At 45.4% G+C, this 106,832-nt stretch overlaps 4 protein-coding genes across 15 annotated transcripts; 1 reads left to right on the forward strand and 3 right to left on the reverse strand.

The window, feature by feature from the left end:
• Nucleotides 1–1,097: 1,097 nt before the first annotated feature.
• CDC5L (cell division cycle 5 like) lies at nucleotides 1,098–40,267 on the reverse strand. The gene is made up of 16 exons (XM_077317719.1): nucleotides 40,027–40,267; nucleotides 37,711–37,814; nucleotides 35,470–35,631; nucleotides 35,190–35,317; nucleotides 33,358–33,457; nucleotides 31,160–31,378; nucleotides 29,411–29,555; nucleotides 28,427–28,615; nucleotides 27,190–27,338; nucleotides 24,881–25,043; nucleotides 20,578–20,742; nucleotides 19,674–19,754; nucleotides 18,772–19,017; nucleotides 17,079–17,276; nucleotides 2,556–2,768; nucleotides 1,098–1,935 (listed from the first exon to the last, which is right to left on the reverse strand). Exons 1-16 carry the CDS (start codon nucleotides 40,069–40,071, stop codon nucleotides 1,831–1,833), a joined length of 2,412 nt encoding a protein of 803 aa, XP_077173834.1. The 5' UTR covers nucleotides 40,072–40,267; the 3' UTR covers nucleotides 1,098–1,830.
• A 3,095-nt stretch (nucleotides 40,268–43,362) lies between these two features.
• LOC143827794 (uncharacterized) lies at nucleotides 43,363–51,651 on the reverse strand. 2 transcript variants are annotated; one of them, XM_077317696.1, is made up of 3 exons: nucleotides 51,511–51,651; nucleotides 49,995–50,606; nucleotides 43,363–47,509 (listed from the first exon to the last, which is right to left on the reverse strand). In XM_077317696.1, the coding sequence occupies exons 1-3, from the start codon at nucleotides 51,542–51,544 to the stop codon at nucleotides 45,420–45,422; spliced, it is 2,736 nt and encodes a 911-aa protein (XP_077173811.1). In that variant the 5' UTR covers nucleotides 51,545–51,651; the 3' UTR covers nucleotides 43,363–45,419. The 2 variants fall into 2 exon arrangements, with proteins under 2 accessions (XP_077173811.1, XP_077173820.1); XM_077317705.1 differs by lacking the exon at nucleotides 51,511–51,651 and having other exon boundaries at nucleotides 49,995–50,298; nucleotides 50,418–50,606.
• Nucleotides 51,652–56,413: 4,762 nt separating this feature from the next.
• MMUT (methylmalonyl-CoA mutase) lies at nucleotides 56,414–82,383 on the reverse strand. Of its 3 annotated transcripts, none has more exons than XM_077317732.1 (13): nucleotides 82,305–82,383; nucleotides 79,783–80,180; nucleotides 78,271–78,638; nucleotides 77,452–77,609; nucleotides 72,072–72,243; nucleotides 69,268–69,516; nucleotides 68,015–68,126; nucleotides 66,826–66,941; nucleotides 64,252–64,367; nucleotides 61,800–61,931; nucleotides 61,140–61,287; nucleotides 58,672–58,839; nucleotides 56,414–56,770 (listed from the first exon to the last, which is right to left on the reverse strand). In XM_077317732.1, the coding sequence occupies exons 2-13, from the start codon at nucleotides 80,159–80,161 to the stop codon at nucleotides 56,642–56,644; spliced, it is 2,247 nt and encodes a 748-aa protein (XP_077173847.1). In that variant the 5' UTR covers nucleotides 80,162–80,180; nucleotides 82,305–82,383; the 3' UTR covers nucleotides 56,414–56,641. The 3 variants fall into 3 exon arrangements, with proteins under 3 accessions (XP_077173847.1, XP_077173856.1, XP_077173865.1); XM_077317741.1 differs by lacking the exon at nucleotides 82,305–82,383 and adding an exon at nucleotides 82,083–82,216; XM_077317750.1 differs by lacking the exon at nucleotides 82,305–82,383 and adding an exon at nucleotides 82,093–82,113.
• On the forward strand, nucleotides 79,624–106,483 carry CENPQ (centromere protein Q). 9 transcript variants are annotated; one of them, XM_077317825.1, is made up of 10 exons: nucleotides 79,624–79,642; nucleotides 84,208–84,328; nucleotides 86,932–86,974; nucleotides 90,702–90,816; nucleotides 91,521–91,589; nucleotides 92,793–92,922; nucleotides 94,948–95,067; nucleotides 96,214–96,291; nucleotides 96,941–97,069; nucleotides 106,337–106,483. In XM_077317825.1, exons 2-10 carry the CDS (start codon nucleotides 84,215–84,217, stop codon nucleotides 106,466–106,468), a joined length of 930 nt encoding a protein of 309 aa, XP_077173940.1. In that variant the 5' UTR covers nucleotides 79,624–79,642; nucleotides 84,208–84,214; the 3' UTR covers nucleotides 106,469–106,483. The 9 variants fall into 9 exon arrangements, with proteins under 9 accessions (XP_077173940.1, XP_077173934.1, XP_077173880.1 ...); XM_077317765.1 differs by lacking the exon at nucleotides 79,624–79,642 and adding an exon at nucleotides 82,214–82,484 and having other exon boundaries at nucleotides 84,186–84,328; XM_077317775.1 differs by lacking the exons at nucleotides 79,624–79,642; nucleotides 106,337–106,483 and adding exons at nucleotides 82,217–82,484; nucleotides 98,717–99,868 and having other exon boundaries at nucleotides 84,186–84,328; nucleotides 96,941–97,151.
• Nucleotides 106,484–106,832: the final 349 nt, after the last annotated feature.

The following is a 106,832-nucleotide window of genomic DNA, read 5'->3' on the forward strand; positions in this document are numbered from 1 at the left end:
ACCCTTCTAGGTCCATCAACAAACCCCAAGGTTTCATGAAACCATGGTTCAAAAAGCATGCTCTAGAAAACTCTATAGTCTTACCGGAGCGTTTCTGAAAATCCCTGTGACATCGCTTCTGTTTTTTTACTGTACATGACCTTTGGATGTTGCAATCAGCCTGAAGGGCATATGAGTGTGGAAGTTGGAATAGAACGGTCGACACCACTGTGATGTCTGAAATATTGTTTGGCCACGGCTGCTATGACAGAGTGCTTCCATCTTGAACACTTCTCCTGCCACTCTGTACTGCCCAGCAGATGTTGGACTACCACACCAGGGGTAGTCAAACTGCGGCCCTCCAGACTACAATTCCCATGAGTCCCTGCCAGCGAATGTCCATGGACATCAGGAGGGCCGCAGTTTGACTACCCCTGGCCTACACAATTGTAAGGATCCTGGAACTTATGTAATGTGCGAAACATGGATCAAGGTGACTTGTGAACAGGAAAAAACTGCCTCCAGAAATGAAATATTCAATATTGTCTGCAGCACTGCCTTTATGCAGGAAGCTCTCCCACAAAACCTTCCTCTTGCTTTTAGTACTAGGTGTGATAAACGTTTGTTTTTTGCTCTTATTCGTCCAATGTAAATATATACACTCTGTTCTATTGGCAGAGATTCTTTAATACAGTGGTCCCCAACCTTTTTATCACTGGGGACCGGTCAACGCTTGACAACTTTACTGCGGCCTGGCAGGGGACGTAGTCTTTTGCCGAGGGACATCGCTGCCGCTGCCTGAACCCCTGCTCCACTTGCTTTCCCGCTGGCACCCCTGACTTTCCACTGCCCACTGGGGGGCGCTGCCAGCAGTAGCTGCGCAGTGCCACGCCGAGAGGGAGCCCCAGCCATGGCGGCCACTGGAGAGCACCAAAGGTGAGACGGCGGCAAAGTGGCAGGGCAGCCCCTGAGGCAGCAGCCGGGGAGGAGGACAAGGAGGAGCTGCAGCCCGGTACCGACTGATCCACGGATCGGCACCGTTCCCCGGACCGGGGGTTGGGGACCATTGCTTTAATAGACCATTTTAGACTCCATTCAAGATATGGGACACAAGCGCATGCCAATCAAGTTGGATTTTACATCCCAGATTTATTAGAGCCACAGTAGTCACTGGTACATACACACACGCACAATGTGTATACACGGTTGATCTTAACTATGGTAAAACACTAGAAGCATAGGGAAACGGTCATTTGACCAAATGACCACGTGACTAAAAACAAGATCCAAAGTGGTTTAATATGGAAATGCTGGGACCATGAGCTCCACATCCTTGTGTGCGGCGGCCAGCCGTGGGCATGCTGAAGCAAAGGTCTTGTGCATCTGCCACACAAATCAGGGGGAGGACAGGGGCCGGCTTTGATTTATTTCCCTCTCCTTTGTCCTTTAGTGCTGTCAGAGCTGACTTCATATAGCACACGCTTGAGGCGCTAAAAGTAATGACATGTGCAAGTCAGCTTGCCCCGCTGGTCTCAATGGGACTTTGGCGTAATTCGCTTCGTCTGGTTTGAGAGCTGCGTGATAACAGCACTCAGTGAGGGACTTTTACTGTACGCAAACTGGCTTCACTGGATCAGGGTGCAGGGTCCACTGTTTGTTTTTTTCAACTGATCTCTCCTTCCAAACAAACAAAAAAAGGTCCACAACCTTAACACATGGGTACAACGGAAGTCATTTTAAAAACACAATATGCAGTATAAATTGCTTGAGCTTGCTTGAGATACAGATGGGAAAATGTATCTTGCACATTCCAGGAGTCCCGCAAGCGTTGGCTGAAACACGACGCGCTGCTCAATATTTTGACTGAAACGTTTCCTTGTCCAGCATGAATTCCGAGAACCTCTGCTGAAGTTCCTTCTCCCTTTCCTGTTGCCGCTGAACATCTTCCTTCAGGCACTAGAGGCATAAAACAGGTCATCAATGTGCTGTGGTCATATTGTACAGGAGCTCTCCAATTATGTCACACCAATAACTTCTGGGAGCACACACACACTTGCCACATGCCCTGATGTGAACCATTCTCAAGAGGACACTGAAGGTTTAAAAATTCAGGAAGAAATTGAGAAAAAAAGAACAGGGTTTTTTTTTAATGGCATCATAATAAGCATTGAATAAGGAATCTAAGCAAAATGGACAGCATCAAAATTGTTGCGTTTGCCTTCAAGTCATAGCTGCTTATGGTGAGCCCCCTTCAATGGGTTTTCAAGGCAAGAAATATTCAGAGGTGATTTGTCCTTGCTTGCCTCTGGGTCACGACCCTGGTATTCCTTGGAGGTCTCCCATCTAAATACCAGCCAGGGCCTTCGAGTTTCCTACATTTGACAAGATCACGCTATTGTGTCAGCCTATTCAGGCCAGGAGCATTAAAGTAATGGACTCTAATTTCTGTAAAATGAGGATTTTGTACGTTTGTATAAAAAGGAAAATCATGCAAAGCCAACGTGCTGTAATACTTAATTTATCTTCCCCTTCCCCCTTCTAGGTGCCCAGGAGGCCCCACATAACACAGTTTTTACCTCCAGTCTCCTTGGGATGGCAGCATCTTCATGCTTCTTTAGTTCCTCAAATGTGCGCAGTTCCAAGTGAGCTTGTTCAATTTGGTCCCACAAGTCATTCAACTGCTTGATGAGCCCCATGGCACGAGACTGATAACCCCCAAGCAAAATCTTCAGCTTCTTCTCCATTTTGGCAGCCCTCTTCGCTTCGGTTGTCATGTGACCTCTGTTGATCTGATGGACAGAAACACAGAAGTTGGGCATTACCCCACACCAGGGAGATTGGGCTAACTTACAGCTTGGCAGAAATGTAAGTGAGGCTCATAGAACGGTACAATAGAACCCCTCTTCTCCTCCAACATAGCAGAAGTATAAAGCCTGAGATTATACAGAAAGGCCTGCCCACTTCTTCCAAGCTTATTAATACTAAACTGTTCAGAAAATATCAGCAAGGCTGTTGTTTTTTCTTTCTCCTAAAGTGCACTGTGAAAAAAACCCTAAATTAAATAAAGGGTAAAAGTTCAACATTTCAACTATTGGACTATTCACACTAAAGAGTATCATGCTGCGTTGAAGATGGGGATAGACTTTAAAAGCTGAAAGAAAAAATATAAAATGTGTTAAATTGCTAATAACTTAAAGGTACCCTAGGGCAGGGGTAGTCAACCTGTGGTCCTCCAGATGTCCATGGACTACAATTCCCATGAGCCCCTGCCAGCGTTTGCTGGCAGGGGCTCATGGGAAATGTAGTCCATGGACATCTGGAGGACCACAGGTTGACTATCCCTGCCCTAGGGAGTGAAGCTCTATCCATGAAGCTGGGAATTCGATCTCAGCAGCCAGCTCAAGGTTGACTCAGCCTTCTATCCTTCCGAGGTCGGTAAAGTGACTACCCAGCTTGCTGGGGGGGGGGAGGGTGTAAATTGGTAATGACTGGGGAAGGGAATGGCAAACCACCCTGTATTGAGTCTGCCAAGAAAACGCTAGAGGGCATCACCCCAAGGGTCAGATATGACTCAGTGCTTACACAGTGGATACCATTACCTTTACCCTAGAGGGATCCCCAACAGGGTCACTGTGGGCACTGTGTCTGCTAGCCCTCTTTCTGGCCCCCACCAATTTGTTTTAGAAAGTAGGAGGGGCTTCAGCCAGATGTCAGCTGGTGCAGATTTAAAAGCGTCTTGTTAAACTGTGCTTCTGCCTGGAATGTCAAATTGTTATTATTAGTTATATATAACGTCATCCCTGACATTTGGCCATTAGTTCTGCCGCCTACAGCAGCTATTTTGTAAGTGGCTCCACCGCCCATAGCAGCCATTTTGTGGCTGTGCCCACCACCCTGTATCAGCACCAAAGGTGCCCAAAAGGCTCGAAAAGACCCCTGGGGCAGGGGGGCTAATCACCAATGATTCCTCTCATGATTCAAACTGGACCCTATCTGAACTTATTCCAATTTGTAATGGTACTGCCACACAGTCAATACCCAGACCTGGTGACACTAGGGTTCTTGCAATCTGTTGCTGGCCCCACCCACCAAACAGGCCACACCCTGCAACTGATCATCTTTGGGACCTCTTTAAGGACTGGAAATGTCCCAGAGGACTGGAAGAGAGCAAACGTTATTCCAATCTTCAAAAAAGGGGGGATGGATGACCCAGGAAACTACAGACCAGTGAGTCTGATCTCTGTTGTGGGGAAGATAATGGAGCAGATATTAAAGGGAGTGATCTGCAAACATCTAGAGGACAATTTGATGATCCAAGGAAGTCAGCATGGATTTGTCTCTAACAGGTCCTGTCAGACCAAGCTGGTTTCCTTCTTTGACCAAGTAACAGGTTTGCTGGATCGTGGAAATTTGGTTGATGTAGTTTACTTGGATTTTAGTAAAGCTTTTGATAAGGTTCCCCATGCTGTTCTGATGGATAAATTGAAGGACTGCAATCTGTATTTTCAATCTGTATTTAAGTTAGGTGGATAGGGGATTGGTTAGAGAACCGCACTCAAAGAGTTGTTGTCAATGGTGTTTCATCAGACTGGAGGGAGGTGAGTAGCGGGGTACCTCAGGGCTCGGTGCTCAGTCCGGTACTTTTTAACATATTTATTAATGATCTAGATGAGGGGGTGGAGGGACTACTCATCAAGTTTGCAGACGACACCAAATTGGGAGGACTGGCAAATACTCCAGAAGGTAGAGACGGAGTTCAACTGAACACAATGGAAAAATGGGCAAACGAGAACAAGATGCAATTTAATAAAGATAAAAGTAAAGTTCTGCATCTGGGTCAGAAAAATGAAAAGCATACCTACTGGATGGGGGATACGCTTCTAGGTAACACTGTGTGTGAACGAGACCTTGGGGTACTTGTGAACTGTAAACTAAACATGAGCAGGCAGTGTGATGCAGTGGTAAAAAAGGCAAATGCCATTTGGGGCTGTATCAACAGGGGCATCACATCAAAATCACAAGATGTCATAGTCCCATTGTATACGGCACTGGTCAGACCACACCTGGAGTACTGTGTGCAGTTCTGGAGGCCTTACTTCAAGAAGGACGTAGATAAAATTGAAAGGGTACAGAGGAGAGCGACGAGGATAATCTGGGGCCAAGGGACCAAGCCCTATGAAGATAGGTTGAGGGACTTGGGAAATTTCAGCCTGGAGAAAAGGAGGTTGAGATGGGACATGATAGCCTTCTTTAAGTATTTGAAAGGTTGTCATTTGGAGGAGGGCAGGATGCTGTTTCTGTTGGCTGCAGAGGAAAGGACGCGCAGTAATGGGTTTAAACTACAAGTACAACGATATAGGCTAGGTATCAGGAAAAAAATTTTCACAGTCAGAGTAGTTCAGCAGTGGAATAGGCTGCCTAAGGAGGTGGTGAACTCCCCCTCATTGGCAGTCTTCAAGCAAAGGTTTGATACACACTTTTCTTGGATGCTTTAGGATGCTTAGGGCTGATCCTGCATTGAGCAGGGAGGTGGACTGGATGGCCTCTATGGTCCCTTCCAACTCTATGATTCTATGATCTTTGGTGCAGGGCATGAGGTGGATCTGATAGCAATGAATCCTGTTCCATGGACAGATCACTTTGCTTGGAAGTCCTGGCTCTATAACCCACCTCTTTCCTGTATAGGGTTATTTGCAGCCCTCACAGAAATCAAAGAGAAACATTTAAATTTCACTTAGAATGAAGTGGCCTGCTAGAAAGAAGACAATGACTTCCACTAAAGTGGTCTTTCCTTCTCATTTACAGACTCCCCTTGTTTTCTGTTACACTAACACGGAAGTCTTTAGAACCTCACGAAAAGGTCAGAGAACAGTCTTAACACTTGTAACAATGGCAGCTTATTAAAAATTGACGATTCTACAATAATGCCAGCTACATACAATTTTTAGTTTCAGGCTTCATAAAATTTTAAGAGCTCTGCCACCAGTACGAAATTCCAAGCACTTAAGCAGAGATGTGTTTAAACAGTAACCTGCGTTCACAACTTAAAAAACAAAATGGGTTTCAGCAGAGGCAAACAAGTGCTGCACCCTTGTATAAATAGAGGGGAGAAAATGAGAACGCACACGTTTTCGTTCATTTCCTGATAATCCCAAACCTCTGGGAGTTTTTTACCCAGTATTGTGGCACACATAAAATGTGGAAGGGGGGTGGGAGACATCAATTGTACAAGCATTACTCATGACACACTCTTGTATCTTCATAAAATTTAATGTTAACAAAGAAAATATGAAATCTGAGTGAGTTCTTGCAAGTGGGACTAAAATAGGTGCAAATGAGGCTAATTTATTCCCACTGAGGACATTAATTGAACTCCATCCTTCCATTCCAGACAACAAATGACCCAACAATGGAACATACTTCCAAGGAGTCCCTTGAAGCAAAAAGGTGCTTCTTATATTGACACTGCATTGAACAATGACAGGATAAAACCTCACTGCTGTTCCGAATCTCAAATTATATTGTTGGCATAATTTATGGATATTGTAGGGGGAGTATAAAGTCATTGGGATGAGGACCAAAATCTAAACACACTGGCACAAATAAAGGGATCAAGCTGGGATGGCAAAGTGTGTGTGGAGTGCAAATCTTTTGTAATGTGATGTTAAATGAATAAAATGTTCAACCCCTGCTTATGTTGTGGCTACTGTTGATGATCATAGAATTGGAAGGGATCTCCAGGATCATCTAGTCCAACCTCCTGCACAATGAAGGAAATGGCTACAACAGCCAAGCACCGACACAAATCACTTCTGCCCACATGCTTACAATCTGCCTAAATTCACAGAATCAGCATTTCTGTCAGACGGCTATCTAGCCTCTGCTTAAAAATGTCCAAAGGAGGAGAACTTACCACCTCCTGAGGAAGTCTGTCAGGAACTACTTCCGGATATTTGCCCAAAAATTCTTTTGAATTAATTTCATCCCACTGGCTCTGGCCTTATTGTTGATAATATATTTACCTAGATTATGTTGTATACTGTTATATGGTTCATGTTCTCTGTAAACCTCCCTGAGCCACAAGGGAGGGCAGAGTATAAATGCAATCTATCAATCAAATCTCTACGTTCTAATGGTTGGAAATACCACACAGGCCCCTCTGTCGGTTTCTGCTTCATGAGTTACAAAATTTGATTCCTTCTTCAGGCCTGCAGAGTAATTACATTATTCTGCTTCTCCAAAAAGTCTTACAAGTCCCCTCTTACTTCTGTAGTCTGCTTTACATATTATGAAACACAAACAAGGATGCTTTTGCAAGAGACTTATATGTAATTACTATTGAGGTGGAGCAGTCCTATTAATCCACGTGTCTTATTCTGTTCTGGCCTTCCAAAGGATCTAGGCCCCAGGGGTGATCCTGAGTCTTCACACAGCAAGACACCACTCTCCTGGCTTACCCAATGCTCAGAAGGATTCTCTTAGGTGTCTCCTTCCGTACGCTTCCACCAGCCAGTATTTTCAGAATTACTCACTAAAAGGGCCAGCACTCCCATGGTTGCTGATTAAAGGCCTCACCTAGTATCGCCCTTCCCTGGCACTTGTTTTGAATTGCATGTTCAACCAGTGGAATTCTATGTGGTAATATGAACAATTTCCAGCATTCAAAATAGTAAAGATTTGATTGTAAAGAAAAAGTTCACACGCCCTACACAGCAAGTTCACATGCCCTACACAGGTTGAGCAAGGAATATAAATGATGAGTGCAAACATACAATCTCTTGTCCCTCAACTCTACATGTGCTAGCTTACGGCACTGTAATTGTTTTCCATTACCTTCATACTCCATGGCCAGGCATGGCCTACCCCTTGTTTGCTGCTAGAGATTTTACCTTCTCTCTCTGATATCCCTCAATGGCAGGGGTAGTCAACCTGTGGTCCTCCAGACATCCATGGACTACAATTCCCATGAGGCCCTGCCAGTGTTTGTAGTCCATGGACATCTGGATGACCGCAGATTGACTACCCCTGCTCTATGGGTCAAAACTTTTCTTCCTGTAGATCCTTTCTAACCCCTTGCCTTCCTAGTGTGTCATCTTCTGGGAGCTAGACTCCAGCCAAGGTCTGAGCTGGCAAGGAAGCTGGCATTTGCATTTGAAAAGCTCTGGTGGCTGGGTACTTGGAAGCCACTGACTTCCCCCTTCCTGCCTGTCTTCTGCTAACCAAGAAAAGCTTTTAAAACCAAATGTGCCATTTTGCAAAACCCAAGCCTAGCCATAAAATGCATTTCTCCACAACTCTTATTGTTGTTAAGTGTTTGAACATTAAGTTAACTAGTACTGGTTGCTATCTTCATAACTTAACTGCTACAGAAATCTTCACAACTTAACTGCTACAGAAACTGCTACAGAAATGGTGCGATCCTTAAGGTTAAACCATTACCAAATTTCCATCTTTAGGACACTAGTGTGCCAATCGTAATAACAATTTAAGCCCCAGTGACTAAATGGGACTCACTTCTAATTAAGACTTCTTAGGATTGCGCCCTAGGTTACAGACGGGATAAAAAAATAGTACATTTTAAAAATGTATTGTATAAAAATCAACTGATACTATATATATATATGCATGTATGCCTGCATGGAAATTTTTAATGTGCTGTGAACAGAGAGTTCTGAGAAAGACAACAATTTACTGCATTCAGCAACAATATGAACTTTGCATCATTTTAAAAACTCTTTCAAGGTTAGATTTATGCCTTACAGACTCGCCATCTTATTTATTCACAAGTAGAGGCTCATGTCAGCATCTCCTGAACTCCAAGATATATCAGGGCTCCATGAATCTAAGGTGTCAGGGAGCCATGGCACTAAGGAATATCACTTGAGCACCTAGTATTTTCAGCAATGACATTATGACAACCATCAGGGTTATCCTCAATCCTTTTATCATATTATAATTTCAATGGAAAGAAATGTCAAAGCATTTCGTGATAGCTTTTTATGGTAGAAATCATTAGAAATTATGGGCATTAAAATACAAAGCCTTGAAGGCTGAAAAATTAGTCTGACACCTACATCTCTCGCCTGACATTTGGAGTAAAAGGAAATTGGTCAAGGCCTGAGAAATATCAAGTCATCTCATTCTGATTCACTATTATTATTAGACCTAAAGTGTCTGGCCTGTAGTTTTGTTTTGTTTTTGAAAACACACTATTTTGGGGTGATTTATGTTCTATTTAACCCAAGGATCAGGAAGTCTGGGGTTGGAGTACAACTATGCATTTGCTACACAAATTGCCTTCCACAACTGTTTGTTAACAATCACGCAGACTGCCTGAATGATGGAAGGGAAGGGAGAGAAAGGCACCTCTCCCAGCTTATAGAAGGTGGCTCCCAGCTGACACAAGCCAGACATAGAAGATCACGTCTGGCTGGCTCCTTCTCTCTTTTTTTGGGGGGGGGGGAGGGGGGAGCTCTTTTTCCAGGGCTATTTCCTCCCTCCATTCTCTATCCTATAAGCAGGACAGCCAGGGGCACTTCACGATCCCTTTTATCCATTACACTTAAGATGCTTGTTCTCCCTGAAGAATTGTGTAATTCTACTGGAGCGAACGCAGTTTGGCAGGGCCTGCAAAACGGAGTTCTTCCATCAGGCCTTAGGTAGGGGCCAGGAAGCGGGTAACACCCAGGGAGCCCTCCAAAACACCCTGCTACCTGATATGCCCGCTGGGCACATCACGGGGAAATCCTCGGCCCAACCAACCTGTTGGGTTACAGTTAAGCCTTACATTAAATGGTTAAATCTCAAGTTTGCGTTGGGTTACAGTTAAATGGTTAATAGTTACATCTTTAATGATGTTGAGACAGTTAGCTGAGTATGATTCTGGAGTATATTGTAGTATTTCATACAAGAGCACATATACGATATGCTGTAAATTGCCCTGAGCCGTATGGCAGGCCGGTGTAAAAATACAGTAAATATAAATAATAAATGAATAAATCCAAAAGTGTGCACACAACACATCTGTACATTCCTCATATCTGTGAGGGGAAAAAGTGGTCCATTGAAAGAAAAGTGATTTTGTCCCCTTTTAAAGCCCTATGAAGATAGGCTGAGGGACTTGGGAATGTCCAGCCTGGAGAAAAGAAGGTTGAGAGGGGACATGATAGCCCTCTTTAAGTATTTGAAAGGTTGTCACTTGGAGGAGGGCAGGATGCTGTTTCCGTTGGCTGCAGAGGAGAGGACACGCAGTAATGGGTTTAAACTTCAAGTACAACGATATAGGCTAGATATCAGGAAAAAGTTTTTCACAGTCAGAGTAGTTCAGCAGTAGAATAGGCTGCCTAAGGAGGTGGTGAGCTCCCCCTCACTGGAAGTCTTCAAGCAAAGGTTGGATACACACTTTTCTTGGACGCTTTAGGATGCTTTTGGCTGATCCTGCGTTGAGCAGGGGGTTGGACTAGATGGCCTGTATGGCTCCTTCCAACTCTATGATTCTATGATTCTAATCTAAATAGGGACAGTGTGGATGAAGGAAGGCTATTTCAAACATTTTGTTGCCTTGAACAAGTGTTTAGATCCAATTGGCTGATCCCCAATCTTTCTTGTTTGGCTCTCTGCTATGCTGTTTTCCAAAAATAAATGAAATATTAGAGTAGGAATTGTATGTTTTTCAGTTCTGTTAAAATTCTTCATTGACTGTCCTTGTTTTTTAAATAAAAGGTATCACCTTGCAAGTTTTAAGAGCCACCACTTAAAAGATAATACAAAAATTACTGACCAAAATGTCAACAGCTGCTTGTTAGAGATTATTGAAGGGGAATGTTATTTCCCAGGTTAGTGCTGCTATCCTTCTGCCACTAGGTAAAAGCTATGTTAACTGGCATCCCCCACTCTCAATGGATGCTGATTAATATAGCTTGTTGGGTACTGGTAAGGATTACCCTATGAAACTTGTTTGAAAGAAGTCTCAAGACAGAAAATCCGTAGTATGTAACACAACGGGTAGCTGATTTGTGGGAAATCCTGGCTTTAAAGACATACTGACATCCCTCCAGCCGAAGATTAACCTGTGGGCTTACTTGTTTTGTAGACTTAGCACAGGTGTTCCCGGCTTCCAATTACTCACATAAAGCTGCCCCACCATTTCCCAAGCGTATTTACCAGAGAGAAAGCCCTTCCAAGTGACAGGCTTTGCCTTTGATCTTTCTACCAATAAAAAATAATTTTGTTGTCCCTATCACAGTTTTTGCTTTCGATAGTTAAGAACCAGGAGATTTGGGGTCTTCAATCTACAAAAACGTCTTGTATCCAGTAAGGGAGAGTGCAGCACAAACAAGCAGATACAGAGTTCCTCAAATTTTAGCACCAGCAGACTTTTCACAATTAGTTCATAAACTCAACTAGTTCATAAACATTCAGAGTGATCAAAACAAAGAATCTTGTAGATAGTATAATCTATACATTAAGCAAGCTTAGAATGTTACTGTTTATCTGTTCCTTTTCTGCTTAGGCAATACTACTTACACTTTTAACTACATTATTCATTACCTGCCTCTCTAATGCAAGAGATTCTTTAAAAAAACAAATCAACGGTTTTAAAAAAGCAAACAACAGCATTAAGTTAATAAAACTGCAAACAGGACAAAGATAGCAAAATGTAAAGGGAGACCTCATCTAAAAGTCAAGGCAATCATATTTAACGGGTCCTTAAAGTCAGTAAATCACTGAGGGAAGCATTCCACAGTCAGAGCCCCACTACTGAAAACACCCCATCTTTGGATGCAACCCACTTCAACTCCACAGAGGTGGAGGTGATGACATTAACTAACAGGAATAACACTAAATAAGAAGTACTCTGACCATAAGCCACTTAAAGGTAAAGGTATCCCCTGTGCAAGCACCGAGTCATGTCTGACCCTTGGGGTGACGCCCTCTAGCGTTTTCATGGCAGACTCAATACAGGGTGGTTTGCCATTCCCTTCCCAGTCATTACCATTTACCCCCCAGCAAGCTGGGGACTCATTTTACCGACCTCGGAAGGATGGAAGGCTGAGTCGACCTTGAGCTGGCTGCTAGGATTGAACTCCCAGCCTCATGGTCAGACAGCTTCAGACAGCATGACTGCTGCCTTAACACTCTGCGGCACAAGAGGTTCTTATGGTGCTTTTAAAGGTACAAACCAGTGCTTTGAATTGGTGGGGGGTTTTAACAATTATTTAATTATTTTAAAACTTATTATTTAATTCTGGCTTGTGTATTTATATATCGTATTGCACTGTATTTTCATCTGATATTACCTGCCCTTAGTGAGAAGAGCAGGTTATAAGAATAAATTTATTATTACCACTAGTAAAAAAAGCCCATTTTATCCTTGAATAAAATGGGCGCTAGCGAGCACTGGGCGGGGAAGCCTTTGGAGGGCAAAGGCTTCCCGGGGCGGGGCTCTACCCTGCGGGAGAAGGCCACAGGGTAGGCGGGCAGCCACACGGGATGTCGAGCGTCCTCCCAGGGTGTGGAAGAGGCTCAGCGCAGCCGCGGCTCGGGAAGGCTGGTATGGGGGTGGGAGAAGGGCGGGCAGTCACCCGGGCAGCTTACCAGAGCTGCTGGCGAGGTGCACCATGTAGGAGACGCCGCAGTGGGGACTCAGGCCGGCTGGGGCTGGTGGGCGACGGCGAGTGCAAGCAGGCATGCGCGGGAGTCTGCGCATGGGCGTCTCAGTCCAGCGCCATGGTGGAGGTGGCACAGGGCGCGCTGGGTAGGTGAGGCGCGGCCTAGGCAAGGCGCATCATGGCCTATGCGAGGCGCGGCGCCACGGCAAGGGGAGAAAAGGGCCAGGGAAGCGGAGGACGGCGTCAAGGTGAGTTGGGTCGCGGGCACGGAACTGGGAAAGGGACGGTGGGGGTGGGGCCGGGAGGGTGGCAGCTCAAGAGGCGGCTGGCGCGCATCGTGTGATCGTGGGGGGAGGGGGGTGGTGGGAAGGGGTCGGGGGATCGAGCAGAGGGAGGGACAGGGCAGGTCACCTTATTCCTGAGGCGTCGTTGAGGGCGGTCAGCGGCGGCGGGGCGTCCTCGGGTCGTCGTGAGGTCCTGTTCGGCCATGTTGGATCGCGGGAGGGTCTCTGGGCGCTCCAGCGTCGCTGGGGATGGGAGTCCCCACCAGCCGCGCACAGCGCGGCTGGCAGGGGCTCCCTGACGCGGCGAGAGGCGCTTTGCACCTCTCAACGCGTCAGTCCGCCAGACAGGGAGTCCCCGCCAGGCTCAGCTCCTCTTCATTCAGCCGGGAGGCAGGTAGGGAGGCCCCGGGGTTCCCTCGGGCGGCGGCCTGACGCGGCGAGAGGCGTCAGGCCGGGAGCAACTGCCAGCCATGTTGGATCGCGGGAGGGTCTCCGTCAGTCCGCCGGACAGGGAGTCCCCGCCAGGCTCAGCTCCTCTTCATTCAGCTGGGAGGCAGGTAGGGAGTCCCCGGGGTTCTCTTGGGCGGCGGCCTGACGCGGCGAGAGGCCGGGAGCAACTGCGAGCCGCGCTGTGCGCGGCTCGCAGTTGCTGGGGCTGGGAATCAGAGGGACCAATCGGCAGGCGCTTTGCGCCTGCCAATTGGTCCCTCCGATTGTCTGTCCTGAGAAAGGGTCCAATCTGGACCCTTCCTCATCCCGGACTCATCCCGCCCCAGAAGGGCTTACTGTTTTATTTAGTCTGTGGCGCCCGCGGCGCTACGGGCGGTGTACAGATTATTGCGCTGGGACACAGGCCACTAGAGTAGGTGCTTTAATACATTGGTAATATGTTTGTAACTTAACCATCAGGAGTAACGTGGCTGCAGAGTTTTATACAGGTGGAAGACGCTGAGCAGTCTTCAAAAGGGTAATGGGTCTTTTCAAGAAGTGGAGCATAAACTCAGAAATGCATGGGTAATATAAGTAAGTTATAAAAGGGCCATGGCTCAGTAGTAGAGCATTTGCTTGGCATACAGAAGGTCCCACGTTCAATCCCCAGCATCTCCAGTTACAAGACTCAGGTAGCAGGTGAAACGAAAGGCCTCCGCCTGAGACCCTGGAGCAGGGGTAGTCAAACTGCGGCCCTCCAGATGTCCATGGACTACAATTCCCATGAGCCCCTGCCAGCAACCGCCAACAGGGGCTCATGGAAATTGTAGTCCATGGACATCTGGAGGGCTGCAGTTTGACTACCCCTGCCCTGGAGAGCCACTGCCAGTCTGGCTTTGCTAGACCAAGGGTCTGATTCGGTATAGGGCAGCTTCATGTGTTTATGTGCCAGACATCTTTTTAAAACTGACATAAGTGACAAATGTGCAATTATGTTTTGGGAAGAAAGAAACTAACTAAACTGTTCTGTCTTATGCATTTCTCCTGACTCCACAGGAGACTCCTCACAAAAATGTATTTATACTTCTTCAAACAGGCTTCTGCCTATTTCAGAAACAAACTAAACGCTTGCTCTCAATTCTGTAGAAATAAACATCGCTATCAAAAACACGCTAACGCAACTCAACCTTTTGTTAGAAAGGAAGAAAACGTATCCAGCAATGCACACCCAACAAAGAGCAAATAATAAAATGTAACTATACCAGCTTTTTTATATATAGTCAATTTCGGTTCATGAGGAAGTTAGACTAAAGAGCAATTAGCCATTCCCTAGCATCACAAAAATATTCCACAGAGCAATAGCACACCCTGCTGACTAACAGAGCTCAGTACAGCAGAAACACAAAGGAGTCTAGCTACACTTTATGGAACAACACATACATTTTTATTGTGGAATAATTCTGAATCAACTACAGACCTCTAAGTGGCTGAGACATCTGTATTGTGTATGTGGCAACAAATGTCTCAGAAACTGAATGCTGTAAGAAGCTTGTATTTTAAATGCCGGGGGGTGGGGTGTTGTCTGACATCTATGCAAACCTGGTTGTTTATTTATTTGATGTGCACAAATATTTTTATTTGATTTTCTCCCAAAGGGGAACCAAAGCAGCTTCCAGAAAGCTTTCATGCCATGAGTGGGGATTGAAACCCAGGGCTCCTAGTTCTGGGTGACTTTAACGCCCATGCTGAGCTGCCGCCCTCTAGGAACAGGATGGACCTGGGGTCAGCCATGGCAACACTGGGGCTTTCACAGTTTGTTGTTGGTCCTACCCATCAAGCAGGCCACACCCTGGACCTCATTCTCGGCGCAGGGCTGAATGTGGATCTGGTTTCAACTACGGCCATGCCATGGTCAAACCACTATGCCCTGAAGGCCCAGCTAAGGTTACCACCCCATCCTCAGTTGGGTGTCGAGCAGATTTTAGCTCACCCATGGAGACTTATGGATCCAACTGGATTCCTGAATGCTCTGTGGGACCCAAGGCCTCCCGGTACTTCCCTATACGAACTGGTCAGTGACTGGACTGACGGAATGCTGGCCACCATTGATAAGATAGCTCCCAGATATCCTCTCCACCCTTGGCTCAAATGGGATCCTTGGTACACCGAGGAGTTCCGTGAGAAGAAACAAGAACTTAGATGACTAGAGCAAGGCTAGAGGAAGATTCATTTCAAAGTGGAGAGAACATGCTACAGAATGCAGTTAAGAGCCTATGAGATGGTGGTGAAATCGGTAAAATGCAAATTCTACTTGACTGAAATCGCATCTGCTAACTCACGCCCAGTGCTATTATTTAGGGTAGTTCAATCCCTCACCGCCCTGGAGGAAGGGCACCAAAATAATAACCAATTGGACATCAGCTGTGAGGCCTTTGCGAGTCACTTTGCAAATAAAATCTCAACACTCTGCCATGACCTCCCTCCTATTTTAGACAGAGAAAGTGAACTAGAGCCCCCTTGGCCACCTTTGGAAAGTACTCTGAGTAACTTCAGATGACTCATGCTGACTGAAGTGGACAAGCTGCTAAAGGCAGCGAAGCCAGCCACCTGCTCTCTAGATCCATGTCCATCATGGCTACTAAAAACATCAGTCACAAGAGTAATAGCCCCCCTCCCCCCTCCAGGAGATAATCAACCTCTCCCTTTCAACAGGAGAATTCCCGGAGGGACTAAAAGAGGCAGCTACCTCCCCGTCTCGCACTTAGCGTTTCTGGGGGAAATGCTCAAAAAAGCTGTCGCGGTCCAACCATCAGCATACTTGGAAGAAGCTTCGGTCCCAGATCCATCCCAGTCAGGTTTCCGACCTGGCCATGGGGTAGAGCCAGCGCTAGTCACCTTGATGGATGATCTCCGTTGCCAGTTGAACCGAGGCGGATTGTCATTGCTTATATTACTAGACCTTTCAGCAGCATTCAACATGGTTGACCATGAGCTTTTAGCTCACTGCCTCACCGAGGCTGGGATCAGAGAGACTGCTCTTCAATGGCTGATCTCCCTTCTCCAGAATTGTGGACAGAGGGTAGCATTAAGAGAGAGCTCATCAAGCCGTTACCAACTGGCTTGCAAAGTCCCCCCAGAGGGCAGTTCTCTCCTCAAAACTATTCAACATCTTTATTTGCCCTCTTGCTCACCTGGTGTGGAGGTTTGGATTGGGTTGCCCCCAACATGCTGATGGCACCTAGTTCTTCCTCCTGATGAATGGCCAAGGGGGCCGTTCTCTCTCCAATTCTATTTAACATCTTTAGGTGCTCTCTTGCCCAACTGGTGCAGGGGTTTGGGCTGGGTTACCATCAACATGATGACCCAGGAGGTCCCTTCCAATCTGTTTTCCAGTTTTTAAAAATCAAATGTATGATACTAGCTCAGATGGCAATGCAGTCCTGCTGAGAGCAAGGCATGCGACTGTGAACTGCTCTGAACTTGGAGGAGAGGATGGTTCGTTTTTCACTATTAACCAGTGGCTCTTGCAGCTCTATGGAACTCAATCCAGTGGCTGCACTCTCAGAGATGGAAATAATATATGCCAAAAACCACAGTGTTAAAATCTTTCTTCCCCACATACATTTCTAGATTGACAATCTCTTGTTCCTAGCCTGGTACATCTTTAATTATAATGAAAACACAAAATGGCATTATATCTGTTGTTTTTATCTGTAAAATATGACATCTGCTACAGAAACAAAGTTAAAAGCAGAACCCAGAAATGTGAACTGACCTCTAGTCTCTTCTCCAGCGACTCAATTCTATCTTTTTTACTGGCCAAGTTAGCTCGCGTGTAGCGGTTTTGTCCGGGGAGGTACAACACCTGGCTGTAGCATTCTTCCCAAACCTGGTTATAAGCTTCACTTGACAGCTCTCCATGCCCCATCCCTTGTTTCACCACTTCCATCTCCTGGGCCAAGAGTTCTTCAGCCTGTTCAAAAGGAGAGATCAGTTACAATTTTGACTTTTCCCCAGGCCGTGCTTGCATTGGGAATGTGGTTTTCCCTGTGTCAATGTAAATTCAGTACATGCTACTGCGATAAGCTGAAGCAGAAAGTGGGAAATACAACCACCATCCTCAGGTTGGCACCTGGACCTAAGTTTTTACATATTTATGGTGTATCTAATATACAAGGGAACTCTGACCAGGGTGGCACAGGCTAGTCTGGTCTTGTCAGATCGCAAAAGCTAAGCAGGGTTGGCCCCGGTTAGTACTTGGATGGGAGACCACTCGGAGCCAGGCAATGGCAAACCACCTCTGAAGGTCTCCTGCCTACTGGGTCACCATATGTCATTTGAGACTTTATGGCACTTTCCACCACCGCCAATATATCAAATGAGCCTGCTATCCTTGGGTCTTCCAAGGAGCATTCTAGTCCTGTAGGGTGGGGTGGAAAGGAAGGTAACTTTCAGAGTAATACCCACCTCCATGAATATAAAAGATGCCCAGAATTGGTCTGCCTGCATTAGAGAGAAGTGACCCATAACAGTGGACAGGCTTTTAGGCCACCCATCTGCCATTCACAATCTTCCTGTTGAACTTCATGCTATGCTAAATAAATAAGTGAATTAACTGGAAGGAATTCAGACTGTTCCCACATGCTCTTGTCTTAAATGGCAGACTGATGCCTAAGGACACATTTAAAAGAATTAAGGGGTTGTGCATTCAAGGTAACCAGACTCTTTGGCAATCAAAAAGGGTCCATAAATTCCTATTTCTTTTATTTTCATTTGCCAACCATTCTTAAAAGCTCGTATCCTCGGACACTCGTGGACACTGTTCCATTAAGATGCATCATGCTGCTTGCATCTTTGAAATGCTCAGAATTTCACCAGAAGCAAGTTGCAAAATTTAAATTTAATATGAGTTTGCAAACACCCTGAGAACACACAGAAACAAAATGGGTTCCAAGCGACAGGCAGCACTCTTAACCCAAAGCTGGGAACTAATGGTAAGAAGAGGGCTGCTTATTAAACTAGCCGCATTTTGAGAAGTACCCGGGTCTCATTCGAGGTCTTCTTGGGAGGGAGAGAGCAACTAAGACTTGACAACACTTCCCAATTAGAATACAGTGCTATGCTACACTGTGTCAAAAGTGGAACACAAAAATAACAAAGAAAAATATCTAGGAGATACAAGGCACAAAATAAAGTAGATGAATTCATGGAAGATGTAGCTTTCAGGCACAATGTCTAGAAACTTACCACTGCTGTGACTCTCAGGGCTGATCCTGCGTTGAGCAGGGGGTTGGACTAGATGGCCTGTATGGCCCCTTCCAACTCTATGATTCTATGATTCTCTCTAAACACACGGGGGGGAGATAGCAAGAGACAGCTACCTGCCCCCAGAAGTCATTTGGTAGGCCAGGAGGGGTGCAAGGACAGCTCTCTGGTTTCAACCAAAACATTTATTTTTAAATATGTACCTTCTTGAGCTCTTCCTTCGGGAACTTATCATAGGAATTGTGTTCAAGGTAAACAATGTGCTCTGTATTATTGGTTCCGAATCCCGGGACTTTCCCCTTTTTGCCCCCCGGCAGTTCCCCGTAAGGGTGATGAATAAGGTCATAATGAAGCATTGTGATCATCTCCTTCTTGATCAGCTCTTCACTCTTCTGTAAATCTGTCAGAGGTGGCTCTACGTTTAAAGGTCTCAGAATTGTTTCATTTACCTAAAAGAAAACAAAAAGTGCATGCAAAAAATGCCCATGTTTTAAAAGCAGGCCGTGTTACAAGAAACAGGCAACCGTTATTTACAGCTGACTCTCCATGAGCGTTCTGGGGCATCAATGTGAACCCACATGAGGCATATCCATAAACCTACATATTTTAAGATGAACATAGTGTTTTACTATCTTTTTATATTTCACTTGGCTATACTATCATACTTACTAATTTCCTGTTTATATCCTAGTTTTCCTCCAGTGAATGCAGGATGGCATACATGGTTTTTCTCCCATTTTGGCTCACAACAGCACTGAGGGGTAGGTGACAGTGAGTGAGAGAGAATGACTCTTCTGAAGGCTTACTTGGAGAAGACAGAAAGGGGTGGTGGATCAAACATCTCCCACCCTCCTGCCAATCTGCCATAAATACCACTGCCACCTCCCCATCAAGGGGCCACCTCTGACCCCAGGATTCCATCACCTGATTTCTGTGACAACTGATAATACCTGCCTACTTACCTTTTCATTAACTAACGGCAAGATCAATTTTGTTTTAACCTTTTTATTATTTCAGGTAAATCTTCTCAAATGCGTTTTATAATAATGGTGCTGAGCCAGACAGGCTGCAAAGAAATATTCTAAATAAACAAAAATAAACTTACTTCGGAGGGTCTGGGCAGATCTTTCTGGACTGCCTTGTGTGTCCGCTTCAGGGCCTTTATGCGCTCTGCTTCTCGAATAGCCTGAAAAGGCATTTAAGATACTTGTTCAAAATAAGACAGAAAGCCATTATAAGACAACAAGGCTAAGAGTACATTTTCACAGCAAGAGGCTTACAAACACACACAGCAAAACTGAGAGACTACAGTGCACTCCAATGCTTCAATCTAAGACTACTCAGACTGGAGAAACCATAACTTGGAGTTGAGACCGCTCTGTTTGAGCTGTGTGGCGCCAAGGGTCACACCCCACACACCAGTTAGGATCCTCTGTCCACAAGCCTACCAAGCACACAGTGCAATCGAGAAACTTGCGTCCCAAGAAGACAGCAAGAAGTTGCTTGCTGAGCAAACTCATTCAGGCAATAATACAGTCCCAGATAAACCATTCAAACACTGCAAATCTCAGTTTTAAAATTAGCCTCAAATCCATTCTAAATTACTGTGAAGAAAAGATGACAGTGATATGGGATTACCAGGAAAAAAATATGGATCTGATTTAACAAAACTGTTCTGATTTATTTTTAGTAGACAAAGTACACTGTGGTAATTTTATGGAAAGATTGAATTTATTGTTGTTGTTAGGTGCAAAGTCGTGTCCGACCCATTGTGACCCCATGGACAATGATCCTCCAGGCCTTCCTGTCCTCTACCATTCCTCAAAGTCCATATAAGTTTGCACTGACTGCTTCAGTGACTCCATCCAGCCACCTATATATCTATAGATATGGGAAATTCTCAGTAGGAAAACTTGGAAAAATCTGCCCCCTCCCCCCCCAATCCATGGAAGATGCATAAACAGTATGACAAACTAAGATTTTTTATACATTCAAGAACTTATTCCCACCTGCTTGCGAGCATCCATATCTGCTGCATCTTCTATGTAGGTATCATCAGCATTGTGATCCTCAAGCTCCTTTTCAGCATTTTCTGGCAGGACAATTTCAAAGTCATTCTTGGGAGCAGGAAGTCCCATGAGCCCTAGACGCAGATTTTCACGAGATTCTCTCTCCTATGGAAAGTTGAAATCACTTACTAAATCAAACACAGCTGATGTGTTCATTTTCCTAAATCAAACATGGAATAAAGTAAAAAAAATAAAACCCCAATTTCTGTCATTTTAACTGGCTGTGGATCAACCCCAGGCACAGTCCCTTGTATACATGATGTACAGTAGAGTTGGCTCTGAGTTCACAGAATGGGACACGTAAGAACTACAAAATGGGCCATTACAAATATATTCTTGTGGACCAATCAGGAAAAAAGTGGCTTTGCAGGCTATCTTCTGCAGTCCCTTTAAAGCACAGCTGTTTTTGAAAAGAACTGGAAGCAAGAGTGTTACAAGTCTATCCACAGACCAACACCCACTAAAGTTCAGGGAAGTTTATGAAGGTAGATGCCTCATGAAGTTCTGTTCATAAACAATGAACAGGGCAAATTTCTTAACGAATTTTGCTTCCTGGTGCGGTTCATACCCATCCCTAATTATGAAAGCAGCAGCTATCTGCAGATATTAACAGGAGCATCCACAAACTTTGTTGATCATCTCTGGTCAACCAGACTACAAAGGATGTTTGTCTGCACAAAGTGTGTGTCCACAGAAGGGGTCAGGATGGCTTACATAAGTAATGGGTTTAGACATAAACCAGATCTTATTCTTAATTCCATATGTACTTCCTTGGAGAATGTGTCACCCTCCCTGCCAGAATTCATCAATAACAGAGTTACCTAAGAAGGCTGATTCTACATGTTCTCTGACAATGCATCGAAAAATAAAATTCACCACACAGCCACTTAAGGGCAAGAGCTCTATATGTCTTGGTATTTGAGAAAGCTATTGTGTCTGTAACCTGGATAACAACTGAAAACCATTCCTCTTCCAAGAACAAAGATGGAGTTTTCAGTTTTGTTGTTTGTAATTAAAATAGGAAGGCAGATTTTCTCCTTTTAATTCATAAGGGAGTTCAGATATTGCAAGTCCTCAAAGAACACTTTGATAGACCCTGCCCTCAATTTTTTTTTTATCAGCAGAGTTATCCCCTATCTGCTTCATGAGGTAGAAATATGGGGATGGAGAGATCAAGTAGCTGACAAGATTGAAAAACTGCAAAATCTCTTTATGAGGCGAAAACTGGGCAGTTAGGTCTGCCCTCCATGACAGTAAGGGCAAATTTATTCACACTAAAATATATAAGAAAAGCTAAAGCAATGAACTCCTACAGTCAGAAGAGCCTAATTCTACTGTCACGGGCTCATGGGAACTGTAGTACATGGACACCCCCAATCTAGAAGGATTCAAAGCTGAACAGATTAGTACAATTCAGTCACAATATTCAATACCAGTAGCCCTCTTAAGTGATGGGGGAACTGGACACAATTTTTGTGACCCTATTTATCAAATGGAAGCTACAATCAATCCTTTTTGAGGTTTGAATCCTTTTAAAAAGACCATAGAATAGGGGTGGCCAAACTGCGGCTCCATAGATGTCCATGGACTCCAATTCCCATGCACATGCTGGCTGGGGCTCATGGGAATTGAAGTCCACAGTTTGGCCACCCCTGACATAGAAGAACACCTTATTTAGCTAACATTATTTCCATGCCACTACGCATGGTTCTTACCTATTTAAAGTTTCAAGCTATGCCCAAAGCCCAGCAGTTTGGCCGAGCCTCATGTATCCCAAGATGCCAGTGTTCAAGTATATGTGGAAACCTGGAAGTTAAGGATTTCACCTATTACACCTTAACCTGTCTACTGTATGATGAGTCAAGGAAGAAGTTTATTTTAAGGTTAACTTCAGATGCTTCCAAGACATATTGAGCAGATTAAATTGGTATTTTTATTGTTTGACACTGATTCACATATAGGCAACAGATTGGCTTTTTATGCCCTTGCAGCCAGGAAAATTAAAGCTATAATGGCCACACACAAAAAGGTATCCTAAGACTTTTAAACCCTGAATATTGTACTTAATTTGCTAAAGGAATTTTGTCTATTATCTTTTTAGCTGAATTATATGTATATTTTTATTGTTTCATTGTGAAGGCCTTTGCCAGTACAATAAAATCTATCTATACTACACTAAAATACACTTCCAAGTTCATGCGTCAAAATCTAAAGGAAAATGCCTACAATCAGATAGTAAGCTTTCACGAGAACACTCCTATAAATGCTGCTTGTGCCACAGCTAAACAGAGTTAGAAATTTCCAAGGAAGTGGAAAGAATTTCAAAAGCCAGTGGCACCTTTTTAAAAAAAGCATCAAGTTCTGCTCTGTGAAGACAGGAAGTTCACTATAAGGTCCTGTGTTCACAGCTGGGATCCAAACTCAGGAATGGGAGGTGTGGGTGGGATTACAGAAAAGACTCTCTCTCCTCGGGACTGAACGGTTCCTGTTCCATGAAATCTGTTAGATATACAAATGCTTCTGAAAACAGTTTCACTGGATGCACTCATGATCACTTTTTCTTTTACATATGTCATGCGAAATGGGCTTAACTGTTATCCTTATTACAATACGCACTGTTTTACAGCAATCATGTGTATGTTTCTATGGCCAGAAAAGAGTCACTGTAAGGAAGTTTGGGGAAACAGCCCTAAGCCCTATTCTCCACCAGCTGCAATGGTTACCAGTTGAATTCCGGATCAGACTAAAGGTTCTGGTAATTACCTTCAAGGCCATATGCGGTCAGGGCCCAGTGTACCTGAGGGACCGCCTCCCCGCCTATGCCCCCAAAAGAGCTCTGCGCTCTACTGCCACCAATCAGCTAAAAGAAGCTGATTTGGCCCAAAAGAAGTCCGTCTGGTCTCGACCAGGGCCAGAACATTCTCTGTTCGGGCCCCTACCTGGTGGAATGAGCTCCCAGAGGAGATCAGGGCCCTGACGGAGCTTAAACAGTTCCGCAGGGCCTGTAAAAAGGAGCTCCTCCACCAGGCATTTGGCCGAGACCAGACGTAATCAACAGCGACCAAAGGGCCCCTGCTCCCCCCCACCCCCCTCAGAATTCCATAAATAAGCCACTCCCCTCAGAATCTCATCAATAAGACCTGGACCTGTTTGTATTACTATATTGTTATACTGTTATATTGTGCTGTTATTTGGTTACAATTATTAGTTATCAGTTATACATGTTTTACAGACTGTTTTATGTATTGTTCTCTGTTATGATGTAAACCACCCTGAGCCTCCGGGGAGGGCGGTATATAAGTATGATAGATAAATAAATAAATAAATAAGAAGCACAAACCCTGCCCTGACCTCCACCAAGTGCTCTCTTGCCTAGCAGAAGTGCAACATGCCAAAGTGCCAAAATTCCCTCCTTCTTGTGCAGGCTACTAAGCCAAGATAGGATTGGGAAGCTACATGTCTCTGCTGGTAGCTTGCTTCCTACATGTGATTCTCTGTGGACATTAAAGCATGCCCTCTTCTCTCCTTTTCCTGTGGGACTTCTAGACCCACCCGATCCCTCCTCGACCACACTGCCAGCAAAAATATTCCTGCCACAGTCATGCTAGGGAAAGATCAAACCTATTTGCTTGATTTGGTAAGTATTCCTCTCCAGTTCTGAGTGCTCCTTTCCATGTTGCACAATAGGTAAAGGTAAAGGTATCCCCTGTGCAAGCACCGAGTCATGTCTGACCCTTGGGGTGACGCCCTCTAGCGTTTTCTTGGCAGACTCAATACGGGGTGGTTTGCCAGTGCCTTCCCCAGTCATTACCGTTTACCCCCCAGCAAGCTGGGTACTCATTTTACCGACCTCGGAAGGATGGAAGGCTGAGTCAACCTTGAGCCGGCCGCTGGGATTGAACTCCCACCCTCATGGGCAGAGCTTCAGACAGCATGTCTGCTGCCTTAACACTCTGCACCACAAGAGGCTCTTAGTGAAGCTGATGGGCAGAAGCAAATTCAGGCCGGACAAAAGGAAATACTTCTTTACACAGAACAAAGTTTGAGTCCAGTGGTACCCTGAAAACCAACAAAGTTCAATTCTGGGTAGAAACTTTCATGAGGACGCACACACAAGGGAACTCCCAGCCTCATGGGCAAAGCTGTCAGACGGCTGCCTTACCACTCTGCGCCACAAGAGGCTCATATGTTGCACAATGGATAACAGCAAAAACTAAGCAAGCCAGCATCATGTGCTACTTACCATATGCTTTGTAAATGATGGATCGCTGTAATCTGCCATTCCTTCTTCAGGATTTATGTTTAATTTATCGCGCAGCGGAGTCCTACCAGGTGTCACTCCCACCACAGGCTTTGGAGTCATTCCACCATGGGGAGTTAGTCCTTCAGCTCCATGAGAAGGAGTTCTAGAAAAAAAGATGCCTTGGTCCTAGTACAACTCATCAGAGCAGTGCCATACAGATCGCATACACAGCTTTCAATCTTACATATGCAGTTGTCAGAATTAGGTGTTCACACCAGCTTGGGTTCTGAAATTTGGAGCCTGTTTCTTACCTAACATCTATTTTAACTCTTTACAATTATATAGAAATACTGAAGAATTGGGTGTGGGGTGGAAGAACAGTTACAGGTGAATTGCTACAAAGTGCTTCAGGTGGAAAAAGATTGAGAAAAGCAAATGATACATGCCTCGTACTACCGCTGCTCTACATCAGTGGTCCCCAACCTGCGGCCTGCGGCCCGGTGCCGGGCCGCGAAGGCCATGGCGCCGGGCAGCAGCTCCCTCTCCCCGCCCCCCCCGCAGTAAAAAACTTCCCAGGCCGCAAGCTTGCGGCCCGGGAAGCTACTTACTGCGGGAGGGCGGGAAGAGGGAATCAGGGCCGGGCTGCGCCCGTGCAGGCCGCGCCCGTGCGGCCTGATCCGCGGGCGTGGCTCGCGGGTGCGGACCGATCCGCGGGCGTGGCTCGCGGGTGCGACCCGATCCGCGGGCATGGCTTCCGGGTGCGGCCTGATCCGCGGGCGCGGCTCGATGCGCGGGCGTGGCCCGCGTGGGCGCGGTCCCCGCGGGCGCGGCCCGATGCCCTGCCGGTCCCCGGCCTAATAAAGGTTGGGGACCACTGCTCTACATAACAATCACAGAAGGAGAGAATAAAGCTTACTGCTGACTTTTATCATTCTTTTGACCATGGAGGTACCGATCAAATATATTTCAGGCTTTGAGGTACCAGGAAGTGATGCCTCCCTGTCATGCTCCCCACCCCCCGGAAGTCAGAGGAGCCTCGGCTAGCAAAGGTTTAAATGGCCGGGCCCGCCCATCCCAGGCCCATCAATGGCAACTTTGGGAGGTGGTAGATCAAACTGCTCAAATAACAGTAGAAATAAATTAATAAACAAACTTTTCCTTCCCTCTTCACTTGGAGCTGGAAATGGCAAGCACAGGGTGGGAGGGCTCTCAGTTTTGATTCAGGCATCAATTGGCCAAATCTGCTCCGAATTGCCGTTTCTCAATAAGTTTTAATGGCCAAATCAACCTTGCTTGAATTGGAATTTGGTGCATTTTAGCAAATCAAGCAAGTGACTGTTTAAACTTTAAAGGGAAAGAGAAAGGGGGGAAGTTTTGTCTTTTCTGGGCTCTGGGAGTGGGGGGTTGAAGGAAAGGCACCAAAGTCACAGCATAGCTGCAGGAACCTCACCTCAAAAGAACCCCCAAGTTGCATAAATGGTAGACCAGGGATCCAAAGATGGTGCCCTCATTCAACCTCCATTATTTCCTATGGTGAGAACAGGTTTTTCTGTTCTGTTCCCCTGGTCCAATCTTTTTGCAACTTGGGGGTTCTTTTGAGGAGTCGTTCCCGCAGCTACACTGCAAGTTTGGTGCCTCTACCTCAAATCCGCTCCCAGCCAATAAGACACAAACGGGAAAATCACCATACACTTGAATAATGCCATTAATTTCAATGGTGCCAAATCAATTTGGCCATACCCAAATCAATTCGGCTGAATCAAAACTGCACTATAGGTGATTTGGACGAATCGATTCACACCAAATTAAAAATTGTCCGAATCTTCTTCTCCTTACACATCCTTATGGCGTAACTCTCAGTCTAAAATTTCAGGAAAGCCCAATGATACAAATAATGTTTCACTCAACGACCCTGTTACAAGTTCTGTTATCAGCAGTCTATGGCTTGTATCCTGTGATGTCATGGAATATGGAATATGGACCATAGATCTTTGCCACTTTCCTCTCCAAGACCCAAACCTTCTGCCACAACCGTAGCTCTTCTCTTGTGAGAGATTACCACTTCAGTGGGGTCCCCCCCAGCTCACACGGCTTCTATGACCCTAGGTATCAACTTTCCTGGAGTCAGAATGGATTGCTGGGGGGAGGGGGACATGGCACAGATCCACATCCATCAGCACAGTCTACTGGCTGATCACTGGATTAGTATTCAGTTTTTGTCACAGGAGAACAAACAAGCAAACTATCACTTAAATTGTGGGAAAGCTCAAATACAACTTAGTCCCTTCCAGTCAGGCAGACCGGCTTACCTGAAAGGCGTGGAAAGCACAGTGTTTGGAGTTTGAACAACTTGCCTCTGAGGTGTTACACCAGAGAAGTCACTCTCATGGAGTGGGGTATTAAGGCCACCTTTCAAGGGTGTGTCGACATTCGTCAGGGCCATCAAGTTCTGGGCTTCCTGAATTGTACAGAGAAATCCATGCCTAAGTCAACACTGCACTTGATATCAAAAGATAGAGTTTTAAATGTTATTTTATTAATTAATTTGATTTCTATACCACCCTTCTGGAACTGCCAACTTGGGAGCAGTTCACAGCATTTAATACCATAGCTATTGAAATTATTCAGTGTCTGCATCAGCCATGGGTCTTGGTTTCGGACTCCCTTTTTCCTGTTCAGGGGGTTGGTTATTTTAGGGAGGGCCCATTCGGTGATGTCATTTTCAGTCATTCACTGACTTCAACCCAAAGTCTTGTGAAAGAGCTCTAAACTGAGGAAGTTACTGCAGGATCTGCAGTTCTTCTGGAAGCTCATTCCACCAAGTAGGGGCCAGGACCAAAAAGGCCCTGGCCCTGGTTGAGGCTAGACATACTTCTCTAGGACCAGGGATCACCTGCCAGTTTGTATAGGCAGAGGGAAGAACTCTTTGGGGGATATAGTCAGTTGAGCTTTACTATTCACTGACTGATTAACTGCTGATGAGGGGAGAAATACCCCTACAAAAAAGGCCAAATGAAAATGTTAGAAACCCAAAACTGCTAAAGCATCCACTGCCATGAGTGTTGCTCCTTTAAGCTTTAAAATATTAATCCCAATCTATCATACCTCAGCAAGGTTTTTAACTATGAAGCTTCCACTTTATGGATCCCCACATCTTTGCAGCCCCCTCCCCCCAGCAGCCAAAGCCACCTGCCTGAAGCTTTGGCTGCCCAAACAACAAACAGATGGTACAGATATAATTAAAGTTCACCATTGTTGGGAAGTGGGGGAGGAGGTTTGCAACCCAACATTGGCTGAATTTTGCCTGGTCTGCCATCTTGCCCCTCCCTCACAACAGACCCTCTCTCTGTTTCTTTGTCCAAATAAATCAGAAGGCGATCCCACTTCCACACAGGCTATGATCCCAACACATCAGCATGAGGGGCACATTCTCACCAAGTCAGAGCCACAGGACCTCTGCTGCCTGCCCTAACAAAGCAGGCAGCTGAGAAAATCCTATCTGCTCCCATTGCCAGTTTCACATTAACGGTTTTAAAGTGGCCTTACCTGCAGGATCCTATCCTGTGCTGCAGGCGTTTTGGGAGTTCGGAGGGCGATGTTGTTGTTGGTAACGTTGTATTCGGACAGGAGCGTGCTGGAAGCAGAGTTCATAATCCCAGACTCCTCTGCTGTTTGACGTGCGATCTCACTCGCCTGACCAACTTTCACCACTTCCTCGAGTTCTGTGTCTGAAATCTTAAGAAGAGCTCAATGACTGCATGGTGTAGAAGCAGTTTCCTAAGGAATCGAGAGTCGCTCAACAGTTGAAAGTCCAGCCTCAACATCAAAAATACTGTATTACAGTAACCCCTGGCAACCCAGAATGAAGGCAGGGACCTGGTAATAGCAGCTGTACTTCCTCCGCATGGCTGGGCCAAGTGGTATGTCCATCGCTATTTTTGCAGATAACTATAATCACCTCTAATAGTTAACTACACAACGATACTCAGTGGCACAGTGATATAACACTGAAAAAGTGGAATTTCTCATCTAGGACAGGACTATGCAAAGGGTTGTGCATGGAAAAGAATTTTGATGTGCTCAAAGACCAGCCAATCATCATAATCTGACAATCAAAAGTTTAAATCTAAACATAACAGTTTAAAAAGTCTTTTAGTATAATGAAACCTTAGAATAACTTTAAATGTACAAAAGTTTTTTATTAGCCATGAATTCAATATTGGCTGACGGGTTTTGCAAGCTATGGCACTATAAATCTCAGGTATCCAACTTTCAAGAACAACCTGGTATTTGGTTTAGAAATAATACAGCTGTGAAGGACTCTAGCAATGCTACTCTGGAATGCAGAGAAGGATCTGTAAAGTAGAATCCAATGGGTGATATGCATCAGAAGAAACTTCAGGGAAAGATGCTACTCATTTACACACCTTTAAACTTTTTTCTAAACTGTTTCTTCCTGTGGGTAACATATCATCCTCTGCAGTGGCTTAATCTTCACAGGCTGTCCACAATATGAAAAAGGTCCTTTACCTGTGGAGCTGGAAGCACCAGCTTGCTTCTTTTTTTGGTGAATTCTGACACGCCGCTAGTCTGAAGTATTGCCGAGGGCAAATCTGATTCCTTTTTCCGTTTCAGCTGCTGCTTGTCTTTCTTTCGTTCTCTTCCTTCCTTTTCCCTAATAAAAATGAAAAAGCCCTCAATTAAATAAAAGGACAGAAGATCTTGCTTACTGCAACACAATGTATGAGAGCTCATCAAATGGCTTACTGGACTTACAAAGAAAAGTCACATTATTGTGGTTATTTGAGGCCGAGTTGTTTAAAGATTATTAGAATTTCAGTAGAATCAATGATGAGGTGGCTCAAGCAGAATCATTTGAAGCTCAACGCTTCAAAGACAGAGGTCCTATAGCTGGGCAGGAAGGGTCCAACCAAGGAAGCATGCCTACCCAACGTGAGCTTTCTCTGTCCAGGCCCCCACCTGGTGGAATGAGCTCCCAGAGAAGATAAGGGACCTAACAGATCGAGAACAATTCCAAAGGGCCTGCAAAAGGAAGCTTTTCCACCAGGCATTTGGTTTAGGTTGACCAGCTTCCATTTAGTCCCTGAGCCTCCCTCTTATGAACCTTAATGTCCATGAGCTTCAATATCTTGAAGCAACTAACTACAGGTGCATTGTATGTTACAGTTATGAATTTACTGTTTTCACTGTTTATTATTGTTCTATTGTTATTTATGGCTACCGATTTCTCTGTATTGTTCATGTTCCTATTTTTCATGTGAACCGCCCTGAGCCTCCGGGGGAGGGGGCGGGCGGTATATAAACATAATAAATAAATAAATTTGTAAGATAAAATGTTGTCAGAACATAGAGCAATGACGTTATGGCAAACAGATGAGCTCAAAAACACATTTATGGAGGGTTCAAGCTATCTTGAGGGAACGGAAGTAGCGAATGAAGGCACCACTAGGGCAGCGTTTCTCAACTGTTTACCGATGAGAAATTCCTGAAACATTCTTCAGGCTACGAGACACCCAAGAAGCGGTACGATTGTGCAGAGTATGGTTGGGAAGTATAGCTGTGTATACACCCAGAGAAAAAAATTGTTATTTTCCTCCCCCCACTCCCCCACAAACCCTCCTGGAAATTTGGGAAAACACTGGAATATATGCAAAACTTAGTGTCCTATCAAACTTAAATTAATTTTACTGCATTAACGATGTAAGATGCAGCATTTATCACTTAGCATAAAAAATGCAATACTTGACATATTTTGGGAATTTACATTCTAAATGCCTTAATTTTGTAGTAGCAAACCTGAAACTTGATGCACCCTATTCAATCTTAGCACATGTTCCTTAATATCTGCTATGTGGTTAGAGTTAGGAGACGGAGCTCCTCCACCAGGCGCTTGGTTGAGGCCAGGGTAGACCCCATGTGTTTCCATCAAGGACCCCTTTCCAAAGTCTATCAAAGTCTACTAGACCTGCACCCACTCACTCCTAGTGGAAGAAGACTCGGCCTTCATCTGAACTGTCTGAATGAGGTGGGATGGAATAGATTATTGGTTTTTTGACCACTTGTTTTATTGTAAATTGGGATTTTATGGGGTTTTATTGTATTTTAATGTTTTATTCTGTGAACCGCCGTGGGTTCCTAGGAAATGCGGCAGTATATAAATCGAAAAAATAAATAAAAATAAGTACACATGTGTTCTGTGCCTCCTTCTGCACACAACTAGCCATTTGAGTACAGTTTATTAATCAAGAGCCAACTTACGATCTCAATTCCCCATCTAAGTCTTGTTGCCGTAACTTTCTGAAGTCCGCGTCCAGTGCCTGGTAGTTTTCTTCTGAAGTGTCATAAAAACCTAAAGCGGGCTTCTTTTCAAATGGGATCTCAGCATTATAGTCAACTCCCCTTTTCTTTTTCCTTTTCTTTTGGATTTCAATCCCCGCAGCTCGGAGTTCCCTCCTCTTCTGGAGGGCAGCCAGGCGCCTAAGAAGGTAGAAGCAAATTAATTCATTTCTTCCAACCAACACTTCTGGTTACCAAATATGGGCCACTTTTAGAGGAGATGCCGCTATAATGTTTTTCCATGCTAAAACAGAGTCCAGACTGACATTTCAGTTCCACATAAATATTCAATTATACTAAGCCCAGCACAAGACATCAATTTTGGTTCATGGCTAAAAAGCATTTAATACAAAGTGTCAAGTACATGCTCAGTTTTATTGCTGCTTCAGATGTTGAGCTGGACAGATGTTCAGATTAATAACATTCTTCTCATGAGACATATTTTCTTCATATCTTACTGACTTTGGGTCAGATTTTTTTTCCTGGCTTCTTTATAATCACCCTTGTTAGTAGTCGTTTTCCTCAAAATGGAAGTAAAGATCACCTGGAAACTTCAGAAAAAAATAATACCAATCTATATTTTGGAAATAATGTCTTAAGAAGATTTCTCACTTGTCAGATTTGAACCACAGTGTTCCAGTACACTGTAGCATCGTCCCTGTCCTGCTGGCATGTAAGACAAGCTGGGCTCACAGACATCCATTTTCCCCCAGGTTATCCCATGTGCTTTCCTCCCCAAACCAATCTGAATCTTGACTGCTGTACCATCTGTTTTGGGTTCATCCTAGATCAATGGGTGACTTGGACCCAGACCCATTTTTTAAAGTATAAATGTAAAGTATAAAAGGTGTAAAAAATATGGAGGAAACATACCCTTCTCCAAGTCTCGTTGCTGTCCTTATTTACCTTACCTTGCCATGCTTTGAGAGCAGAGGTTTGGACCAAAGGAGAGTTTGGACCAAACTGTTAATCTGTGTGGCCATGTTGGCCAAGCAGACAGCTCAGAGTAAGGGAGTTATTGCCCAGGTCAGTAGGCTGCAGATTGTACTTTTCTTTGGCCACCATGTATTTAAGTTAGCCAACTATCAAAAAAGCCTTGGGAGAGCCAGCATTTGGGAAAGACACATTGTGGTGAACTGGGACCGAGTGAAGTCCACTGGTTGCCAACCCTTAGTCCTTCTCACTTCCCCCTGTCCTGCTGTTCCCCGGTTGCTGCCACCAGTAAGATTCTCTTTTTTAATGAGGAGGAGTCATACCCACTCCTGGAAAAATATAAGTGGTTGTATTTATTTTTCCTTTGGCTCAATAGCACAGCTGGCTGTGGGGTGGAACCTAACAGTCAACTGACTCCTGGAACTTATACTTTGTATTGATTTAATCACTAAACAAAATTACAGAAGCACTAGGCAAAAATACCAAAAACAGTTGATTTAGAGCATCCAGAATAAAAAGTGACATGAACTGGCAGAATAACAATTGCATACAAGAGTATAAGGAGGACGGTCTAATAATTAAAGCAAACAGAGAGAAACTGACCTATCCAATGGCAATATGATAAAGAAAAATGTCCTATTTTTGTGGTTTTCCTTGTTTCTTCATTCTTTAGGACTTCTGTCAAAACGGAATCCAGGTAATCTCCGTTTTCAGTTCTTTCATCAGTGACAAGTCCTTATATATATTAATAGTATAATACTGGCCACAGGCTCACATAGGTATGGGGATACCAGTCTGTATTGACTGGTTAGAATTGTTAGAATAACAATTGCAACCTTTACCTCAGAGAAAGGAACAAGCCTGTTCTACCTTGAACCCAACTCCTGAACCCTTTCCCCCTCAATCCATGAAGATTTAACTGTTTTTTCCTCTCACGCAAAGGCAGTGCTAACTTCTCCTCAGAGAGCCTGGCTTCCAACTGCCATCCTCCTCCCTCAGAGATCACATGACTGTAGAGCGGAATCTATTTCAAAGGAACAGCAGCCATTTCTAAAGAACCCCATAGGCTGAACAATACTCACAAAGAGATTAAAAATGGAGGGATCCACTACCCACATACCACCTCGAGAGACCAACAGGAAAAGAGCCAAGAAAAGCAGATATAGCATGAGAGAAGCCACACATACCTGGCTTCTTCTAACTGCTTCTCTCTTGCTTTCCTTTTGGCTTTCTTTCCCTGAGTGTTGGCCAAACGAGCTCTTGCTTCAGAAAGCATCTCAAGTTCATCTGCAAAAGTAATACAGAAAATTAATACTTTGTCCATTGACAGCTGCCAGCAGAAAACAAATAAAGAGGAAAAGAGAAGCAAAAATTGTGGATGGGAAGAAAGTTCTGGATGTCTCTCCTTAGTTTTAGACTGTGCTGTTTAGCTCTCTCTCCTAGGAATACAGGAACAATACTGCATCTACTCCTTGAACCTGTTTTAGAATTATAGTGATTCTGGTCTTCAGTAGAACAGCGAGATTCAAATCCAGTAACACCTTGGAGACCAAAAAGATTTTGGAGAGCTTTGATGCTTGGAATCCCAAAGATCTTGTTGGTCTCGATGATGCTAGTGGAACTTGAATCTAGCTTGAATCTGATGATCTATCAGTGGAAGGTGTAAACAGGTGTAGATTTCTGAAACATTCTCCTCTGCTCAAGAGTCCCTTCTGACTGTGAGTGCAAAGCTGATTTCTGTAGTTGCACGGCTGCTAGGAAAAACAGCTGTGTTCCCTGGGGATCTGCTCTAAAGAAGGAGAATGGGGCAAAATCAGTCCTCCTCCATCTTCCATCATGTGGCTGGGTGAACAGGGAGACAATTTTGCTCCCTTTCCCCTCTTTATTGCACCCTCCCCCCATCTATGCAGCAGCTTCCCCACTTGGATGATGTGATCCTAAGAAGCAACTTTCCTGGGATCAGACAGAATGCCTGAGAAGGATGAGAATGCAACTATCTGAATTCCACAGAGCCTACAAGGGAGAGCTCTTCCACTGGGCATTCAACTGAGGCCAGGATGCAGTTAACATTTAATGCCCCTTCCTCTATATAACAGCAATCCCGTTACAAACATTTTTATATGATACTAGGGGCTATGCTATATATTTATTAGTATAAGCACCTGATGCTCTGCAGGTATGAATCTGCTGATGGTCCCAGGCCCCAGGAAGTGCGCCTTGCCTCGACCAGGGCTAGGGCCTTTTTGGTCCTGGCCCTTACCTGGCAGAATGTGCTCCCTGAAGAGCTGTGGGCCTTGTCAGAGCTCTTAAGGTTCTGTAGAGCCTGCAAAACCGAGCTCTTCCACCAGGCATTTGGTTGAGGCTGGGTGCAATGAGTATGGGGAATTTCAAACTCCCACCCCTGGCTCTTGGGTATTACACCATATAGAACCACCGTGTTGTAGTCCATGCCCCTAGCCACTCCAACCCACCAAGTCGACTGTGCTGGAGGCTGGGGAGATTTTTTAGTCGTGCCACCATCTTTTTTTATTGTAACTCAATGTTAAGTTATTTTATTGGGGTAAGATTTGGGGATTTTATTGTTGTAAGATTTTCCGTTACCATGTTTTATATATATATGTTATAAACCGCCACAAGCCTGTTCACTCGGAGTGGGCAGTCTAGAAATAAATATCTTTTAAACAAGCTGACTCCATTGACAAAACAGACCAATTCCCGCTAGGTTGCCCTCCAGATTATGCCAGTAACATGCAGAAGTCACAAAGTTGAACTGAAGTAAAGACTGCACAGTTTAACAGATGCAATTATCAGACAGAAAGCTGTGGGATAATGGGCAATGATGAAGTAAAATGGGGAATGTTCAACACATCTCAGGGGAGAATAGTGATATGCTATTCATTGGGTGAAGAAAAAGAACCTCATGAAGCTGGAAAATGAGTAAGTGGAACTTGCAGGGCACACAAGCAAAGTAGATTTTTATGTGAAGATGGGAAACATCTTCACATTTCCTCTAGCATACCTTCATCCATATCGATGGGGTCTGGCCTAGCTGGCTTGGTTTCTGGGTTTGGGTCAATTTCTCCAGGTTTAAGTTTCCGAGGATCATCAGCAGTTTCTTCTTCATTGTCTCTCTGAGCAGCCTTATCCCTGAAAAGAGACAGCAGTGAAACTAATGCAAAAAGATGAACATAAAGAAATGCTAAAAGAAATGCAGCACTCCTTCTGTAATTGGAAAAGCTCCACAGAACCTCCCAACACCAAACAAGTGGTGCTGTTCATTACAGAACAGAACTACTCACAGAAGAAATTCATAATGCTCCAAGCACTGGGCAGCTGTTCTTCCAATGATGGGCGCAATGGTCCTCCACTGAGTTGGCATAAGTTTCGCCAAATGCAGGAGCTTCTCTTCTTCTTCCCGGGACCATTCTGTCTTCTTTATACTGGGGTCGAGCCACTCGTACCTTATTGTCAAGGGTGAAAAGTGAGATTTTTTCTTAACATAAAAACACAGAACTCCTATCAACTAGCCTTATGTCATAGAATCATAGAGTTGGAAGGGGCCATACAGGCCATCTAGTCCAACCCCCTGCTCAACGCAGGATCAGCCCAAAGCATCCTAAAGCACCCAAGAAAAGTGTGTATCCAACTTTTGCTTGAAGACCGCCAGTGAGGGCGAGCTCACCACCTCCTTAGGCAGCCTATTCCACTACTGAACTATCATATCAACAACCTTCATGGCGCTCTGATGTAACATATAGAGAGAATGAAACTTACAGGGCTGGATCCTGCTTGGCAGCACAACTTACTCAACTTCCCTCTCCAGCTGTAGCCTGAAACAGCTCTCAAAATGCTGCTCTTTGGCAATCCCAGGGAGAATGAAGGGGGAATTTGGAGGGCTGCCATGGAAGGGGATGAAACTGGCAAAAACTGCAACCCATGCCTAGGGGAGGAGGCACACAGATACTTGATGGAATCCAAGTTTTGCAATCTAATATTTGCATTCCCAGGAGTTAGCATAACAGTGCAGCACTCCATTCTGATCTCATTGATTTTAATGAACCTAATCTGGACTAATTCTGCACAGGTTTGCATTGTGAGGTTTTAAGCCAGAGGTATCAAACTCATTTTTTATAAGGCCCAGATCAGAGATAAGCATCATTTTTCCAGGCCGGACCACGTATGCAAGGTACTGGAAATACAAACTTTATAAAGGACACAGGCAAACCCAATTAGCAATTATTTTACTCAAAACACAAACATGTTTTAAAAATTAACACTTTTATAATATTTCCTCAAAGTATCACTCTGATGCCAACCTTCCTAGTTCCACTGCCCATTAACTCATTATCATTGGGACAATATAAAGGGACAAAATGAATAGCTGCCTGGCAATAAAGGTAATGATCAGATGCTCGCAAGTTGGATAAGAGCCCTGGTTGTAGCCTCTGGGCTTCATTGTTGACACTAGTTGACACCCCTGCTCTAAATTAACTTTAAGTTCAGCAGTCAATGAGAGCCAGCTTGGTGTAATGGTTAGGAGTGCGGATTCTAATCTGGTGAGCCAGGTTCAACTCTGCACTCCCCCACATGCAGCCAGCTGGGTGACCTTGGGCTTGCCACGGCGCTGATAGAGCTGTTCTGACCGAGAAGTGATATCAGAGCTCCCTCAGCCTCACCCACCTCACAGGGTGTCTGTTGTGGGGAGAGGAAAGGGAAGGCAACTGTAAGCTGCTTTGAGCCTCCTTCAGGTAGAGAAAAGCGGCATGTAAGAACCAACTCTTCTTCTTCTCCTCCATAATACAGAAAGTGGGCAATCTGAAATCACCTGCAGTATGTACCACCACTGAACCTGCTGTGGGCTACTGTTTATCCAAGCAAGACGAGAACAGATAAACATATGGAGCAGAGGCCTGATCCAACATGACTTCACTTATGTTCTTACTGATGCAGAGTACAGACAGTGCCGCCTGACATGCAAATTCAGAGAATAACTGACAATAACATTATATCACTAAGGATTATTGGTAGATGGAAAGGAAGCCACTCTCAGCAGATCACCCTGTAGCAGGCAGCTGAAGAGTAGCTTGTTTATCTCTGGACCTGAGGTGTTCAATACAGAAGGTGGTTTTCACATACCCTGTGCTGGACAGAAGAGACTGGAGAAGCAGGAACTTAAAATATTTCACCACTAGGATTAGTTTTCCCACTAATTTCACCCACTGTTTCAGAGTACTGTATAGTTCAATATAATTGAAGACTCTTGCGAGTTGGATAAAAAGACTAAGAGAGACAATATAACATGTTTCTCAATACTGAATGTATGCAAGAATCTAATTTCTCATCTGGATTTCCCTCTACATTTTGCGTATTTCCTTATTGTACTCAGAATTTTTATTTCCTTACAACATGAAGGATTTCTGACTTCTATACATATATATATTCTTAATAATTTCACCAACTTTACTGGCTGGCTTATTCTGATGCTCCCACAGCTAATGCATCTAATTTTCCCCAGAGACTACATACGCTCTATTACATACCATCTGGCTTTGCACTGTTTTGCTGATTTTCTGTGCAACAGGGAAGCAATACGAGACCACTGGTTTTTGCCATATTTCATCACAGCCGCTTTAAGAATTTCATCCTTAAAAACCAAAAAGAAGTTTGGTTATGTATTGCAACATTTCTCCAAATTCTGGAGTATAACAGAATACAGGCCAATTCTGTTCGTCCTGAAAATTCAGTACATAAAGAAAAGATGTCGAATTAGCCTTTTCACAGCCATCTGGAAAAGTAATCACAGCCCACCAAGTTGTGTAACAAATTTCATCACATCTAGGCGAGCAGAGTTACACCTGGGAGCCCCTCCCCCCTCTTGCCAAGAGGACCTTTCTCTGGAATCCACTGCTAGCATCTTAAACCAATGGTGATTTTACAGACCTTCACACCTGATAATGTGTTTCCTCACAATCCAGCTCTGGATCTCAAGCAGCTTAATATTTCACAAGTACACAATGTATCATTAATCAAGTCAGTTACCTTGAGTCTGGTGAAGGAAAGGAAAATGACACTCTGGTCTTGGGCAGAGGACTATATTTTCTCCCTCCCAAGATCATTGAGGCAAGCGGAGAGCAGCCACTTCGCAGAAATAGCTCAATTCCTGCTGACACTTGCCCCCAAGGATGGAGAACAAAGGGCATAGGAAATTTTGCCCCTAACCTACTAGAGAAATTAGGGCCAAGTGGTAGTTCCACTGCTTTCATCAAAGCAAACCCAGGCAGGAAAAGACCATCTGAGTCTGAAGATATATACATTTTGTCAAACTGACCCTCTTCCTTTTCCCTTCCACCGGTGTATTCTGAGAGACAGTAAATAGTTAATGCTATAACTCATTCTAAGAACCTTGAGTGACAGGGCATTCAAATGGAATTTGTCAGTTAACAGTTAAGGGCTAAGGTTAGCAGTTAGAGAGCAAAGCAGACTGGATCAAGAAGGGTCCTGAATTATGGAAGTAGGATGCATAGCTCATCTGTATCCAGACAGAAGCAAATGATCCTATCAAGTTTGAGGGAACTGGCTCCTAGAAGACTGTGGTAATCCCTAGCTGGAAGGAATCTGGAATTTGTGTAAATGTTCCTGCCTTCATCAACTTTAGTGTCTGTGAGATCAAAAAGCTTACGCTATGAAGAGAAAAATTCCAAATAAATAAGTACTGGTGGTAGAAAGGGCCCTCAAATCACACCTGACTTATGGCAATCCCTTGAGGGGTTCAAGGCAAGAGATTGGGGGGGGGGGCTTGGCATTGCCTTCCTCTGAACAGCAGCCCTGGACTTCCTTAGCAGTCTCCCATCCAACTGCTAATCAGGGTTGACCCTGCTTAGTTTCCAAGTTCTGACAAGATTCAGATAATCTGAGAAATATGTGAGAAAAGTGCCATCAAGCTGCAACTAACTATTCTGCCAGGCATATGGCTGAGGCCAGGATGCAGGCACACTGCACACCCCCTGCCCCCAGGGCACCTCCATGCCACCCAGATATATCGAGATAATATTATTTATATTATGTATTATTAAAGTTTTCACATTCTTATTTTAACACTAATGTAGGGATATATTTTATTATTTTATTTCTTTGACCCAGGGCAATAGACAGCATGTACACAATAATACAATTTAATGACATTAAAACCATTCTAAAAGTATTCTAAAATTTCACCGAAGTATAAAAGCCAGAACTCCGGGAGGGGAGTTCTGTGATACAGGAGGGAGGCCAATCTGATGCTAATATAGGTGTTAACTATTTTATGTTAACTATATATGTTGTACGCTGCCCCGAACCTGGACGCAGAGATGGGTGGTTATTAATAAATGTAATAAATAATAATATGATGGAGACCATGTTGGGGTTAGAAGGCAAGAGATGTTCACAGGTGGCCTGACATTTGCCTGCCTCGGCATTGTAACCCTGGACTTCCTTGGTGATCTCCCATTCAAGTCTTAACGAGGGTCGACCCTACTCGCTTTCAAGACTGGGCTAGCCTGGGTCATTCAGCTCAGAGCAAATAAATAGTCGCCATTAGAAACTGTCCCCAGGTTGGCCCCCCAACTCATAGGGAGATCCAGGATCAAGCCCTTCCATGAGTAACATATCCAAATAGCATTTCTAGCCCTAAGACCCTCATGCAACAACCGAAGGTACTCCCGCGCAGGCGCAATAGAAAGCAACTGTCTTTTTTTCCCCTCCCCGCGCATGCGTATTCGCATTCCCTCACTGAGGTCGCAGAGAGGCCTCCGGGGGGAAAAGAGAAAGACACGCGGGAAGGACCGGAGAGTGAGAGAGAGCGAAGCGCTACTCACTTCTGTGTTGCGCCACACGCCTCCTTTAATCATAATCCGCGGCATCTTGGCGGCAAAGAAGGTGGGCGAGCGGCACAAGGGGAATAACGGTCAAGGCCCGTCGCCCCGAATTCCTCGCCACAGAAAAGCGGTTAGGCCACTGCGCATGTGCGCTCGGAAGGCGGGCGCTCTCCAGAGCGGACAAGGCGATTGAGGATTGGAGGAGAGAAACGCCCGTTGCTCCCTTTTCGTCGCTCCTCCCCACCAACGTTCCGTGCCGACGCATGCGTATTAGGCGAGAAAGGCTCATTCTGTGCAAAATAGCGTTGAGGAAGATTGGGGGGGGAGGGAGCTGTCACAGCGCCCCCTACCGGGCGCCAGGATGAATTTGCGGAAGGGGCGGCTTGATGCGGGAATATATTTTGCTAAAAGTAGGTTTTCTTTTGCTGTCTCTCTTTAGCACGGCTGTCCATCTCGGGACGTGACTGTTGCGGACATGCTTGCTGGGATGGGAAGAGTCCTCCGCCTGCAGGTTGGAGAAGCAGAAACTAAAGCAAGGGCAGGGTTTTTAATATATATATTTCTTGTTCATCGTTGTGGTGTCCGATTGGCTGTTATTTAATCAGGAGGAGCTCAAGTTTAGGAAGGCGACCTGGTTCTCCCTCCCCTCCCAATGAATCACGTGATGTGCATGCTCCGACTTCAGCATCAAGAAGGATGCCAGGCCCCGGGTGCGACCCGGGGATCCCCAGGAATTGTAGCTCATCTCCAGGTGACAGAGACCAGTTTTCCAGGAGAAAACGACTGGTTTGGAAGGTGGGCGCCATTATGCTTCACTGAGGTCCCTCTCCGCCCCAAATCCCACCCACCCAAAGTCTCCAGGTATTTCCCATCCCAGAACCAACAATCCGAAGAATTATATTCAGGTGTTGATGTGAAACAACAGATCCAAGTTTGAGTTCAGTGACAAAGTTTAATATGGAGTAGAAGTTTTTGTGGGCATGCCCACTTCAGATACAGTGAAGGAATACTCAAATTCAGGGAAGCTGATAAAGGTAAAGGTATCCCCAGTGCAAGCACCGGGTCACATCTGACCCTTGGGGTGACGCCCTCTAGCGTTTTCATGGCAGACTCAATACGGGGTGGTTTGCCAGTGCCTTCCCCAGTCATTACCGTTTATTTCCCCAGTCACTACCGTTTAGATTAGCAGCAAGCTGGGCACTCATTTTACCAACCTCGGAAGGATGGAAGGCTGAGTCAACCTTAAGCCGGCTGCTGGGATTGAACTCCCACCCTCAGACTGCATGTCTGCTGCTTTAACACTCTGCACCACAAGAGGCTCTTAGTGAAGCTGATGGGCAGAAGCAAATTCAGGCCGGACAAAAGGAAATACTTCTTTACACAGAACAAAGTTTGAGTCCAGTGGTACCCTGAAAACCAACAAAGTTCAATTCTGGGTAGAAACTTTCATGAGGACGCACACACAAGGGAATAACCAGAATTAAACTCTGTAGGTCTTCCAGGTGCCACTGAATTCAGACTTTGTTCTGGATGTATAAAACAAGTCTGGATGTAGAGTCTGGTTTGGGTAGGACTGCCTACTTCCAGGTGGGAGCTAGAGATTTTCCAAGATCACAGCTGTTGTCTCAAGCTACAGAGATTAAGGTTGCCAGGCTTGGGTTTATTTTATTTCTTACATTTATATACACCACCCTCCCTTGCGGCTCAGGGCAGTTTACAGAGAATGCGAAACCATTAACAGAGTTGGAAAACTGGGTGGGCAAGTGCCTTTTTTTGCTGTCTAGTCACAGCAGCCAAGTTATGGTGACCTTGTGGGATTTTCAGTGCAAAAGACATTGCTTCCCTCTGCACAGCACACCTGGATTTATTTGGTGGTCTCCCATCTAAACTGTATCTGGCCAAGTGTGTATGCGAATGAAAGTTTGTACCTTGAATAAAACTTTATTGGTCTTAAAGGTGCCGCTGAACTCAGACTTTGTTCTGCTGCTTCAGACCAACCACAGCAATCCACCTGAATGACCATTGATTACTCAATGAGAAGGGTCCTTCTCCCACAAAGTCAGGAGGACATCCTGGTGGGTGCTTCCCACCACTCTTCGAGGGAGGTAGGTCCAAATTATGCACTTCCTGTCTCCCTTGGGAAACAGCCTCCTTGTTCAGCCTGCCATCTGCAAGAGTTTCTGCTAACAAAACACCACTATCAGCAGGAACCACAGACTAATGTAAGGCATTATAGGCAAGTGGGGCCACAAATGCGCACGTGCTGCAGTTTTGCGCATGCACACATGTGCATAGCTGTCACGCATGCACATTTGTGCCCATGCCGGGAGTGCAAACATGAATGCACAGCAGGGCCACGCATGCACACATGCACAAAACTGCAGCGCGTGCACATTTGCGGCCGGTGGGCGCAGGGCCCCGTGTCGCCCTCCCCCCACCCCTTGGTAGCAGTCCGCAACTCAAAAAATGTTGTGGACCGCTGCCCTGGAGGACCCTTGAGGAGGGGAAATCACAAACTATTGTCCTTCTGTAGACACACTGAAGACATGCAAGAATTTTAATTGCCTAACATAAGGGTAGCCTTTCTCCTATCAAGCTGACATCTGGGAGGGATGATCCCTTGAATGAGCAGAATATCCCCCTTCCCCCCAAATAAAAAAGTTACAAGTGGGAAAGTATTTCCTAATTAAAACACCTATAGCAGGCTTTCTCAACCAAGCCCTGAAAAGATTTCCTGAATGGGTGGGAATTAATTTTTGAAATATTTCTAAAATTCATTAAACATTTATTAGGTGACTAGAAATTTAGCCCGCTACATCTACGATGTGGCAGCCCTGCTCCTTTCCTAGCGGCAAACCATCTGCACGGCCAGTCCAGGGTGGGCCAAGTGGCTAATGGGGAGGCACGCTGTGTGCACCTCCCAATTGGCCACTTGGCCCCCGAGTGGCACTCCTGATTGGCCCCTCCGAGTTTTTATCACGGACAGGCCCCCGCCCCTTTCTCCTCCCACTTAGCCCTTAGGGCTTTATTACCGCTCCGCAGGAACGGTTACAGATATGACCATATATGTTGACCAGTCCCCCCCCCCCCCATCACCATTGATGGGCCTGGAGGGGGTGAGGATGCGAGGGGCCCCAGGTGGACATGCTTTCCAAACATATTCTGCACAATTGCCCCTCTTCTGGGGTTTCTCAAAGCCTGAAGAATGTTTCAGGGGCTTCTCAATGGTAAACGTTGAAAAAGGTACCCCAGAGTAATAATTATCCTTGAACCTAATAGTAACAGAATCTAAATCACATTATGTAAAACAAAAAGCACGACAGCAACGACAACAAATGGTATGCTTCTTTACATTTTAATTTTAGCACAGTGCAAGTGTCTAACAGCTCTGCTGTTTTCAATGAACTGCAAAATGTAGATGGACCATTTGTCTTAACACTAAGATGACATTTAATGAACTTGTGTAAAGCTTTCTAGAAAATGGGCTAATCAGGTTACCGGACCCAACATTGCCCCCAGAGGCAGTTGTCTGAAGTACAAAGCACAAGTTTATTATACATTAACAGTCCCACTGATCAATCCTGAAGGACTCAGACCTCGGATGTGAAGTATAACTTGTGCAAACTCAAGTGTCAAATACTGTCCCCAACAATCCCCTTTCTTAAAATTCAGCAGCAAGCTTTTTAGTTGTGACACCTTATGTGAGTGGTCAGCACTCTACCATGCTGACTTAAGTCACTGATTTTAGTAGTCATTTCATGCAATCAGCAAAAAAGGAACTTAAAATGAAAAATTAAATTAAAAAAAAAAGATATCAATCTTGATGGGGGAAAAAAATCTAAGACATATAACCACCTTCTTCTTTACCTCCAAATCCTATTGGATGCAGAATTCCAGTAGCCCAAGGGCTAATTTCAAACTGACCACCTTGCATATTCTTTGGGAGCACCTTGCATATTCTTTGTTTCTACAGAACAGCAGCCACCTGCTGCCACGTTTTTGGAAGGCAGGCTGTCTATTAATCCTAAAACAATATGAAAGCAGGAAGTTGTTCAGTAGACTTGAAAGGTGCGGCTGATCCAACTTTCCTTGATTTATACCACCATCGGATCGAATTCTGACCCTGCCCACTTTGAGGACTGAAAAACCCTGAGAATGGAGCCACGCGCACATGAGATATTTCCTTGCAAACCTGGGAGAACTCTGCAGAAGACTAGAAATAATAACAATAATTGGGATTTTTTTTTTCTTTCTGCTATGCCAGGAAAACACAAACACAATCTTAAAGGCTGCCTGGGCATCACACTTATAATACTGAAGGCAGCCATAGCCACCACTGGGAGAAGAGGAAGGAAATGGCAGCGGGGGGCTAACGGGAGACAGTGATGGGAGGCAGCCCACTGACCAAGCCTGCCAGAAAGGGAAAGAGGCAGCTGCAAAACAAGCATGAGAAGGAAAGAAGCAGCATCAGGCAAGCAAATGAGGGAAAGATCCCATGGCCGAAACAGCAGGGGGATGAGCAAGGGGGAACTAGAGGTGGTGACGGATGCTGGGGAAGAGAGGTAACAGGGATGAAAGGTGTAAGAGGAGATGGAGGGAGTGTGGGGGAAACAGCGGCAGGAGGGGAAAATAAACACAAAGAAGCACGGACATGCAGGGGTAGGAGGGATCACTCCCTCCCCCAGTGCAGTGGTCTGCAACCTTCTGGCTGCTGCGGACCGCTGCTCCAGAGTGGCGGGAGAGGGCGGCCCGGGGCCCCGCGCACGCGTGGCAGCCCCAGCGCAAACGCACATGCGCGGACTGCTGCGCATGCGTGTTTGCGCCCAGCAGGGGCGCAAACGCGCGTGTGAGGCAGTCCGCGTTTGCGCTGCCGTTATGCCGGCGGCCGCGGCTCCCTCTCCCGGCCCCTCCGGGCTGCAAGCAAATCGGCCGATTAGCTTGCGGCTCGGCAAGCTTCTCTTCCCTCCCCTCCCGAAGTAAGAAGCTTGCTGGGCCATGAGCTAATCGGCCGCTTCGGCGGCCGATTTGCTCGCAGCCTGGCGAGCTTCTCGCTTCGGGGGGGCGGGAAGAGGGAGCTGCGGCCCAGCGCCAAGGCCTTTGCGGCCCGGCACCAGGCCGCGGCCCGCGGGTTGGGGACCACTGCCCCAGTGAATTTCTCAGGGGTCCCCCTCTTGAATCTTATAGGTCCTAAAAGTGTGAAAGATCCTAGCTTTCAAGCAAAGCAAAACACTGGACATTAAGAGGTACATATGCAGAAAAGGCAGGCTGAATCATAGGTTTTCTTGACCTGAGTGATTCACCCTCTTACTGTTCTAGTCTGATTCTCTACGCTTTTTCTCATGCGCTTTAAAGATGTGCACCATGAAGAACTTGAGCTTGCACTTCTTGTGTTTTTAAATCTTTGTAGTAGTAGAATGCTCCTGGTCAGTAGAGTGCTGCGGCTTCTTCTGCTCCTTCTTCTTCTTCTTCTTCTTCTTCTTGTGAGTCTGGGCATGCTTCTGCAGAGCCCGCTCATCTAGGGTAGAAAATTCACACTTGCCACACTGCAACTTTAAATGGGTGAGCAAGTGTTTCTTCAACTGGCTAGATGTACGGAAAGCGCGACTGCAATGAGGACACTCGTAGGGTCTCTCGCCCGTGTGTATCCGGAAGTGAACCTTCAAGTTTTCCTTTTTGAGAGTTGAGTAGCTGCACTTTTCACACCTATACATTTTGATGGGGGGAGGAGGCTCCTTCTCACTTTGACTGCCGTGCGGAAGATGTGCTCCTCCATGCGAAGCCATGTGTCGCTTAAAGGACAGCCAGGTGCTGGCTGAACAGTCACAGTTGCTGCACTTAAACTTCTGCTCCACATGCACCAATGCGTGGCGCCTCAGATGACTAGAGGTTCGGAACTTCTTCTGGCACACGGAGCAAGTGTAGGGCTTTTCACCTGTGTGAATTCTTCTGTGAATCTTTAGGTTGTCTAAGGAGTAGGTAGAATAAGCGCAGTGCTCACAGTTGTGAAAACATGCCCTGCTCTGTGACAGAATGCTTCTGTTTGTTTCCCCCCTATTTATTTCTTCCCCAGAGATCTCACATCTCAACGTGGAGGGGCAAGATCTTTTGCCTGCTGGACCCTTGACTTCACAGGTCTCCTCATGTAGCTTAAGGTCTTTTGCAGTGCAGCCGACGAAACGGCACCCACTGCATTTGTGGCGGTTCTCTGTGTGCAGCAAGCTGTGTCGCTTTAAGTGGCTGGCGTTTCGGAATGACTTGTCACACTCCTGGCATTTGAATGGCTTTTCGCCAGTGTGGACAGTCAAATGTACACGCAGGTTACCGAACAAGGAAGTCATGTAAGAGCACTGAAGGCATTTGAATCGCTTAAGGGCTGGTCTGCCGGCAGACTGCACTTTAGGAGACTTCTTATCCCCTCCAGCTTGTTGGTCATTGCAGGTTCCGTTCTCACCTGGTTGAACTTGCACGTGAGCTGCCTGGTGGTACACCAAGTGCTCTTCTTTCTGAAATGCCAAGCTGCACCGATCACAGGTATACATGTGTCGAAAACTCTCCGATTTCTTCCCCGCCAAGCTGTTTCGGCTGTTCATTTTCTTTTTCCATGAGCTGTCTTCCTGTTCACACGCTGTTCCTTGGGTCTTGCTTTCTGGGACATTAACTGAAGGTTCATCATGACCATTTTTTTCCACGTGGCATTTCTTATGAGACTGGAGAAGTGCCTGTGTATAAAACACCATGTTGCACTCATCACACGCATAGGTTTTCAGAGGACATGCATCTTTTTCCTGAGCAACATGCAAACTGCTGCTGTTTTGCTCCCTGTAGTGCGTTCCTGTGTGTCTGTTCAAGCCACTCGCATTTCTGAATCGCAGCTGGCAGATAGCACACAAATAAGGCTTGGCATCTGTATGGAGGTAGCTGTGCATGACCATGCTGTTAGAATGAAAAGAAAGAAATGCACAGAAGTTACACTGGTACAGCTCATGGCCAGCATGCCAGTACAAATGATTCAGAAAGCATGAATGGTCATTGGGGGCATAGTCACACTGAGGACAGTGATATGGGGGTCCACTGTTATGTTCTTTCATGTGCAGCAAAAAATCTTTTGGATTGGAGGAAACAAAGGAACATATTTTACAGCAGAAGCTTTCTGAAGGCTCAGGGACCTTTGTTCTGCTGAAGAATTTCTCATACTTGTTTTCTTGCACGTCATGCCTTCCCTGAGAGTCAGTCGTTTCAAGTGAAACAAGGTTCCCAGGAACATCTGGCTCAGGATTAGTGCAATCATCCTTCCTTAAATTTTCAGTGTCTTCTGAAATATTTCCAGGAAGGCAATTGCCATTGACCAACAGTGAGGCACTTTGTTCACTCTGACCAGTAACATCTTCCGACTTGGTATTCTGGCAAGTTTCCTCCCCGAGTTCATTGTTCTTTCTAGGGCTCTTGTCAATTTTGTCGCAGACAGTATCCAGAGGGCCAGTACCTAGAGAGGGATAAAGAAAGAGAATATATATTTATATAGTCCACATAATAGCTTTTTAGAATCTGTTTCTCCTCCCCACCCAACTCTCACTCTTTAACCAGGCAGAATACCATAGGGATCTTTTTTACGGAGCCCTCAAAGCTTATTTTAATGTTGGATTTCTCTATGTACCCATTGGATAAATTTTGTTTTGTCAACTTTCTACTATGCCTCTCCAAATATTCAAAGAAGCAGAGACAACCCGTCAGCTGAAGTTGAGTAGACAAGAAAAGGCAGTTTTCAAGCTGGCAATGGCAAAAACTGTATTCAAACAATATAAACTATTATAAGCAGAACGAGTTCCTAGGGACAGCAGCCTCATTTTTGTTTTTGTTTTTACTTTGTCAGTGAACTTATCAATATAGTGTAGTATTTCTTTAAATTGGGTTTTACAAGGGTACTAACCGAGTTACCTTGCTGGACCTTTGATATTAGTAGACCCATGATATTATTATTATTATTTAATTTTTAGACCGCCCTTCTCCAAATAGGTCTCAGGGCGCTTTACAACATAAACAGTTAAAACACAATAAAATCCCCATAAAAACCCAAATTAACATCAACAACAAGTCACATATAACATATAAGTAGCGGTGGTCACAATTCTGATCGTATTTACCCGACTTCCCCCCCAAGTTCAGCCTGGTGGAGAGAATAATATTCAGAAGAGAGTGGCACCAATGCAATAGATCTAACAATGATCTCGATGTTAGAGATCTCAATATTGGAGGGGATCCTCTGATGGATTAGTGGGAGAGCTGCCCTGGCCTCAACCATATGCCTGGCGGAAGAGCTCCGTCTTGCAGGCCCTGCGGAAAGCTGGTAGATGCCGCAGGGCCCTTAGCTCTTCTTGGGAGCACATTCCAGCAGGTTGGGGCCAGGACTGAAAAGGCCCTGGCCCGGGTCGAGGCCAGGTGAACATCCCGTGGGCCCGGGACAACCAGTAAATTCATACTGGTAGAGCGGAGTGCCCTGCGGGGGGCATAAGCAACCAAGCAGTCCCGCAGGTAGACGGGACCCAGGTCGCGTATAGCCTTAAAGGTCAATACCAATACCTTGAATCTGATTCAGAAACAGACTGGTAACCAGTGCAGATGACGAAGCACCGGCTGAATGTGGGCCCATCCCAAACCCTCCCTCAGAACCCACCCTCGACGAACTACAGCTATACTGGTCCTACCCACTAGCTATCCAGGGTTTTATACCGAGGATCCAGCTGAATACCCAGCTGCTCTCCTCTGGCCGTCCACCCCTACCTAACACTCTGGAAAAATAAAATCCAATCTCCCAACTGAATAGAACTTAGTCAGAGCAGTTCTGTCAACATCCAGGAGGTGGCGCAGGGGGATAGCTCGAGACAATCTCGAGACTTAAAATATAGGGTTGCATGTTGAAGACTAACTTTTGTTAGAGAACACACATCTTACCCAAGTTGCCAGACATGAGACACTTGAGGGTGTTCTAGTGGAGATCAGCCCTGCCTGCTCCTTATGCCAGATCCTGAAGATGAAACTCAAATACTTTGGCCACCTCATGAGAAGGAAGGACTCCCTGGAGAAGAGCCTAATGCTGGGAGTGATTGAGGGCAAAAGAAGAAGGGGACGACAGAGAATGAGGTGGCTGGTTGGAGTCACTGAAGCAGTAGGTGCAAACTTAAATGGACTCCGGGGAATGGTAGAGGACAGGAAGGCCTGGAGGATCATTGTTCATGGGGTCACGATGGGGGTACGATTGTCCATGGGGACACAACTTCGTACCTAACAACAACAACAAAAATACATAAGGGAAAAGAGATTTTGAGGAACTCTGGAAGAGAGCCTGGGAAGAATTGAAACATGCTGGAATTATGCCTGTAAAGTATGCTGCCATTCTTTCCCCCCTGGAACTCAGTTTCATACTCAACCAAAAATCTCTCTTCTCCTAGCTGCCCAGGCCTATGTAGCACACTAGTTCAGGGAACTGAGGCTTTGGTGTGTGCTACAGGCCACACAAGGCTGATCTTCAACAACCAGATTGCTTTTCAGCCTTCTGCCATGTGAATGGTTGAGAGCACTAATGCTGTTTGCCAAACATGTACGCAAAGTGTCATCAATGCAGATGACTTGCGGCAACCACATAGGGTATTCAAGGCAAAAGACATTCATAGGTGGTGTGCCACTGCCTGCCTTTATGTAGTAACCTTGGACTTCCTTGGTCATCTCCTATCCAAGTACTAATCAGGGCTGACCCTGATTAGCTTCCAAGGTCTGACCTACCCTAGTATACCAGATGTAAATCCTGCACTGCTGTGGACTGTAGCTCAATGTTTGCACATTGTTCATTGGCTGCTTAAGTTCTGCAGAAAGCATCACTGGCCATTTGGATAAGCCTCCTCTGTGCTCCAACCATGACATATGTAGAATTCTCAGCAACGTATCAATTTTATTCACATCTGGAAAAGAGTTACCTTCGTAATTAACGTTTCTGCCCAGGCCCTCAGAAGGAAGCTCTGGCAGGATCTCCTGAACAAGTTTGTTCGCAAGAGGATTAGTCTCCTGTGAAATTGTTGTTGCCGTCTTTATGAAATTGTCTCTCACAATACTCTCTCCTTTATTCTTGGTATTTGGAGAGGCCAGCATCCTTTGATCACTGCTGTCATCACCCCCGAGGGAGCTGATTTCCCCATCTTCTTTCTCTCTTCTGTTTTGCCTCCTGGGGTCCAAAAAACCCAAGATCCTGTTCGGTTCAGGCTCTGATTCATCCACTGCATTCTGAAATGAAACCACATTCGAGTCTTCACATGTATCAGGTCTTTCTTCATCACCTCCTTCATTCTCCACAACTTTAACCGGCACAATTTGTTTCTCTGTATGCTTCACACATAGGGTACCTTCATTCAAATTATCTTCGTTGACACCTCCTGCTCCTCTGCCCTCTTTCACACTCGCAGCTTTTCCAGAAGTAAGACAAAATGAATTTTCCTCCAAAGCTATTTGTCCTTCAATTTCACTTCCCAAAAAATCATCATCACTCATCTCGAAGACAATAATGGGTAGCAGAATCTCACACATTCCAGGTTCTGCAGAAGATACAAAAGTAATCAGCAGGGTTTTTTCCCTAAGACATTAAAAACATACAACGGGGGATGCATGATCTGATATTTCGTATCACATTTAACAAACCTCCATACCTTAGAAGTATGGCCTTACCAACTATTTCTGAACACAGGCCCAAGGCCATTCCTGGAACCATACTATGGACAAGGCTGAGGGCCAACAGGTTCGCTTTAGGGAATTCCTGGAGATTTGGGGGGAGGGGGTGGTGGAGCCTGGGTTATAATGCAGGCCTCTCACGACCTCAAATGTACATGTTCTTACCATGATGTCATGTGCCATGCCAATTTCTCGTTTCCTCCTGGATGGAGGTCACCCATACAAGATCTTCAACTTTTGACCCCCCCCTTCCTCTCGTGTTCTTTGATCCTTCAATGTCCTGCAGTTTTGTTTGAAGCCCTGCTCTAGCCAATGCTATGCTAATGTAATCTCTAGCCTTGGAGGCTGTTAAACATCCCAGCTCCCAGGGACGGTGCAGCTGGGGTGGAATCTGGGAACCGCTGTAGACGGCCAGTCTCCTAGTCTCCCCTTGTGAGAACCAATTTCCCCGCGTTCAGCTCGGAGGGTGTGTCAGGAACCAAGCAGTTGAGACCCAGCAAACTCACTCTCGGGCTTCAGGGTGAAGCTTTAAGGAAAAGTTTTTCAGGGGTAGTCAAACTGCGACCCTCCAGATGTCCACGGACTACAATTCCCATGAGCACCTGCCAGCGAATGCTGGCAGGGGCTCATGGGAATTGTAGTCCGTGGACATCTGGAGAGCCGAGGTCCCCACAATTATGGAGCCCGGGTGGCTGAGGCCTCGTTTGAATGAACCTTTCCCGGGGACGACCCTGCTCCAGGCTGCGCCCCGTCCCCCTCTTCAGCACTCACCTGGGGGGCTCAGCGGCACCTCCTTCTCCGCCATCGCCGCGGCCACCCCGCCCGGGGACCGCACTACTGCGCCTGCGCAATCCCAACTCGCCTCAGTGGGGAAGGGGGCCGGCGAGTAGAAAAGCTGAAGGGGTGGCCATAGAGAGAGAGAGGGCTTGAGCGACCTCCAGCGCCGGCTTCCGGTTGTGTCTGAGGGGATTCCGGCTCTTTCCCCGCCCCTCCCGAGTTATTGGGCGAAGGGCTCGAGGCGCGGCGGCTTGAGCTCTTCGAGGGGCTTGCTTCCAGCGTTTCTGTTGGGGCGGTGGGAGGTCAGTGGGACCAGAAGACTATGGAGCTCCTTCTTCCAAGCAGCAGCCTGTTTCTCCAGGGGAACTGATCTTTTTACTCTGGGAAAGAGCTGCAATTCCAGGGGATCCCCAGGTCCCACCGGGAGGCTGGCATCCCTAGTCCACCCTCCCAAGCAGCAGCCTGTTTCTCCAGGGGAACTGATCTTTTTACTCTGGGAAAGAGCTGCAATTCCAGGGGATCTCCAGGACCCACCGGGAGGCTGGCATCCCTAGTCCACCCTCCCAAGCAGCAACCTGTTTCTCCAGGGGAACTGATCTTTTTACTCTGGGAAAGAGCTGCAATTTCAGGGGATCTCCAGGCCCCACCGGGAGGCTGGCATCCCTAGTCCACCCTCCCAAGCAGCAACCTGTTTCTCCAGGCAAACTGACCTCTTTAGTCTGGAGAAGAGCTGCAATTCCAAGGAATCACCAGGTTTAACCTGGAGGATGGCATCACTAAGTCCAGCCTCCCAAGCAGCCCTTTTCTCCAGGCAAACTGATCTCTTTCGTCTGGAAATGACATGTAATTCCAGGGAATCCCCAGGTCTAACCTGGAGGATGGCGTCCCTAAGTCCACCCTCCAAAGCAGCCTTTGTCTCCAGGGTAACTGACCTCTTTAAGTCCCACCCAGGTCAGGTTACAACAAATATAAATTTAAAATACTTATTATATAATGTGGACACGTAAAATTTAAAATGTGGTTACAAATACATTAATTAAATATACATAGTACACATAGGGGTTACTCTAGTTGGAGGGGAGGGAATAGGGTATATATATATATATATATATACACACACACACACACACACACACATTTTACATAATTAACTCACCTGGGGAGAAGTCAGGAGGATAGATTGGTATCTGGCTGGTCTGTGGTGACCTTGTTAAATCCACCCAAAATGGAAAAGAAATGGAAGGGAAGAGCTGAATCTGTTGCACCCCCCCCTTATTAGCTCCTCCCATTTTCCCCCTCTCAGAATTATTCTCAGAGCCCCACTGGCAGAAAATGGATGTAGGAAGACTGTTGCATGCAGAGATTAAAATATTCAGGCAGGAGAAGACTGTCCAATGTTCCTTCTTCCCTATATCCCCTCCTTTGGTGGCAGAAAGCTCTGTTAAGTTGCAGATTTATGGTGACCATGTAGGGTTTTCACAGCAAGAGATACACAGAGGTGGTTTGTCATTGCCTACCTCTGTGTAAAAACCCTGGACTTCTTTGGTGGTCTAACTACTGCCAATCCTACTTAGCTGCCAGGGTCTAAAGCAGACTTTTTCAAACTTTTGACTGTGGAGGAATCCTTGAAATAAGTTTTCCAGCCTCAAGGACCCTGGAAGTGATGTCAGAAGGCCACATCTCTCAGCCACTTCCAGACATCACTGGAAGTGAAATCACTGGAAGTGACATCATCATTCACCCCCTTCACCCTCTTTTTGATCCCTCTCTTTGTCTTTTCTACTACTACAGCAGCTCTGCTTCATGTTGGCCTGAAAGAATGGTAGGAGCTAAGAAGACAGCCAAGACCATCCATACTACGACCCAACTGACTCCCCCCATGGCCTAACCACTGAGCCCACTGGGTGAAGGCAGGTTATTCCCTAGCTTGTGGCTGAGTCCATTAAAGTAGGATGGAAAAGGCTGCGGACCCCCTCTAGAGCTCCCATGGACACCCCAGGGATCCACAGACCCCTGGTTGGGAATCCCTGGTCTAAAGAGACTGGGCTAGCCTAGGCTATCTAAATCAGGATACATCATCTCCTAGAACAAGAAAAAAGTTACTCAAGTAATTTTTGCTTTCATCTCGTAACTACTCAGGTGTCACTGGACCCAGCCTCAATCTGTTCAGGAATCGAGAAGGTAAGCCATTTCCACAAAATAGGAAGAATGAGAAAATAATCAACTGAGTAGAGTTCCAGTCTAAAACATTTATTCATGAAAAATTCTTTGATGTCCTCTTATTACAAACAGAGCCTCTTGTGGCACAGGGTGGTAAGGCAGCCGGCATGCTGTCTGAAGCTCTGACCATGAGGCTGGGAGTTCAATCCCAGCAGCCGGCTCAAGGTTGATTCAGCCTTCCATCCTTCCGAGGTCGGTAAAATGAGTACTCAAGCTTGCTGGGGGGGGGGGGGGTAAAACGGTAATGACTGGAGAAGGGAATGGCAAACCACCCTGTATTGAGTCTGCCAAGAAAACGCATCACTCCAAGGGTCAGACATGACTTGGTGCTTACACAGGGGATACCTTTATCTTTACCTATTACAAACAAAATAGGGTACAGCCAAAATGGGCCTCCAGATATTAAATGCCCACTTTCAAGATCAGAGCTTTCTTAAATAGCGTATGGAGGAAATAGCAAGAAGCTGTGGTTTGGAATATTTGTTGAGTGTGGGAGAGGACTGACCTTTGGGAATTGTGGCATAGTGGTTATGGGTGAGTTTTCCAGAGCTATCATATATGTGAAGGCAAAATCAGACAAGACTCTTCTTAGGGGAAGATTACAAGGCAACCAATTCCTCCCAGTTCTGCATTATTCCCTTCTTGTGTGAATTAGGCCACAGACACCAAAATGTCTCCCTGCCCTAATACACATGGGGTAGTCACAGTACATAGGTGTCCACCCTGCTCCTTCTGTCTCCATTTTTTCACTGTTGATAAAATGTTAATGTGCCCACATGCTTCTTTCATGGTTGCTCCTTAGAAGAACTTGATTTTTGTACCCTGTTGTTTACTACCCAAAGGAGTCTCAAAGCGGTTTGCAAACACCTTTTCCCTTCATCTCCCCACAATAGACAACCTGTGAGAGATATGGGACTGTGAGAGGTCTGAGAGAACTGGGAATGGCCCACAGTGACCCAGCAGGCCTCAGGTGTCTCAAAGCAGTTTCCAATCACCTTCCCTTCCTCTCCCCATAGCAGACTCCCCGTGAGGGAGATGGGGTAGAGAGTCTCACATGGAAGGTGGCAACCCTAAGAGGAGGTCTCTTTGTGCACAGCTGTCTTGACCTTAGTAAGGTTTCTTATACTGGTTTTTTATTGACCAGGCCAAGCTTGAAAAAAGTCACTTCAGTTAACATGTCTCTCCAACCATTTACTTGTTCACTATTTACAGTTTCAGGCTGTAAATATTCTTTATTTAGATCTTCTTGAACTTTCCAGACTCACAGGACTGATGCGGGTCTGTCTGTCTGCGCCCCAGAATACAAACAGTTGCTCATAAGGGCTGGCCATAGCCCATAGCCCAGGAGGGACACACCCGCATCACTCCCTCCCAACTGCAGTCTGCAAGCCTCTACCATCGTCTCTTGATCGCTGCTCACCTCTATATTACAATGATCAGCTCTGTAGGCAAAAATTGCTCCTTTGAAGGCCGGACTCTGAGGCATTGTACGATTTTGAAGTCCCACCTCCAAAACTCCAGGAATATTTCCAACCCCGGGGGATAGCCAATCTCCAGGTGGGGCCTGGAGAGCTCCTGGAATTACAGCTCATCTGCAGAGTATAAAGATCACCTCCACAGGTAGAAAGGGCTACTTTGGACAGGGTTGTGGTGGAGGAGAAACATTTAAGGCCTCCCACATAGGTTGTTCTTGAATTGAAAGACTTGAGGACCTACTGCACAGGATTGTTGTGCAGATGAAGCAGGAGTCAAAAGAACCTCCGCAACAGCATTCAGTTTTGTTAGTGGAATAATGCAGCAGGCCTCAAATCTGCAGAGTTGCGAAGAAGAAATACACATGGTTTGGCTGTGTCTAACCTCTAGGAGCTAGATTCAAATGAGTAGCCATGTTGGTCTAAAGTAGCACAATAAAATCAGAGTCCAGTAGCACCAGAGTCCAGTAGTAGGGTGCTTGCACTCGAAAGCTTACGCCTTGAATAAATCTTTATTGGTCTTAAAGGTGCTACTGGACTCTGATCTTACTCTAGCAGCTAGGCCAGCCAGAGCAGTATTTTAAGTGAGAACGGGCTTTTCTGTGGCCTCCCTGTCAGCCAACTGTTTGGCAGAAGGGGAAAGCTCCCCACCCTCAAAAGGAATGCCCACACACATGCCTGCAAACTCCCCTGCATTGCTCTCTAAAAAAGCTCCCTCCCCTCAGTCAGGGGCTATCAGAGGCTCCTTCGCAGAAGACCTGAAGGAGAGGGAGAGCACTCACCAGCCTTTTGACAGCGGTCTGAGGCAAAGGGAGGGAAGTTACAATTAGACACGACAGTTAGGACAGCCTTGGGGTGAAAAGGCTGGTGCAGCCTTTTCTCATCCCCCTTGGCAGCCCTACCGACCTCCTCTCCCTGCGGTGGTCAGGAACAGACTGGCAGTGATGTCTCCAGATGCCCTCTGGCTAGGCGGGCCCTGTCAGAACTTTGGCCCAATCATTGGGCCAAAGTCCTGAGTGGGTGTGACCTGACTGAGGTAGGGCCCAATTGGGATATCGGACAGGCCCACTCTCCGCCCACTTAACCCTTAGCGAATTATTATATAACAGGGAGCCCGCTGTTACAGATTTTAATGCCCTTTGGATTTCAGGTATATATCAAAAATCTGTTATGCAAAGTAGATGTTTTAAAAAAAGAATCAACCCTTTATTTTACTTTCCTTCTATATTTATTGATATCACATACACAATCATAAAATATTCCTTCTTATTGCAGGGAATCCCCCCCTGCCCCCTGGCACACTTTCTTAGAAAGCACAAAGCAACATCAGGCACTGTAGCTGATTTAATACAGATTACATTCTTCCCAACAGTTAATCACATGGAATTTATACAAGGTATAAAGTGACCAAAAGACACTGATCATCTGAGGTCTTACAAAGACTGCTGCCTCTCATCCAGGCACTTCTCGATATCATCAAGGACCTGGACTGCCGCCTTCGGAATCCGAGTTCCTGGGCCAAATATGTTGGAAACACCAGCATCATAGAGGAAGTCATAATCCTATTTAGAACAAAGAAATAAAAGCACAGGGCATGAAACATAGTGACCAAACCTTCTAAAAAGCCAAGACAAGAACTGACATCCAAAGAAGAATCCAGGATATTGATCTCCAGATAATTTACGCTGGTGCTGGGGGGGCCGTGTTCTCCATGAGCTCTTGGTCTATCCTATACCCCAAATTCTATGGCACATTATTTTTCCACCTTATAATACCTTTGAATCGCAGAGCGCTTATGTTAGCCAGACTAAATGTATTTCCCTCTGCAATAGTTGAAGGCAGGAATAGGAGAAATCCCCGCAATGAAAGAATTGCCATACAGAACCAGACTCAATTTGCCATATTATTTTGTGATGTGAGATGTATAACAACCAACGTTCTGATCTGATCTCCCCACTTTTACCTTTTCCTAATGTCACAGATGCCAGGTCTCTTGAATTGCAGCTTACTGATCATTGTTCGGAGACCACTGAATAGGTAGCCAATTTTTTATCTATAGTTATATGACCCACAGGGTAAAGCAGTAAATGTCACTGGCGTTATCTTTTTGTATTTGCTGCTCCCTTGTCTGCTGTAATTTTTTACAGCTTTATAGATCTGTGTTACAGAACTAATTTGTATACTGTTATACTGTTTTATATTTTGGATGCCATTAAAGGTTTTTTTATTATATTGACAAGAACTGACCTTAATATTGGCTGCGTTGGTAAAGACTGAGGGGCAAAGAGGTATAGGAGAGAAAGGATGTACTGTGAGCCCAAACAACCATGACTAACAGAGGTCACTTAAAACTTGTTAAGAACTCTGTAAACACCACCCTGAGCCTGCACAGGAGGGTGGTATACAAGTTAAATAAATTCAAAAAAATTATTTAACACTGGCAGTCTTCAAGCAAAGGTTGGATTCACACTTTTTTTGGATGCTTTAGGATGCTTTGGGCGGATCCTGCGTTGAGCAGGGGGTTGGACTAGATGGCCTGTATGGCCCCTTCCAACTCTATGATTCTATGAAGAAAATAAACTCCATGGCTTGTGTGGGAGGTACAAACTACTCAACAGAAGGATTTACCTTCAGAAGGGAACCGCATGCTTCCCTCTGCCTTGATAGATATTATATTTTATGTTTTATATGATATGATTGTAATGCAGATATTATAATTGCCAAGTACAGCAAGATACACTTTAGCCAAAAAGTAAACACTGAAAAAGATCCTTAACCAAAATTCTACAGATATTCTTCAGGTATTTATGATAACCTAGCTAAAAATCAGCCTCCTGTACTACTAGAAAACTAAACCAACATAAGACTTCCTGATGGTTGAAGAATTCATAAGATACACCAAGAAAGTGTTACTGGCCAGGGGCTCCACAGATTTGCAGAAGTTCCTAAAGAACCAACAGGTTTACTTTCAAGATCTTTAATAACCAATCAGTTATCAAAGAAGGTGCAGGCTAAGCTTCAATCAACTGGCCTCAACAGCAACACACTTGCACAATGAAATTCAGTCAAACTGTGAAACCAAGGTCATAACTAAAAATAAGCATCTTAAATGCTGGCTGTGTGTCAAAGAATGATTAATTAAACTATCTTAAAGACTTGGATGAGCCAGTTCATCCTGCACCCAGGCCTTGATGATAGGCGCTGCTAACAAGCATGAGAGTGAGAAAGTTCCCAAGGGCAGCTAATACTGTCCTCTCCCAAGACTCAGAGCAACTAAGCACAACATATAGCAAAGATGGAATCATCCGTTCCAATATACAAGATTTTGTGCAAATCAGGACTGAGGAATCTACTATGCCAACATATACTAAGGAAGATAGACCCAACTATACAGCACAAATAGACACAGAGCCCTCCCCAGCAACCTAGGATCTATTGTCTGGCAAATGATGCCATCTAGTACCTGAGGAGGGATGACCCCCCCACACATGACGAGAATGTCCGGGCGGCCAAGGTCAGTCAGCTCTTTGATGAGCTCAGGAACTAGAGTTTTATGACCAGCAGCAAGCGTGCTCACACCCACACAGTGTACATCAGCATCGACAGCCTGCTGGGCCACTTCACGGGGTGTCTAAGAAAGGTAAAGTGCAAGAGAACATGCTGAATGAGAATACAACACATAAAAAACATGCTTCTCTTTCCATAAACAGAATATTAGTTATTGACTTGCTTCACTTATTTTATACCTGCCTACCTTCTCCCAAATGCCCAGTTTGCTCAAAGCTCATCAGGGCTTTGGAGCTGAGCGGTGGTCAGTTTTTGGATGGGAAACCATTGAGTAAGGCTTATCTCTTGCTTTGAACATGGTTCATCCCATGGTTGGAATCACCATGAGCCAGTTGTGACAAGGGTGAGAGGGTGCAGAGAAGAGCGATGAGGAGGATCTGGGGCCTGGGGACCAAGCCCTATGAGAAAAGACTGAGAGATTTGGGAATGTTCAGCCTGGAGAAGAGGAGGTTGAGAGAGGACATGTTGTCTCTCGAAGTACATGAAAGGTTGTTACTTGGAGGACGGCAGGGAAGAACCTGTAGTAATGGCTTTAAACTACACGTAGAACAGTCATAGAGGGGATCAGCCCGGACTGCTCCTTAGAAGGCCAGATTCTGAAGATGAAACTCAAATACTTTGGCCACCTCATGAGAAGGAAGGACTCCCTGGAGAAGAGCCTAATGCTGGGAGCGATCGAGGGCAAAAGAAGAAGGGGACGACAGAGAATGAGGTGGCTGGATGGAGTCAGTGAAGCAGTAGGTACAAACTTAAATGGACTCCGGGGAATGGTAGAGGACAGGAAGGCCTGGAGGATCATTGTCCATGGGGTTGCGATGGGTCGGACACGACTTCGCACCTAACAACAACAAGAACAGTACTGGCAGAATAGATTGCCTAAAGAGGTGGGTGAGCTTCTCCTCACCGGGGGTCTTCAAGCAGCGGCTGGACAGATACTCAATATGGCCGCTTTATGCTGATCTTGCATTTAGCAGGGGGCTGGACTAGATGGCCTGTTTGGCCCCTTCCAACTCTATGATTCCAATTCTTCCCCTCATTGGAGACCTGCAAGCAGTTTATGGTGTACACTTCTCTTCAATTTTAACCTCACAACAACTCTGTGATGTAAGTTATAATGAAAGCATGTCACTGGACCACGGTCACCAAGCAAGCTTCCATGGAATGAATGGGCTTCCAACTTAGTTCTCTCAGATTCTAATCCCAGCCTCCAGCAACGACACTGCGCTGGCTGTACTAAGTGGCATCTACAGAACATGGCATGCTTTTTTTTAGTTTGATGCTTGCCACTGAAACCTGCTTCAGTCTCATTGTTGGGTTCCCAGACCACATATTACAGGGGGTTGGAACAGGGGGGTTGGACTAGATGGCCTGTATGGCCCCTTCCAACGCTATGAAATGAAAATGAAATGTGGAAAGAGTAGCCTATGTCTCTGCTCAGTGAGTATTTATGGGATCCCATAAGAACATTTCAGCAGAATACAAATGAATTTTTACACCTGGCAAGTAGAGAACTGACACTGAAATGCAATACTAAATAAAATACTGAAACGAATACCTATTCATTTCACCAACAAGTCTATTGTCCGTTACTGTCCAGAATCACAAAGACTATCATCCATTCAAATTAAAAACATATCTGAGAAGTCCTGTCAGGAACCCAAAGGTTGAGAAACAATATATCTTATGTATTATTATTAAAAGAATCATAAAATGTGCATTCTCATATGTAAACTTTCTTTTGGTTTAGAGGATGCACACTCACAATTGAACCTTGATCTTGCACACAATGGTGGTTCTTTACATTTTCTATTTTTTTATTGTGAGCTCCACATCTGGACTTATTACTACACTAGTATCGAAGCCTGCTGCAGTTTAAAGCAGCAGGTGTTAGTGGCAGGGGGTGGGTGGGAGGCAGGCTGCTGGAGCCATGGAGAGTTGTCCCGGCTCTTCGGCAATCTCCCAGAGCAGAAGCTGGCAGGGCGAGGCAAGGGCTCAAGCTCTCCCCTCCCAGGCCCTAGTTGCTGGCTAGGTGACCTTCTGGAAGCCACTGACCACAGTCTGAGGCCCTACCCCCATCACTCCCAGCTCCTGCTTGCTGCCTGGTTTACCTCCCACAGTCAGTCCAGTAGAGCGGGCTAGCACTTTTTCCATGTGGAAGAAACTGGAAGGGGATGTGGCCAGTGGCGTACAGCCTACCTGATTGGCCATTCATTTGACATATAGCCAATCAGGTAGGCGGTGAGTCCCAGCTCCTCCCACCACCCTAGTTGCATTTTCTATATGTTATAGAAATACAAATGAAGATGCAAACGGAAAATGTTACTAAGTAAGCTTTGCGAACACTTCGCTGAGAAAATTAAGTACCTGGAACAGTGGACTTATATCAACATCAAAACCCAGGTCAGCAAATCCTGTGGCAATCACTTTGGCTCCTCTGTCGTGGCCGTCTTGGCCCATTTTAGCAACCAGAAGACGTGGCCTCCGACCTTCACGATCCATGAACTTGTTAACCCTGATTTTTAAAATATTTGTAGAAATAAATTTTCTGTATTAATAGCAGAAGGGAACATCGCTATTTGTTTATTTAATGCTTACAACCCACTTGAATAACATATGCATGGCATTACTTCACACAGTGTACAGTTGCTCTGTGGAACTTGCCACCACAGTATGTGAGCGTGGCAACAATCTTGGAAGACTTTAAAATGTGAGTGGACAAATTCACGGAAGTCTGAACTATCAACAGAATTATGATGGACATCTACTCCCTCCTGTCACTGGAGCAGGGGGTTGGACTAGATGGCCTGTATGGCCCCTTCCAACTCTATGATTCTATGAGTACCAAAGGCAGCATGCCTCTTTGTGGGGAGCACAGGTAGGAGGATGCTGTTGTAGTTGTTGGCTTCCTACAGGCAACTGGTTCATCTGTGTATGAATAGAACACTGGATCAGATGGGCCTTTGGTCTGATCCAGCATGGTTCTTCTTATATTCCTATGCTCTGATATGTCATAATGTCTCTTACCGATTGATAGCGTGAGTGATTTCCTTGCTCTCCCCATACGCCTGACGGTAAGCTCCGCTCACCATGCGGTCGCTAGCTTTGTGTTCACCAAACACCTTTTTCATTGCATCGGTTATTTCACCCACTGAACATCTGATGGAGACAGGCAGTCAAAAGGTCAGATTTCTAATGCCCACTTCAGAAAAAGCCAAGTCAAAGAACAGCCCTGGTTGCAGTGACAGCTTGCCTGACTTGGATTTCATCACCATAATGTAATCAGTCGTGGACAGTTTAACGTCTTTTCCTAGTTCTCTAGAAATAAGGGTGGTGTGACGTTTTCGCTATTTAGGAGAGATAGATTTTTCAGTATGTTTGAGATTCTCACTCCTGTCACTTCATACAATTGTCTCAGGGAGGAAAGGACCTGTTCTACATAAAAGTATAAACATCTGTTCATAGATTTTTACAGCAGGGGTAATCAACCTGTGGTCCTCCAGATGTTCGTGGACTACAATTCCCACGAGCAAATGCTGGCAAGAGCTCATGGGAATTGTAGTCCATGAACATCTGGAGGACAACAGGTTGACTACCCCTGTTTTACAGCAGTGGTCCCCAACCTTTTTATCACCGGGGACCGGTCAACGCTTGACAATTTTACTGAGGCCCGGGGGGGGGGGGGTATTTTGCCAAGGGATGTCACCGCTGCCACCTGAGCCCCTGCTCTGCTTGCTTTCCCACTGGCGCCCCTGACTTCCCATCGCCCGCTGGGGCCCCAGTCATGGCAGCTGCTGGAGAGCACCAAAGGTGAGCCAGCGGCAGAGTGGTAGGGCAGCCCCCAATGCAGCAGCTGGGGAGGAGGAGGAGGAGGAGCCGCGGCCCGGTACTGACTGATCTACGTAGCGGTCCCGGTACCCGGACGGGGGGTTGGGGACCACTGTTTTACAGGATGTTACTTGTCATAATATATGTATTCAACTTGCATGCTCGTGTCACTTCAAACCAGCCTTCAGCTTCAACTGCATTTGCTGGCAGGTGCTCATGGAAATTGTAGTCCATGGACATCTAGAGGGCCACCGTTTGACTAACCCTGCCTTAAGCCCTTGAGTAGCCTGCATTGCCTGTGAGTACTGACACAGCCGTAGTTCCCTGGTCTTTCTGAAACACATGACCTTGTTTGGCCCAGAGGATCTCCTGTATTCTCTCTCTTCCACCAAACCTCCACCTCACACCTCACTCCAATGCTAAGTCTCTCTGAATTCCAAACTTCCAGCCTCTGACTTCTTAACTCCCACTCACTAACTGCTTTTTTTAGAATTCTTTCCCTTAGAACCCTCCGAGGCCACTCACTCCCCTTCTCCTTCAGAAGTGCCCCCTCCCACTAGGGATTCCGAGGTTCTATATAACTTCATCTGGTCTCCTAGCTATGTGGCTCCGTCACAGGTGGCATTGTAAAATTCTGGCTTTTAACAAGACATTCTCTGCAGAGGAATGTTCTAAAGATTTTTGTATAAGCACCAAAGTGGTGAAAAGCAGCATCCCCTGAAGCACCTAGCAACTGTTTCCTAACTGCTGTCTTCTAATCCTTAAAAGCTTTTTTATAATTCAGTTATATTCTCCAGACAAAAGAAAAAGGATATGGGAAACCGAGAAACAGCTCATTGAAGTGGGGATGGAGCATGGATACTTTCCCCGTTACTTTGGTCTCTCTTTTAGTCAGAACTCTATGGCCCAATGTTTCCCAAATCCATTAGATCCAATTCATCGCTGTGCATTCATGATGGCCAGGATGAATGTTTTCAGCTGTGGTTAAAGGGAGATAGTAGAACATACCCATGTGGTTAAAGGGAGATAGTAGCTGTGGTAAAAGGGAGATAGTAGAACATACCCATGGAACGAAGGGTAATGTGCCTGCCATCTTGGTGAACCGGAAACAATTACACATATACTATTATATTAATCTGCCCAATGTTCTTCGAACAGTGGTCACACCTAATTGGGCTCATTTTGCAAGCCCCAAAAGATCTAACTGTAGATGTGACACAGGATTCATTAGCGAATAAGATCCCTGAAATAACAGAGCATGATGTGAAATTTTTAGCTGCTGTTTATTGGAGAAAGATTCGGATACACTGAGACTTTGATTATACATTACTCTTACACACCTTAACTGGAAGAATTTCGTAAGTTTTATTTTGTATATTTGTTCATATATGGTATTTGGCAATAACTGGTATTGAGTATTTACTATTCAATTTTATTTTTAGTATGCCGATAAAGGTAATTCAGTTTTCAATTCTCTTTTGTTATTTGGCTTGTTATCTCCCTGAAGTCATTCTGACAAATTATAGGCAGCTTCACTATACAACAGGGGCAATATAAATGTAATCCAAAATGCTTCTCCGTGTTGAGTCCCTTGTCTGAAGGAGTATTGGGGGGCCTTTGCTAAATGTAAAGAGAGCCCCTTGTCACATACCTTGCCCGTGCTGCTTCCACTGCCAGGGCCAACAAATTGCCTTGCCGGGTGGCAGCACACTCTGTCAGGGCAGCGAGGCGCGCCTGAGCCGCTGCTTCATCTCTGGAAGCCTTCACCTTTGGGAAGAACCCAAGAGAAAGCTGTCATTCTAGCTCTAGCACCCTCAGCTCGTAAGACTCAGCTTATGACAGGGTCTCTCTTTTAATGATGCTGCTATAAAGAAATCGCTGGCAGGCATGAGGAGGCATCAGATAGCCAATGTTTATGAATGGCTACTGTCTACAGCAAGACTTACTCAACACCTTTCTCAGTGACTTTGTCATGCCTGCCAAAGAAATATTGCAAAATACTATAAACTTTTTGGAAAGAAAATTCTTGATCCTTTGTATGTTTCCTCATGTAAATGACATAAATGCAAAATGGAGCTCTTCCGCCAGGAGTTTGGTTGAGGCCGGGTGGGAGCCCAGGGGTATTACCCCCCCCCCCCCGGCTCCCTGGCTCCTATTACGGTGCTAGACTGTGTTGGGGGGCCTGTTGCTATCTCTCAGCCGGTACATACATATTTTATCATTTTATTTATTTATTTACGGTCATTTAGACCAACATTTTAGAAGCACTACTATACAGTAGCGAGCCTCTTGTGGCGCAGAGTGGTAAGGCAGCCGTCTGAAAGCTTTGCCCATGAGGCTGGGAGTTCAATCCCAGCAGCCGGCTTAAGGTTGACTCAGCCTTCCATCCTTCCGAGGTCGGTAAAATGAGTACCCAGCTTGCTTGCTGGGGGGTAAACGGTAATGACTGGGGAAGGCACTGGCAAACCACCCCGTATTGAGTCTGCCATGAAAACGCTGGAGGGCGTCACCCCAAGGGTCAGACATGACTCGGTGCTTGCACAGGGGATACCTTTACCTTTACCTTTACCTTTACTATACAGTAGCAGTTTGTAAAAGGGAAGGTAATACATTAAAAGGTTAAAAATGCCTCAACAATAAAACTTGAAACTTCTCCACCATAAAAGCCAACATTCAGAAGCATTAACTGCCGTTGACTATTTCATAAGGATAAAATGAGCCATAAAAGCAATAAAACTAATAAAGCTCTTAAAATAGTTTTAAAAGACAATTATTATTATTATTATTTCGATTTATTTCCCGCCACTCCCAGATGGCTCGTGGCGGGTTACAGTGTCTTAAAACCCCATTAAAACTCCCATTAAAAGACTTTAAAAGACAAGATTAAGAGACATGCGATATATCTACTAACCAAAAAACATAAGAAGTTCTGTGGACCTATTATGGCTATACATGAGTGACCCAGTCTTTCCTAATTCTTCAAGCTAGCCACGCAAATTGTGCTACTTTGCTAGTTAACAAATTATCTGTTTACATATTTTATCTTAAGACCAATGCCCGGATATGGGGAGTGATTTTTAAAATTTAGGATACCGCCATTTTGTATTTGGATTTATACTTGTTGACATTGCTTTATTGTGAGTACCTTTAATTGATATTACTTTTTGTTCTGTGAACCGCTGCGAGCCAGTTTCTGGGAGCGGCAGCATAGAAATACAATGATAGATAAAAAAATAAATATTACGGTGGATGAAAATTAATTGGAGCTATCCTAGATATATACTATAATTATACATAACAATATAGCTAATATAAATAACCTTGAGACTCATCTGGAGACTCCAATTGGTTCCAAAATTGGCTCCAAAGAGGTGAGAGTGGCCTCAACCTGGAGAAATGCTCTGCCAATTGAGAACAGGGCTCTCAATCAGTTCCGGTGCCTGCAAGACAGAGCTATTCTACCAAGGCTATGGTTGAGGCCAGAAAACAGACCACCTAATAACATCACATTGGCTGGCCTCTTCCCCCACCATTCCCCACGGAAACACGTACGGGGAAACTCCATTAGAACACCAAGGGCTATCCATCAACACGAGCTCCTGGAGGAGCTGTGGGACCTTCTAGCATTCTGCAGGGACTGCGATATGGAGCTCTTTCGCCATGTCTATGGTTGAGGCCAGTGTGGCGAGGAAGATGGGCCCCCCAGTGTCAAGAGCGTAAGCATTCGCCATATGACCTGTGCTCCTCCTCCCATTCCTGTATTAGATTTTGGGGGGTTACTGGGTTGTTGAGAGCCATGTTTTTTAATTGTTTAGGAGTCTGTTTTAGATGGCTGTCTGGAAGTGTTTTAATGGGGTTTTTAACTCGGATTGTTGTAACCCTCCATGAGCTGGTTATGAGAGTGGCAGGTAATAAGTGGAAATAACAAACAAACAAACAAACATGAAGAAAAAAATCCTCATTGATCCTCAACCAACCAGTTTATATCTTGTGGAAGTTCTAAAAATTTTAAATGTAAATGTTTTTAATATTACTTGATTGTAATGGATGGATTATAAGAATAAAGATTTATCTATTTTATCTTGCCCCACAAAACAGTACGCTGTATATCATTTGATGCAGTTTGGTTTGACAAAATGATAAGCCAGTCTCTATATGGCTAACATGCTGTCAAAGTTCCTCCATCCCGTAACACCTTTGGGGAGAAAAAAAATTCAAAACTTACCCTTTCAAGTTTCTCAATTTGTTTGTTACGGACTGAAGTGTTGTCAATTGCCAAAACTTCAACTGCCTCTTCTTTCTCCAACTGGTACTTATTTACACCAACAATGACTTCAGAACCTATTTCCCAAATAAAATATTAGAATACATTCACAAACTGTCCTTCTGATAACATTTAAGTTCAGTGGTACCTTTAAAACCAAAAAAGTTTTATTCTAGGTATGAGCTTTCATGTGCACACACTCTTCTTCAGGATACACTGAAATGGAAGTCACCAACTATTACGAGGTAGAGGGTGAGGAGGTTATAACACGGGAAGGGCCAATTAGAATCATAGAATAATACAGTTGGAAGGGACCTCATGGGTCGTCTAGTCTAGCGATCCCCAACCTGTGGGCCGCGGACCACATGTGGTCTGTCGACTAATTGGAGGTGGGCCCCGAAGGATGCCTTCTCCCCCCCCCCCGGCCCTTTACAACACACTTCATTGTTGTGGTGTGTCTGTAACTTATTTTGAAGGGATGTTTAAACATTACCATAGCGATCAGAGAGCGCTAGGGCAGTGGTTGAGAGTAGAGGAGTAAACTACCCCCCCCCCACCGGGCCTCAGTAAAAGGTGTTGAGTGGTCCCCGGTGATAAAAAGGTTGGGGACCACTGTCAACACCCTGCACTATGCAGGACACTATGCAGTGTCAATTAGAATCAAGATGTTTAAGTACCGTATTTGCCGGCGTATAAGGCGACTGGGCGTATAAGACGACCCCCCAATATTTTCACTCAAAATATGGAGTTTGCCGCCGCCGTGAGCCCAGTGGGGGGGAGCCGCTCGCCGCCACTCGCCGCTCGCCGCCACTCGCCGCTCGCCGCCACTTGCCGCTCGCCGCCACTGTGAGCCCAGTGGGGGAGAGCTGCCGTCGCTCGCCACCGCCGCTCGCCCAGTGGGGGGGGGAGCTACCGCCGCCGCTGCTCGCCGCCGCTGTGAGCCCAGTGGGGGAGAGCTGCCGCCGCCCGCCGCCACCACGAGCTCAGTGTCGGGGGGGGGAGCCGCCCGCCACCCGCCGCCCGCCACCGCATCCAGACTGAAGTGCACCCGGCGTATAAGACGGCCCCCCCACTTGCAGGCATGTTTTTGAGAAGGAAAAAGCCGTCTTATACGCCGGCAAATACGGTAACTTAGCAGTATTTTCCCTACCAGCATCAATCCGAGCTTGTCTTCGAGCAGCACACTCTTCGATTCGCAGTTTTGGTATGCCTTCAGCTACAGCTTTGGCCATCCCGCCCATTTCCTCAATTTCATTAATAAGCTACCACAGAGAAGAAAGAATGGGTATAAGTAGAAAGGCTTCCTGGTGCCGAGAACGGAGGTCCCCAAGCTTTTTGAGCGAATGGGCACCTTTTGTGTTCTGATACAAGGTGGTGGGGCGTAACAACAAAATGGCTAGCACAGGAGGCAGAGCCACATCCACAGAAAAAGCCCAAGTGCAGAGAACACATGGAATAATTAACAAAAGATAAAGTGGATGCAAAGCTGTGTTATTTTAATGTATGCAGCCAATCAGATCTCCAGTTGGCAGTTAGAGACCTGCTGGAGAGGAGCCTCACTTGACCCCACCCACTTTTTCAAAACACTAGGTGTCCACCATGATGCTCACGGACACCACGATGAGAGTGAATTAAAATGCACAAAGCTGTCTTGTACCAAGTCAGTATTGTCATGTCCCCATGTCAATCTCTGGCAGTTGTCCAGGGCTGGAGATTAGTTCCTCTACTCCACCCCTCCCTTCCAGGTTCTTTCCTGTTTATGCTTTGCATCGCCTGTGAAAGGCAAGAAGTATCGCTGTGTTCCCTTTTGAAATGTTAAACAACCCTTGTAGCACCTAGGAGTGGATAGCCAGCTGGGGAGATAACCCAGCCTGGCTGGCACCAGTATTTGCACCTCTGAGTTCAAACCAGCCTTGACTATAGCTCAAAACAGGAAAATTAATATATGCAATTTATTCAGCTAGAGTACCAATAATAATTTACTTTTAACATGCTAACTCAGTATGAACTGTATTTGCTTTCCTTACTAATAAATTCAGAAAATAATTTTAACAGTCACAGAACAGTCTTATCAATCTTTAGTATTTAAAAGTATACATACCTAAGTGATTTATTTGATTTATTTATATTCAAATTTTTACACTGCCACTCCCGGAGTCGACAGGCTTGTGGCGGTTTACAAGAAATCTAAAATCCCATTAAACAGTAAAAAATGCCCATATAAAACCCCAAATGGTGGTAAAGCTGGCCCAACAATAATAGAGCTCTTGTTTTCTGCGCATATCCTTAATGAAATCTCTACAGAACCAAAAGAGCTACTGTTTTTCCCAAGATTCCAACAGTTAATGAAACATCATCCATATCTTTTTTTAACCTAACCCAACCTCCAAATGTAGGACTCACCTTCAAAGCAGCAGCATACACATCATTAGTGAGAGATTCCATCAGAAATGATCCACCCCATGGGTCAGCAACTTTTGGAATGCCAGACTCCTCCTGTACAATAATCTGAGTATTCCGGGCAATTCGAGCACTTTTCACAGTTGGCAGTCCTAAGGCTTCGTCAAACGAATTCGTATGCAGGGACTGTGTTCCTCCAAACACAGCTGCCATTGCCTCAATGGTAGTACGGATGATATTATTGTAAGGATCCTAGGAGAGAAATGAAAACCTTTCCAAAGGAATGCTGGTATTTCACACAATACCATCACACATGGTCTTTAATATACTGATATATTGAGTACTTTATCGATGACACTGCACTTGACCATAGAATTATGTATAGGAAGTTTTTAATCTCTATCCATCTATCTATCCATGTATCCATGTATCCATCCATCCATCCACATTATCTCTCTCGGGTCCAAAATGAATTTCTCCTCGTCAGCACAAATGGCAACTGTTAAAATTAACAGTTAAAAAAAATAGTTCAAATGATCCCACTGGGAATCAAATGGCAAAGCATTATAAACTAATTTATATGGAAAAATAAAAGATCAAGAATAGCTTTTAAAATTCTCCAGGATGATAAGAAAAGAGGAGGACAGAGTGTGCCAAATCTAAAGCTATACCTCCATGCGGCAGAGCTATTATGTCTAACCGACTAGTTTATGGATCTGACTTCAAGAGAACTGGTATATCTCTCTCCCTCTCTCTCACACACACAGAATATTAAAACCTACCCTAGTGAGACAAAGGTGAATTATTTACAATTTTTTGTTGTTAATTTCCAGATATCTTATGGTGACCCTGTAGGGTTTTCAAGGCAAGAGATGAACAGAGAAACTTTACCAGTGCTTGACCCCGTTTACCAGTCCTGATTTTCCCTGGTGGACTCCCATCCAGATACTAACCAGGACCAACCCTGATTAGCTTCTAAGACCTGATGAGGTTGGGCCAACCTAGGCTATACTTGCAGTATATTACAAAAGTTGCACATTAAATATTATTAAATTTGATGGTTCAATAGGAAGGTAAATAAACCAAAGCTTCATTGGACTATAGTGGTGGTTTGCTAATGTGGGGAGGGTGGGTGTATCAATGATTTCTACAGCTTTCCCACATAATCTGCAGCCAGCTTGCTCTGTTACTGTCCTCAAAATACCTCTACTTCTCAGGGAGATTTGAAACATACGCCCATTAAGTGAATTTCTGACCATGGATCCCTTTGGAGCCAACCCCTATGAAAGTTCTTCCCATGGACTCTTTTATGAAGCCCCTTGTGAAGTAAGCGCTTGTTACAGACTCAGGGCTTAAACTTATCCCTTTTGAAAATGTCTCTCCTTTTGAGCAACATCCTATTGCAAATCCCATTCAAGCGGTTACCTTCTCACCCAGGGTCATATGAAGAAATTAATCTTTACAATCCATGAAAGAACCATTGGAATAATTTCAGTTGTTCAAGGGCGCAAACCATGCAGATAATTTCTATTTCTCAGGGGCATAAACTTTCAATTTCAGTGAAGCTGGCACAATTTACAGTAAGGTTCGAAGGTTTATTCAATATTAAAGTTATAAAAAGTTGTGTATTTTAATTTGGGGGGTTAGTTGTTTAAACTTTATCGTATATTTAGTGAAATATACAAGTATCTTTGGCCCCCAAATGATTTCCCTGCAGTGTTTGTCATGTGTTTGTCTCTCTCTCTCTCTCTCTCTCTCTCTCTCTGTGTATGTGTGTGTTAAGTGCCATCACATCATTTCCAACTTATGGCAACAGCTGAATCTCAAGAGGACAAAATCAGTTCTTGGGGAATTATATAACTTTAAAGTTGACAATGGGGAAAATATAACCCAGAAATCAGAAGGAAATCAAACTGGGAATGGCAGTCATGAAAGAGTTGGAAAAGATCCTCAAGTGTGAGGATGACCGTTTATGCACTGGAGGTTTCATGCCAGCCTGCAGGCTGGAATTTTAGTCGTGGCAGGCTGCCCCACCTCTTCCTGCAACCACAAGGGGGAGCATTTGGCCCTGTGTACCTCATCCGCCCCCCCATTTTTGCTCCTGTACGGGAGCTGGGGCAGTGAAGTTCCCAGTGCATAAACGGTCAATATGTCCCTAGTGAGGATCAATATCAGTTCATTCATGCCACAGCATTCCCCGTGACTATATATGGATGTGAAAGTTGAACAATGAAGAAAGCTGACAGGAAGAAAGTAGATTCCTTTGAAATGTGGCATTGGAGGACAGTTTGAAGGATACTGTGGACCGCCAAAAAGGCAAATAAGTGATTCTGAGATCAAATCAAGCCTGGATTGCTCCCAGAAGCTAATATGACTAAACTGAGGCTATCTAGCCGGGGGGAAATGAAGCCTTATAGTCCTTAGTATCCACAAGAGCCTCTTGTGGCACAGAGTGGTAAGGCAGCCGTCTGAAACCTTTGCCCATGAGGCTGGGAGTTCAATCCCAGCAGCCGGCTCAAAGTTGACTCAGCCTTACATCCTTCCGAGGTCGGTAAAATGAGTACCCAGCTTGCTGGGGGGTAAACGGTAATGACTGGGGAAGGCACTGGTAAACCACCCTGTATTGAGTCTGCCATGAAAACGCTAGAGGGCGTCACCCCAAGGGTCAGACATGACTCTGTGCTTGCATAGGGGATACCTTTCCCTACCCATTTCAGAACCTGCCTTTTCCATTCCAGGAGCCATTAGAAGACTTAGTATTCACTTGTTGGAAGAGCACATTTGTAGTAAATAACTGATATTCCAACCTGCTCGGTCAGCGACCATCCGGAGGTCTGACAATGAGCTCTAAGGAGAAGAGATTTGATGTCCTTGGGCTGAAACATTTTCTCTATTAAGTGAGCCCAAAGCCGCCTCCCGGCTCTTAGTTTAGCTATTTCCATGTAGAAGTTCATACCAATTCCCCAGAAAAAAGACAGCCTGTAATGAGAGCACATGGGTTCTGGTTGGGATGCAATAGTGAGGAATATAAGTATGCTGCATATCCATTAGTACACACAAACTACAGTACTCAAACGTAAAAATAGAGAGAATGCAACTGCTTGTTTTCAACCCTTAGATAGGAGAGACCTGTCTCTAATATTGTAATGTCTTGTGGGCATGGTTTCAACAGAGGCATTATTGGTGTTTTTTCTAGATTTGTGTTCACTTTCCTCAATCATTTCATTATTAGAACAGCTTCTCTGGAATTCGAACCACAACCATGAAACCCCGGACTTCATGAAGATTTCCCCCCCTCCCCTCAAGTATGTCAGGATCAGACCCTGTTCTCTGCCATGCTTGAGTTTCGGTGAACCGAAGAGACTCCATCTTGGTGTGCTGTGTCTTTGCTCAAACGTTCCCATGTAACCAGAATGCTTATGCCTGTAGTTTTCCTTTGATTCTCCCCCTCCTTTGATCTCTGCATTTTCACACTGCATAGTCTCCCCGCTGTGAAACATTGTTACCGGTGTTCCTATAAACATCTTATTGGCTAGCCCGGGGCGCCGGTCCGACCAAGGCCGTGCTAACTTCAACACCTTGGCAGGAAGCCTGGGATGGCACCTGGGTGAGAGGGTAGCCCCCTCCCTTGGGAACGCTTGGGTTTTGGCAGGAAAATTGTATTGATAACTGCCTGCTCTTCTGATATCGAACAGTCTTGACTTCGAATGTTAGAGTGTTCAGATCTACTTCCAATTAAAGCTTTCTTTCTATAGAAGTTTGTTTGGGAGTTTTGTCTGCGCTTGACAAAGTACAGTTGTCAATCCTTCTCTTCTTGGCAGTGCCTCATGGCAATCTTCAATAGGAAAAGCCCATTAACTGCCTCTCTCTGAACCAAATCAAAGTCCCCAGGTATGTTTCCTGGAATTGCTTAAAAGGGCTGCAGCTGTCAACAGGATATGTATCTTCACCCTGAGCACCAAGCAATGGTAGTTCCTAGATGCACTGGTCTGCCATCAATGGAATGTGTGCCCCATGAATGGAGCAGAGACCCATCAGCGTGACTGGGAGAAATTTACAGAGTAGGAAGTTCTGTTCTAGTTGCATTAGGGAGTTTTCTGGCGCTCTTATCTGCCTGGCTTCTTGGTAAACTGTTTGCCTCAGGCTTTGTTTGCACTTGGTCAAGCCCCACTGCTTTGCATGTGTTGAGCAAGCATGTGGTTTAAGCTCCAGCCTAAGAACTGAGTTGCAACACCCTAGGTTTTCCAATGCAAGCTGACTGGCCAGTCAATGCCTCTGTGCAGAGCTGCCCACTGCACTCCACTGCACTGGCATTTAAGCAAACCTTTGCACTGACTTGATTATGCAGGTTCCTCATCTTTTTCAACTACCTTGCATTTACGGAAGCTCTGTGAAAAGCGGTTGGGCAGATTCATGGAGGACAGGTCCATCTGTGGCTGCTAGCCATGGTGACTCCACATTCAGAGGCAGTCAACCTCAGAATCCCTAGTGCCCGGAGGCAACATCAGGTGAAGGCCTCAATCTCTGTGCCCTATTGTTGGTCCCTCAGAACAACTGCTTGGCCACTGTGTGAGATAGGATGTTGGTCAGGGATAGTCAAACTGCGGCCCTCCAGGTGTCCATGGACTACAATTCCCATGAGTTCCTGCCAGCAAATGCCGGCAGGGGCTCATGGGAATTGTACTCCATGGACATCTGGAAGACTACAGTTTGACTACCCCTGGACTAGATTATATTCTTAAGTTCATTCTTTTGCCTCTTTTTTCATCTTGTCTACTTTGAATGCAAACTCAATAAAAAGTTTTTAAAATTTGATCAGGTTTTTAACATCAGATTTGACTGCTCATCTAGCACCCTCCTGGCTCTGCTAAGGGAACTAAAAGAGAGCCAGCTTGGTGTAGAGAGTGGTGGCCTCTAATCTGGAGAACTGGGTTTGATTTCCCACTCCTCCACATGCAGCCAGCTGGGTGACCTGGGGCCAGTCGTGGTTCTCTCAGTGCTCTCTCAACTCACAGTATGTCTCTTGTGGGGAGAGGATAGGATAAGTGTTTGTAAGCTGCTTTGAGACTCCTTTGGGTAGTAAAAGGCAAGGCACAAGAAAAACAGCTCTCCTTCACTGACTGTAAACTATTCATTATACTTTTATTCTGCTTTTCAGAGTAAAACCATTTCCCAAAGTATCTCACAGAAACAAAAACGGGATATACAGAACTGCTTGTGAGCACTGTTCATGCAAGAAAATAACTACAGGTCCAGTTATGTTGCAAGCCTAACTTAAAGAATCAGGCACAAGGAAACTGGAGTGGGGAATTGGCCACCTTTTTAAAAACTTCCTGGAAATGGGACTGGAAAACCATCAATTTTGTGAGCAGGATCCTCACAGACCTCTCAGTTTCCACATGCTGCATGTTCCGGGACTGGCACAAGACAGACTTCCTGCCAACTGCTTTTTCCTGAGCTTGGATGTCCTCTGCCATCCATGCTTCCTGTTTCCATTGGTTCATCTGAATCCTCAACAGGCAGCTGAGCCCTGTTGGTCAGGACTCCAGAGCGGAAAAACACAAACCTGAATGCGGCCTCTGGAAACAGTGGTGCTCTAGCACTGGAAAATTGTCAGAAAGTAGATTTCTACCCAGTGTCAAATGCTGATGCAATGTAACACGTCTTGCTGCTTATCTGTCGGCTAGTAACTTGCAGGAACAATTTGTTTTCATACAAGCTAGACAGGTAGCTGTATTTTAATGTTTCTTTTCTTTTCTACAAGAGCCCACATCTTTTTCTGTAAACATTAAAAATCTTTCCAGGTTATCCAGTGTTTTCAGCTGATACCCGGACCTTCTTTAAAAAGGTCTGTTTAAAAGGCCTCTGTTAGTTTAGTGTAGTGGGTTCGATTCTGCACTCCCCCACATGCAGCCAGCTGGGTGACCTTGGGCTCGCCATGGCACTGATAAAGCTGTTCTGACCAAGCAGTGATATCAGGGCTCTCTCAGCCTCACCCACCCCACAGGGTATCTGTTGTGGGGAGAGGAAAGGGAAGGCGACTGTAAGCCGCTTTGAGCCTCCTTCGGGTAGGGAAAAGCAGCATATGAAAACCAACTCTTCTTCTTCTAGTGGGAAGAGACTGGAGAAAATGGTTGACTGGGAGGATTTATAAACTATAGATAGATACTGCAGGACCTAAAAGCTTACTTGAGATTCTAAATGAATAAATACCTTCTTCAAAACATTTCTGAATAGCATTTTCTCTTCAGGAAGTGGAGAATACAATCTACCAGTCAACCCTTTTTTACTTTATCAGAGTGAAAGCTTTATCTTCCAAGGCTTCAGTTTTCCACCCTCCAGGTTTGCCCTGAGAAACACCCACTGTCTTCTTTGCCTCCCCCCCCCCCATACCATGTTCATCTTGGTCAGGCTCTTTTCTGTCTTTGCTCTTGGAACCCAACCCCTCCCGGCTTCCCAAGTGAGAATTAGCACCTCTGCACCCCAGGTCATCTGGTGTCTTTATCTCTGCTTTGGATATTGTGTCTACTTTCAGGCTATAAGTGCTAAGTTGTAAACTGTACTTTTGTTTTCATAAGGAGGATTCTTTATAAAATCACAGGGTATGTAGAACCAAACTGGTTTTTTTTTTTGGGGGGGGGGTTGAATTCTATAATTGTTTGGGTGTGTGGATGAAACCAGCCTTGGCTTCATGAGAGTCCTATGTACATGCTAGCATGTCTCTCCAATAAAACTTCTGAAAGTTCCTATTTTGAGTCTCATGGTTTTTCCTTGCTGGGAGAACTGCCTCAGGATGTCAATGCCTCAAGACTTAGCTTAAATATGAATCAAGCTTATCAGCTTAAAGAGTGTTGCCTAGCATAAATCACTCCAATACAGGCAACAAATGTAAAACAAATAAATGTTACTGCTGCTATCTACAAACCTGCTTATCTATCTAAGATGACTGAAGGATGCCATCCTGGGATGCTCTGTCTTCTGGCGTACCAGGGTGGCATCCTTCAGTCATCCATCTCACCCATTTTACAAAACAGAATGTCTCCACAGTTGACCTGTGCAGTGCAGTGCAGTGCAGTGCAGTGCAAGTCAGGATAGAAGAACAAAATGAAGAATCTATGTGTTGTTCCTCTGGCAGCTGCACTGGTTACCAATTGAATTCCGGAACAGGTTTAAGGTGGTGTTAATCTTCATGGCCATATGCAGCCTGGGCCCTGGATACCTACGGGATGGTCTCTCCGAATATGTCCAGCAAAGAGCCTTGCCTCAGCCAACACAAACAGGAGAGCAATCCCCGGCCCCAGAGAAATTTGGCTATAGCCTTGACTAGAGCCAGGGCCTTTTTGGACCTGGTTCCTGCCTGGCGACACAAACTCCCAGACAACATCAGGGCACCATTGTAGCTTACTGAGTTTTGCAGGGCCTGCAAAACACAGCTCTTCCACCAAGCCTATGATTGAGTAAAATATCAAAATATCAACATTGAGTTGGCCTTCCCTCCTGTACTGTACCCCTCCCTCTGGTTCTGGTTTTTACCTATGGGCAAAATATTTTGAATGATTTTACAATTGTCTTACTGTGCTTTTAATGTATTATTGGTTATACGTTGCTAACCACACTGAGACTGCTCTAATGGAGAGGGCAGTTTATAAATAAAAATAATTAAAAGTCATCTTTTCAGACAAATGTTATCTTATTCAGGAACTCATCAACCAGCTGAAGCCAAACAATTCATTTGCATTTCAGCTGTGAAGAAGACTAGGGAGAGCAGAACCATCTCCCAAGGTCAAATCTCTGGGAACAAAAAACTGCTCACAGCTGTTACTAATGAGCAAAGGAAGTCCTTCTAAATAATCTGAACAGACCCAAGCCATCAAGTTCCTTGCATGGTAGCACTGAGCAACCTTGAGCTCTTGTAAGGGAGAGGCTGATAACTGTTTTAAATCAATAAGAAACTCTGGAGCAGAGCATCCTGGGAGAATAAGACATGTGGACATTTGAAGGAAGCCAGCAAGCAGACGTGCTACCTAGGGGAACTGTTTCCTTGGCTCCTGTAATAGCTTATATGGCATACACTATATAATAGCTATAAAGCTGAACTATAATAGGATTGCAAGCTCTCACAAACACAGTTTGGAATCCATGTTACCTATCTTGAAATTAAGCACTCACAAGCTGTATTAAACTTACCTTGGTGCAAATTCATCAATGGTAAGGCCAGCCTTAAGTCCTGTTCTGCAGTACTCCAACCCATCAGCTATAGTATAAGCTAATTCCAAAATGGCATCCGCTCCTGCTTCCTGCATGTGGTATCCGCTGATAGAAATAGAGTTGAATTTGGGCATGTGCTACATGAAAACAAAAGTACAGCTATAAATATAAATAAACGCCCTGAATAAATCTTTGTTGGTCTTAAAGGTGCTACTGGACTCGGATTTTATTGTGCTACTTCAGACCAACACGGTTTTATTGATGATATTTTTATCATCTATGAGAAGAAATCTGTGAAGGAATTTTTAGATTGGTTGAAGAGTATTCATCGTAAGATTAAGTTCAATGGCACCTCAAGTGAAAATGAAGTCTCCTTTTTGGACACCACTGTTCAGTGAAACGGGGAAGTTGTGGGTCTCAGCATTTAGGAAACCAACTGATCGCGGTGCCATAATTTAACTAATATTTTCTCATTGTATGGATTAAATTAGTAGAATCATTGTGCATCATTTAAATGTGTAATTTGTTACAAAAAAATCTTTTTGTGAAGGCATGATACTCAGGGTTGGGCCAAAGCGGCCGTTCCAGCCTGAAGCAGCCAGTGCCACGGCGGGGGGGGGGGGGGCTGCCGGCACCAGCATCGCCCCACAGCGCTGGCTGCTTCGAGCTGGAAGCGCCCAACCACAGGCTGTGGCAGGAAGTAGGAACTTTCCTTTATACAAGTTTTGGTTCATTCATGTTTCGCTGGATTCCCTCTCCATAGTGAATAGAAGATACAGGCATTTCATTAAACAGTACCTTTGATGTGTACTGGAAGATGTCAGCAATGATCCGCATTGATGGCTCTGGGGGGAAGATGTACGTATTACGGACCATGAATTCCTTCAGTATATCATTCTGGATTGTCCCCGTCAGCTTGGACTGAGGCACGCCTTGCTCTTCCCCCGTTACAATGAACGTAGCCAGGACAGGAATGACCGCCCCATTCATTGTCATCGAAACAGACATCTTCTCCAAAGGGATTCCATCAAAAAGGATCTTGGTATCTTCTACTGTATCGATGGCAACTCCAGCCATTCCGACATCTCCACGAACTCGGGGATTGTCTGAATCGTACCCTCGGTGGGTGGCCAGGTCAAAAGCCACTGATAAGCCCTGTTGTCCAGCTAGACCCATGAGAGGAGAGATTTAATCATTGAAAAGTTGCCTTGAATTCAACTTTTCTATTTATGAAATAGACCAATTTGAACCACAAATTGAATTCAAGACTTTTCTAGTCATCAGGTCATTTCTGCAGCATTACTGCCCCTTGTGGCAGACAGGCTGGGTTCTGCCTCTCTCTCTAAGCAACCAATGAGAGAAAATGGAATGTTAATTGGAGGAGAATTGAAAACATGAGGCAAAAAAAAAAACAAAGCAGAGAGAAACAGAGAGCAAAAGGGCTCAGGTTAAGGAAGGACTTTGGCAAGACTGCTCAGTTCCTGTCAGATAGCGTCCAAACATGCTCTGCATATCAAAAGAATATGCATGTATCTTTAACCATTAGTGGCTCTAATATTCTGGCAGAGCCACTGTGGGAGGAGCGTTGTCTGAGACCCACGTCGGGGTGTCCAGACACCACTTCCACCTGCATGGGCCAAACTGGGCACGCCCAGCTTGGGCTGGCCCCTGGAGCGCCTGCCTCCAGAAGCCAGCTGCAAGGTACGCTTGCAGCCTCGCACCCAGACGCTCCGCAGCCGCCAAGGACACCGCTTCCACAGCACCCTACCCATCCCGCCACTCAACCCAGCTCCGGCTCGCCCAGCAGGGCAGCCGGCTGCGGCGACGCGTCCATGACACCACCGGCACAAAAAGGTAGAGTTACGGTCAGGGGGGGGGGGGGGACGACGACTGCTAGCACCCGTTGCATTCCTCGGTGCAATGGTGTTGACTAACTCTGGTTTAAATCCAGATTTCCATCACATCCCCAAAAGCGATACAGTGGTACCTCTTTATTTGAGTGTTGCAATCTAGGTCACTGCTGAATCAAGATGAAAAGTCAAAACATCAAACCACAATATAAAATGACAGCATGTTTTCTTCAGGCATGCCAACTAATCCTCAGCTTATATCCAAGGCAGAGAACTGGAGACCTGAGGCGCAGATGGTGGAGGAGACATGGGAGGTTAAGGTAGGGGGTTTATTTTTGATTTTTCTCACCACAGGAGAAGCTTGCTATTTGGTTTTTATGGGTTTTAATGTTTTTATATATGAATTAATTAATAAGATAGGAAAGACAGGAGAATCACTGTCCTAGGGCATATATCTTACCCTTGATGTTATCCTTGTAGAATCTGTTGCTCTCCTCCACAGTACTGAAACCAGCATATTGGCGGATAGTCCAAGGCCTATAGGTGTACATGGTGGGGTAGGGACCACGTGTGAAGGGTGTGACCCCAGGTAGTTCCTCAGGAAAGCCCTCTGTATCCTGCGTTGAGTACAGCGGTTTGATGGAAATTCCCTCTGGTGTGCGCCATATCAATTCCTCTGGGTTCTTGCCCTTGAGCTGCTTTTTGGCCATTGCAGTCCACTCTGGGTGAAGCGGTTTCTGATGCAGTGAGCGCCACATATGCCTATGGAAGTGCAACTCTGTTTTTTTCCAGTAACGGCATGGCCGGAAGCACAAGAGTCTATTTGGGGCTTTTAACATTTTTACTGTGAAATTCAGTCTGTGGATTAAAATCAGAATATTCCAACAGTTATCAAGGAGATTGTGGTGGATTGTTGCTTCTGAATATACCACAATTAAATAATAATAAAAAAACTATGTCCAAATAGGTTCCTACTAAAATGCAGACTTTACGTTTTTACACAGTGGCAATCAACAAGCCCAACAGGATTATTTTGCTAAAACGACAACCCTGGCCAAAGTGTACGTTATTATTATATTTTTAGAGTACTTCCAGCCATTAGCTAGATGCTTTGATCGAACAAAATATTTGTGAGTATTTTAACTGCTCAGAAGAAGTTAGTTTTATACCCACTTTTCACTACCCAAAGGAGTCTTAAAGCAGCTTACAATCACCTTCCCAGACACCCTGTGAGGGAGGTGGGGTTGCGAGAGCCCTGACAGGACTGTTCTGTGGGAACAGGTTTATCAGGACTGTGAGGAGCTGGCTTCATGTGGAAGAGCAGGGAATCAAGCCTAGTTCACCAGATTAGATGCTGCCACTCTTAGTACACTAGGCTAAGCTGTCAACAAAAAGGATTCAGGAACCGAATCAGTTGTGTGCTGTTTGAGAGAAGCTGCACTAACTTAAGAGTGCAAAGGATTGTTCCTTGAGTAGGGCAAAGTGGCTGGTCTCATTCCAGATTTTTCTGCTCTAAACAGTTTACTGCTTCGACTGCAACACTACTTAGGAAGAGAAGCAACTGCTGCTTTAACTCACTAAACCAAGCCTCTGCTTTCACACAAGAGCCAGTGTGGTGTAGTGGTTAAGAGCTGTGGGCTTTAATCTGAGAATGATTTCACCACTCCTCAAAAGAGGCCAGGTGGATGCTCTTGGGATACTCACACAGAGCTGTTATTAGAGTTCTCTCAGCCCCATCTACCCTACAGATTGTCTGTTGTGGGGAGAGGAAGAGAATGGTGACTGTAAGCCGCTCTGAAACTCCGAGTAGTGAAAAGTGGGGCATAAAAAACCAACTCTTCTTATTTGCTTAAAACATTTGCATCCCATCTTTTGACACCAAGGAACTCCAAAGGCAGTTTACGAGATTCTTAAAATAATGAGAACACAAATGTATGGTCTTTGTCCAAGCCCACAGATCCAAAATCCACACAAAGAAGCATGGCTATAATTCACATGAGCTTGCTAGTGCCATGGCACTCCTTTGCACATCAACCCGGATCTGCATTGCAATGACATGGCCAGGCAGTGCAGAAAGCTATGCCATGCCCCTTTTTAAAATAGGAGATCTCGGAGTCGAGTCCAATCCTGAAATGGACATCCTCTGAACAAGAAACCTGAGGGTTGGCTGCTTGTTTTAACTTGGCCACCAAACACTTTAGAGCTGCCCAAATCTTATTACTACTCTTTGAGCAAGCACTGAAAAACAGGCAGCAGTGTAACCCAGCCTTTCTCCACCTTTTTACCATTGAGAAACCCCAGAAGCATCCTTCAGGATTTGAGATACCCCAGAAGTGGTGCCATCCTGCAGAATTAGGTTGGGAAGCACAGCTGTGGACACACCTAGCCCCTCCCCATCATTGGGGAGGCGGGGAAAGCAGGTCCACATGACCATATAGGACCATACCCCCATAAATGTTTAGCCAATTTTAAGCTACGTATAAAAATTAATTAACTCCCACCCATTCGGGAAACACTTCCAGGGCCATCAAGAAACCCTGGCCTAATCCCACTCGGGGGCCAGGGGAGCATGGCGATTGTAGTTCATGGACCTCTGTCGAGCCAGTTTGGCCACCCCTGGCCTACGGTAACTTCGTACCCCAGAACAGCTATCTGGTTATTTCCGTCTACCTAGTGCAGGGGTAGTTAAACTGCGATCCTCCATGGACTACAATTCCCATAAGCCCCTGCCAGTTTGACTACCCCTGATTTATTCAGAACCTGTACGTGCCGCCCTTCCAGAGACCCGATTGACCCTTCAATCCCGCCTCTCCGTCCAAGGAGGCGCACACTGTTCTCTCGTCGCTCTTCACAACAACCCCGTGAGGGAGGCCAGGCTGCGAGGCGGGGGTCCGCTGGCCGAAGGAGCTCAGTCAGCCGTAGCCTAAGACCGGCGCCCTACCAAGGCAATGAAAGGCCCTCACAGCCAGGTCGCCGCCGTACCTTTCGTGCAACACGACTCGTCCGAAGGGGGGAAAAAAAGCAGACGTCGGCTGGGCGCATGCGCGGCGGCGCTTACCCAGCGCGCGGGTCACGCAGGCGCAATAAAGGCGCGAGCTCTGCGCTTGTGCAGCATAATCGCGGGACCGTTAACGGTAACAACGGTACAAGCAAGAGCAGTTGGTGAGACCGCCTGAGAGGACGAGGGGCAAGGTCTAGGCGCGGGGAACCGGGAGCCTTATTGGCGGCTGTAGGGACCGAGACCGTCCTTTGTCGTCCTCGCAGAGGGCTCTGGGTGGAAGTAGGGACCCGGGTCATCCCCAGGCACGAGAGAGCGGTTCCCCTGCAGAAAAGGGCTGCTTTGGAGGGGAGACGGGACTTAGGGATGCCAATCTGCAGGAAGGACCTGGGGATGCCCGGGAATTGGGGCTCGCCTCCAAACTTAGGAGACGGATCCTGGAGAAAATGGCTGCTTGGGAGGGTGGACTTAGGGATGCCAGCCTCCAGGTGGGAGCTGGGGATCTCTAGAAATTAGAGCTCACGTCCAGGCGACAGAGATCAGTTCTTTTGGAGTAAAGGACTAGCTGGGAGGGTGGACTCCATAGCATTATAGTCCACTGAGCTTCCTCCTCGCCCCAAATCCAATCCCAGCTCCACCCCCCAGAGTCTCCAGGTATTTCTCAACCCAGAACTGGCAATCCAACCTGTAGACCAACATTTCTGAATCAAGATGAATGGATATCACAGGCTGTGCTGGTCCCCAGCAGGGACCTGGGGATCCCCTGGAATTATAGCTCATCTCCTGGTGACAGATCAGTTTCCCTGTAGAAAAAAGGCTCCTTTGGAGGAAGGACTGCATGGCTTTATGTTCTATTGAGGTCTTTCCCTGCCCTAAATCCTGCTCACTTCTGACTCCTCCGTCAAAGACTCCAGGTATTTCCCAACCCAGAGCTGGCACCCCTAGATGGAAAGTGTGGTTTGTAGGAGGTGCTGAGTGCTGTCATGGGGTGCAGAGGAAAGTGGTTGAGAGAAACTGGTCTAACATACTGCACCAAACTGACACTAGTTAGAACCTGTTGAAGGGAAACATCTACGCCCTATCTAGAGAAGTGGCAGCTAAACTGCTTCTTTTTAATCTTTACATTCTCTGAGTGGTCTGTGAGACCTGCTTGGCTGCTTCTGGCTTCTCCAGCACACAAACAGGCTTAAAAGGGAATTGGCATATTCATAAGGGAGAACTGTGGTAAACTATGGCAGCCCGAGCAGCAGAGCTATGGGGTGTGTGTGTACCATTCCACCATCTTGGCGTTTTAATATTGTTAGATTGTTTGGATTATGGTTTGGGACATTTAATCGCTGATATACTTGGATTGTTGTTTTACAGTTTTTATTGTGAGCCGCCTCAAGTTGGCAGTTGCCGGGACAGGTGGGGTATAAATGTAAAAATAAATAAAGGACAGTGTTCTTGGAAGAGTTTGAGTCCAGTGGCACCTTTAAGACCAACAAAGTTTAATTCTTTATTTAAGCTTTTATGTTCATAATAAGGTTATATAAAGAATTAAACTCTGTTGGTCTTAAAGGTGTCACTGGTCTCAAACTTTGTTCTGCTTCAGACAAACATGGCTGCCTACCTCAATTTATGTTTTGGAAAATTCTGTTTGAAAAGCTCATGCGGTTAACCTGTAAATGGACTTCCACTGAGACTGATGTTCTGCTGAGGATTGAAACCCACCTTATGACTGTTGGAAATGACTGATAAGGAATCCACAGCATTTGGATGCCAGAATCTGTTAAAATTCTGTTAAAAATTTCTTCTAGTTCAGTAAGTTAGGCTGTATGGCACTTGACTGTATTTGTATTTGTGTGTGTATTTTGGTTCTTCAGAATTCATTAAGTGCCTCCCTAGTTCTGTGATGTCTACCAGAGGAAAAGGAGCTGTGAAGACAAAGGGGTCTCAAGGTCAGCCAGGACTTTCCAGTGGAAGAAAAGGATCAGATGGGAGAAGAAAAAGGAAACCCAAGAGACAAGTAAGCAAAACACTTCAAGTGAACAGCAGAACAACATCACAAGAAGAGAAGTACCATTACTGACACGCATCAGAAGGGGATAATTGTAATTAAGGTGGTTATTTACATTTGTGGTAAGCACACTTGATTCATGAATATAGTCTGATGCACAATGCACACAAATGAAATGTGCGTCTGGAATACGCCACTCAAACTTCAAGTGGGAAAATGACATACTTAAATTATATTCCCACCCATTAAGTCAGATCACGTTGGTTTTCCTCTAGATGTGCTAGTTTTATATATGCTATAGTAGGGGGTATCAAAATTAGGGAAGCATCAAATCATATTTATTTATTTAATGTATATTGCTTTCTGCGGTATTAAATGTCACGATCAGGTAAACATTTGCCATGATATCAAAATGGGATCACAATGATCCTAGCCCTGACTTAGCTCAGGTATATCATATCTCAGAAGCTAAGCAGGGTTGACCTTGATTAGTAGTTGGATGAGAGACCTCCAGGGAAAACGAGTGTCATGATATGGAGGCAGGCAATGGCAAGCCATCTCCAAACATCTCTTGCCTGGCTGCCAGAGGATCTTACAATCATAAGATCTCCTGGCTGCATTACACATGCACACACACCATGCAATAAAGAAAGAGAAAGGATAATAATTTTATAGGATGATTTTAAGAATTACAAAGAATGCACTTGGGCAAGGTGTGCAAGCAAATTGTGCTTGTACAACTCAAGGCTTTCTTGAATGGCACATTATGTGTACCCATTTCAGCCAGGCTTTTGATCCAGAACTGAAAATGCTTTTACCAAGATTAGTAAAAGTAGTAAAAATAGTAGAAACTGTAATCAAAGAATTATTAGGCATGTAGGAGAACACATCCTAGTAAGGGAAAAATCAGCATGGCTTTGCAAAGGGAAGGCTTGCCTCACCCCCTTTCTCAGTTTGTTTGCAAAAGTGAACAAGACAATGGTGACTAGGTATGCATTATATACTTGGAATTTCTAAAGGCTTTTGATAAGGTACCTAACACAAAGATTCCCAATTAATTTAGCAGTCATGGGATAAAAGGATGGGTTCTCTTATGGATTGAAAATTGGTTCATTGACGGGAAGCAAAGAGTAGGAATAAATGGACAGGTAACACAATGAAGGGAAGTAAGCAGTGAGCTCCAACAAGGATCAGTATTGGAGCTGGTAATATTTAATTTATTCATAATTAAACTTGAACAATGGGCAAGTGGTTTTAATGGCCAATTTTGCAAATAAAACAGTTATTCAGGATGGTGAAAAACAAGGCTGATTTAAGAGCTCCAAAAGGATCACCACAAACTTGGGTGAGTGGGCAAAAATGTGGTAAATGAAGTTCAATGGGGTCAACAATCCCAACTTCAAGTATAGGCTAATGGAGTGTGAACTTCCTGAGACTGAAGGGGAAAAGGTCTTAAGATCATAGTAGAATGCAGTGAAAGTGCCATCTTCTGTTAGTGATTATTAGGAAAGGGACTGAAAATAAAACAGCTGATATTATATTGTCTTTGCATAGATCTATTAGTGGCTATTAGCCATGGTGACTAAGAGGAACCTCCGCATTCAGAGGCACTAAACCTCTGAATACCAGGGCCAAAGAAGGTGACATCAGGGGAAGGTATTGGTCTCTCTGCCCAGTTGCTTTCCTCCCAGAAGAACTGGTTGCCCACTGTGTGAGACAGGATGCTGAACTAGATGGAGCATTGGTCTGATCCAGCAGGGTTCTTATGAGAGAGGAAGGGAGTATGACCATATCGGGGAGGGGGGTTCCACAAACAGGCCTTGTATAGTGGCCTCCCCTGAAGATCCTATTACCAAAGCTGGACCATGGAGGGATTTTATTTTCCCAGGTATCTGGTGAGAAAACAGGTTAATTTTTCCCACCATTTTTCTGTCTGGTTTATTGTGGATTATTCTATTGTGAACTCTGTGTTTTAAGCATTGTTATTAGTGGTTTTAGGCAGATGCTCTGCTGATCTATTTTTATTACATTTCTTATATGCTGCTTTTGGGTGGGCAGAACATGATGTGACATAAAAACAATCTGAATATCCTCTACTATATAATAGGCAAGTCGTATTGGCAGTGACTGATCCCTTAATGCTGTGGCTGCTGGGAGCAGGTGCGAGGTATGGTGTCCGCTGATGTCTTTTCTGTGTAACATCAGCACATCGGAGAACTCGACACCTCTTGCTTGTTCCCCTGGCCGAATGGCCTTCAACTCTGCCCCCAGCCATCTAAAAAAAGTGCTACAAAGTGGGAGGAAGAGGCAGTGACTGAGGCAGCGGTTGAAAGAGAGGCTGTGGTAGCCAGCTGGACTCTCTCTCTCCCCTCAGTCAATCATGGAGGCCTCATGGTGGTTGAAGGGGCAAAAAGGGAGGGGAAGTGATGGAAATCCAGGCAGCGTCTGAGGAAATGATATGGGGCAAGAGAGGCGGACCGTCTTTCTGCAAGTTGCATCATATTCAAATGCGGAAATGTTGTGAGTTGGATTGCGAATGTGCTGTGTAAAGAATTAAAAACCAACCTCCTAACAATTAAAATGTCTCTTGTTTTCTGCCTGATTGTATACAGGAAGATAGGCAACCAGTAAAGAAGAAGCAGAGGTCTTCTGAAGGTACAAAACTTTTTCTTCACATAAGAAGGGGCTTCCTTTCTATCATACTTAAAAGCACCAAGGATTACCTCTACATCAATTATATGCATATTCCCTTAATTATATTTGTTCTCAGTTACATTTACCTCTGTGTAATGCTGTTATGCTAGACCTTGTGACCTCAGTCAGTTGAAGGAGGGTAACAACAGGCATGTGTTACAGGCATAGTAAAGTTACATTAATAACAGTTAATAAAAATTTAACTTTCCAAATCAAATTATTAATTAAATTATAGTTTTATTAGACCACCTAAGCCTTACAGGAGGGCAGTATACAAATACAATAAATAAATAAATATTAGGATCTTGCAAGTGGGGGTGGGGAAGAAACTTCATTTCCGCTGGACAGTTAGTTTGAGGATATTGTGTTTTGAGGAGGGAGATCAGTGTTATCTTGGTGTTAATTTCCTGGCCTCAACCATAGGCCTGGTAGAACAGCTCTGGCTTGCAGGCTCCCTGGAAATGTTGAAGGTCCCGGAGGACCCTGATTTCATCAGGGAGAGCATTCACCAGGTTGGGGCCAGAACCAAAAAATCTCTGGCTCTGGTTGAGGCCAGTCTTAGCTCTTTTGGGCTGGGGATCCTAAGCAAGTGTCGGTCACTGGATATTAGTGCTGTTTGGCGGGTGTAGCAGAAGATGTGGTACCATAGGCACAAGGATCCCAGACCGTTAAGGGATTTGAAGATTAGCAAGAAAACCTTGAACCTATCTGCAATCTGGAGGCAGTGCAGCTTGGGAGAGCCCTGGTGTGATGTGGACTCTCCATTGAATCCCAGTAAGGATTTGTGCTGCTATGTTCTGGATTAGCTGAGTTTCAGATCAGCCTAAAGAACAGCCCTGCATAGTTACAGAAGTCTAGTCTGGAGGTGACTATTGCATGGATCACAGTGGCCAAGTTAGATGCTGATAGGCATGATGCAAATTGTCTTGCCTTCTGAAGGTGGTAGAATGTTTGGCAAGCAACCTTTGTGATCTGGGCCTCCATGGATAGGGGGGCATCCAAAATTATGCCCAGACTCTTGACAATGGACATAAGTATTGCCAGCTGGCAAAACCCGTCTAGCGTTGGAATGGCATCATCATTGGATTTAATTTCAGCCAACTCTTCTTGAGCCAGTTCACTTCACTCTCCAGACATCTCGCTAAGGGGTCTGGGAGTGTTGATGGGTAGCTGTCCATCAGCAGAAGTAGCTGGGTGTCATCAGCATATTGGTAACAACCCAGCCTAAAATTTCTGGTGAGAGAATAGCTCCCCGTGGGGCTCTGCATGTTAGGGCTCATTACTGGGATATTCTCTACCCTAGTGCCACTCTTTGTCTCTGATCTTGGAGAAAAGATTGTAGCCATTTTAAGACTCAATGGTGACATGCAGGTTTCTTCTAAAAATCACAGAATAGCATCTGTAGGGTAGCTGTACTTGCAAACCATATTTCTGTCTATGTGAGAGTTTAGAACAATCCACAGTCACTGCTTGGCACAGCCCCAATTTGCTTAGTCCCAAGTGTCCCACTTCTCTCTTGATGTTTCTGCTGCCGCCTTCCAGTTTTAAAGGACTAGCACTTCAGCACTCCTAGCATGCAGACTTGTATCTAGCATGCAGATCAGCACTCCTAGCATGCAGACTTGTGTCTAGCATGCAGATCTACAACCACCCCCTCCTTTTACCCTTCCAGCATGAGCATGACTGAAGGGGGGAGGGGATGCAGGCTAGAAAGCCTATGGAATCTCCCTAGACTTCAGGTGGCTTGCATGTGTTTATAGGTTTTGCTGATTCCTGCTTCATAGTTTTGAGATATTATTGTAGCAACTGTAAAATATAAAATCTTTTGTTGGCGTGGCTTACCAGAACACATTCCAAAGGTGCTTCAGAGGCTTCATAAAACCATGACTGGTAAAACTTGAAATGGTTGGATCCCTGTGTAGCTCAAGTTGTGTAATTCTGCTTCCTTCTGATCAGTTGGGAGGTGAGGGACTGAGCCTCATACTTGGGGGTCGAGGAGGAGGAGTGGTAGTGGTAGTGGTGGTGGTGGTAGTAGTAGTAGTAGTAGTAGTAGTAGTAGTAGTTGGTTCTTATATGCCACTTTTCCCTACCCGAAGGAGGCTCAAAGCGGCTTCCAGTCGCTTTCCCATTGCTCTCCCCACAACGGATACCCTGTGGGGTTGGTGAGGCTGAGAGAGCACTGATATCACTGCCCAGTCAGAACAGTTTTATCAGTGCCGTGGCGAGCCCAAGGTCACCCAGCTGGTTGCATGTGGGGGAATGCAGAATCGAACCTGGCATGCCAGATTAGAAGTCCGCACTCCTAACCACTACACCAAACTGGCTCTCTAGACTAGAAAAAGTTTTTGCTATAGTAATAATCCTATAACAACCCCCCGCCCACACACACACACAGAGTAGTGCCTCACAGTCACCACTAGGGTTGTACATGGCAGTGTCCAACTCAGCCATTCCAGGCTGACGCAGCCAGCGCCGCGGGGTGGGGGGAGGGAAGGCGTGGGTGCTGGTGCCTCAGTCGGTGCGCACATGCAGATAGATATGGAGCTTCATGCCTGCATGTGTGCACCAAGTTGCACACCGGTGCCCGTGCTCCCCCCCCCCCCCCAGCGCTGGCTACATTGACCTGGAATGGCCAATTTGGACACCATGCACAACCCTAGTTGCCAACATCTTCTACAGAAGCATTACATTCTCTACAGGCAAACGGGTGGTTGTAGGGAATAAAGTATTCATCACCTAATTTGTTTTCAATTTTTAAATAGCAATGAAGGATCGGCGTACTTGCCACTATCTTTAAACCGCCCGTGGCGCCACGGGCACCACGGACTAAATAATTCGTTAAGGGCTGCCGAGGCGGGATGTGTCCGTGATGAGGAAGGGTCTGGATTGGACCCTTCCTCACGACAGAAAATCGGAGGGACCAATCGCGCCTGCCGATTGTTCCCTCTGATTCCCAGCCCCAGCAACTGCGAGCCGCGCGCAGCGCGGCTCGCAGTTGCTCCCGGCCTAACACCCGAGGGAGCCAATGGCAGTCGCGCGGAGCGCGGCTGCCGGGGGCTCACTACCCGGCAGCTTGACGCAGCAAGAGGCGCAAAGCGCCTCTCGCCGCGTCAAGCCGCCGCCCGAGGGAGCCCCCTGGCAGTCACGCGGAGCCGCCAGGGGCTCCCTGTCAAGCCGCCGCTCAAGGAAGCAACTGCGAGCCGCGCACAGCGCGGCTCGCAGTTGCTTCCTTGCTAGTGGCCTGACGCGACAGAGGCGCAAAGCGCCTCCGATGCATCAGGCCGCTGCCCAAGAACATCAGCCGCACAAGAAGATACCCCCCCCCCGAAAGACCAACACAAGAAGATCGCCGCCACCCGGGGGCTCCCTGCCCGGTGCCTTGACGCGGCGCCTTCAACACACACAAAAACGGAGCCCCCACGAGAAGATGGCCGCCCGGGAGCGCCCTCCCTCTCTCCAGTAAGCTACCTTTACTCTCCCTGCCCTCGCCAGGCCCTCGCTCTCACCCCCCCCCCTCCTAGAGCCCATTGTATTTGACATACAATGGGCTTTTTTACTAGTAGCATTATAAATCTGATATGGAAGCGTAAGAGTGGGATCCTGCTGTCATGTGTTGTACAGCAGTAACATTATTGTTCAGGGTTATCCCCAGAATATTCTTAGAAATGTTCTTGTTCTCCGTTCACAGAAATGCTTTCTTCAGAGAGAGAAGTAGTGGTGACTCCAGGCCAGAGAGCAAAATGGCAGCTACTTCCAGAGAGTTCTAGAGCCTACCTGGATTCCATGATGCATGGTTTTATATTGTAAGTATCAAATGCATCTCCACCCATAGCGCACTCCTTGCTCTTAACAGTGTTTCCTCTACCCTGAGAATTGTGTTCCATTTCCAATGTAAGACTTTGGGTTGGATCCAAAGCCTTACCTACAAAAGGACTTCTTTTGATTGGAAATGTAAAATTTTAGGAAATTTTAAAGGTGGGGGGTGGAGTTCTCCTTTGTTTTGAAAAAAATGCAAAAAAATTAATGGGGAGAATAAACTATTCAGTGTCCTATCAAACCTAAATTAATTTTACTGTTTTAACAATATTCAATGCCTTTGAGTATGAAATTACAATATTTTACTTATTTATGGGGTTTAAAAATGATAAGTGTTTTAGTTTTGCATAAGCAAAAATTGCAAATACCCAGTACGAGAGAAAACTGCAAGCTGATACACCCTATGCTGTCTTAGTTAAATATAAATTAATATTTGCTGTCTGGTTAGAGAGTACAGAGTTGTCAGTGAAATTTTCAGTCTGCCTCTGGGGCTTTGGTGCAGTTTCTGCCCCACTTCCTGCTGATCTTTCTTCCCCTCCCCTCTGCAAGGTAGGGCAAAAAGTTATATTACATCTGCTGTAAAATGAAATCTTCTCTTGGCAGACATGTAATGTTCCTGGCAGTAGCAACAAACTTAAATATTTCCTTTCAGCCTGTGAGGAAAGTAATCTTTAACCTTCTCTCTTTTTAGAGCTATTGCTCACGAAAATCCCCAGAACCAAAGGGAAATAGAAAAACACTTAAACCTCCTCAAGGAAAGGTAATGAATATATGATAGTAAGAGAAATGAAGACATGCAAGAGTCTGTGCCACAATATCCTATAATGTTAATTGATGTAACTGCAAAACCCGGTTTTATACTATATATCTTTACCCTGCTTTGTGAACTGCCATGAGTCGGCTGGTCTGGGAATTTGGCAGTATAAAAATGTAATAATAAATACATTAAAGTCAGCAGTGATAAAGCATTGTTAGAACATCAGGTTTATAAACAAAGATTTTAAAACCAGGTCAATCTGCTGTAAGGACTAATCCTCAGCATGGTTACTCATAACTGGAATTTGCCTTCTCTATTCTCCTGTGTCACCTCATCAGTCAGCTGCCCCCAGTCTTGTATTTCTTTACATTTTCGTCCTACCAGTGTTGTTCCTTTCTCCACAAAGCAGTCTGTCACTCTAGCCCTAACACCTGCCACTCTGTATAATGCACTTAAGCACATACGTGGGTCTTTCCTTATCCATGCTCTGGAAGCTGTGATTGGTGCAAAATGCAGCTGCTCGCATCCTCACCCAAACCCCATGGATGGCCCATGTTATCCCAATCCTCCAGCAGCTACAATGGCTACCAATTGAATACCAGCTCAGGTTTAAAGTGCTAGTACTCACCTTCAAGGCCATACGCGGTCAGGGTCCTGTGTACCTCAAGGACCGTCTATTTGCCTTTCCCCCTGAAGAGCAACACAATACCCATTCCGACAAACTTAATGATTCCTGGCTCCACTGATATCCGCCTAGCAATAATCAAAGCCAGAGTGTGTTCATCCATGCCCCCAACCTGAAGGCGTGAGCTTCCTAATGGAATCAAGTCCCAACTTGGACAATTTCACAGGGCTGCAAAATGGAAACAGACTGGTAACCAGTGCAAATGATGAAGCACCGGCTGAATATGGGCCCTCCAAAGTGTCCTAGTGAGGACCATGGCAGCTGCATTTTGTACCAGCTGTAACTTCTGGATCAAAGTCAAGGGTAGGCCGGCGTCAATCGAGTTACAGTAGTCTAGTCTGGAAGTAACCATTGCATGGATCACAGTGGCCAGGTGTTCTGAGGACAGGTAGGGGGCTAGTAGCCGGGCCTGGCGAAGATGAAAACATGGGCTTTATATAATACTAGCTCCTTAGATAGGTCCAGATGATTATATTACTGTTATGCCATAATGGGTCTTCTTGTTAATCACTTTGATCAAGGCTTCTGAAACGTTTTGAGACTCTGAGAGTCCCTCTGGATAAGCAAAGTAACCTGAAGAACATGAAGAAGTTTCAGGCAGAAGAAGAAGAAAAGATTGCAGCAATCGAAACGGGCTTGGTAGAACTGCAGGTGAGGAAGGAAGAAAAGATATATATTGAGCTTTGAAATGGGACATCCTCTGAGAATAAAGGTAGACTATAGAACAGACTTTTTCAACTTTTTATAATTGAGATACCCCTTCAGACTTCAAGAAACCCCAGAAATGGTGTGATCATGCAGAATACAGTTGGGAAGCATACCTGTGTACACAACCACCCCTCCCCTTCCCACTCCCTCTGGGTCCATCATTGGCCATTTTGGGAGCGTTAAGCCATATATGGTCATATAACCTGATAAATGTTTAAAAATATAAACATTAATTAACTCACACCCATTCAGAAAACCCTTCCAGGGCTGTCAAGGAAACCCCAGGGTTTCATGAACCCTGACTCAGAAAGCCTGCTATGGAATAAAAGTCCATGGGGAAGAATGGGGGATTGAGCTCCAGGTAACTTCCTCAGGGATCATACACAATCTGTTAAAATCTCCAAATTTGGAAAGCAGAAAACCTGAGTGATGTCTCAAACTGTCTTCAGATTTGAAAGCCTTACAGATTGTCAATATCTGTATTTGGGAATCACAAAACTGTTTTACCTGATTTACTTCAAGGCTGGTTACGGTTACAGCTTAAAGGTGTACTGTAAGGACAGTAGGCTACAGACATACAATGAACTCGCTGATAGATCTGGCCTTTGTTCACTGTGTGACATGAAGCATTGGACTGAATGGGTCCATGGCCTCTCTTATGAAAGCTTATACCCCCAAAATCTTGTTCATCTCTAAAGTGCTACTAGAAATGAATATAGTCAACATGATTAATAAACATACAGTAGCATTTGAATACTGTATAATACAGACAGCATTATAACAGGTAATATGGGTTTGGGACAGCAGTATAGCAAGGCATTATATTACATATACAACAAAAATGGATCAGTAAAGAAAATTGCAGTAGACACAACAGTATATATTACCTTGACTTCCACAGATATTAACGACAGCCTTGTATACTTTGTACCAATGTCTTCCTGACCATTTCTGTTCAGTACATGCTGAGTGTTCCTATAGGAGTGCAAGTTTTTAATTTTTTATATATATTAACCTTTCTTTCATGGAACTGCAGTGTTGTCTTTAGTTTAGGCACTTGACATGACATCGGTACTGCCTTACTGGGAAATCAGAGGGTGGGTGGTTTTGAACAAATTTTGATGTAGAATGTTTTAAAATGTTATTTTATCACTTTTTTATATATGTTGTTACCCTTCCTGAGGCTTTTGGGAATGGCGGGTTATAAATAAAATATTCTCATTAGGGATCAGAACACTGCCATGGGGGAAGGAGGAGTTCTTGCCTCCTAAGCATTAAAAAAAATAGCATTGTGGTACTGGTGATATAGAGCATCTTGTGGCACAGGGTGGTAAGGCAGCCAACATGCTGTCTGAAGCTCTGACCATGAGGCTGGGAGTTCGATTCCAGCAGCCGGCTCAAGGTTGATTCAGCCTTCCATCCTTCCGAGATCAGTAAAATGAGTACCCAGCTTGCCAGGGGTAAAACGGTAATGACTGGGAAAGGAAATGGCAAACCACCCCGTATTGAGTCTGCCAAGAAAACACTAGAGGGTGTCACCCCAAGGGTCTGACATGACTCAGTGCTTGCACAGGGGATACCTTTATCTTTACTTACTGGTGATATGTGTATGTGGAGCAGCAAAAGTTTTCAGTGCAGGAAAATGCTTGGGGGGGGGGGGGTCATTCTTCCCCACACTGGTGTTCCGAGCTTAAAGAAATTGCCTTTATTTAACAGCTACTGAAGGGAACTTGAATTTGCACTGGTGATCATGGACTCAACTTTTAAAAACCTTCGCATCTTGTATGGTCCTCAATTAACCTCAGCAAAATGACTGTGTAATATGCGTTCAGATCGATGCCCCAGGGCTCTGCTGTTGCTGTCATTTTGTATTCTGAACCACATAGATACTAATAAGTTGTTCAGTCATGGATAAATGTTTGCTATGTGAATGTTTTCTCATTTTGAAGTGTGTTCTTTTTTATTCAGGAGGCAATAGAGAAATCAGTGGAAGAGACACAGCTCCGACATGAAGAAACTGTGCGTCTCCAGAACGAAATGCAGGCATTAAAATGTGAGCTGGCGGCAGAAGAAGAAATGATGAACAAGGTATGTGAAAGAATGGGGTAGGTATTCACAGTCTGGGAAAATAATCTGGTTCATACTGTCTGTGAGACTTCGCAAAGAAGAAATGCATGCTCTCTCTAGATCAGCGGTTCTCAACTGGTGGGTTGCAACCCCTTTGGGGTTCGAACGATCCTTTCATGGGTTGCAGCCATCGGGCCTAGAGCTCCCTCCACCCTTCCAAAGCAGCCATTCCCTGCTCTCTGGGGAGGAACAGTAACAGCAGGAGATCCCCAGGCTCCACCTGGAGGCTGGCGCGCCTACTTGTGAGTAAGGGGCCCCTGCGTACAAAAGAGCGGCCTTACGCCCTGCAGGCATTTCCCTGCAGGGGCTGGAGGCAGAGCGACGGAGAAAGGAAGGGGGAGCAAGCCGGGCATCCTTCCTCCTTCCTTCTGTCCACATGGGTGAGAGGGAGCTATGGACGCCACAGACGCCATGCTGGATGCCTGCCTGGAGGTGCTGCTGGCCGCCAACTGTGTCTTCAAAGTCCTGGAAGTGCTGTGGGTGGCAGGCAGGCACCTCTGAGCTTGTGCAGAGGGCATGGGTGAGACAAGCGCTGGGTGGGTGGGGGAATTCTTGGGAATTTGGGGCTTGAAGCCTGGGGAGGACAGAGGTTTCAGTGGGGGGCAATTCCATACAGTCCCTCTCTCCTCTGAAGTAGCCGCTTTCTCCAGTGGAACTGCTCTCTGTGGCATGCAGAGGAGCTGTGATTCCAAGGGATCCCCTGGAGCCTGGCATCCTGAGAAAGGAGCCCTATTCTACAGGGGTAACTCATGTCTATGGTCTTGAGATGAGTTGTAATTCCAGGGGATACCCAGGGCCCACCTGAAGGCTGGCATCCCGAGAAAGCAGCCATGTTCTCCCGGCAAAACCAGACAAAAGGATTACGACGATAAAAATAATTTTATGGTTGGGGGTCAACACAGCATGAGGAAATGTATTAAAGGGTCACAGCATTAGGTAGGTTGAGAACCACTGCTCTAGATACTTTCTATCTGTTGTAGCAGCTTAAGGGGATGCATTTCATAGTACTCTTGTTCAGTTGAAAGTATTCCTTCAGAATAAGGAATTGGGGGGGGATTAGATAATGTTCTCTGGGAATCCCATTTGCTTTTGTTTTTTTCCTTGTAGCTGTTTTGCAAAGAAAGCCATGATGTTCTTGCTCTTCCTAAGCTCCCAAAAGAGAGCCTGGTAGCACCTGTTCTTCAGGTAAGGAATCCAGTAAGCAGAGAAGGCAGTTTCTAGACAAGTAGCTTTATGACATTTCCTGAATTATTTCATCCAGCTGCTGTGGCCTTCTTTAACTGCTAGTGCCATTTGCTTTCTTTGTATTCTTTAACTCTTCTGGTGCTTTGCTGTTAATTGTCAATACCATATGTTATGCTTTTGCCTTGTATTACTTGACCTGATATCAAAACGATATTTTATCCTATTGCCTGTATTGCTTGACCTGCCTTGCCACAGGTTGTTTCCTGTCCTATCTGCATATCTTTGATCCTTGATTAGCATTTGATCCATTGTTGATTGATTAGCATAGGTGTGAATGTAGCTAGCCAGCCCGAGATTTTATGGAGAGTCCCTGTGTTTAAAGTTACGGGAATGACCATCTTTCCCACTGTCTTTAGGACTTAGCTGGTGCCTGAATTTGTCCAGGCCATTTGGTCAGGAAAATGCCTTCACATCAAAACCGTTGTGTGGAAGGTAGATAAGTGGGCCGTAGAGGTAGGATCTTTAGTCTTGGCAAGAGTCCCATGATGATCAGTTTGCTATTCTTTCAATAAAGGGATTTTCCTTCAATGAAATCTGCTTATTGGGAGTTTCTTCTTCCCTGTGTTCCTTGCTACTAAACATTTTGTAGGAGCTGATATTGAAGATCCCAAACCAAGAAGGTGTTCTTAGAGACTTGAACAAAATTCAGCAGTCAGAGGTGATGAAGGCTATGCTGGATTCTCTAGAAAAAGCCTATAAAAACGTGGATGAATATGAAGTGAGTCATAACATGAATTTTCCAAATCTTAAAACATCTCCAGCCTGTACAACATACTCTGTGCATCTTTTTAGCATCAAAGGTCAGTTAAATGGACTGCTCATATAATGAAAACTAATCCTATTGAGATCAGGGTGAAATGGGGCAGTTTCTGGTGTGTTTTGAAATTGCAGATAATGCTGTTTCCTTACACTGCTTAAAATATTTGGTCAGGAAAGGTAGTCCAGTAATTTTGTTTCTCTTTGATAAGAGATATGATAGTCTTTAGAGATGCCACCTCATCCCCTTATGGCAAGGTTTCCCTATCAGGGGTCTGTGAATACCGAGGGTTCTAAAGGAGCTTCAGAGGGGTCTACAGTCTGTCCCCTCCTGCCTTAATGCACATGTTAGGGAATTGGCCGCTTCCATTGCTCTCCCCCACCCCCCCAAACGTGAGCTCTCTTATGGTTTCCGCGCCTGGGAGGGGGGGAAAGCCTGCATGCCTTAAACCACCTCCTGTCTCAACCCAGCCCCCAGTCCTATTTGAGCCTGCCTGTTAATGCAGATGGTGATATCACTTTGCATGACATGTCACTTCCAGGGGGCATGGCAGGTAGGGGTGGCCAGCTGACATCCCTTCTGGAGCTCCTCAAAGTCTGAGAACTTATTTCAGGGGCTTCTCTGTAGTAAAAGGTTAAAAATGGCTCTCTTATGGCATCAATGCCAATAGTATTCAGCATCTTTATGATATAGCTTAAGGCAGACTACCCAAGTTCTTGATTTCAGTGTTGGTAGTATTCTGCCCATGAGGCTGGGAGTTCAATCCCAGCAGCCGGCTCAAGGTTGACTCAGCCTTCCATCGTTCCGAGGTCAGTAAAATGAGTACCCAGCTTGCGGGGTAAATGGTAATGACTGGGGAAGGCACTGGCAAACCACCCCGTATTGAGTCTGCCATGAATACGCTAGAGGGCATCACCCCAAGGGTCAGACATGACTCGGTGCTTGTACAGGGGATACCTTTACCTTTACCTAGTATTCTGGTGAGGCACAATTCTGTATGTTCAGCTGAGCATTCAAAAGGTCCTGTTTTGAAACGGTACTTGAAAACTGTTTTTACACGTGAACAGGTCAACTTGATTTCAGCCAAGAAGCATTAATGGTCAAAGAGATTGCTTGCGGTATGGAACAGCTGTTTATCCTTGTGAAAGAATGGACAACTGCTTCCTTTTGTGATCAACAGAGTAGCCAAGGATATGCCCCGTGATCTTCTTGATGGTAAAGAAGCTTGAAGTGCTTTTTGCCAAGTGTCCTCGGTTCAAGGACTTGCTGCAGTGTTAACGCTTTTGTAGTTAGCTTTATGTGAGGATGGCTTGGAAGATGTTTCAAAGACTGCCATTTTTCAACTGCAACCACCTCTTTTTGCAGGATATCCTTAAATGGGAATAAACTTAATTGCACTTGATGGTTCCTTAACTCTGTCAGTGCACTGGTTAAAAGATATCTCCTCAAGTATTTCTACTAAGATATTAAGGCTTGTTTACCCCATCTATACCTTTGCTTTCTTTACATCATTTGCCTTTCAGGAGCTCAACTGGAAATTGGCCCGAATTATCACATAAGAATCTGTTTCTTCCTGTCTTTATATTCCCTCCTTTTTGCCTTCTATAGATCCAAAGCCAAGCAGAAAATCTTGACACTGAGCAGCCACACGACTACAGTGATACTTCCTGAGCAAAGTGTCTCTTCATAAACAAAGCACATGGATATTCTGCCCATCAGAGACAGAAGCTGCATCACTTTTTGATCTTGCTCTTGCCTTCTGTCTTTAGACACTGCATTCCGAATATTTCCCAACAGTTTTTCGACTCTGAAGTGCCTAATTAACCAGTTTCTGCGCAGAAGCAGACCCTCTGCTTTTCTTAGTGATGCCTGAACTCACCAGATGCAGTTTTCCCTTTTTTACTGTAGAAAATTTAATTGATACCATATTCATGACATTCTGCAGTTCGAAGACAGGTACAGTCTAGCTTCCTACAAAGGGACTAATACAGAACTTTAAAAAAAAAACCCTTTTCACTTTCCAGGTAAGTGAATAAAACTGTCTAAATGCCAATAGACATTGTCACCGTATGTCTTGATGCTTTAATCTACAAGTCCCCCAACCTGACAAACTTGTTATATAATCCGTGTTAAGGCCTGTCCTTTTCTGAAAAATGTGGTAGCTTATTGTCTTTGACATGAACGTTCTTGTTTTGGTCTGTTGACCCATCTAGGCCATAATCCTGGCTCCACTGTGGTTACAGGAGCTCTGTTGCCTGTGGGGCAGTGCAGCCATCACAGCATGGCCAAGGAGAGGGTTTCTCACACTGCGGCTGTCACACAATTGAAGGGTGCCAGATTCGCTCCTTTCAAGGGCCTCTACTCTGCCCCAAGGTTCTGCTGGGATTTGCCTCCCTTGGTGCAAAGAGGGGTGTCTCCCTCTCTCTAATGGCCAGCCAAGCCCAGCATGGATAACCTGCGTACAAGCCAGCCCAGCCCTGCCTGGACCACATCATGGGCAGCTACAGCTCAAAGGGGAACATGATGGGTCAGCAACATCCCACTGAGGCAGCTGCCAGCGCCAACACACCCTCTAAAACCAGTGGTCAGGAAAATGGCCCCGAGATTGTCAGTGGGGACATTTCACCCAAAGCTGATGGAGTGGCTGCCCCCTCAATGGCAACAGATCTAATGAACTAGTTGTCTATGGTAATCACTTGTTTTCGCTGCAGAGTTGCTGTCTTATATAATTACAGAAAATAAAATTTTGGTTTTCTTGCATGGTGACCTTGGCGGAATTCATTGAACAACAACTAAAAGAGTTAAGTAGTCTTGAAGACATCTGTCCAAGCCCCTCCCTTTAGAAGGCAGTTAGTCATATGCAGATATGGCTTTTAACGATTTTACAATTTTAGAACCTCTAATTAACTAATGTTTTTACCATTGTAATATATTGAATGTTTTAATCTTATTAATCTTTGTGGGTTCTATGCAGTCCCACATGGGTTCTGTGTAATCACAGGCCTGCTTCGGAGAAACAACTAGCCAGCTTAAAGATGAAAAGTCTCACAAGAGTGTTTGCCCCTCCCCTCACAGAGTGACTGCCATTAAAAGCTGCCATTCTGGATAGGTACCCAATCACATCTGAGACCCAACGACAGTGCTTTAGGGTGTTTATCAAGCATCTAAAAGGTCACAAACTTTAGTTACACAGTTAAAAGATTGTTAAGATGGTTATTCCCGACATTCAATGAAGGAAAGTGCATCATGGATGAGATGGTTTTGGAACAATTGTTGGCCATACTGCCGCCCCGAATCCAACATTGGGTGGCATGTTGGAAACCAGCTACCTTGAAGGACGCCACCAAATATATGGAAAATGTAGTAGCAACTGACCAGAGAAATCAGCCCAAGGACGGGATGAAGCCCATGGTAGGTCCAGATGGACTGAAAGAAAGCGGGACCCCAAGAACAGCCGAGGCAGGACTGAGAGGGTAAGCTAGACTGGGTCAAAACCCAGGAGGGTATCAGAAGCTTCTCCTGGCACTGCCCCACCCCAGTCCGCTGTTAGGGGGCTCCAGTAAAGAAGTGATCCCTTCGGCCCCGACCCAACCAGGGCCCTCTAGAACAGTGTCCCCCAGCTTTTTTTGGGCCAGGGACCAGTGGGGGGGAGAGAGGGAGGCGCGGATACAAGCACTCAGACGCGGCAGCTCCAAGCCTCTGAGTTTGTGCCCGCCTACCCCCCTCAGCAGGGCGCTCACAAACAGGCACTGGTGCGGAACTGCCATGCCTGCACGTTTGTGCCCTATGCCTTCCCCCCCCCCATGGGGGGGGGAGGCGCATCTGGTGTGCCAGTGCCTCCCCCTCCCACCGCAACCCGGGGGTTGGGGAACATGGCTCTAGAAGACTTTGTTATACCTGCGGTCAGTGGGGGGCGCTTCCGGAAATAGTGTCCTTTCATGGAGTGCAACCTGGGATGGGGAGACAATTTTCATATATCCTTGGTCAACCAACAGGCGAAAGCTTCCCCTCTTTTAGTTACTGTGAAGGTAAGTCCCAACTATTGTCTCACTTTGCTGGATAGTGGCAGTTCAGTTTCAATGATTAAAGCAGATTTGGTGTCCAGAGATATCCCTGTGCAGAAGTGGACCCAGGTGGCCTGTTTTCATGGCCATGTGGAAGAATGCCTGATGATCCAGCTGACTCTGAGATACCTGGGTAAAGAGTATGCCTTAGAATTGACTTGGATGACAACTCTACCTTATGACATGATGCCGGGATGAGATGCCCTGTGTTTTCCCCATCTGATGGACAAGGAGCTATGCAGGGAGAAAACTGGACAGGGGCTATAACTGAAGAGGAGGAGGACCCCGAAGAAGGACTGTCCACACGGTCTTGGGTGTCAACAGCAGAGACAGAAGCCAATCCAGAAGATGGGAAAGAGGAAGACAGTGATGGTGGATCACAGCCACCCCCGTATGAGGCAGACATTCAGGGGACCTGGATCCAGGACCCAGACTTCCTAGAAGCCCAAAGACAAGATCCTGTCCTTGAGGATCTTCGTGAGGCAGTCGCGGTGAGGGGCAGGTAAAGGTTGCTTGCGGAGTGGCACAATATCCCAGAATAGTTATGGATAGAGGTGTTAGTGCTGGTTACATATCGCTGGCAAGTGTTAGAAACCACTCATAAACACGAATGGGCCAAGCATCAATGTTCTCGAGGTACCCTCTCACAAGTCCTACAAAGATTCTTCTGGACCTCCGTTGCCAAAGTTGTGAGAAGCTTTTCTAGAACCTGTACTACTTGTCAGCGTACAGCCAGACATATGCCCCCTAGGGCTCCGCTGCAACCCCTGCCTGTAATACATACCCCATTCATGCGGGTTGCTATGTATTTTGTTTGGACGGTTCCATGGACCCCCTGAGGTGCCCGGTATATGTTAGTCATGATGGACTACACTGCCAGGTACCCCGAGGCCATGGCCCTTCAGAGCATGCGAAGTACCTGGGTCGCCTGAACTCTCATGCACCTGTGGGCACATGTGGGTTTACCGCAATAGATCCTGAGTGACAGGGGTTCCCCTTTTACAGACCAGCTTATGTGTCAAGTGTGTAAGACATTGGATATTCATCAGATTTTCACTGCAGTCCATCAGCCATAGACAAACGGCTTGGTGGAACGTATGAATCAAACAATAAAAGGGATGTGAAGAAGATCAGCCTACAGATGGCGAAAGAATTGGGATCTGTATCTTGACCCTCTATTGTTTGCTCTCTGGGAGACTACCCCAAACCTCCTTGGGGTTCTCCCCATTTGAGATGTTATATGGGAGAAAGCCCCAGGGCATTCTGGAGGTGGTGAATGACCAGTGGATCCTGAGCCAGGGCCTCCTGGTCAAGAACCCCAGATATTTGTATCGGAGCTGCAACTGAGAAATACAGGGAATCGCTAGCGAGAACCTACATCATGCACAATGGGAACAGAAGAAAAGATATGATAAGAGGACCCGATCCTGGACATTCAACGACAGGGATGGGGGCTTGGTCCACCGGGAAACTCTGGGGACACATCATGGAGACCATTGGAGAGGACTCTACAGTGTGACTAGTATACGAGGTCCATTGACCTGAGAGGTCCAGTGTGGGCCCACACGGAGGAGCGAAGTGGTCCTTCATGTCAACAGTCAAACAAGAGGAGGCGGGGCTAGTCGGAGTCCTGTAGAGTCCACTTGTTTGGGGATTCCGCAGCCAGGCAGGGGTTGATTTGCGGTAGCAGTCAATAGAAGAGGATGAGGTTCCCCCACTTTCTACCTAGAGAAGCTTGTAGAAGCTCCTTCTCTGATCCTTGGGGAATTTTTCTTTCCCCGGATATTAAGCTGCCTGTGCTACGGGACAAGAGGACTTCAGTCTCCATCATCCTGATCTCTTTATTCTCTTTTTGAGCTGTATGTATTTTATAAAAAAGAAGAAAAACCTTCCGACTTGTAGATTGGATTTGACCTCGTTGCTTGGTGTCCAATTACCATCCCACTCAAAGATTCCTGGAGTCTCTTTTTGCTCACCATTATCGCTGTGCCATGAGTTGGGCTCTTTCCTCCCCCTCTTTCCTTTATTTATGTTCTGTTTCAGCACAAGCTGAGGCTATCCAGAGTTGGGAGAGACTTTATTACAGGCGGGGATCAAGGCTAAGGCATTTCTGATGGGCAGGCCCCCCTCTCTTCTTGTTGTTTATGTTTCAGAGATTAGTGGCATGATATGTAGTTCCCGTGAGACTTCCAGGCACTAGGATAAAGAGCCTTCACTATTTCTGCTTCAAGACGTCACTGAAAGGTGACCCGGAAACCTGAAAAGTCTACTTTTCTGGATTGGAACAAAATTTGACTATTGCTTTTGGAATAATTTACTGCCTGCTATCAATATGTCTGTGATAACAAAGTCAAATGGTCCGTCTTTTGGAAAAACAGACCATGGACTTAAAAGCTTTTACAGAAGATTTGCTCAATGATACTTTTAAGGAAATCCAAAACAGCAAGAAGAATTTCTAGGAAGAAGTGATGGACTAAAGATAGCTACTGTCACTAGTCAGTTACGAGATCAGGGGATCAGAATTGAAGAACTGCAAGCAGAAGGGAAAGTTGAAGTTTTGGAGACAGGAAAAGGAGTGTTAGAGACTTTTGGAAAACAAGACCGGCAACAAGAACTCATTATTTTTATTGAACAGTATTTGCCAGACAAGGATATCAATGTTGAAAAGGCACATAGCCATTCCAAAGCTACAAGACATAAGAATCAATTTTTAAAAAGCAATCAAAAAAGAGTTTTCCAGGAGAAAAAAATGTGCTGGCCCATTCTGGATTGGAGGTCAGGTGGTGCAGGTGTCTCTAGATTTACCGGTGGATATTTTGTGGAAAAGAGCACAGTTTCATTTCTTATGTAAAAGTCTAATTGGCCAGTGTATAAGATATCCACAGAAGATTCAGTTTTCCCTGGAATTAATTTTATCAACACGAAGGAAAATCATCAAAACGCCACAAAAAAATGCAGGAGCTAGTTGATTCAAGGATATGCCTTGGCACGATGGGAACAACAACATGTAGTAAGCCTTGATATGAGACCGTCTTAAAAAGGAATAAATGGAACTTTCAGATATCTTGGACAACAAATTTACACTTATGGAAAATGAAGAATTTCAGAAGCAGTGGAGCTTTTTATTTGGATTATGGTTTGAAGAAAGAAAGAAAAGACTGGGGAGGTTATGAGACTTAAGAAGATTGTGGGAGGTAAGGAGGGGCGGAAGGGGGAATACAGTGTTTGAATTTTTTTCTATTCTTTTTCTGTATACTTTTACATAAATGAAAAGGTAAAGGTATCCCTGTGCAAGCACCGGGTTATGTCTGACCCTTGGGGTGACGCCCTCTAGCATTTTCATGGCAGACTCAATACGGGGTGATTTCCCCAGTTATTACCGTTTACCCTCCAGCAAGCTTTTACATAGAGGACATACTTTTACATAGAGAGTATATAATACCCAAGGTAACTGCAAAGATTTCAAAGTGTTGGAAATGTATTTAAGTATTGGGAATGTCATGACAAAGTGGGTTTTTCCTTTTTTTCTGTCTTTTTATAGATACTGGGCTAAAGTTTATACTATTTTATTGTTTTGCTTTTCATATGTGTTGAAGTATTAGTTAAAATTGCAAAGGTAAAATTGACATCTATATGCAACAGAAAACCAACTGAAGAATTTTAAGAATAGTGGAATTTTTCTCTGGAGCATTCAGCAAAATGAAACTTCAAGTAAATGGGGACTCTGGGGGGTAGAGGGAGGGGTGATATCGTAACTAATAGTATTATTTTTGTACTTTTTCTATATATATCTATATAAAAATTTAAAAAAAAATTAAGTCTGAAACAGTGGCATACATGGGAAAGCAAAGAGGGGCATCTAGTAAATCAGCCAGGAGACTTGCCTGAAGGTTACGCCCCTGATTAGATCCGGCTGAAGCAAAGAGCACATCCATTCTTGATCCGGTGCTAACCCCCAAGCAGTTGGTGGATGTCACAAAACTCCAGCAGACGTGGGGAGTCTTCAGTCCTAGACCCGGATGGACGCACTTAGCCTCCCATGAGATTCAAAAGCCAGACGGAGTGGTGGTGTGAGCTCCTTGGAGGCCTATACCTCAGAAAAGGTGGTTGGCTGTGAACACTGAGATAGAGGAGATGCTGAAGCTAGGGGTAATAGAGATTTCTTGGAGCGCATGGCAGAGCCCAAGTGTGCTAGTGCCTATGCTGGACAGGAGCATTAGGAGAGAAATCAACCAAGTGGCTCAATTTGATGCTTATCCGATGCCTCAGGCCGATATCCTAATCAATCACCTAGGCAAAGCTTGATTTTTTCAGCCCTTGATTTAACTAAAGGATCCTGTAGGCACCAGTCGAGCTCGGAGACCAAGAAAACACTGCATTTGCTATGCCGCAGGGACTTTTCCAGTTCCCAGTGATGCCCTTTGGACTACATGGGGCCACAGCGACATTTAAACACCTGGTCGATAGAGCCCTAGCTCAGTGTGCCAGTTTTGCAGTGGCATACATCGACAACATCTTAGTATGTAGCCCAAACTGGCCCACCCATCTACAACATTTAGGGCAGGTTCTGGATTCCTTGGCTCAAGCAGGACTCCACACTAAACCTAAAAAGAGCAGAATAGGGTTGCAAGAATTGCAGTACTTAGGCTGCCTTCTTAGACCTTGTGATGGACGAAGTAACCAAGATAAAACAGCTACCCCGACCCATCACTAAGAAACACTTGAGGCGGTTTTTGTTTCTAAGTAGAAAATTGTCACTGGCTGAGAATACGTGACTATTGAAAAAGAGGTCTTGGCTATTCAATGGGCTGTGGGAGCACTCCAGTATTATTTAACAGGTAACACTTTCTATCTGGTGACAGATCATGCTCCATTGTTGTGATTGGCAAAAGCAAAAGAACACAACCCTCAGCTGTTGAGGTGGTATCTCGCATTGCTCCCTTTTGACTTCATTTTATGCCATCGGCCAGGTAAAGATAACAGCAATGCTGATTATCATTTTAGGGCCTACGAGGAGAAAGCTGACGCCATGCATGAGGGCGTGGGTGATGTTGGGGAATCAGCAGGACCCTTGCCCTTATACGGAACCCTGTGGCGAGAGATGCCATGAGGGAACAGGATGTCGAATTCTCCACCCTCCCGAGTCACCAATTCTCACCCGCAGACCTTCAGGACCATAGCGATGCAGGACAGTCATCGAGAGCCAGAGAAGGCCAAGGGAAGGTCAGCGGAAAAGGAGGCAATGCCTGTCAAGCCAATCCCCAACCCAGGGATGGATACTAAAGATGGATACTGAGGCAGGTGCGGGAGATTCCTCCCTTATGCTTTCGGGGTTTGGAGGCTAGAAGACGGAATGGATATTTAAAGAGGAGAGAGCAGTTGTGAATATTACTCTAAAATAGCGGTCCCCAACCTTCTTGTAGTCGGGGACTGCCTCCGAGGGTGGGAGAGAGCCGGCGGCCCGGCCACAGCAGCTGCACGTAAACGCGCACGTGCAGTTGCTGCGCATGCACATTTTCGCCACTAGGTGGCGCTAACACATACACGAAGAACAGCCGCACGTGCATGTTTTCGCCAGCAGGGGGCGAAAGATTTTCAGTCAAAGTAGTTCAGTAGTGGAATGGGCTGCCTATGGAGGTGGTGAGCTCCCCCTCACTGGC

Source organism: Paroedura picta, chromosome 1 (genome assembly GCF_049243985.1).
Source record: "Paroedura picta isolate Pp20150507F chromosome 1, Ppicta_v3.0, whole genome shotgun sequence".
Classification (NCBI taxonomy): Eukaryota; Metazoa; Chordata; class Lepidosauria; order Squamata; family Gekkonidae; genus Paroedura; species Paroedura picta.

Coding starts and splice junctions, on each gene's coding strand:
- CENPQ (XM_077317765.1), top strand. CDS start 82,271: ATGAAAGGCCCTCACAGCCAGGTCGCCGCCGTACCTTTCGTGCAACAC. Junction 96,292..96,940: donor TGGTAGCACCTGTTCTTCAG/GTAAGGAATCCA, acceptor AACATTTTGTAG/GAGCTGATATTGAAGATCCC. Junction 97,070..106,336: donor AAAACGTGGATGAATATGAA/GTGAGTCATAAC, acceptor TCTCACCCGCAG/ACCTTCAGGACCATAGCGAT.
- LOC143827794 (XM_077317696.1), bottom strand. CDS start 51,544: ATGGCGGAGAAGGAGGTGCCGCTGAGCCCCCCAG. Junction 50,607..51,510: donor GGTGCCGCTGAGCCCCCCAG/GTGAGTGCTGAA, acceptor TATCTTCTGCAG/AACCTGGAATGTGTGAGATT. Junction 47,510..49,994: donor CAGAAACGTTAATTACGAAG/GTAACTCTTTTC, acceptor ATCCCTCTCTAG/GTACTGGCCCTCTGGATACT.
- CDC5L (XM_077317719.1), bottom strand. CDS start 40,071: ATGCCGCGGATTATGATTAAAGGAGGCGTGTGGCGCAACACAGAA. Junction 33,458..35,189: donor CCCCATCGATATGGATGAAG/GTATGCTAGAGG, acceptor TTACTTTTGCAG/ATGAACTTGAGATGCTTTCT. Junction 17,277..18,771: donor CGAAGGAAGAGCTCAAGAAG/GTACATATTTAA, acceptor CCTTTTGAACAG/GCTGAAGAACTCTTGGCCCA.
- MMUT (XM_077317732.1), bottom strand. CDS start 80,161: ATGTTAAAAGCCCCAAATAGACTCTTGTGCTTCCGGCCATGCCGTTAC. Junction 77,610..78,270: donor TCTTCCAGTACACATCAAAG/GTACTGTTTAAT, acceptor GTTTTCATGTAG/CACATGCCCAAATTCAACTC. Junction 68,127..69,267: donor TGTATGCTGCTGCTTTGAAG/GTGAGTCCTACA, acceptor TCTCTGTGGTAG/CTTATTAATGAAATTGAGGA.